Consider the following 144,179-nt stretch of genomic DNA (forward strand, 5'->3'; position numbering starts at 1 on the left):
ACCCAGTTACTCAACTAATACAGAAAAAACATCGAGGAATATTTCACTATTGTCACTGCTCATGACCCACTGGTTATACTGATACATGCGCTGAATGAAGCACAGTCGTGATCAATGGCTCATGTCTCCAGCGAGTAATCAGAGCCATATGGTGCTACTGTATTAAATAGGTGTAAATACACAGCGATCATTTTAAAGTCATTCCGTGAAGAGGCTTTTTGGGGTTTTTTTCCGCTGGCCTAGCAAAAGGCCAGAAACAATAAAAGCAAGGCCACACACAGAATTAGGGGACAAAGAGTTGTTTATTGAATCCAAATCGGCAAATTATTAAACATAAGTACAAGGAGAAACCGGTACTGTTTGCGGTGAATGGGAAAGGGCAGTTATGGTGTGCTTGTGTTTTGTACTTTGCTTCAGATAACACACAGAATCAGGTAGGCTGGGGAGGATGCAGTTAGCTCTGCAAGAAAGGTGCGGATGGCCCAGTAGGGGACCCCTTCACGCTCTACAGGCCCAGCCCAGATGTTGCAGGTTCGAGTAAATGTCAGCCTATTTGTTGAAGCACACTTAAAGGTAGCAAAGAAAGAGTAGCTCAATACTTTTTCATCTGCAAATTGCTTAAAAGGTTGTTTCATAGTGATTTGTCAGTTAAGTAAAAAAAGAGTAACCTCAGTCCATTCTTCTTAAAAGCATCCTGGCATCCTTGTTCCTAGTTTTATTTCTTCCTGTCTAAAATTTTGAAATCAGTGTTCCTGTTTAAACGCTCTGAGAAGGAACCTGGAAATAACTGTGAAATAGCTTTTACACACCACGTCTCAGGATATGTGCAGGGGAGTCTATTCTGCACTAATCCTATTAAAATTCTCTTGTAGTACAGTACGTTCACCCTAAGTCTTCCAGCCATGTCACTTTTCATTTGATTGTCACCGAGCTTCGTGGGGATTTGTACAATCAATACTGGGCTCTAACACAATGCCATGTTCATTAGACAAACTCTGAGCAGATTCTTTTCTCACTTACCCGAAGAACTCTTTCGCCTACATCAGAAACACCATTGATATATTGTACTAAAGCCATCTTCAGCCCCAGAAGAACAATTCTAATCTCAATCTCTCACACACACGCACACACACACACACACGCACACGCACGCACACAAATCCCTTGAAAACTCCAGCTTCATCAGATCACAGAAGATCGTCTTTTTATCAGTGGAATAATGCCCTTCATTTTCGTCATCATGGCTTTTGCCTCTAGATTTGCCGCTTAAGTATTTCCACATCTTGAGATGGTTAGACCAGTGTAGCTGTAGCACTATCTGCACTTACTGTGTTGTATGCAATTAATAATTCATACTGCCTACTTTATAGGAATAGTAAATTTGGCAGTATATCGAATTTTCACAGTTCTATTTGTGCACAATGGTGAAACGTAGGAGCATCATCCTAACACAATGACCACTATCAGTTTTTGTCAGCATCCACATTAAATGAAAAATTTCATTTAACCGATAGCCTGTTTCCCCAAAGCTTATTTTGCTGAGGTTATTCATCAGAAATAGTGCACAGAGCAGCTGTTATCAGGTTGTGCAAACAAATTAAATCTTGTATGTGGTCTTAAAAAAGGGAAAAAAGGTGCTGTTCTGGTGCCTGCTGGGCTTGTTTTTAAGTGTCAGTTCTTTCTTTAGGTACTTTCTTTATGATTTTTGGCCATTTTATTAGGCTGTACCACGTTATCTGCTGACAAATAAGAATGCAAGCTGATTTTTTCATGGATTTTTATCATAATTATGGTATGTCATCCATTCTTGCTTCTCAAAGGATTTTCATTAGGAACGGGGCAGGAGGGTGAGCAGATGTGGTTTTCTCCAATTTTTGCAAATGTATTATAAGTCTTATTCTTTGTAAAACTGCTTAATTTTGTCGATAAACGTCGATAAACACAAATGATCAGGAAGGATTGGGAAAGCGTTTGTCTGGAGACAAAATGTGTCTTGATTTTCTGATTAAACCTGAAGAGGAAGCAGCTGTGAACTTCATTTCACAATACTTTGCCTGATTTTGCAATTATGCCTGAATAAATGCAGTGTTGGACAGAGCAGCATTAGTCCATGTTGGGATTAAGGAATTGTGAGAAGTGCTTGAAGTAATGAAGCGTCAAAGACAAAAATCTCAAGTTTTCATCAGATGAAAATTGCCAATTAAATAATAACAAAAGATAATTTTATGTGAGACTTCACATGATGAAATGATTACTTACTGTAAAAAACGAAGAGTACTGCTTCATAAAGCACCAGGTAGAGAAGAGATAGAAGTCCCTGCCAAATGTTTTTACTTAACAATTCACCTCATGAAATGTAGCTGACATTATTAAGGCTTTTTAACACATCCGATTTACACAGACGAAGAAAGAAAAAAAATCAGCACATCTATAATGAAAAGAGTAGGTACCCATGATTCCATATTAAGGACTTTGATGTCTGATTTGCTTGTTCACAGACTGAACAAAAGGCTTAATGTGCAAGTTTCAGTTAAACATCAGTTGCAAATGAACTTAAATGCCTCTCAGATGTATCCTGGATGGCACACCAAGCCAACATCCCCTTTCATAGTGAACCACTGTTTACTTTGAATTAGAATAGTGGCTTTGCTTTATTTCTAAATCAGCATAATTCAATCAAGAGTTACTAATTCTATATTTCTAGTTCCCGTTTCTCTTACTTACTGCTTTATTTGACGATTCTTTTTCATTGTGCTTCAGTTTCTGTCATTTCTCATGAATTTCATGTGCCACTTGTCTTCTGTCACCTCAGTACTCAGCTGTTGTTCACCTTTCAGCTGCCTGTTTTTGTTTCTTCTTGTGGTCAAGCATTGGAGCTGAATTCAAGTTTGTGTTCCTTATGTTTTGTCTCTAGTTTGATCTTCTCCTTGTGTAACTGTATTTTATTGCGTTTCAATTTGCCTTCCCAATGTAAGATTTTTTCTTTAGTTTTATGGACCTTTCCTATATTGTTTGCTTTACGTTTTGACCTCCTGTGTATGCATTCCAGACTGAACAATTTTATTTTTATTTTTTTCTTTCACTTAGGTCCACTCTTTACATGTCTTAATAATAAGTATGTGTGCTGAATGTGTTGTATTTAGCACGAAGAGCTGCAGAAGAATATCATTCAAGACTAGATTTTGTTGTTGTTAATGATTAGCAGAAAGTGTCACCATTGCTAAATCACAATGAACTATATTGCATGACCACAAAGAATGACTTCTGGAACAGTTGTGTTTGGAAAGGCAAGGACAAAGTGAAGATGTTTGTCCATAATGCACAGCACCATGCAAAAAACACAACAGATCAACATGAATGTTAAGCATGGTGGTGGAGGGGTAATGATTTGGGTTTGTTTTGCAGCCATACCTGGGCACCTTGCAGTCATTGAGTTGACCATAAACTCCTCTGAATACCAAAGAATTCTGGAGTCAAAAGGGAGGCAGTCTATCTGATAGCTGTAGCTTAGATGAAATTGGGTCATGCAACAACACAATCATCCCAAGCACATCAGCAAATCTACATCAGAATGGTTGAAAAAGAAAAGAATCAAGGAGTTGCAATGGTCCAATCAAAGACTGAAGTGGTGTAGTGGGGCCTTCAGACTACTATGCTTAAAGCAATGCCTGCAAGCCAGAACTGAAGCAACACTACAAAGAAGAGAGGGTTAAAATTCCTCAACAATGATGTGAGAGACTGAAGAAGTCATAAAGTGATTATTTCAAGTTATTGCTGATAAAGGTGAGTCTCTAAGGTACTGAATCATGGGGTGTATGTGATTTTTCACAGGACTAGTTAGAGTCTGGTGAAAACTCTTTTTCTCATGGCTGCAGTACTTCAGGAAGTCTACAGCTACTCGGCTGCTAAAACGATACTTTCCTTGTTCTTGACATCTTTTACGCTTATTATTTGACTCCTTCCCATAAACGGGGTGAAAACAGTAGGGGTCTGATGTTAGATGAGTAAGCCACAGAGGGCATGTGAGCGTTTAATGGCGGTCCAAGGGTGCGCTATATCCACTGTATAAGTGCTCTTCATATCAGGACTGAAACCAGTTTAGGACAAAATCAATTAATGCTGACCAGACTGTTTTGCTGTTATGGCTGATTGCAGCAGCCTCCACTGCAAATAATATTGTTCCACAGTTAGTGCTCATTTTATTGTCTTCCATGATGAGCTCAGTCTCTGCGCTATGATGTGGTTCAGCTGAAGAATATAACCTGATCAATTTTATTTATTTATTTATTTATGCATGTGCAGTATTTGTACAGTTGGAATGTCACATGCTTTTTCCAAGGCAATGCACTCTTTCAATATGATTTTTTTTTAAATCATACTGTTATAATACGTGGAGTTTTCATTATGGTGGCTGTTTATGTATAATATTTACATTTGTGTGTGTGTGCGTGTGTATGTAAGTGTGTGTGTGTGTTAAGAAAAAACCCCATATCAAAGTTGGAAATTTCAAAGACTCTAGCGCATCATACATGCACTTTGACCCATGGCTGTATGAGATGAGTTACTTTAGACACACATTTTGCTTCAGTCCACTTTTCCTTGAAAACACGTTTAAACAAGTTATATCAGCTCTATAGTTGGTAGATGACTACTGGGAATTATGTAGCAACATCTACAGTTATTTGAAGAGGCACTGAAGATAAAGGAAAAAGTAGTAGTTTTGTAATTTTGTAGCACTATACTGCTGAATCACAGCATAACTATGCACTTTATTATTATCGCTAATTGTTAGCTTCTTTTTATAGGTTTGGTACTACTATATATATATATATATATATATATATATATATATATATATATATATATATATATATATATATATATTAGGGGTGCAACGATATTCGTATCGATATTGAACCGTTCGATACAGTGCTTTCGGTTCGGTACGCATATGTATCGAACAATACAACATTTGTAATTTATTTTATCAACTTTCCTTCTGACGATGCTGTCTTTGTTGAGCGCTCAGTGAATCTGCGTTCGACTACTCCGCCTAGGCTGCACTGTCGAGCGCAGATCCACTGAGCGCTCAACACAGACAGCATAGTCAGAAGGAAGAGCGCAGGGCACCTCCCCCACCCTCATTCAGATCTGGCGTTTGGAATTATTTTGGTTTTCATGTGACGTATGACCCTGAAGGTAAGCGAGTCATGGACTAAAGTAAAACAGTATGTTGGATGTGCCATGCAATGCTCAATTACATTGGTGGGAACTAGTGTGTTAGCGCAGTTAGCTCGTTAACGTGTTGGCCGTCTAGCCCCATGCACGGGGCGATCGGCGGTAGCTCGTTAACGGAGATTTGCCGTGTTGTGGCGTTAAGGTCATTTCAACGAGATCAACCTGAAAGCACTAGTGGGAACACAACGAATATGACTGCACATTTACGCCGACATCATCCTAGTGCAAAGACAAAAACAACAAGCATGCTACTAACTTTAGCCGAGTCATTTAGACAGCTGTTAGCACATGATTCTCCTTATGCTGCTGAGAATATAGCCCAGAAGAAGCGGATAGTATAGCTTTTATTTTGGAAAGAGCCATTTCTCTGTAATAAACTCTCTTTTCCAAAGATGCATGATTCCTCAATCAGATACAGGGCTTGCAATATCGCTAGCCTGACGTCCTGGGGCTAGCGATTTTTTCAGTCGGGCTACCAAAATCTATCTCTTCCCTGCCCGTCGGGCTATTGTAGGAAGGAAAAATATATGTCAATGCTTTTGCATTCTTTCAGAAATGTAGCTGGGTAATTATGTCATTGGCATCGGTGAGCCACTGTCAATATGTGACATATTGAAATCGCGTTTGAATTTGCGCTTGTTTTTTTGCTTTCACTTTGCAATCGTGCGAACTGTGTATAGAGAGCGACAGCACTGATCTGTGAGTGATGATAATTTGCGCACCAATTCCTCTGACATAGTCTTATTAATCGTTAGCTTACTATGCAAACATGACAAGTGAAATCTCCCGCAGCAAGCTTAAACATGTGAGAGGTTGATCGCGCAGAGAATCGCTGAGCTTATGTGAGTGCGTGTGTAAAAGCAGCAGGATTTATATTTGACTACGATGACCTGGATGACTGAGAACCTTCACAGACAGATATATATTTTAGTTCTGCTGAGCCAAATAAGACAGGTCAGGGTGAAGAAGTGACAGCCAAAGAAAAGCTTACCACAAAACGGAGAAGTTATGACAAATCAGACTATAAGGCAAAAAGAAAGTGCAGCTTTATGGTTTCATGGACAAAATAATTTCTGTGGCTGCAATATGACGAGCTAAATAACCAGGGCTGCACATAAGTGGTCCGCAGGTGCGCATTCGCTGTCAAAATAAAAAACGCGCACAAGGGTTAGGGTTAAATTTAAAAACTGTACTTTTGAGTTAAAATATATATTTATAATTTTAATAAATGACAAATTAAAAAGGCATGAACATTTTTTTGTATCGAAAAAATATCGAACCGTGACACCAAAGTATCGAACCGAACCGAACCGTGAATTTTGTGTATCGTTGCACCCCTAATATATATATATATATATATATATATATATATATATATATATATATATATATATATATATAAATTAATATTAGGGGTGCAACAATACACAAAATTCACGGTTCGGTTCGATACTTTGGTGTCATGGTTCGATATTTTTTCGATACAAAAAAAATGTTCATGCCTTTTTAATTTGTCATTTATTAAATTTTCACGGCACATTCCGCACCACATCTCTGTGCGTTCATCATTTGTTTGAAGCCAGCTCACCTCCTGCAACTACTTTTCCGAGAATACGTGCTTCTTTTGTGGTTCGGACTCCTTCTGACATTTCTTTGGAGGTGGAGGAACATCACAGTAATTGCTTAAAGGAGCTTCTTCGACATCTTTAAGAGTTCTAAACAAATGTCTGTCCTCCTCCTGAAAATCTTACGTATGCAAACACGCGTTGCAACTTCTTATCTTGTGCCCGTTTTTTATTTTGACAGCGAATGGCGAACAGTGTTAATTGTATTTATGCGCCCTGCTACAGACAGATGGAGTAGAGACCATCTGTCCAAATCCTGCCTAACTTCCTCAACAAGTGGGTCGAAATTAAGCTTGAAAAGAGCATGAAATTGACTTGTAATTTTAACCCCTAAATAATAATAATGGATTGGATTTATATAGCGCTTTTCAAGGCACCCAAAGCGCTTTACAATACCACTATTCATTCACTCTCACATTCATACACTGGTGGAGGCAAGCTACAGTTGTAGCCACAGCTGCCCTGGGGCAGACTGACAGAAGCGAGGCTGCCATATCGCGCCATCGGCCCCTCTGGCCAACACCAGTAGGCAAGTAGGGTAAAGTGTCTTGCCCAGGGACACAACGACCAGGACAGAGAGCCCAGGGATCGAACCGGCGACCTTCCGGTTACAGATGCGATTCCCAACCCCCTGAGCCACGGTCAGGGGGTATGTGAAGCTGTCCGATACAACTTGAAAAGGCAGTGCTGTGCACTGATATTTCTGTGCAGCAGCATTCAGGGGGAACAGTTCACTCTTAGCGAGATTCAGCTTATAGCCAGAAACAAGGCTAAACTGTTCAAGTATTGAGAGCACCAAAGGAAATGAGGATGCTGGTTCTGAGATATAAAGAAGCAAATCATCTGCGTATAAGGACCCTTTGTTCTATACCATTTCTAGTAACCCCGGTGATACCTGGGTTTGATCTCAGCGATATGGCCAGGGGCTCAATTGCTATTGCAAAGAGCAACGGTGACATGGGACAGCCCTGCCTAGTCCCCCTAAACAGAGGAAAAAAGTCAGAACATGTGCCATTTGTTTTGACAGCGGCAAGCGGGGAAGTATAAAGAAGTTTCAACCAGAGATGATTATTTTACCAAAGCCGAATTTATCCAAAACATAAAAAAGGTAGTCAGAAGGAAAGTTGATAAAATAAATTAAAAATGTATTTTGTATTGTTCGATACATATGCGTACCGAACCGCAGAGGTGGGACCAAGTCATTGTTTTGCAAGTCTCAAGTAAGTCTCAAGTCTTTATCCTCAAGTCTCAAGTCAAGTCTCAAGTAATGTCAGGCAAGTCAGAGTCGAGTCTCAAGTCACTGGTGTAAAAGTCCGAGTAAAGTCACAAGTCTGAAATTTTGAATTTCAAGTCCTTTCGAGTCTTTAAAAAAAAACGAAAAAAAGCATGTTGCAGTTATATGCTAAATGTAAATATTAGACCATGTAATTTTTAAATCTGTGTTTTTCTCAACACATGACAAAATAGTGAACGTAGAAAATATACACAAATTGTGAAATTGCACCTCTTTAAAATGCAGCTCAATTAAACCTAGCTCCTAGAATAATTTTCACCGACAGTTCTGAGATAAGCTGCATGTTATTCTTGGATGCGGTTGTAGGACCGGCTTTAAAATCGCATGACAAAAATATCATACATATTAAAAAAAACTGCATCACCAACGTAGCCTGGACAACATTTGCTAGTTAGATGAAGTCAACTATCTCATCTTAGCATATTTATATGCATATTTATAATTATACGGTTCTTGGAGTGAGTGCATACACTCATGAAGTTTAGTAACTTCAGGTCACTGCAACAAGCCCAGGTACAGTTTACCGACGGATGGGTACAGGACCTTGAAATGCACCGTGTAGAACGAAAGACCATCGTACATATCATAAGTTTACCAGTCTCACAAATTGTCGTCATAAATACACATTCGTTAACCGTTTATTAATAGGACCTTTGAGCTCAATGGTAATTAATTAGCAGTGGAAATAATTTCTGGTACGCATTACAGAAATGTAGCAGTGACAATAATATTGTATCCTGTAATCGTACTGGACAAACAAAAAACCTGTTTTATCCTGTGAATAAAAGTATATGTTTTTGTCAATGTACCATAATAACAGAAGCGAAACACAATATCATGTCAGGACAATTCACTATTTATGCACAATAAATAAAGGAGCATAGCGCGACAATTTCGGTTCAGCGCCAGACTTGCTTGTAACCTATATCACTAATTATGTTATGAAAATGACGTATTAACTACTAAAAAACACTGACCTTCATGTAAATTCTTGGAGCAGACTAACCTGTGAGCTGGAGTGTTCTGAGACATTATATTTGATCTTTGAATGGCTGCAATCCAGGCCATCCATCGCCTGTTTGTCACTTCGGAAACATGGCTCGAACAATTTCTCTTCAACGACGTAATCCGATAACAACCGATCTCTTTACCCGTCGGCTTCCCGTGGCTGTCATGCGACCGGCTATTGCAGTTAATAATACAACAGCTTCTTGACATTTTTGTGTTTCTTTTTATCGCTGTGTAACTGATTTCAATTGAAAGCCTGCGTGCGCTAGTACCGCTTGCCACGAGTTCCCAGAATCCTTTGCGGTTCTACCCGTGAATGACGTCACATTTTCAATCTCTATATAATATGCATGTTAAATTTTATATTTGGGGTAAAATATCAAGTCTTTTCAAGTAAACCGGTTCAAGTCCAATTCAAGTCCCAGGTCATTGGTGTAAAAGTCCAAGTCAAGTCACAAGTCTTAGAACATTTTTTCAAGTCAAGTCTAAAGTCATAAAATTAATGACTCGAGTCTGACTCGAGTCCAAGTCATGTGACTCGAGTCCACACCTCTGCCGAACCGAAAGCACTGTATCGAACGGTTCAATATCGATACGAGTATCGTTGCGCCCCTAATATATATGTGTATGTATGTATTTAGATTTTAAAATAGTACAGTGTTTTTGCACTGCTATGAGGTTGACACAAAAAATAAATATACAGCGCAACATATAATTAGAAGCATTTATGAAAGCAGTTGACAGGCTTGCATAGACATGATTAAGATCCAAGACACAATTCTGGTACTGGTCCTAAAGTGGAACCAGTTTGTGACTCCTATTGTCACTCTTATTATTGGGATGGGATCAATGTGAGTTTTTTTATTTCGTTTTTTTTTATCTTTATACAGGCAGAAGAATGCTTTGCTCCTCTTTCTTTATAACATATTATCAGAATGCCGTACCACTAGAGAAGCCATCTGTGTATAAATTGATTATTTCAGCCCCAGAGATAATGAGTGTCGATTGAGAACCCAACGGAGAAGCAGTTGCTTTCCAAAAATCAACAATCTGTTTGGCTCTCTGTCTCCCTCTAGCAAAATATTGACTGTAGCAACTGTGTCTGTGCTGTTGGACCCCTCAAAACCCCTGCTACCATTTGTCACCATCCCCCTGGAAAGCTGTGTGTGTTGTGTGTCTTTGTACATGTAGCTGGTCATTTACGCAAAATTACTTTTCCTGAATAAATTACTTTACCCAACCAGGTCCGTGGCGTATTTGCCAGTACAACTCCTCCAAGATTGTGTGTAATAGATTAGCCTCCGCTCACTGCACTGTAGTAAATGCATTTCCACAGGATTCCCCAACAGGGCAAAGCAATAACAAAAATAATTCTGTATCATGAGCTGATTCATAATTGTTGTGATGCAGTATTGATAAAAGAATTCACATTAATATAATCACTTCAAGAGAAATGAGAGAACTACCAAATTTATATTCTCAGTTTTATGAAAAGAAAAAGAAAAAACAGAGAAGAGAAAGATTTGTATGCATTACGCTTTAAAGAGTGAGTTTGGAGGCATACAATGATGCAGCTCGGTGAAAAGATGCCATTTGAAGCACGTTTTTTGTTGTTCGTATTGCTTTAAATTAGCGCTGGTGCCTTTGCTGGGTGGAAGGGAAATGAAAAGGTAGACCTTCTTTGTCTTACAATGAGTTATACTATCTGAAAGTGGTTTACAAGATTAATACTTGGACGGCAGCTTTGAGAAAGATTTTGTGAGCAGGTTTTACACACTGCTGCACCACCCCCCACTCTAATACAAAAAGCTGATGTGTGAGAAAACTAGTCTACATGTCATCCATTTGCTCTCGATTGAACAACATTCCTGACAAAAGAAAGAACCCGGCGGGGAGGAGATATGGCAGGTTGCTGCACTGACCTGACAGCTTTGGCAGAGATGACCTAATGAACTTTCAAGGAGAGAAATGTGAAAGAAACCACGAACAACACAAATACAATTTAAAAATACACTTTTTGTAGGTTATATGGCTTTTACATTACATCGATGTGATTTCTCCCCATCCTTCACACCAGTCACACCAATCACTGAACACAGTTATACGTATGACAGCTTACAGTAGCATTACATTTTGATTCTATTGCCACATCTTCTACAGATATTTCTAATCTGTACCGTGTATGCCATTCAATATTATTCTATTCTTATAACTAGTGCTCTGGTAATTGCTTTAACTTACCAGATTAGACATGGTGCACCTCCTCTCCTCTGCAGTCAGACTGAGCATCTGTTGTTAACACAGATAAGAAGCGTGGCATTGTGAGCGGCTGACAGGATTGGCTGTCATTCCAACTCAAAGCACATGGCATGTACTGTGCGTGTTTGAATTGGCTCAATGGAGGCTTGCTTCCTCACCTGTGACAGTCGCGCCTACTGCATGAGGGAGGGAGACTCAGCGCATACACGCATTCAGAATCATGCCAAACCTGATTGTTGGTGCCCTACCTATGAAAATGAATCTATAAAGCCTTGTATTAGATGATTATGGTGTACTCATTTTTAAAGAAATGCAGTAGTACAATGATGAGCCGCTTTGTCAGTAACAATTTTTATTTCAATAAAGGGTGGGTTTGCATTGTAAAAGAATAATTTATTAGAACTTTGCGAAGTAAATGTGAGTGTTATGTTCTTTAAAAGGTTTATATATTTGGCAAACAATAGCAAAGCATCAGTGATTTCTGGTGTCTTGGATGATAAAATGTCTCCGATTTATACTAAAAAGATTAAGAACCAATAAATGTGAAATACATGACACAATGGAAGGACATTATTGTTGCTTTGCTCATGGTGATATTCTTACATTATGTTCAGCAGTCAGTGCCAGGCTGACAGCTCTTCCAAAAAAATGCCAATACAAAAAGCGAGTGCGTGTGCATGCCGGTGCCAAGACGGCCCGGTCCTCTGTATTTGTTGTTCTATTAACAGAAAATGTGCATGAAATGCAATGTTTGATAAAAGCAGAAACGTGCCAAAAAATGCTTGTGCCTAAAATGTGGAACCTCACCTTGTATTAATCACATATTTCCACGGGCCAGGGCCAAGCCACATTTCACTGAAGTCTCACCTGACGTTTTTGCTATACCCTGTTAACGACTGAAATGACAAACGCGACTGTAAGCATAACCTCAGTGGCAGAAGTAATTACACCCAAGGTATAAGGGAGGGAGGAGAGCTCATAATCAGTTTGTCAGCTCTAATAAGATCTCGCTCCCACTGAGAAGAAGTAATCTACTGGAAGCTGATTTGACTGATGAACCTCCAAAGTAACCACCAAGCCAGAGAATTTATCATATTATACAGTGCATTATTTCAGCGTTATTATGGTGATCACAGGGGTTACAGCCTGTAATAATTCAGGCAGTTCATATGGTAATATTACACTATATTATTTTATGCATGCAACCATTTAGTGCTAAAATTAAGTAGATTACAAAGAGTCCTGTAACAGTAACTTTGTCATCAGGGTTGTTAGGGTTAGGGTCAGTGGGAAAGTGTATAGTTTTATCAGCCACTTTATAGTATACCGTTTCAATTGGTGATGCTACAGTCACACAATAGATGAGACTCAAGCGTGACCAAAATTATCGCAACAAATTAGTTGCCATCTAATTATAAAACCACCAATCTTTGTCTAGTCGCAAAGAGAATGCAATCCTATTTTTACTCTGACTGACTAAGCCATAATGCAAACATTTAATCAGCCAAACACATTGCAAATGCATCAGACTGAACAGTGATTTAAGTGACTCTAAAAATGGCAGGTTTGTTGGTTTCAGACAAGCTGGTCTGAGTGTTTCAGAAACTGCTGATCTACTGGGATTTACCCATCCTAATGTCTTTGGGGTTTACAGAAAATGGTCCAAAAAATGAGCAGCAGTCCTCTGGGTGAAAATGCCTTGTTGATTTCAGAGTTCGGAGGAGAATGGCTGGACTTCTTTGAGCTAACAGGAAGGCAACTCAAATAACTATGCATTACAACAAGTGTGCATAAGAGCTTCTCTGAATGAACCTTGAAGAAGATGGGCTGCAGCAGTGGACCCCAACCCCCCGGGCCGTGAACTGGTATTGGTCTGTGAGGCGTTTGGTACTGGGCCACGAGAGTTGAGGCTCGGGTGTCAAATTTATGGTTTTCAGGGTTTTAATTGGTTTTTAGCGTTATTTTTTTAATTGTTTTTATCATTAACTCGGTTTCCCCAGGTCTTTTCACGTGTGTTATGAATAAATCTTCGGGGTTTTTTTGACCGGTACTGGTTTTCTTTTGTTGTATTTATCCGCGACACCTTAAAGGCTGGTCCGTGAAAATGTTGTAGGACATACACCAGTCGTTCAACCGGGCCTTGTAAGGTTGATGAGGAGAAGGTGCATTAAAGGATAAAGCTGTGGAATTCCCAGTAACAGTATGCTCGTGTATTCTTCCAACTATCCTGCTAAGTGTTTCCTCTCAACCACTGAGTACAACCCAGCGTTACAACAGCTAACCTGAGTATTGTCACTGACCATGCACATCCCTTTATGACCACAGTGTACCTATCTTCTGATGGCTGCTAGCAGCACCATAGGGTACTCAAAGCTCAAATCATCATGATGTGTTTACTGTACTTGAATGGCCTCAATCTAATTGGACACACTTTTGGAGTGTGGTGGAAAAGCAGATCATGCATGTTCAACTCGCAAATCTGCAGCAACTGTGTGATGCTATCGTGTCAGTGAGGACCAGAATCTCTGAGGAATGTTTCCAGCACCTTGTTGAATCTATGCCACAAATGATTAAGGCAGTTCAGAAGGCAACAAGGGTCCAACTCGGTACTGGCAAAGTGTCATCTAATAAAGTCTATAATTAATTCATAAAAAAGGTTAATCTATAGTGTTTTAAGAGTGACCTGCCATGACATTTATGAAGATGTCAAAGACTGACTTTGAGAGTAAGGGCCAGATGATATGATATTTAAAAAAAAAAATCTCCCTGTTTCCTCTTTAATACTCGCAATGTTGGCAAAACACTGTTCTATATTATGGTTATAATGGGGCCCTGTGTATCATAATTCCTTAAATTATAATACAGAGACCACTGCAAGGGCTTGCACAAAATTAAGAGCTAGCTGAATGTGCAGTGTAACATGATAAACATGCAGTAAAGGGACCATCTGTGCATATGGTGGGAAATTACATTATAGCTCCATCTCTAAAATGGTGATTGAATAGAAGAGAGCAATACAAAGACAGACAGTGGCAGGTAAACGTCCCCAGCGGACACTGTGTTTTGTAGGATGATTCTAAAGCTTTACTTTTCTACTCATTTAGAAGCATCTGATTTTTTTCATGTCAGTTGATTCAACTCTTGTGCACCCACAATCCAAGCCTTTCACTGAGACACTGATCCAAGTGAATGGGACTTGTTAGAGTGAGAATGTCATGTGGCAAATTGTGACAATTGTTTTGCACAGGGCACCGTTGCCCCTGTCCTGGCAGTGTTACACAGGACAGCCATCTGCATCCCACATGTCAGAGAGCAGCAGCCAACATGGTGACAGATAATTGGTAAGGGAAGAGGGCTGGAGTGAGAGCCAGGGTCTAAACCTTCTGAAATCAATTTGCACAAACTAAACTAACAAAACAGTCACATTTGTGTGCATGTGCACTCTCCTGCAGATGCAGAGTATGAGCACATTACCATTTACATACCCACCGTGTACTCTATAGTGTAAAGAACCCTTCAGATCGATTCAAAGACTGTGAAGGTCTCTGAGTTATTCATGCCTCGAGGGCGTTATCATTCTAATATATCTCACTGCACCATCTGCTTACATTTAACATTACTCATGTGATGTAATGACAAAAGTCAATATGTAAAAAGAAACAAGCCATGGATGTAACGGTGCTGTTACCTTGCACAGTCTGCAATCACATTTGTACTAAAGTGCAGTGCACAATGCCGTTGCATTTAATTAAGCATTTGCATAGAGTATGTGTTCTGTGCTGGCTCAGAATAACAAACCATAACGATAAATAATAGATTACCCATGTTGTGTTAAAACTGACTCGTGTCTTCTTTCGAGGTACTTTTTAAAGCAAGGAAACGTTCGTTTTAGTTGACATTTTTTGTTGTTGCGTTTGTTGTTGATGGAATATTTTCCACCAGATCCAGACAAACACACAAACACGAGCATGCACTCCAAACTGACACAAACTGAATGACAGACAATCCGTCAAAACTTTCATACGTCTCATTTGTCTGGGAATTAAAGCACGAAGACAGCTGAGGAATCTCAGACAGCAATCTATTCCTTAGACAATATGCTTCCACTACTTGTATGAGCCAAATGATTATTTAGCGCCTGCTGTCAGCACTGAAAGTATGAATAAATTCATGCGAGTGCTTTGGACTGCATGAGGTGCTAGAATTAACTTGCCCACTGTCCATGCATGCATTTGAGATTATTGAATCACAGATGAGAGTCATGTTCTCTATTTCATCTTCCAATTACAAGTGGAAACTCATCTTGTATAATTTTTTATTTGCTGTTATTTTTGATCAATATTTCTTTTCTTTGCCTAGACTACAAATAATTTGTTTTATTTATTCAATTATTTTACGATTTGAACCTGTAATTTCAAGATTCTACTTCCTGCATCTTTTTCCATTTTTTCACCGAGTAGCCATTGGTGTTGTTTTCTTTTTGGCAGCATTGCCAGTCTTATGTTGAAATGACAGTATCTTGGGTCCAGTGGTCCTCTTGAGGGTATGATGTCTTCCAGGTATCAGTGATGACAGGCAGAACAGTGATACATCCCAGACAACAAACTTTCATCATCCAGCAGCTCAGGGCTGCTTTCGCCCTATAAACAATACCTGGAAGTCAATAATTATAACAGTGCAGGCAAGGGTTAAAAGATTCAGAAAAATTAATGTTCACTTTATCCCCTAATCTGCTTTTTAATTTTTTTTTATTCTTTTTTATTTCCTGCATTTCCTCTCTGGCAGGAAATACAGAAAACCACAGTTTAGTAGGAAAGCAAAAGCTGTTAGCAAGTCAGGGGATTATCATTTGTGACGGTGTCACTAAATTTAGAAAGACGCAATCCCGGTTTCAGATGTAATCTTTTGCTCTGCTGAAACCCACAGACCAGATGACACTGAGTGCATAAGGTGATATGTATATAGTGTGTAGGAAAAACAATCAGGATGAATAGATATTTCTCAAAGTGAGAGATAACCTTGAATGCATTTTCTTTTTAAGGTCATTTAGAGGTATTTCACTCTAATAGCTCTATAAATGGAACCCTTCACTGCGCTGGTTGTGATTTTTCTGTTTATGCTGCAGGAACTATGTACTCTTCTGAAAGTCAGCCAAAAATCTTGTTGTGTGACGTTCCCTTTATCACAACTTGCAGCCATTTGATACAACAAATGCAAAGCACAAAGAGAAAGAATCATACTCTTCACATTGTGGATTATAATCAACACTATACAGTGACTTCTGGATGCATAAATCTTATACTGCTGGTGTATATTCAAGGGCAACCGTTAAGACTGCAGTTATCTGTTATGGCATTCCTGATTGTCTGGTAGATACATTTCTTAGGCTGTACATAATAAGTCAGGATTTGTACCCATTCAGCCTTTAAACGAGAAAACACAAGAACTGCATGATTTTTTTTAGCATTTCAAATTTCTGCATTTACAATAGATTTATGATTTTTGATAATTCCCACCATCATGAGCAAGTTTACAAAACAATATGATAAGTATGCTGACAACGTTATACCATCTTTACCACAACAATTGCATTTTAAGGGGCACCTCAGTGCATCCGTGTGAAAAAGTATTGCACTCATAATACTTGGGATAGTGCATATGTTTCCAAGGGGGGGAAAAGACAAGGAATGCTACTGTCATTGTCATGAAGAGAAAAAAAACCTTCCTTATCTACTTAAAATGTGTCATGAGGTGACCAAATACCTGAATGTTTAGGGCACATACCACATGCCAGTCGGCCGAATCATAGCTTGTTTGCTTAAATCCCTGTCACTGTTCCTGTTTTCTCTTTGTTTCTTTTCACTCCAACTACAACAACAGAGCCCCAAAACACAACAAAATGAGCTTTAGGTACTTATTTTCTAACAACCTGACTTTTATATTTTTTGCTTGTAGCGACGGTTAATGTGGGTAATAATTAAAAACTGGACACTGGAAAAAATGGTTTTGCAGACAGGTGACAACTAATCATGGTAAACGGTAAATGTAAATAGTAAATGGACTGGTTCTTACAGAGTGATTTTCTACTCTACTTGAGTGGTTTATTCAACGTGCCTCATTCACCCATTAACACAAGTACTTTTTCTACACCAAAGTACTTTCTATCTAACATTCTCACACATTTATATTCCAATGAACATATCAAAGGGCAACGTGGGATTCTGAACCTTTTGGGATACATAGGCATGCAGACTGGAGAATGGAGCAGCAAGGAATCGAACAACCTTCTGACTTATAGCACCCCCCCCCCCCTCATGTGACATTAAAAGTCTTACATTCTGGACATGTTACAGTCATGTTGACAATGTAGGATCAAATGATAAGACACTAGTCACACAGGCCAAGTTACTGGTCCATGACCAGTGTGGCGGGCGTGGTCTGCGGTGCTGTACGGACGTACCTGCACGGCATCTGCAATCATGCCTGCCTGTTAAAACACGGGGACTTAGGGGTTGGTGAGTTATTGTGGTGTGGTGTATTTGCGGCTGGCAGCTTGAGAGCTGCAGCCGCGTGTAATAAGATGGCTCAAAACACTGATCCCTGGACCCGCCGTGTCTAATTCACACCACACTGGTGCCGAAACCCAGGAGGTGGCACGACAAGTCCAGGGAAGGGAGGAGCTGGCCCAGATAGTGGCCGAAATGGGGGCCACCCAGTGGGAGCAGGCGGCGGAGGTGCGAATGCCACCTAGGGAGGATGGAGGAGCTGCTCCATTCCTGGGTGACCTTGTCGCCGCCACCCCCACCGGGGTATCCTGACGGTGGGAAAGCAGTGGAGGGAAAGCAGTGGAGGCGCAGTGGGGAACCTCGGCAGCCGGAGGTGGTGGATGAGGCGCGTGGGGGTCCGCGCCTACCGGAGGAGGGGGAACAGCTGGGTGAAGGTGACATCCAATATGGTCGCTAACTCTCAAGCAATGTGCACACAATGCCACATACTGTAAGAAACTTCAATACAGCCATTAACCTCTCTGACACCTATCTGAGGCAGATTATTTAGTTACAACTTTCGTAATTATTAATTTAGTGGTAACTTCAAACTCTCAAAATATCTCTAGGTTTTATTTATTTATGTCTTTTGAGTGATCACTTCACACTTCCTTTTTAAAGAAACAGAAGCAGCAGTCCCAACCTTAGTAGCTGCTTCCAGTAGTGCCCTCAGCTTTGAGCTCTTTGACAGCTGTGCTGAAATATGGATGTAGTTCAAGAGAAACATAAAGAGAAGGCATTCATTGTCTATCCCAACATCAGTTCAATACTAATTCAGTCAGAGGCAGAAGGTAATCCTACTATATTGCAGAATAGAAACCACACACACAGTAAACTCATCCTCTAGTCTTCTGCCCTCAGCTGAATGTCTCTATCCAGCTTATGCAGTGAGCTAAACATAAAATGGCTTCAGTAAACACTCAGGAGACCGCGTGCCATTCTTCGGAGCTTTACTGATCCTTATTTTCCTTTTTTGTAAAACTGTAATAACAGAAACAGAATACAGTGTATTCACTCTCCATACAAATACACAAAGATTACATTAAATATTGTTGACTTATGTAAACAGTCACTACACAATCAAGAGATACAGAGATGGTAAGAGATACAGCTAACACCACATGCTGGTATGCTTCATGTTAGCAGGCTAAACAAAGGGCTAACAGCTAGCTTGTGCTAGTAATGTAACAAACTCGCTAAACACACAAGAAGCTCATTACTTTGCTGAACAAGGTACTAATAAGTGGGAACAATAAACCGTTTTGCCACACTTACAGATTATGCCTTTTCAAGGGCGTCAGATGCAGGAATTTACAGAGACACAGCCAAATGGACCTTCCCTGTCGAGTGCTGGGAGAAAACCACTGCTTGCGCTCTAACATGGTGCTACCCTGTCAACCCACTAGATGGCAGGCTTTGCCCAGACAAGATCAGGAATAAACATATTTTCTGACATGTTGCAACAGTTAATTACAGAACGAATGATTATGACCCGCCATATAACAAACTTATAAAAAACAGAATACTCCCCGCCTGACGTCTGCAGGACGTCACACCAACTAAAGCTGAATCCCACTATTACAAAGGATATTAAGAGTCTTTCAGACTTAGCTCTTAGGTACCAACAAGACGACTTCACTGATGGGTCTCAGGTACACTCTACATTCGCCACTGCAGATGATCTTGACTTCAATCTTCCTTACTCTGCCATCTTGACTGGGGAAGGTCTTTGTGACTAGCCCTAGTGGCCAGTCAATCCTGTTTTCTTGTCCCTCTTTGAGCAGGACCACATCTCCAATTTGTAGATTGGGCTTTGATGCCCTCCACTTGCGACGACCCTGTAGTCCGCTGAGGTACTCTCTCCTCCATCGTCCCCAGAAGATGTTGGCTAGGTACTGTACACGTCTCCATTGCGCTCTAAACAGGTCCTGATCGTGGAACTGACCTGGTGGTACTGGGGGCGCACCAACCTTTTGTGTGAGTAGCATGGCAGGAGTGAGAATCTCAGGATGCTCTGAGTCAGCAGAAACTGTGGTAAGTGGCCTTGAGTTGACTATTGCAGTGACCTCCGACATGAATGTCACTAACACCTCATGTGTGAGCTTTGCATTTCCGTGCTGCAGCAGCATTACGTCAAGGATCCGCCGACTGACGCCAATCATGCGCTCCCAAGATCCAGCCATGTGCGATGCATGTGGAGGGTTAAATTGCCACTCACAGCTTCTGTCTCCAAGATACTTGTTGATTTTGTCGTTATGACAACCCTTCTTGTCGATTTGGAGTTCTCTGCAAGCACTCACAAAGTTTGTGCCGCAGTCGGATCTGAGTAGTTTAACAGCACCTCGCATGGCAACAAAACGGCGCAGAGCATTAATGAAAGATGAAGTGTCCATTGCTTCTATCACTTCGATATGTATGGCACGAGTGCTCATACACGTAAAGATCACTGCCCATCTCTTGGCCTCTGCTTGACCTCCTCGTGTCTTTCTGACTGTAACAGGCCACGGACCAAAAACATCTAGGCCCACACACGTGAAAGGAGGGTCTGTACACATTCTGTCTTCTGGTAGATCTGACATGATCTGCTCTTGTTGCTTGCCCCTTAATCTGCGGCATATGACACAGTTGAAGATGACACTACTGACGGCTCTTTTCCCACCCACAATCCAAAAACCTGCAGCTCTGATTGCACCTTCGGTGAAGTGTCTGCCCTGATGACATACTTGTGCGTGAAAGTGTCTGATTATGAGCTGGGTTATGTGGTGTTTACTGGGAATGAGCATGGGGTGTGTCTCATCTGTTGACAGTTGAGCTCTTGCGAGCCGGCCACCGACCCTAAGGACTGCATCAGCGTCTATGTAAGGACTCAGCTTGCTAAGTGGACTTTGTGTGCGAATGGACTCACTCTGCTCCATGCGCTTGATGTCATCCGCATACACCTCTTTTTGAACTGCACGAATGATAGTAACCTTGGCCTGCTGGAGCTGTTCTTCTGTAGCATAGTTGTTGCACTTGTGCCATCCACGACATGTGCTCTCTGTTTCACCTTTAAACGACTCGGCAATGTGCAGCAGTCTGGCAATAGTTTTTAGCAGACGACTCCAATTTGAGAATCTCTCGAACCTTGTGGTCCCGAGCTCTTTTTTTGACAGAAAGGTGGCACAGGATACGATATCTGGGCGCAGCTCAGTGTCGTTTTCAGGGCAAACAAGGTCAAAAGGTTCTTTCTGTATTTGTCGTTGGCCTGAATCTGTAAGGAAGGCAGGTCCGCTAAGCCATGTAGAGTGAGACAGATGCTCAGCGGGCAGTGCTCGTGTGGCATGGTCAGCTGGGTTTAGCTGTGTGGGTACGTAATGCCATTGGTGGGTCTGGGTAGAACGCCTAATGCGCTCCACACGGTTATGCACATACACATAAAAGCGTCTTTTTTCATTGAAAATATATCCAAGGACCACCTTCGAGTCGGTGTAGAAGTTCACCTCATCGATAGTAGTGTGAAGCTCCTGCTGGACCATTTCCGCCACTTCTACAGCCAGCACAGCAGCACAAAGTTCCAGTCTTGGAATTGTGATGTCTGGTTTTGGAGCCAGCCTGGCCTTTCCAAGAAGAAACCCAACTTCACTGAGCCCATTGCCTGCTGTGAGTTTCAGGTAAGCGACGGCTCCAACAGCTTTTGTGGATGCATCACAAAAAACATGCATTTCTTTTCTCTGAGATTCAGATAGTGAGATGGATGTATACATGCGGGAGATCTTGAGCTGTTGTAAGTGCTTTAGGGAATCTTTCCATTGTTGCCACTTGTCCTGTTTCTCCCTCGGCAGCGGTGCATCCCATTCGCTAATGTCCATAGAGATCTCTCTCAGAATGGAGCGGCCTTCGATGCTGACTGGCACAGCGAAGCCGAGTGGGTCATACAAACTGTTGATGACTGACAATACACCACGTTTGGTGAAAGGCCTGTCATTGATTTCAACTTGAAATGACAATTGGTCTGTCGACAGGTCCCAGCCTAACCCAAGGCTGCGTTGCATGAGTGGGGCGTGTTGTCCACGTTGGAGTTCCTGCGGGCCTGTGGCTAGATCTTCACTTGGGAAGGCACTGACGACTACAGGGCTGTTGGATGAGATCTTGTGAAGGCGGATGTTAGACTGAGCCAGCATCCTTTGTGTTCTGTGAAGGACGTCAATCGCCTGGGTCTCAGAGGGAAATGACTTTAGCCCATCATCTACATAAAAATGGCGCTCAATAAATTCCCTTACATCACTGCCATATTCTTTCTCTCCTTCCACAGCAGTCTTCTTGAGTCCATAGATGGCAACTGAGGGGGACGGGCAATTCCCAAAAACATGGACTGTCATGTGAAACTCGTCCACTTCTCCATCGAGGTCGTGATCGCGGAACCACAGGAAACGCAGATAATCACGATGGTCCTCTCTGACCGTGAAGTTGTGAAACATCTGCTCCACGTCAGCCATCACAGCATGTGGGTCACCTCGGAATCTGAGAAGCACGCCCACAAGGCTGTTATTGAGATCTGGGCCTTTACACAGTACTTGATTCAGAGACACATTTTCGAACTGGGCGCTTGAATCGAAGACTATTCTGATTTTTGCTGGCTTTTGGGGGTGGTAAACACCAAAGTGTGGGAGATACCAGCATTCTTGGTGGGGTTTGAGAGGGGGTGCCCTTTCTGCATGACCTTTGTCGAAGATCCTTTTCATAAACTCCACATAATGATCTTTCATCTCCGTCTTTCTCTTTAATGTCTTCCGTAGGGACATGAGGCGGTTGAGAGCCTGCTCTCTGTTGTTGGGTAAGCGACGTCGGGGATGACGAAAGGGCAGGGGGGCGACCCAGTTATTTGCATCATCTTTAGCAAACTCTTTGTGCATAATGTTCAGAAACGTCTTATCTTCTGCAGAGAGTGCCATTTTGTCATCATCAGTAGTTTGTTGAAAGATGTGTTTGCCCAGTTCATCTTTGACCTGTGTGCTCTCAAAAAGGGGGCATTCTTCTGTGATCTTCACTTTTGTGTAGATTCTGTTGCCACAGGGAGAGAGAAAACTGGGGCGGCCATTATCCAGTATGTTAGTCTTGTAGGAGTTCAATGTGGGTCTGTGAGCTCCCGAGAGGCAAACATCCCCAACAATTACCCATCCAAGATCAAGCTTTTGGGCATAAGGTGCTTCATTGGGCCCATTTGCCTGGCGTCGAACCTTGTGAGCCTGAATTACATCACGGCCTAAGAGGAGGAGAATATCTGCCTCTGGATCAAGAGGGGGTATTTGTGCAGCTATGTGAGCTAGGTGATGATGAGCAGCTGCAGCTTCTGGGGTGGGTATCTCACTCCTGTTGTCAGGAATCTGATTACACTCTGTCAGTGTTGGTAGTGGTATGGACACTTTTCCGTCCACACCCTCAATGACAAAGCCGTGAGCTCTACGGCCTGTTTTGTTCGTTGTGCCAGAGCATGTTTTCATTGTGTATGGAAAGGCTTCACCATGTACATTAAACATGTCAAAAAAGGGAGAACGAGCCAGTGACACATTACTTTGGTCGTCTAAAATTGCGTACATTTTCGTTTTCATTTGAGGGGCTGTGCTGTGATATACTTTCACCATGCAAATTTTAGAACAAGACCGTCCTTGTTGTCCCTGTCCACATACCTCAGTGCAGTTAGATGTAGTCACTGTGGAGCTCGGGATGTCTGGCTCCCCGCCGTGTGCCTCTGGTGTAGAATCAAAGCTCCCACTTCTCCAAGGGGGTGGCCCGGCATGCATGGCGGAGATGTGGGTATCGCTTTTGCACTCCAGACAACGAATATCAGCTTTACAGTCTTTGGCCCTGTGTTCTGTTGATGAGAGACACTTGTAACAGATCGAAAGCCCTTTGAGCAGACTTTTCCGCTCATCCAGTGTTTTCATCCTAAACCCTCTACATTTTGCAAGTGAATGGGGCTTCATGTGTACTGGACACCGTTTGTCGGGATCAAGAGAGTGAGTGTTAGATTTGTTGCTGGGTGTGCCAACATGTGTTTTGTTTGCTGTTAGCGGGGCTCTAAAATGTGATTGTCTCACCAGTGGCCTTTCTATCCTCATGTGCCCAGTGCTGTAATTTTGTAGGATAAAGCTGGGGTCAGTTTTCATTTCAGCATTGCTATTTACGAACTGGACAAAGTAGGAGAAAGGCGGATAGTGCACTCTGTGTTCTTTCTTATACTTGGACCCCTGTTTGATCCATGACTCTTGCAGGGTATGTGGGAGTTTTTCCACAATTGGGTTTATGCCTCTTGGAGTGTCAAGAAAGCTGAGGCCTGGCAGATATCCTTCGTTTTTTGCTGCTTCAAGTTCCAGGAGGAGATCTGCAAGTTCCTGTAGAAGGTGATTGTCTCTCGGAGTAACTCTGGGAAAGCTCTCTAGGCGTTTGAACAGAGAAGCTTCAATAACTTCTGATGAGCCATAAATCCTGTCTAGCCTTTGCCATAAACGCTGAAGACCTGTTTCTGGATTGTTAACATGGACAGCCCTGATTCTCAGAGCATGCTGGAGAGACTCCCCACTAAGCCACTTAGTGAGCAGATCGAGTTCTTCACTGCACTTTAGGTTTAAATCTTCAGTGGCATTGTGAAACGTAGATCTCCATGCTAGATAAGTCTCTGGCTTGTTATCAAACACTGTCAGTCCTGCTGTCAGTAGGTCACGACGCGAGAGGAGGGCAGCGAGGTCTGATACATCTGCTTGTCGTTGTGGTTTGGCTGCTCCAACATAGTTGGACCAATGGGGAGGTGGAAGTTTGGGCTGCCAAACAGGTGGAGAACTGGGGGGGTACCCACGCGCAGCTGCTGCTGATATGTCCGGCCCTGTAGTGTGGGTGTTGTCTAAGTCACATTTTTGCTCTCTACTGTGTTTTGACTCACCTTCCATATTAGTGTTATTGTGGAAGTGGGTATCTACATACTCTTGAGTGCGGCTGACAGCCGCAGCTATTGTGGCAGGAATGTCTGGTGGCTTCACAGACTCTGCTTGGTCCAGAACTGCAGCCTCTAGGACCCTTGCAGCTGCAAGTGCTGCTTCTGCTTCTCCCTCCTGCTTCAGAGCATTTAGCGCTGCCTCCATCCGGGCCTTTTCGACCTCCATGTCTATTTGGCGTTTGGCATATTCTGCTCTTGCTCGAGCAGCTTCGGCTTCAGCTCGTGCTCGTGCTGCAGCAAGGCTTGCTGCTGAGCTGTTTGACCGGCGTGAAGCTGCTGAGCTGTTTGACCGGCGTGAAGCTGCTGATCTGCATTCCGACCTGACTTCCAGCTGTGAAAGCTGCGAGGTGTCCCCGTGGTTGGACATGATTGCTGTCGCTGGAGTGTCTCAGGATCCTGGCAGTGCACTTGATGCGTGGACAATCTTTTTACTCTTCTGCCCTCAGCTGAATGTCTCTATCCAGCTTATGCAGTGAGCTAAACATAAAATGGCTTCAGTAAACACTCAGGAGACCGCGTGCCATTCTTCGGAGCTTTACTGATCCTTATTTTCCTTTTTTGTAAAACTGTAATAACAGAAACAGAATACAGTGTATTCACTCTCCATACAAATACACAAAGATTACATTAAATATTGTTGACTTATGTAAACAGTCACTACACAATCAAGAGATACAGAGATGGTAAGAGATACAGCTAACACCACATGCTGGTATGCTTCATGTTAGCAGGCTAAACAAAGGGCTAACAGCTAGCTTGTGCTAGTAATGTAACAAACTCGCTAAACACACAAGAAGCTCATTACTTTGCTGAACAAGGTACTAATAAGTGGGAACAATAAACCGTTTTGCCACACTTACAGATTATGCCTTTTCAAGGGCGTCAGATGCAGGAATTTACAGAGACACAGCCAAATGGACCTTCCCTGTCGAGCGCTGGGAGAAAACCACTGCTTGTGCTCTAACATGGTGCTACCCTGTCAACCCACTAGATGGCAGGCTTTGCCCAGACAAGATCAGGAATAAACATATTTTCTGACATGTTGCAACAGTTAATTACAGAACGAATGATTATGACCCGCCATATAACAAACTTATAAAAAACATGCCTTAGAAATAACAGGAGGGACAGAATATCTAGCTTTGACTAATGACCTACCCTTTCCTGTGGCCATTCAGACGGCTGCAGCATATGGATGAGAAAGGTTCACTGGGGATTGTGTGTGTGTGTATGTGTGCATGCCTGTTTATATGTGTGTCTTGACATTCTTTCACCATATGGTAAGAACTATATCTAGCCATGGCTTTCTGTCTCTTATGTTAGAGGAATGACCAGGAACAGAATGGGTTCTGTTCTTGCCTTATGTGACACTTTCTGGAAATATATTAGAGTGGATTAAGGGGGACACTGAGACTGATATATTGTCTGTCATAATTTGTCATGACTCATTCTTCAACAAAGTTCAGAGTTTTTACAAATTACAAAGATTCTCAATGCATAAAAATACCATTTTAAAGGTCTTATAACAAAATTTTATAAACAATGTTATAATATTTAAAATATTTGATACAACATGACAGGTGTCATGGTCCAGCAGTCCTCACCACTCGACCTGCCTGTTGTGTTCGAGTGCGGTGTTTGTTTCTACTCCCCTCCCGTCTCTCTCTCCCTGTTGTGGGTGTTTTGTGTGGGATGTTCATATCCCCGGACGTTTTGGCGGTGCGTATTGTTTGACCTGGAAGTGTTCACTCGCTGGAGTCAGCCACACCTGCGGCTTGGCTGCCACTCATAGATGGAGCTGATTACAATCATCGGCAGCATCCCTACTTAACCGTGTGGTTAAGCTTCAGTCGATGCTGGATCGCTGAGTTGAATGCGTTGGTACGCCCGTGGATTACGTTGAGAAAACGTTGTTTATTAGAGGATTGCTTAGTCATCACTTGTGTGTTTTTCTTCACTAGGAATCAGGAGCGGAGTTGTTTTCACGGGAGCGGAGCCACTGTTAGGAATTGGAGTTGCTGTTTCACGATTCACACCACGGACATGAGCACTGTGGGATTTGGGAGAAATTGCCACGGCAGCCATAGTGCTGGGACTTGTATTTTACACTGTTTTACACCATAAATAAATTCACTTTCTTTTCTTGGAGGAGTTCTGTGTTTACCTCTGACCTGACAGAAGGATCCACCCAGTGATGGACCCAGAGGACTTGAGCCCCGTTCAGTGTGAGTTATTGCTACTGGCGGATTTGTTAGAACGCCACAAGAAGATGTTGCAGCACATCACTAAGGAACATAGCGCGCAGCTCCAGGTGGTCACTGACCCTAAAGGTATGTTTCAACCTCACTGCGGTGGAGCAGAAAGTGTTTCATCTTCTCTGCCTTCGCTAAGTGTTGCTGCTGCCTGCCCTCTCCCTCCCTCTCCTCCACCTCAACCTCAGGAACACCCACTACCGGTGTCGGAGAAATTCTCAGGGAAATTGCATAAGATTTTCTAGTGCGCTCTGGTCTTCAGGCAGCAGAATTGAGCTTATGCCACAGATTGTGCAAAGATTTCCTTTATGGTTGAGCTGCTGACGGGACAAGCGCTGAAATCATGAATTTCAAGATCCTGTACTTTCCTATCAGGATTTTCTGTCTTAGTTTCACTGTGTTTTCGACAAAGGTTCCTGCCCTGACATGACCGTGCATCGGATGTTCACCCTTAAGCAAGGGAGGAGAACCGTGGCAGATTTCTCGGTGGATTTCTGGATTTTAACCGAGGAGACCGGCTGGGATGAAAAAGCGCTCTGTGGAGAATTGTTGAACAGCCTGAATGAGCAAATAAAATGTGAGTTGGCCACAAAAGAACTGCCAAAGACTTTAGATGCTCTTATTTATATTTGTGTTTGGTTGGGTGACCTTATGCATGAGTATGGGAAACGAACCAGTGACCCTCGGTGGGCTGACAGAGAATCGAGCTCTTGGACGGGGTTTCAGTTTACAGAATGGCATATGGTGGAACACGAGCAACCTGACGATGAGGAACAGCTCGTGCACCTGGGCTATGCCAAGCTCACCCTCTCTGATCAGAGAAGAAGGCATGTGGCAGGTTTTGCCTGTGGGAATAAGGGATATTTTGCAGATACCAGTCCTTCCCAGCTAAAAGATGCTGCCTGTCAGTAGTGGTAGGGATACTGATGGACGCAGCTGACAAAACGGCATTCAACACTCATCTGGGTCAGTTTGAGTATCTTGTAATGCTTTTCGGTCTCACCAATGCTCCCGCTGTTTTTCAGGCCATGGTGAACGAGATTTCATTGACCACTTTGTGTTTGTCTACCTGGACAACATTCTCATTTTCTCCAAGAATCAAGCAGATCATGTGAAACAGGTCCGGCTCGTCCTGCAATGACTGCTTGAGAGTCGTCTATTTGTGAAAGGAGAAAAACAGAAATTCCAAGTGCAGACAGTGTCCTTCCTGGGGTTTATTGTGGAACAGGGGCGGATGCGGGCAGATCCGGCCAAGGTCCGGGCCATGGTGGAGTGGCCCGAGCCCAAGACCCGGAAGGAACTACAGAGGTTCCTGGGATTTGCGAATTTCTACCTGTGATTCATAAGAGACTACTGCAAAGTGGTAATCTCCTCAGTCAGCTTACTTCTCCTAAAGTGTTGTTTCACTGGTCTTCCTCTGCTCAACAGGCCTTCGACCGTCTCAAGCAGCTGTTCTCCTCCTGTTACGACCCGGCTCTGCTAGGCGACAGAGGATGTAACATAAATGAGCCCAGAGGCAGGAGGGTTAGATAAAAAGAAAAACAGAAGGTTTATTACCACAACTGAAAACCGTTAGTGAAACAACTCACAAGGCAATGGGGTGATTTAAACAAACAAAAAAACTCATATATTCAAATAACACTAATAACACTAGTGGAACACTAATCATCTAAACATCTCACAGGCAGCTACTCAAAAAACAAAGGTTCAAAAGGCAGCAATGCAAAGGCAAATGCAAAGGCAAATGCAAAGGCAAATGCAAAGGCAAAGGCAAATGCAAAGGCAGGAGGGACAGCCTGCACAGTCTATTCAAATCAACAAGTCCCCCACGAATGAAGGATCCTCAGCCTTTTATACTCCCAGGTAAACGCAGGCAGCCGCATCATTGGTCCACCGTGTTCAAGGATCCTGCAGCAGCCAATGGTGTGTGTGGACTGCCACACTCCGATCTGAAGTTGGGCGGGCATAGGTCCCTGGCCAGCCAATCACCTGCGAGTCCTGGAACGCTTGGATTTCCATAGACGAAACCTATTCTTGTCCAAGCAGACCTCAACTGACCCTTTGTGGTGGAGGTGGATGCCTCCAACTAAGGCGTGGCAGCCATCCTGTCTCAACAAGTAGGAAGTAAATTACATTCCTTTGGCTTTTTCTCCCATTGTTTCACACAGGCTGAGCAGAATTATGACGTGGGGGATTGCGAGCTATTGGCCATAAAGCTGCCCCTGGAGGAATGGTGGCATTGGTGAAGGGCAGTGAGCACCTGGTCTTGATCTGGACGGATCAGAAGAACCTGGCCGTATCTGAAGGTGGCTAAGTGCCCGGCAAGCCAGGTGGGTGTTGTTTTTCGCCCACATCAGGAGTCATTGGAGAAGGAAAAGCCCATTCTGCTTTTACATCCATTGTGGGTTCCCTGACCTGGGAGATAGAGAGGCTGACCCGGGAGGCACAGCAGCATGAACTTGACCTGGGGTCTAGTCCCACCGACCGGTTGTACGTTCCCACAGCAGTCTGGGGTAAGGTCTTTCACCCAGGTAAGAACAGCACAACCCAATTCTTCCAACGTCTGTTTTGGTGGCTGTCACTGGTTAAAGATGCTCAAGAATATGCAGCGGCCCGCTCGGTTTGTGCTCAGAACAAGGTGCCGAACACCCTGCCGGCGGGCCTGATCTGACCACTGCCTACCCCCAAGAGGCCGTGGTCACACATTGCTCTGGACTTCGTCACAGGCCTGCCACCTTCTTCAGGTAATACCACCATCCTCACCATAACTAATCGGTTTTCCAAGGCGGCTTACTTTGTTGCTTTGCCTACCCGCGGCCTTGGAAATGGCTAAATTACTCATGGCCTGTGGCCTGTATTTATATAGCGCTTTACTAGTCCCTAAGGACCCCAAAGCGCTTTACATATCCAGTCATCCACCCATTCACACACACATTCACACACTGGTGATGGCAAGCTACATTGTAGCCACAGCCACCCTGGGGCGCACTGACAGAGGCGAGGCTGCCGGACACTGGCGCCACCGGGCCCTCTGACCACCACCAGTAGGCAACGGGTGAAGTGTCTTGCCCAAGGACACAACGACCGAGACTGTCCAAGCTCGAACCGGCAACCTTCCGATTACAAGGCGAACTCCCAACTCTTGAGCCACGATCGCCCCAAACTCATCAATCATATGTTCCATTTGCATGGTATCCCATAGGATATTGTTTGGGACCAGGGTTCACTTCTCGGGTGTGCAAGGAGTTTAGTTTGGAACAGGGGGCCCAAGTCAGTTTGTCCTCTGGTTTCCACCCTCAGACCAACAACCAGGTGGGGAGGGCTAATCAGGAGCTGGAAGCCGTCCTCTATTGTGTAGCCTCCTCAAATCAGTCCACATGGAATGCTCAATTGGCGTGGGTGGAGTATGCTCAGAACTCTAATACGTTGGCTGACACTGGAATCTCTCCTTTTGAGGAATCCCTGAGTTACCAACCTCCTCTACTGTCCATCAGGGAGGGAGAACTGGCCATACCCTCCATGCAGCACCATATGCGTTGCTGCCATTGCGTGTGGCAGACCACACGGGCTGCTTACCTCAGGTTAGTGGAACAAAACAAGTGTCTTGCTGACGTCATGTTCTGGCCCCAGCCTACCAAGTCGCCAGAAATTTTGACTTTCCTCCAGGTACATTCCACTGTGGATGGATATTCAAAAAACTATCACCTCGATTCATTGGCCTATTTGAAATACAATCTATAATCAACCCAGTAACTGTTCAACTGAGTCTTTCTCGCAACATGAAGTTTCACAATGAGCTTCATGTTTCTCAGGTGAAGCTGGTACGGACGAGCTTCACCTGAGAAGTTCCGCTCCCGGTTCTTTATTCTACGTTTGGGTCCGCTCATTACCTCTGACCTGACAGAAGGGGACCAACACCTGTGATTCAACAGTTCAACCCCGCAGTAGTTTATCATGTTTCACAGTTCAAAAAAATTCATATTTATGCAACAGTGGGCATTGCTGCAGACTCAAATTCAAATTTCAAATTCAAATTTTATTTGTCACGTACACAGTCATACACAGTACGATATGTAGTGAAATGCTTGGAAATGCATCTGCATTCTAAAATCTTTGAAAGTATAAAAGCTGTAGCTAGCTACCAATACATCACCCATTGGTTTCTGAAACTTTGACATCAACGTTTTTACTGTTGCCATCTTGGCTGGTTGGAGGAATGGCAGGTCTGACTGATTGACAAAGTGTTAGCCAGTACGTTTTTGTTAAAAATTTCAAATTTGCATTTTTAAACATGGTAACATTTAAGATTTACAGAAAAAAAAAAGTCTATTAAACATGACCCAATGAGAAACTGAGCCCATACCTGAGCACAGGAACCTAAAGTGATCAAGACAGAAGGCTGTTTTCCCATTGGACTAGAAAGCTTTTGGCAACAACAGCTATGGCCATCTGGTGGCCTATGGATAAAATACCAGTTTAAAGCACTTCCACAATGGCTGCATTTTTCCAACTCAGAAGCTATGCCAATGTTTTATACCATGCTTGAAATAAGCAATTTTTGTCTCTTCCTTCTTCCTTTTAGATTGTCTTTTGTAGTGGTAATAGTAAACATGAGAGTTTGAATAGTGTGTACCGCAGTAGAAAATATTTAATAGTAACATATAGCAAACAAGGCCAGGACACTTTTAATGTTGGTTTGTTCCACTGGTTATCAGATAGTTAGCATTAGCACCACAAATGCCACTGACGATGCTTCCTGCTCTTAGTGGCTGGAAATCTGATGGTGCTCCCTCCACTTTCGCAAACCAAGAGAATGAACATTTATAATGAGATACAGTGTTTTTTTTTTTTATTTCTATTCCATGGGGACCACACTCTCTGAGTAGTCATTGTGCACTTCATTTAGCCATGCATTTCATATGGCAGTTAGTCTTGTTTGTAATGCACATGTACATAAAAATCAATATGTGAGAATGTGATCATGAAACTAAACTGTGCTCTCTATGATTTTTGTTTTTTTACAGTTGTTCACACAAAATTCTTAAATGCACCTATTTAAAGTGATATAATTACTCAATTATAAATATGCAAAGTCATGAGATTGACTTGGCTAGTTACAGTTATTAAAGTGTCATTTTTTTATGACACTTTAACCACAGAGTTTCATATGAACAATACCCTTATTTGACCTAGTTTAACCCCAATTAAGTGCTTCTCTGCATGCTGAACAGGGTGAGCTGTAAATCTCGGGGTGTAATTGTTCTCATAGGCTTTCCCAGAACACAAAGATGCTGAAAACCTTGCCAATTATTACAGCAGCAGCAAGCTTGTGGAGCTTGATGGGCTACTAGAAAACTTTTGCACATCTGAAAAGCGTCAGCCAGGATTTACTTAATGAGTACAATGCAATAACTATGCTGCTGGACTCACTTAGGCACTAACCACTTTCACCTGTCATGGTAAAAGCCAAGTAAAGTGGTGTGTAGTGATTCGCTGTGAAACTGGCTTTTTATTATTATCATATGGGGTATGGGCAGTAAGCTAAAACGGGAATTGGGTAAACATGTTAAAATGTGCCCCTGAGAATGGGATTGTCAGACTTAAATAGGCTTACTGTATGTTTGACGCTTGGATGGTGCCTTATTTGACACATTTCTAGGTGAATATTTAGACAAGTCCTTAATCGTAGTCTTGTTGCTTAGTTAGCCTGAAGCCAGGGGGAATGTATATGGGGAATTATTTTTGATTGAATTACAAATAAGACAATTTGCAAAACCCTACACATGAGATAACAAAGTGTTTAGCCCATTCCGTTATTCTAAAAAAGGCACACAGGTACATCAATTGCTATAATTCCCAAATGGTTAATGCAATAGTTTTATTTTACCCCATGAAATAAACTGGATGCCTGCACTTCAATCACATCTCGATTCTTTGATTTGAAATCAACTCTGGTTGTGTGCAGAATTACAAAAAGTCACTGTTGTCCGAATACTATCTGCATTTGACAAAGAGCTAGATTAGTATTAATACACTTTCTGTGATTTGTTCTAAAACGATTAACAAGAAATATTTTTCACTACATAGTGTTCTCATTTTTATACACAGTGAAACACAACACTCAAAGGAGCAGATGAAGGAAAGCATTTCTCTGAGCGATTCTCTTCCATCAGTTCATGTGCCAGTTGGATACTGTTCGTTTGCCTCCAGACAATGTGCATGTGGGAGAGAAAAGAAAACGAGTTGGGGAGTCTCAGACGGTGAGCAAGAAATGAGAAGAACTGAGGGGTTTGCGACTGAGAGATTGCACAAATCACAAAAAGATGGGCCTCTCTGCTCTTGAAGCCTCCCTTTTCTCACTTAGAAGTATAATATTCCACAGATGCTGTCTTGATTTCAAGTCCCTTTTACCAATTTATCTACTTCTCCCCTTGCTTGAGTAAATTTACTGCCCCTTTGTGCCCCCTGTGTCTGATGACTTGGTAAGTGGTCTTGAAATTAATTTGAGCTCCACAGCTTTCATCCCTCCAGCTTCTCGCTCCTTCCTGCTGGTTTCTCCTGCCGTTTTGGAGGGTTAATAGTTTGAGAGATTTCTGGCAGTAGCAGAGAAGTATGCTGACAATGGGAGGCAGAAACCAAGGGCTGGTATGATAGGTGGGGTGGGGGGGTTCTTTGCTCTGTAAATACTACAGTGATGCAATCATCTGATAAAGCTGCTTACATATGGTTCTAAACAGGAGCCATGAACAAAAAGCTTGAGAAATTACCCAGGATCTCCTGCTGACAGAGGGCAAAGAAACTTCTGGTAAGCAGTCACATGTATGAGACTAGCGTATATTCCAGTATTATTTCATGTTGATGAATAAAAATTGTTCCAGCTCATGCATAATTTCAAACTGCTTATCTTAACATTAAGTACGTCCTTACATATGGTCAGATGCACACAATGATAAGCACAGCTGAGAATCCAGCTTTGCATTTTTATAAGAATTACACATAATAAATTAAAATAAATTGATCATGCCTTTTGGAAATTTAAGTTCACACTAATACATCAAAACATTCTCAAAGGCTCACATTTGGTACACAGGCTTGGTCAACATTACAAGTTTAATCCCACTGGGTCTTCACATTAGAGACACCGCAGATGTGTTTGTCCATTTATTATAGGCATTTCAAATGTAGAAAACACAATATATCGACCGATGCAAACATCAACCATAACTCAGTAGCTAAAATAGAACTAAAATGAAAACCCTGACATGGACATGAATACATGAAACCTGGAAACATGGCGTGAAACAACAGACTACCTGACCATGAATGCATGATAGCAGATCACATAACTACACACAAAGGTGATGAGGGAAAAGGAAACGCACGGGGAACACAGCTGACTGGGATGAACATAATGATACCACAGGGGAAGTGAAACTAAACACAATGACCATTGGACACCAGACCTCTTCAAAAACAAAAGACGAAACATAATGGGACGCAGACATGGCAACGTGGGCCTCATGACATAGAACACGCGGACATGAAATACATGACAGACTAAGATGCGGACTTAACAGAGGGAAAAGGGGACTGGAGATGAGACATGGACATAACTAAGCAAAAACAGAACATGATGGCTGGGGTGGGACACATGACAGAAGAAATGGGTCACAAGGGGTAAACAAGAGGAGGAGACGGGAGACAAAAACATTACAGAAACACATGAATCTAATAAACAATGGACTGTAACAGGGCAACCTAGGGAAAACAGAATGAGCTTAAGATAACTAAATGAACTTAAACATAAATCATAAACCATCAAAATATTTTCAAACTCAAAGTGCTTGGTCAAATGATCCAGGACCATGAAAACAGGACTGTTTCACAGGGAAAGTCGACCCTTGCTGGTTCATTAGGAATTAGGAGGATAAATGGCAGTCAGGTGCTGCTAATCAAATACACTTAATTAAATGACCATCAGCAAGTTTGAGCACCTCTATAAAAGCAGACATTTCAGCAGTTTGCTGTTTAGGACGTTCAGGTGTGTGTTAACACAGTGCCGCAATCTTACCAGGAGTGGACGGCCCAGCAAATGTAACTCATGGTCAGACCATGCAGTGCTTGGAGAAAATGAAATAAAGAGCTTCAGACTCAGGCCTCAGTTAGCTGTTTAGGTTTATGAAGGTATAATTATAAAATGAACAAACAACCGTGGCTTGTTTGGAAGTGTTCCAAGGAGAAAGCCCCTTCTCTCTCTAAAAAAAGAAGAAGAACAAGAACATGGCTGCACAACTTGCAAGTTGCATCTGAACAAACCACAAGACCTCTGGACCAATGTCCTTGTTTAGCATGTTAGAAATGAAAGCGTTAATGCTGGAGAGGGGAACTCCAGCCTTGTCCAGTTTAACGAAACAACTCCACCGTGACTTTCAGATTAGCATCTGTGAGAAAAATGTGGTTAACTAAATGTGGAAAGTGAAACCAGCTATTTTAATAAGACACCAGCTTCACTTTTCATTCATTTTTAATCTCCCTGTAGATGTATACAGATAACCATGTTGCACAGTACTCAAGTCTGTTAATTTAATTGTAATTTTTTTTATTCATAAATATATTTAAAACACAGTGTGTCTCTGATTAAAAGCTGCCATAGTCGTCACAGGACAGCTATTATAAACATATGATTTTATAGAATATGATTAATTACTGCAGATTAAACTAAAAGTAATATAAAATGAGCACAGTCTCAATCATCTGGAGCAGTAATAATGATCCAGCACAGATGAGAAACACGTTTCTTTAAATACTTTATTTTTATACTTTATGTCAAATTTGCCCATAATATAGTTTTATGTGTAGTGAGGTGATATGTTACTGATTCTTTTGCTAAAGCAATAGTTCTATAAAATTCATCTACCACTCGTCATTGTCACCTGTTAGTAAATAGTTAGATGACTAAGAAATTTATAGTTCTTCAGCCAGGATGGAGTGGCAAGAGGTGAAGACTTCCAGAAAGTGTAGAAAGAGGCTGTTAAAAACTTTCCTTTTCACATTACTTTATGTAATAAATGGTAACGTTATTTCTTTCTGAAGCATCTTCAGATGCTACATGATGTCACAGGAATCTGCAGTAGTGTGAAGCAGAAGTCACTGTTTGGTCTCTGCTCACAGCGCACATTTAAAGGGGACAAATAAGCAGTGAAGTAAAAATAGCAGCTGTGCTGAGATCTGTCTGATCTCAGCACAGCTGATTATCAAAATCATCTTATTATGTGGAAAACCAACCGGTTTAACTGTTCAACTTTAATTGTTGAGACGTTCTATTTGCATTATTTATTTTCTTTCTTTATTGCAGTTTAGGAGACCTGTGAGACAGCTTTTTAAAGCTCTTTAAAGATTGTCTGTCATGTCAGCTGTTAATTGTTATAGAAACACTCAGTAAAACAACTGTATGAATTGACATTGATTTTACGATACTCTTTATCCTCAGTCAATGAGCTGGAAGAATGGTTTTGACTTTTCTGAGGTATTTGAGTTAGGTGGACAAAATTTAGTTGTCATGAATCGCTGTGCGGCAGGCGGGAGTTGGACCCAAAATACAGGACTCACAGACTCGAGGGAATGAACTCAAAACACAGCTTTATTTGCCGGAAGAACAAACATACAAACTAAACTAAACTGGGAAACCACAAACTAAGAACTCACAGGGAGATCCACACACAGCATGAGGGACGACGCGACACTGATTCAGAGAAACACAGGGTTTAAATACACTGGGGAGTAACGAGGGGAATGAGACACAGAAGGAGGGCACAGCTGGGAGAAATCAGGACTGACGAGACAAGCAAAGCAGGACACATTCACATAAGAAACGGACCTTCAAAGTAAAACAGGAAGGATCACACAGAGACGCGAACTTGACAGTGGAGACAGCAACTAAGAAACACAGAGACATAACCTATAAGGCAGAGGACTCTAAGAACCGAGAGACACAGAGGGGAACTCAAATATGCAGACACAGACTTACACAGAACAGAGGGGACACAGAGCAACATGAAGGGCAAGGGATCTAAACTAGAAACCATAGAATAACTCACACAAGTACAATAATACAAACATCACACAAAGAACTAAAAACGCTGGGTCAGGAGACCCAGGACCGTGACATTAGTGTCATTCTGGTCCTTCAACTGGCTCTCATTCTCTGTAATTGTGAATGTATATGAATTAAATTTGTGTGTATCTCGTATTTTTACTTTTTACATTATAAATGCTATTACCTAGTCATAGAAGAATGATGGCGTGAAAGTAAACATTTTTCCACCAAAATTTTATTTCAATTCAGATGATCAAACATCTGATCTGTGCTGCATCTTCTAGGGGTTTCAGCAGCAGCAGCCACAATCACTAAAAGCATCATTTTTTGTTGCAGTGCTACAGGTGGGCAGTATGCAGGTATTTAAAGCCTTAAAGGGAGAGGTATTCACTATGCACTTTTTACATTTATGACCTAGCATATTTCCTTTTGCATAGCCTACCATGCAGCACCATTTGTTATCCTTATCACATGAAAGATGACTGCTATATGCTGGTCTAAAAATGAAATGATACCAGTATGCACTCTTCACACCAGTGATTTCAAAATCCACATCACACTGTGAAAAATGAATTTCGAAGCCACAGATCAATCATCGCACCCATCTTTATTTGAATTTTTGCAGTCAGAATTTGTCTTCCTGGTTAGTAGAGTTGGATGTCTCCGGTCTCGAGACCACTTTTACGTGGTCTTGGTCTTATCTTGGTCTCGACGGACTTTGGTCTTGGTCTTGTCTTGGTTTCGCTGTCTCGGTCTTGCTGTCTCCGATCGACATAGTGGTTGGGAGATTTGAAGTCAACAGTATCCATGTCACACAACGTAACGTTCGATAATGTGTCATGAGCAAAAGCAAAAGCTCTAAGAGCCGTGCTTAGAGAGTGCTTTGTAGTGAATCAGCTGCTGCTCAGCTCTCACATAGTGGCTCAGCTATGCTCCAATTCCTCCATATTGTGGCCAATCACATGCAAGGATATAGGATAATATCATTATGTGAAAAACAGAGAGGGTGAGAGATGCGACAGTTAAGTGGAGCATGCGTCTGTCCTCTCAGTAAGTGAGTGAGACAGTACACAGCGATGAGGAGGGCTGTGTGAGTGCATCGCAAAAACATATAAATATGCCTGACTAGGGATGGGTATTGATAAGATTCTCACGATTCCGATTCCATTTTCGATTCTGTTTAACGATTCGATTCTTTATCGATTCTCTTATCGATTCTTATTTTTAAAAAAGGAGAACACTAAGGTTGATTAGCTTAGAACTTTGTTTGATATCTTCTCTTTGAACAAGACAGACATTTAGGAGTAACATGGCCTTACAAACCCAACAGTGAGATCTTAAGAGATCCACAGCCTACGGCTCTTCGATGGGGTGTCACAGGGTCCCCAGGAAACAAAAGTTGTAAATGTAAAATAATAAAATAAATATTCTTCTGTAGCAATAACAAAGTATAACATAAATTATTCTGTAGCAATTAACACAAGAATATCCAGTAATGTCCCTGCCTACAATTAAACACATTCACTTACTGAAAATCGGGGGCATCTGCTCTGGCAAATGGGTGCAAGCCTTTTACCACAAACTTAGTCACTGCTCGGTGACATTCGTCTATCTTGGCCTGAAAGGAAATGCTACCGGTAGACTGCAGCGAGAACTGCCAGCATCTGAGCCAGCCAGACTCTGTCTCTCTCACCATGGTCACCTAAATGCACAGTAATGGCAGGTTTTGTAATAAGGCAGATCGCGCTAACATAATATGCACTGTTAGTTGATTATTTACCTGCCGCATTAACGGCAGAGGACATGCAGACGTTACCGCTGCTGCTGGGTTGAGATTCACGAGTCCGGAGCGGAATTAAAAACATGACATTCATTTAAGGTTATCGCGTGTTTTGTGAGCAAATGCTTTTGCATACTCGTAGTGTTTCCTCCCTTAAATGAAATATCTACTTTTCAAGTATTGCAAGTTGCCCTGTTGTCATCCGTTCTCGTAAAGTATAACCAAACTTTTGAGCGTTTGAGCCGCTTAGGCGCCGTGTTTCCTGCCAGGTAAATGACGCTCCGCAACGTGGTGACGTCATTCGGGGCGACTGGAATCAATAAGGGAATCGTTTGCAAAAATGCCAAACAATTCCAAGGAATTGAAACAGTGGGAACCGGTTCTCAACAAGAACCGGGTTTCGATACCCATCCCTATGCCTGACACCCATAAACGAAGCAGCATCTGGCTGCAGTTGAAAGACTTTTTTGTCTCGGTCTCGTCTTGACTTTATCTTGTTCTGTCTTGGTCTTGGTTTAGGTGGTCTTGACTACAAGTGTACTTTTTGAAAATGAGTTTAGAAAAAGACATCCCATTTGAATTTGTTTGAAAATGAAAAGCACATTTGTCCTCCCTGAACGCTCTACAAACCCATTAGACAACCTGCACATTCAACCTATCTCTGTACTAACCCTACTTGTGTGTTCTAGAAAGTTCTGAATCAATGCCCATTGTTACACAGGTAAGTTGCGGTCTGTTGCAACTGTTCTGTGACCAATTTTTGTGACTGGACTTACCCTTCTCTCCTCGGTGCTGATGCCAGCAGCCTCAGGAAATCCTGTGAAGAAAGATTAATGGAATCAAGAAATTTCTGTGTGGAAGAGAAATCAGTTTGGAGGAAAACCTCTTCTTGGAATTGTGGCGAATTTAGTTTTGACATATTGCAATATGTGTCTGCAATAAACTGACTTAACTTTGAATTTATATGTCCTATGCTTGTGTCCATGCTTGGTTTAAGACAAGAATGATTTGCTGTAAGGCATCAGCTCTTACCACAGCACAACTGCATTGCCCTGCATTGCAAACAGGAACACATGTTGGTTTGTCCAGACTCACTGTCCAGAGGGGAAAACTAAATAAAGCCATAAAAATTTTGCCCATGCCATTAAGCTCCTGGTGCACAGATTTTATACTAATGATAATGCCAGAAGACATTTCGAGTGTTGGTACAGCAGAGCTCCCCACTTTTTGATGTTCACGTGCTCCGCCACTTTGTGATTGAGCTGCTGTGGTTCATAATGCTTAACTCTATAATAACACCACTTGCAGTAAATTGTGGGGGAAGAAATTTACAGAAACTGTTTATGTATATGCATACACATGCACACTGCCTTTGCAGGCATTCTGAAAACCTGGCATGGCGCTATAACAGGATGCAACAAGTCAGTTCTTGAAGTTTTTGTGGGTTAAGGTGACTGTTGGGTCTGTGTTTCCACAAACCCCGCTAATTCTAGAGACTTATTCATCATGAAGAAAACAAGACAGTCGATCGATCGATTATTTGCGCAAGGGAGGCCTCGTCTGTGTCCACCACGAAAAATGACCCCCAGATCTGACCTCCTCCTGCTACCTTTTATTGAGAGACAGTTCACACAAAACACGTCAGAACAAAGCCACGCCCCCTTGGTTCTAAGACAAAGCATTTTATGTATATGTGTTGGTCCTGCTGACCAAAGGGTCGTAAACCCAGGAAGCTTACATCAAAAGAAACAGATCTTTCAGATAGGATGTATCTACAATAAAACCTCCCCCAGCACAGAGTGGTTGGGGAGGTGGTCAGGATCAAAGGAATGGCTTTGATCCTACTGCTTGAACTAAGACTGTACAAATTTAAGAAACACAATGGCAACATTCAACAATTAGACTTAACAGTGACCTTGACATTTTGTGGCTGAATTGCTATCGTTGCCAATCACTTGGGAACACTGTGTCCACCACATTAATTTAACTGAACTAGAAATCATATAAATAAATATGACAATAAAAACTGACAAGATACCAACCTGCAGAAGTCTATTACACAGAGCACCAGGAACAGGGCCAGATATAGAATTACCCCTATTTATTAGCGTTGTTTCTGGGGTATACCAGAAAACCAGGATTCATACCTAGAAACTTTACCAAATAATCAACAATGTGGTTTGTTTTTATTGTTTATATCTCATATTTCCTCTAAGGCAAAAATACAAATGTCAGTGTCACCATGTTTAAAGCCAGTTTTATCAGTAGAAGAGATGTGCCATTCTTTGTATAAAAACTGTAAAAAGTACCTACATGTAGGCCGAAAAGTCAGGCAGTAAAAACCCCCACAAACCTTTAATGACTGTTAACAAAATCCAGAATCATACAAATTAAAATAGAAAATCTAAGCAGAGCAAAAAGAACACAAGTAACTAAGTGTATACTAACCGAGCTACATATCACAGAATGATTAGTGAAGGCAAAGACAGGAAGTTGAGGCACAGGTGAGACATAATCAAGAGCAGATACCAAAGTAAAATAAGAAGTTAAAACAAAAAGACAAGCAAAATACAGACAAACCATGTGTTGACTTTACACATGGCGTATGCGTGTTAAAAACATTTTGGTGTGTGTTCAAGAACATTCTAAACAGTTTCTGTTATTTGGCAGTTGTGTTGTTTTCAATTTTTTAAATTAACTGACCAAAAGAGGAAGATTAGCCGATTAACTGTTCAGTCTGTCAGCTCTTGACATAAAGGACAGGGAAATGTGATTGGCTATTTGCTCTTCAGTGCAATAAAAAGGGAAGTGACAAAGGGAGTGAAAAAAGGCTCAGTGCAAGTTTTAACAGCTGATGTCTCTCAGCCTACTGTAGTGCTACACAGGCCAGCAGACATGGAGACTAATAGCAAAGAAACACTACAAGCAGACTTTGATGTATTTGATATTTCTGAAGAGTTTGGATTTCTACTTGAAGAGCCACTGGTAGGTTTCACCCTTATCTTTTCTCTTCTAATGATGCAATGTTCTCATCTGAGACACATTTTGTTTTGCCATATACTGGATAAATCAAGGAGGTTTGAAACTGAAGGATAATATAACATTGACTATGCTGTATATGTTGTTTATCCTCACACACATACCTTAGCAGCAGCCTTAATTTAAACGTTTGTCCAGCTAGATAACAGTCTCTCTGGCCTAATTATGCTTGTTTTCTAGAAATATAACGAAGGACTACTTATCTGTTGTGAGCCTGTCTCTTTAAGTCTTTAAGTCTGCTACAGCATTTAATAGAATTAATTGAATCTAAGTTGTATAAGTCAACTGATAGAAACTATTGATACATATTTCTCAAATTGGATAGTTGTAGTTCTTTGGGTTTGAGTTCTAAATGTAGCAAAATGTAACAGCATTAATCTCTGACGCTCATAAAAAAAATATTAGTCTAATATTGTTTCTGTTTATGGTATAGCCTATAGTTTCCATCTCCCCGCCCTTTTGGACCCTGTTTTCTGCTTGGCAGGGCGTTGCCTTGTTTATTATGGCCTCTTTTAAATTGCTTGCTGTTGCTGATTGATGACTCCAGTCATTTGTTGACATGCAGGTCAGGCACCATGGAAAACATGAGCTGATGATGTTACTGATTACACTCTACATGAAAATCCACCACGCAAAAAACAATCAAAACCCAATGAGCAAGTCATTTTATTCCTATTATTTTCTAGACTCACCTCCCAGACCATTATCAGGTGTGGCTGGACCTCGCAAATAATCTCATACATCTGATAGAATCACGTAAACTACGGGATCTGGTTGATAAGGTCAGAATGAGCAAAGCCTTCCAAGTACAAAAATACTGACAGGCCATACATGTAAATGTGTACAGGTGTATTTTTGAGAGACCTGATGATGATCACCATTCCCAATAAAAATAAATAGATTTAAACAGAAAATCTAATCACAATTCAGATGCCGGTCTTGAGTCCAGATCTTTTGAGTGACCATCGGGAGCTTAGGCTCGCTCACCTAGCACTAGGATTCATCAGCATGGGATATGTATGGCAGGAAGGACAACATGCACCTGCTGAGGTAAGACACACAAATGACAGACAGTAAAATGTTTACATTTCAATCAATAGTGCTCTAGCTGTTTGACCTACAAGTATAGTGCCCCATGCACACACAGAAGTATTTTTACTTTTTGTCCACTTGTCAACTGCATTTTTAGGTCACAGAAAATGGAGATTTTTTTAAAAAGTCCTTTAAGAGTGAACTTTCAGAAATTCAGCTTATGCATTTATATACGGACAAGGAAAAAGAAGACTTTGTAACACTTTATAACCAAACACTATTAAGCATCAGTAAGGTATTAGTTGATGCATAATTCATTCTTTATGAAACATTCAAAGGTGGATTTAGAGGAATTTTCTTAGCGTGGCATGAGGGTGTCATGGAAACCAAATGGAGTGGGACAATCAAAGCCATTTTTTTTTACACATATGCAGATGTTACATTCTGTAATATGAATGATATATGGTTAAAATATATCAAATGCAGTAAGTATACACATGTTTCACATTTCCTTTAGCCCACACAATTAAACATTTCAATTACATAAAAAATGTGAGTTTTGATTTTATGTACTATACAGCCTATACTAAATAAGTATGTAACGAAACAAGTATAAAATCCAGAAAGCTACACAAAATGGGGTGGTTCATTTACAAACACGTCTAACTTATGTTTCATAAACACTCCTTTACTCATTGGAAATAAGAAAATAGTTCCATGCTTAAATTTACACAAAATGCCAGAAATCTGCATGGTCATGGACACATTTTTCATGATAAACCTATATATGTATTTTTTTTTTTGCAATGACTCAGTGTGGGTGCAGCTTTTTGCTATGTCAGATTTATTTTATTTTATTTTGTTACATGCAAAACTAGGGTGACACTTGGAGTGGGACATACCACCCCATGCCACTGCTGAAAACATCCAACTCCTTTTAATTTTTTTTAATGCTTATTTTTTTTAGCTTATCTGGCTAAAGCTAGCTAGCTGACTACAGCTGACTACAAACTAAAGCGAAGATAAACTCGAGGAACAAACTAAAAATAAAGTAAAATATATATATAAAATAAAAAATGTTTTATTTTATATGCAGAAGTTTCAATATAAGTTAAAGTACTCTGTTGCTGTCTTAAACCCTCCTACAAACTCTGGTGCTGCTCACATTTCAGTTTTCTGCAAATATTTAGTGAGCAATATTTGCAGCTTCCATTAAATATTAGCATGTTGTATCATTTTGCTCTTTGTTTGTATCCTTTTCTGTTGTGAAGACAGATGAGATGTGTTTGATTCTTAAGGTCCTGGTGACCATGAGATTATTTTATAAATGCTTTGCAAGGTAGAGAGTGTCCTCATTTTAGATGAAATAACACACAATACTTAATTAACAACTATTAACTGCTTGAATTAACCATGAATTACTAAAGATTTAACGTTTATATCTATGTTTATAAATGGCATACGCAGGTGGATTAATGGTTCATAAATGACGAATAAACTATTAATGAATCCATTACTTGTGCTTAATAGTGTGTCGTTATTAGAAATTGACACAGTTTTATCTTGCTATTTCATAACACAAAAAATAAGCATTTGTTAACAAAACATAAACTAAAACTGATGGGAATGTCATCAATGTGGTAGATAGAGGCACATTTACATTTTGACTAATGGTGCTGCAGGGCTTAATTTGACCATGACTAAACCAAATTTATATTAAGCAGGAGGTGACATATTTCACAGCAAAAGTGAAACTTTTCACTAGCTAATGTTAAATAGAAAGTAGAAAGGGAAATCATCAGACAAATCAGCCTGGTCAAAACTGCTGGCGCGGCCAAAAGATAGTCACTACAATCCCTGAAATCTTAGTGAGCCTGCTGGATTGAAACTTCACTGTTATGGTTGTTTGATAGATACTCCCAAAGGCTCTGGCCCTGCCTTTTTGGCTGGTATCACGCAGACTTGGCCTTCCACCGATCCTGACATATGCAGATTCAGTTTTAGCCAACTGGAAGTTAAAGGATCCCACAGGGTAATCCTTTTTCTTATTTAATGCCAAAATATTAGGCAGTCTCGTTAAATGCAATAATAACCTCACAGTGAAATTCTAATAATTGCTACTTCTTTCTTTTACTTTCATTTCAGGGATATGAGAATTGGGTAAGTATCACTCTGGACTGTTATGTAATCTCATGTGTCATGTGGTTTTTACTCATTTGTTTGCTAAATATTATTTTTAAAAATAGGAACATGGACCTGATATTTTCCTTCCCTGGTGGTGACACTTGCAGGGGATTTTTTATTGTGTCACTGCTGGTTGAGATGGCGGCTTCACCCGGCATAATGGTTAGTATTACTTCTTTTGAAGTCTTTCTGAACATTAGCTTGGTGTTTTCAATTTCTCTATTCCCTGGTCCACAAACTGTGTGTGCTTTTGCCACTTGTAACTTGGTAATGCTGTTTAAACCTTTGACTTTAACCAGGGGGCGCTGGAGGTGATGCGCGCCATTAAAGTCTCTGACCTCACTGGGATAAAAAATGGCCTCATCAAAGTAACTCAGTCTTTAAAGAAGATGAAGGAAAAATTCAAATTTATGCACAGTAAGTTTGAATTAAGGCTTGCTCACATGAATTTAATCACTTTACATGCTGTGCTCTTTTATGAAGACAGAGAAATTCAAGGTAATTAGACAACTGAATCTGTGCTATTTCCAGATCACGTGGAGCCAGCTGCATTTCATGGAAAATTGAGAATTTTTGTCTCAGGGTGAGTTTAGCACTGCTACAGTGTTCTCCAAACTAAGGTTTTCAAGGTTTCAGTATTTCTCTCATGCAGATTTATCTCAGTAAAAGTTATCTTTTTATCTGTTTCTATTGGTGCACTTTATATTTTGTAGGATAACATCTGAAATCGTATCATACATATTTAAATTCATGTACATCTATTAAAAGGAGGTTTGCAGTATAGGTTTTTTGTTTGAATTGTTTTAGATGGAGAGACAACCCAATGCTTCCAAGGGGGGTGATGTATGAAGGTGTGAGCGATGAGCCTATTTTGTTATCAGGTGGGAGTGCTGCCCAGAGTTCAGCTATTCAATGCTTTGATGCTTTGCTGTGCATCCAGCATGAGGAAGAGACAGGTAAGCATGCATTGCCTTCAACCTTTGACCCCTTCAGATGGCTCTCGTGAATAAATCACATTTGTGCAGCCAGCTGATTGCTTTGAATGAGAATGTTTCCAGGATAGACAATTATTTTCATTCTTTCAAGGTCTCTTTTCTGTCCCTTTCACTGATTCTCTCAATCTAGGAGCGTTCCTGACACGCATGAGAGACTACATGCCTCCTGCCCACCGTCAGCTGATAGAAACGCTCTCCGTCTGTCCACCGCTGCGAGACTTCATCTTGTCCTGCTCCAACTCTGACCTCTGTCAGGCCTACAACTCTTGTGTCTCCGCACTGGTGGATTTACGAAACTATCACCTCAATACTGTGACCAAGTACGTCATTATTCCTGGTAACCACGCGCAATCTGTGGGCTGTCCATTCAGAGGTGTGGGTACTGCACTCAACACCACTGGGACTGGTGGATCCAACCTCATGGTCTTCCTTAAGAGTGTTCGTAACACCACTCAAAAGGCACTGATTTTAGAGAGACTATCATAGTCTAGAAACCTCAGTGTATTTCCTGGCACATATATACTGCTCCAAAAAAATTTAAGAAACATTTTTAACTCAGAGTATAGCATCAGGTGAATTAAATTTCTGGGATATTGATCTGGTCAGTTAAGTACCAGAGGGGGTTGTTAATGAGTTTCAGCTGCTTTTGTGTTAATGAAATTAACAGGTGCTTTAGAGGGGCAACAATTTGACAACCCCCAAAACAGTAATGGTTTTACAGGTGCAGGACACTAACATTTTCCCCTCCTCATCTTCTCTGAATGTTTTTTTCTGTAGTTTTGCATTTGGCTAGGGTAAGAGCCACCACGTTACTGTTAGTACAAAACTTCCAGGACAGCACATCAATGCGAGCCATTGCCAGACGATTTGCTGTCTCTCCCAGCACAGTCTCAATTGCATGGAGGAGATTCCAGGAGACATACAGTTACTCTAGGAGACTTGGACAGAGTTGTAGAAGGTGATATATATATGCCTGATATATGTCCTTTGTGCAAGGAACAGGATGAGCACTCCCATATCAAAATGACCTGCAGTAGGCCACTGGTGGGAATGGTGCTGCCCTGTGCTTTTCAGTAGGTTAGCCCTAAGATCATGTGACAGAGGTGAAAGGGCCTAGAGATGCAATACTGCCTGTAACATTGTTCAGCATGACCAGTTTAGTGGTGGATCATTTATGGTCTGGTGAGTCACATCCTTGCACACACAGACCTCCACAGGCTAGGCAACAGCATCATGACTGCCATTAGGTATTGGGATAAAATCCTTTACCCACTGGCAGACCCTCCACTGTGGGTTATGGCTTTCTCCTGGTGCATGGCGATGCCTGGCCTCAGGGCGTGAAAGTATGCAGGTAGTAGCCAAAAACACAAAGCAAAAATGAAAATCAGCACAAAGACACTTCAAAACGATCGCCATAGTGATTCTACTGTAGAAACCTGAACAGGTAGAAACGGAGGCTGCTGCCTGACTTCTTATCAGTTTGTTAACTGTTGAAATTCAGGGTCACTGCTGGCCTGGGGTTGGCATTCGCTCAGCTTTCACTCTGGGTTCTTGGCTAGCTTAGTGTTAGCATTCTGTCTGGCTAGCCTAATGTTAGCTTACTATCTGTGCACGTGCTTGCAAACAGCCGATGTTGCAGCATAAAGTATCTGTCTCTGGGAATTGGTTCTTGTCGTGATTCCCATCCCTATTACCCAGTCCATATTAGTTTTCTCTGTATTATTGCCTTTACCGTACAAAAGAGGTAAAGATACTACAATAATACAGCGCCTTGAGGCAACTGTTGTTGTGATTTGGCACTATATAAATAAAACTGATTTGAAGATCGGTTTAAATATCCAGGATTTTTGAACAGTGTAAAAATATGTATTATAACTAAAACTTTTTCATACGCAACACTCTAAATGTAGTTCTAAATCACAAAAAATATCACCATCATTCAAATCAGCCAGATCTTTTCATCCGTATTGAATTTTCCAAGCACTTACCCTGACATTAGTAAATCTTCGAGTAAACTTTTATTTTTTTAGATAAATGATTATTGGGTTTTCACTCTTTGATGGTGTCATGGATGATTTCTAGCACGAATACGTCACTACATTAACAAAGTATTCTGTTTGAAAACTGTACCTCTTTACTTTAATACTACTATCAACAATTTTTTTAATACATTTTCTCGTGGAGAATTGCATGACAAACTTGAGCTATGTTTACACCTATCACATACACACAAAAAGCTCCCTGAGTATTAACACACAGTTTTGGAAGTAAACCTGTTTCTAAGAAATGGGTTTCTCCATAGGTCACAGGACAAAAACAAACTAATGACATATAGTTAGGGAATCCAGCAGCACACATTTTCAACTTTTCCTCCAATGACCTTCCGTGTCTGCCTGAAGACCTAGCTTGTTTTGGCTTCACAGGTGTCACAGTGTGGAGTGGTGAAAGTAAAAAAAATATGAACTTTTACCACAATGCTCTTGTAAGCTTACAGAGTAGTGCAAACTAGTGGAAATAATTATTTCCAATGACTGGTACCATTGTTACATCATGTTTGTGGCAACTAAAAGCTTTTAAACCTACTAATCAAAGCACACTTTATGTTTATATAATCCTTTACATAATCAAGTAAAACAGACTATGAAACAGAGAGGCACTAAGTGTGGTGATTGTTTTATTTTCAAGTGTAATTGTGCTTGTATGCATTTGAACCCTAATATTGTTTTGTTTGTTTCTTGTTGTTTTAGCTCAACTGAATAGTTGCTGAGGCCTTATGATGGTCAAACTCTCTTATACAGAATTGCAAGGTGGAGGGGGTAGTTGTTGAATAAGTGTGTTTCCTCCATTCTCTACTCCCTTTTTCATTAATGAAACCCTCAGTGTTGCTTTATATGGTCACTCTATCAAATTATATGGTCAAAAAGTTAGGTCTATAGAGTATAGAGACTGGTTGATGACTTCTCCCACCAGGGGCGATTTTAGCCCATTTTTTGAATCAAAGCACCCCCAAAGATTTCTTACTTTTTTGACAATATTTACTGTTTGTGTGACACACTACTAAAAATATAAAAAGCATTCAGTACTTGTTTGAGACATAACATTTTAACAACAAAAGTATAGATAAAGTAAACAGTAGCTTACTGTTGTTGCCACTGTCCTGTTTGAAATGGAATGAGAGAAGTTGGTTATTTTGTCATATGTGCATGTGCCAAGATTAAACCCAGGAACAACATTCAGGTAAAAGTGTAAGATCAAATGATCCGTCAATCAAGAATAATGTTGAATCAGTGTTTCAATATTTATATCTTTTATTAGATGTTCATGTGGTTTGGTTATTTGCCTTTTGGTTGAAAGTAAACTGAGAGAGGACTTTTTTTTTATTAGTGATCTTAATAGTATTTGTTTTTTCATATTAATGTAATTTTTTTCATCTAATTGAATACAATCTATTTGTGTATGATTGTCAGTCCAAAGAGGGAGAGAGGAAAGAGGGGAAAGTGAGGAGAAAGTACAAGGTCAGGAAGAACCAGGTAAAAAAACAGACAGGGAATATTGACAGGCAAAACAGAAACAGTTAAATTGCTTGATAGAGTTGATCACCAAAAAAGTGATAGACAGATTTGCCAACCTCAAGGTGAGGCGACATAGGTTAAAATAAAATAAAAAATCTGCAGAGCCATAGTAGTATCTGCAGTAAAGATCTTTTCATAGATTGTACCACAGGCAAAGTTGCCTCCATTTTTATAATTTTATTTATCAATATTTTGTACATTCGTACATTTCAAGGACTCTATTTTTGGAGTGTATTTTTATATATCTGTATTGTATTATACACACACATTAAAAGTGAGTCTCTGTCCAAAAAATGCACTCGGTTTACTTCTTACTCACTATGATCATCATTCATCCTTTTCCCCCAGTAATTAAGGTTAGGATATGTATATATTTTTTTTATTTCAATCCATTCTTCGTTTGCAGCATTTAAATAACCTTTATCTGATTTGATGGTTTTGTTACTGACTTTTAAAATAGTGTTTTGCTTTTCTTTCCCAAATATGGGGATTAAATTGTGTTAAAATGTACAAAACAGTGATGTCATGTTTTGTGACGAGGACCCAGGCACAGAAAGACTTGGTGAATTTAAGAATCTTATGATTTAATAAATAAATTTGCAGACTTACTCAGAGATGGTAAAATTATGACTGATAACGGAGACGAAGACAACAGACGATGAGGACAGGGAGGAACAGGGGTTTAAATGCACCAAGGAGACAGTCAGAGGGAACTCGGGACAACTGGAGACATTTAAGGATGCAGGGACTGACAGACACAGGGAAGATGTCTCATCGTGACGAGTAAAGTTTATCTTGCCTGGCTGGGCAGCTCTTTGGGTGTTCAGCACCCCCAAAGCTCTGATCCTAGAATCGCCCCTGTCTCCCACTTCAACCACTGGTCAGCTGGTTTGTTTGTAGTTGCGGGAGGGTCCTGGCAGTGGCTTGGTAAAATTGTTTGCAATGAGATATTCCATGCAGCACTGAAAATGATTGAAAACCTGCAATTCCTTGGGTTACTAAAAATTACTGTGTTTGCCTGTTATTTGCATGGAAGACATTGACCTTTCAGCAAAGACTTGATTGATTGATTGATTGATTGGTAATTTATTTCAACATGTGAACAATATACAAGTACATTTAGAAAAGAAATGAGAGAAAAAAAAATATACTATACAAATTACATACAAAAAAACATTCTGATTAATTTACATGTTGAAAGGGAGTGGGAAGAAGTATACACTTATTTAATCCCACCCCTGTCCCATAAATTATCAGTGAATATTTAGTCAGCTTCCTTACTGATATAATTTGTAATAAAAATAGTGAACAGATTTCTGATATACTATATACTATAATATCACATCATGAATTTTTTGTTTGTTTGTTTTTAAATAGAGACATTCACTTAATTTAAATATTTTCCTTTTCTTTATAGATCGAGAAGATCATATTTTTATAACTCTTTTTGAACAGTTTTATGTTTGGACATGGACATATGCTTTAATTCCATATTCAGTTTGTTCCATAGTTTCACTCCTTGAACAGAAACACAAAAGCCTTTTCTTGTAGTACGTATCTTCATTGTTTTGAAGTTACAAAAACCCCTTAAATTATAACTTCCTTCTTTCAAAAAAAACATACTCTGAATATTACCTGGCAGTTCTTTATTTTTTGCTTTGAATAGAATTTGTGCTGTTTGGAATTTCACTATATCGTCAATTTTCAATATTTCAGACTGCAAAAATAGTGAGTTTGTATGTTCCCTATAACCTGCATTGTGGATGATTCGAATTGCTTTCTTTTGAAGAGTAAAAAGTGAATGTAATGTGGTTTTATAGTTATTGCCCCAGACCTCTGCACAATAGCTTAAGTATGGTGAAACCAGTGAACAGTAGAGAATATGAAGTGATGTTCTGTCGAATACCTGTTTTGCCTTGTTTAGTACTGCAATGCTTCGTGATACTTTGGAATTAATATATCTTACGTGAGCTCTCCAGTTAAGTTTTTTATCTATTATTACCCCCAGAAATTTATTTTCACTGACTCTTTCAATATCAACACCATTTATTTGAATCTTTGCATTTGTATTTAAACTACTATTTCCAAATAACATAAGTTTAGATTTATTCAAATTTAATGATAATTTGTTTTTATCAAGCCAGAACTTCACTTTACTTCACTGCAGATCATCACCAGAGCAAAAAATGTTTGTATCGTCAGCAAAGAGAACCATTTTTAATACTTTGGACACTTTACAGATGTCGTTAATGTACAAGTTGAAGAATTTTGGACCCAAAACTGACCCTTGGGGTACACCACAAGCAATGTCCATATATAAGGAGCAACCACCATTTATTTTCACAAACTGCTTTCTGTCACTTAAATAACTCCGGACCCAATCTAAAACTACCCCTCTGACACCATAACGTTCCAGTTTTCTTATTAATATATCATGATCTATAGTGTCAAATGCCTTTGTCAAGTCTATGAATAACCCAGCCACATATTGCTTTTTGTCTATGGAATTTGTGATGTATTCTATTGAATCTAATAGTGCCGATGATGTTGATCTGCTTGATCTGAATCCGTACTGACTCTCAGTGAGTAGTTTATGTTTATCTATAAATTTTTCCAGTCTGTTTTTAAACAGTTTTTCAAGAACTTTTGAGAATTGAGGTAGTAAAGAGACAGGCCTGTAGTTTGTGAAATGGTGTTTGTTTCCAGATTTGTATAGAGGTATAACTTTTGCTATTTTCATTCTGTCTGGAAATCGACCAGTTTGAAATGATAAATTACAGATGTATGTAAATGGTTTTATAATAGCCTCAATGACTCTTTTAACCACTATCATATCAATATCATTACAATCCAAAGATTTGTGATTTTTACATTTTTTGACAATTTCAAGAACTTCATTTTCATCAACGGCTGTGAGAAACATAGAATATGGATTTCTGTCAATCAGTGTATCGGGTTTTTCCTGTGCTTTCCCAGGATGAGTGATTGTTCTTGCTAAATTTGGTCCAGCAGTTACAAAGAATTCATTGAGACTATTTGCCACAACATCCATATTGTATTCTTCATGGTCATTACAAATGAAATACTTGGGATAGTTCTTTTGTCCAGTCCCACATTTTATAACACTGTTCAGGATTTCCCATAATCTTTTATTATTATTTCTATTTATATCTAATTGCTTCTTATAGTATTCCTTTTTACTAAATCTAAGTATATTAGTTAACCTATTTTTATATCTTTTGTATCTGATTTCAGCATCTTTAGTTCTCGTTCTTAAGAACTCTCTGTATAGAGCATTTTTCTTTATACATGCATTTTGCAGACCTTTTGTTATCCATGGACAGTCCATATATTTCTGTTTCCTACTATATTGCTTTATTGGACAGTTGGTATTGTACAGTAATGTAAATATTCTAAGGAATTTATTATAAGCACTATTAACGTCCTGTTCCTGATATACTTCACCCCAGTTTTCCTTCAATAAATCTTTTTTAAATGCATTCATTCTTTCTTCTGTTCTTACTCGTCTGTACTCTTTTTTACTGTCCATTTTATTGATCTTGTAATTCCTATCATAGATTGTAAAAATTGGAAGATGGTCACTTATGTGGTTAACCAGGAGTCCACTTACAGTCTTATTTTCAATGTCATTTGCAAAAATGTTGTCTATGAGAGTTGCACAATGTGATGTAATCCTGGTAGGTCTAGTAATTTTAGGGAATAGATTCATACAGTGCATTGTGTTTATAAATTCCTCAGTGGTTTTATGTTTATTTGGGTTTAGCAAATCAATATTGAAGTCTCCACAAATGAAAACTTTTTTGCGAGCTATTTCAATAAATGTTTCTTCTATCCAGTCTTTAAATGTCTCAATACTACTACCTGGAGCTCTGTATATACAGCTAATGATTACATTTTTACTTTTTTCTTTACAAATTTCAACTGTAATACATTCTAGTACATTATCAATCACCATCGTCATCTTTTCCACCACATTAAATTTCAAGGATTTGTCCACATACAAGGCCACTCCTCCTCCTCCTCCTTTGTTTCGCCTAGTTATAAATGTGAATTCATAACCCTCCAGTTCAAAGTCTGTTCCTTTTTCCATATTGATCCAAGTTTCTGATAAGGCAATGACACTAAATGGATGTGAAAACTGGTTAAGATATTCTTTGATATGACTAAAATTAGCATAGAGACTTCTACAGTTAAAGTGGATAATTGATAATTTATTCTCAGTTTTAATCCTCTGATTGTAGTCTTTATTTGTATAGTAGCAGCAATTGTTATTGTTAGATGAGAAAAAGTTGTTGTCTGGATCTATTTCATATTCCAAGTCGTGTGTATTGTGATCCATATAGTTAAATGTTTTCAGTTCCAATTGATCATATTCTGCAACTGTCTGACTGATGCAGCTGATTCTTCCAGATGTATCTGAGTTCTTCCTTCCAGTGTGTGTCATAAGTGAGTGTGTGGTTGTCTGTTACCTTGTTTGCCGTCCAGATCGTGTTGCTCACTGATATTTTTCGAGATCCGCCATATTTTTAATGGTCAGAACTTTGGCTTCCTCTGGTGATCTGTTTAGTTTAATGAATATTTTGCAGTTCGTCGTCCAAGTGCCTTGGATTTTTCCCAGCTTCTTAAGGTGTCGCGCTTTTTTGGCTATTTCAGCGTTGTGTTTGGTTAGATGTTCATTGATAAAGACATTAGATCCTTTTAATTTTCTTCCTTGTTTCAGCAGCGTAATCTTGTGCTTTCGATTTACAAACCTTAATATAATAGCCGGTATGTTGCCGTTCCTCCTGGGAAGAGGGTGGCATGCTTCGACAGAGTTACAGTCCAGGGCAATCCCTTTGGACCGCAGGAAAGCAGCCACCTGTTGTTCCGTGGAGCTAATGTCAAGCTCTCCAGGTTCCTCGTTGCTGTCAGCGGTCACCGCCTGAGCGTATGACCGGGGTTTAATATGGAGCCCAGTGATGATGACGTCGTTTATCCTGGAGTATTGTTCCAGGTCAGCGACCTTACTTTCCAGGTATGCAATCTTTTTATCTTTTTCGGCATTTTGGATGCGGAGGAGCTTTACCTCCTCCACAATTTCAATGATATTTTTCTGCTGCAACCTGATAGTAGAAATTTCCTCCATTATGAAGTCAAGGGACTTTTTAATGTCCTCGACTTCCTCAGCTGTCGGTGTCCTCTTCGGCCCCATTTTATCTGGTTACCCTGGTAGCAGGTTCGGTCAGCTGATTCCTCAGTCAGCTGTTAGCCTGGTAACGCGTTGGCTAGCCTGCAATTACCTCGTTAACTCCGTTAGTCCAGTCCAATATCCTGTATCAAAGTCGTAATCCAGACAGGGTTGTACCAAAAGTTCCAACAATGTGAGTAGTCTTTGCCCAGACTTGGAAGCTACTTGCTAAACAGTAGTGAAACAGTGAACCCAAACCAGAAGAGACCTTTACCTTCAAAGTGAAGTTTGAGTCTTTTGAAACATGTTGGTTTTAGCAGAAAATCGCAACTTGTACTTAGAGGGTGAAAATCCTCTGTATCTGGTTTGCATCACAGTTTTTCAGGTTTCACTGCCATTTGGTGGGTAGTCAGCAAGTGTTTACAGACAAGTCGACCTCTTGGAGCAAACTGTGGGCAACCATGGCTAAGAACCAAAGCAATGGCGATGAGGGTTTTAACTCAGAAACCTCTGGCAGCCTCTTGCCAACTGGTTAGGGGAATGCACATTTTTCCTAGCGACCGGAGGTTGCCAGGGGGTTGCCAACTGGTCTCTAGGCCTGTGTGAGTGAAGCCACAGAACGGTTAGGGCTAGGGTAACCATCTAACATTTAAAAGACATACAGTAAGAGAACACTGAATCACCTTCATTTGAAAATGTTTTAATTATGATGTAGAAACAGTAGAAAAATGCATAATATTGCACATAATCACTAAATTGCACTTTTCCAAGGTACAGATCTTTGCATGGAGATTGTTGACCTGAATAATGTAATCTACAGTGTAATCTAACAATGGGAGGCCAGTGTGAGTCTTCCTGACAATTCTTGTACAATTCCATTCAATTATTTACATGACAGCTGCTGTTATGAAGTGACTAGAGAAATTTAATAAATGCCTGCTTTATAAAAGCGTGCAAGTTTAGTGTCATTGCTACATCATCGGTGTTTTAGTTCTGTTTTTTTCCCCTAGTTGACCAAAGCTGGTGGACACAAGTCTTTTCTGCTGTAAGATTGCTACCATTACTTCTTTAGCACTGTATATAGCCCTTCTGCTCTTGCTGCAAGTTCAGTGCACAGTTGTTTGTGTGGGTTGGCGGACATGTGTTTGGCGTTCAAAAGTTTTTTTTTTCCCATTTTACTAAATTGATGAGGATAAATAAATGTTACAAAACAACAGTTGGATTGTTAAAGTAGCTAACTGGACATGAGACAAGTGGCTTAAAATGTATTTGTTTCAAGATTTCACATCTTTGCTGTGACTGAGAGCCAAGACAAACTCTTGGACTCAAGAGAAATGTCAAAATAGCTTTTACTTTCTGTCTGAACTGTTAAACAAAACAAGCCAATAAAGAAATACTCAAAATAAAAAGCAAACAGTGTTATCATAGAAAATACTCTGCCATACAAGTAGTCAAAACATTATATATGCTGTTTAAAAAAGTCTAACCCAGAATACTGTATTTTTTATCTATTGTACCTGCTTCAAGAGGAGCGGCCCAAACATACATATTTTTAAAAATTCATTTCACAGTACTTTGCTATAAAGATGAAGATATTCCAAAGTATACACTCTGAATATTTCGTGTCACTCCAAGAACAGAAAATGACAGAATGACTAAAGCAAAGATGGTCAGTTGCACCATAAGCTTAATAAAAAGCTACAAAAGAGAGAAAGAGATAAAGGTGTTACAATAAGAGGAAGGACAAGGAGGAGTTATTAGCAAAGGCAAGGAGATGTTCTGTCAGACAAACAAATTACACAGTATGCTAACAGATAAGGAGGAACAGGAGGGGATAGTAGGGGTTATAAGAACAGCGCTGACATAAAGTCATATAGCGTTTCAGTCTTTTACACATGCTTCTCTCAAAAGTCAAATGTTTGTGCTTTCAGGAAGTGGGGGATGGGGGGCTGATGTCCGTTTAAAGATTAGAGCTTCACCCATTAAAAGACCCTCCACATGGCTCCTCCTCTTGTTGCCAAGCAATATACTCTAAGGGGAAAAGACCAAAGTGCATTGCATTCATTGGAAGGTGAAACAAAGAGATTTCAATATAAAGTGAGAGGTGCATTGAGCCAGTACGTGAATAACGGCCATTTTTACACAGATTTTAAAAATATATGCGCAAAAATGTATGTCAAAGCTCACCTAGTTTTTGCAGATGTGTGTCGATCCTGTCCAGCAAACATGCCAGAAAAGGTAAGACTGAATCTAAAATGTTTTTATTTTTTATTTTTTTGGTCTTAAGTCCCCAGGTGACATGGTGTGGAATCTCAACACAGAACCTTAAATCACGTGGTTTCCATTCCCATGTGTTGATTACCCCATCTGAATATTCCTTCAGCAATTTTGAGAATAACAGGGGTATTAACGTGCCCAAGAAAATGGTCGTTTCCAAAGGCTTCAGGTTTTATTTAGAGGAACCATAGTTTCCATCGAGCATGCTTTTTGGATTCTGTCTTCGACTTGCGTTTCGGAGTAGATGTGAAAACTTCATTGGAGTAAGGCAGAGCAGGGCACTGTTGGCTGTCCAGGGGACAAAGTCTCTTCATCAGAGGCTGTAGCTTGTCCTCCTGCAGCTTAAAGTCCAGCTCGACACTGTAACACAAGCATATCAGGTAGAATTACGAAATATTTCAGTTTATTTATTGTAATTCTTCACTTAAAGTAATGCTGGAAAAAATCATCTGTTCCATTTAAAAAGTTAGTGGTCTGTAAGTTGTGTGGCTATAATATTTATGACTCAGGTTTTGACTTATTTTTTTATGTTAGTAATCCATAAAAATCCACGGCCAGATGGAGGCAGGGAGGGAGGCCGAGGTTCAAATGCACTGACAGACACCCTGGCAGCACATATTAGTTGCGGCACATATCCATATTTCTGAGACGACTCTGAGTAATAGAGTTCCTCTACTTCATCTTTGCATTTTTTAATGCATACAGTCAAAGGGCTTTTAGATTATATTGGAATGAATAGATTATATTGGAATAATAAAAAAAAAGAGACGGAATGTGGGTTGCTCCTGACATCAGACTTTCACATCCACAAGTGTAATCCCAGGCCGGTCATCGTCTGATTTCGTTCCGACACCATAGTTCAACCCTCTCTCTGATTAAATCTCTCAGGCCTGAGAGGAATGTGGGGATTAATCCCATCCAAATGAAACCACTGAGAGGCCAAGCAGACCCTGATTAACTGCATGTATTCAAGCAGGAGATAAATGCACCATTATACGCCATCTCCTTTCACTTCATTGCTATTGATTTGTAGAGGGCATGTATTTATTCTTAGGGCATGCGATAAATTCTGAAGGCATCATAGTTAAAATCAAAGATAATTAATCTCTGTACCTGCGACAGTGATACTCTGCAGCAACCCTTACCTGGTAATCGAATGTTAAATTGCTTTTTGGTTTGGAGTTTCTTTTTTTTATTCATCCTCATTTTCTTTTATCGCTAAAATTGCTCAACACGCTGCTTTTAAAAGACTCAGGGAATACTACGACTTACAAAGCTCATTCATGTCAAAGTAAAGAGGATTATTGGGTGAGAGAACTAGAGCTGCCAAAGGAGATGACATCCGACAAGTCAAGGTCAAACATGAGGTCCATTCCTTGTCTGCATGCAGAGAAACTGACGGTAAGGTGCAAAGCCTGGCCCAATTTGGTAAGCGCTTTGATGGGCAGTGTAATTAGTTGCCTAAAGGATATGCTCTGCTCATATTGACATAATGAATCCTGGGAACTGTCCTTACCCTTAAGATAAGTGTCAGTTATGAACAGTGCTCTATTAAAGCCTTCAGGGGGAGAAACTGGATGGATGTCTGGATAGTAGTTTGGCAGGTCTGAACTTCCAATGAATCAATATGTTAAATTTAATGAAAAGCAAGCAATAAGGAGTTTCTAAAATCTAACATCATTATTAATACCAAAAATATATTTTTAAGCATGTGCTCTCTTAGTTGCACTTTTTCTTATTTCCACTGGAAACGAAAGCTAGCAATTGCAGGTCTCCAAAATACTGAGTCCCTCACAAAGGGAAGACTATCCTCTATCTTTCTAAAACTGCTGCTTCTAGCAGTATGCGATGAGCATCTCTTATTTATATCATCCATTGCTTCGTTTCCTCTCTGTTATCTCTATTTGTATCTTTTGTTTTATGTTAAAAACTTTTACAAGTGCTGTTTAAATAATGTTGACTTGACAGAAAGCAGAGCAGAACAGCGAAACACAGAATCGCCTCAGAAATTATTAAACAATTAATCACTTGGCAGATCACTACAATTACTGCACGCTGTGGACAAATGCCTCTATGGGAAGCCAGAGGCAGCGCCGTACGATGCGGATGGCACTGGGGAGCAGGTGCTTCAGCAAACAAAAAGCCCTATATCTAAGATCATCTCTGTACACAACAGATTGAAGCGGCTGGAGACAGGGAAACTTTTCTAGGGCATTCACCAAAGCAGATTAATCATCTCTTTAGCTATGCAGTGTGAGTAGCTGTTGCTCTGATCAGTGGCGAGCAGTTTGTTTGTCTGCGGTCGTGGTGTGCTGAGCACCATTCAATGATTGTTGCTCCTGGGAGGGATACTGCAGCCGTGAGATGTCTTTTTAGCATAGCACAGTCTATTCATTCAGCAGTGTACACCTGCTTGCTTCTATTCTCTGTTCTTTCTGCTGCTGGCACCTTTCAATGTAAAGTCATTTCCCCTCCTATGATTTCCCCTTCAGCCATTCACAGTTCAAACTCTCCACTTGACAAAATGAGCGGTTCAGGCCCAGCAGTGTAACATCCTCAGAACTGCATGATGGGGCATCATAGATAAATCACCAGAGAATGACAGTCGTTTCCTCTGCTGACAGGCAACAGTTGAAGCAGAAACTAACTTCCCACAGGTTTACTACAGTAAATGACATGTAGAAAGTCTCTCCCTGTCATGTATATCGGAAATAAAAGCCTCTGCTGTTGTGCTACACTGTTTTCTGCTTCAAAGATGCATGGAAAAATAAAAATAAAAACAATCTAATTAATGAGCATAGAACAGGCAATCTTGACAATTGTTCAACAAAACAACCACAGCTCCGCTATCTCAGCATGGGACACAAGTGCTAATTAGCTCCTTGCGTCTCATCATATTGAACTGCAGTTGCTTTTTCCTGAACTTAACTGTTCTTCAAAGTCATTGTTAGTTCCAAATTGGAAACACTACATTATATACTTTTGTTTCAAATGCTGGGTCTTAGTCAACACAGCGGTGGCAGGAATAGAAGCTGTTAATGCTTTGATCTGAGCATGTTTTTTCTGATATGGGCTTCCTGCTGTAGTCTAGGTTGACTCAGTGGTAGGCCTCATATAATTTGCAACTGATGCTCTTGTAAATCCTCTTTGAACACACGCAGGTAAGTATAGCAAGAAAATATAAAGCGTTGAAGCTGTCTGCATCTCTGAGTTGAGTTATTTTTGTTGTGTAAAGGCTTCATGTTTTTGATTCTCTGTGGTATTTCCTTGAATGAAGAGTTAATAAAGAGGACAACAAAAGGCTATCTGAGCTAGCAAACCTGCTAACTGCTAGTAGCTAGGTATCCATTCATCTTCTTCCCTCTATCCAATTCAAGGTCACAGGAATGCTGGAACCTATCCCAGTGAAAGGCGGGGTACACCCTAAACAGGTCGCTACTGTAGTGCAGAGCTAACAGCCATTCACACTCACGTTCACAGGCTGCTAAAGTTGTGGGAGGAAGCCGGAATACCCAAAGAGAACAGAGACACATGGAAGTCCACAGGCCCCAGCTGATTGGTGGATTCAAACTGAAGCCCTTCTTGCTATAAGGGAACATGCTAACCACTGCAACACTGTACTGCCCAAGCTACGATACCACACAGCTAATAAGCTATCATAGTGTCCTCCATTTTGGACCTGTTCAAAACATGCTGCTTTCCAAATTTCCAACGGTGCGATTGCTATAAAACAGACAAACACACACGTATAGATATACACACACAGAAAGAAATAATTAGTTGATATCCTGCCCTAATTTGTAAGTTTGCTCACTTACAAAGAAATGTACTACATTATGGTAGTTTGATTTTAATAAAGAGACAACCCTGTAATTGTTTTGTCTATAGACATAGCCTCTCTAGCGTTTCTTTACTTGCCTTTACTTGCCATATATATATATATATATATATATATATATATATATATACGTACATACATACATACATACATAAATACATATGCCATCTTTGTTGCAGTGATAAGTAAGATGCGGCATTATACAAAGAGTGGGAGAGCGAGAGCTGAAGCCTAGATAAGATGCACAGATTGACTACCTCATCTCAGCATCCACTAGAGTGGTTGAATTTATTGGATGCGTTGGATATGCTGGAGCACTCTGAGCTCAAGCATTTCAGCGGCTGATAATCCAGGTTTCACTTCCAGCACACAGTTACTAGTTGTCTAAATTTGAGGGGTAATTGGTCCCAACTTGCTGTTCTTGCCTGGTTCTAATTTTCCTCACTGTACCCAAGCCTTTCTTATCAAAGTGTCACATAGAGTAGTTTGTCCGGCATCGTGATTGCAGTTGTTTTAGCAGCAGATTAACTCAGCAGATTAAAAAACAGGGATGCTGTGATGGGATCATTCAGCCGTTTGAATAATGAGGTAGTTTGAGGAGACAAGGCAAAATACACTTGAAGGTAAAGAATAAAGGGATAAAGAAAACAATACTGTCTTTGAAAATTTGAGCTTTCCTGGTTAACAATAAATACTATTGCAGAATGACATAGTTCCCCAATACCTGCCTTCAAACTATAGTTCTGCACCAGAACTAACCAAGTTAGATTAACCAAAAAACAACAACAAACAAACTAAATGTAATGATATAGTGCACAGATGAAATGATAATCTTCCGTTTTACCGTCACTCTGCAGAGTGCATCATCATTGCAGCTTTATTACCATATACTGCTTGCTTTGGTTTACTGACAATAGGCTGAAGACAATGTTTTTGCCATTTAATTTTTCTTAGAGTTTGTTAATTAAGCCAAGTTGCTTCGCTGACATATAGAAATGCCACAACTTTGTCTTATCGAGATACCATCAGTGAACTAAAAAAGAGAAATTATGCTCTACAGTTCAAATTGCTCTTCTATGCAGAGGCCTTCCTGCTTCACACTTAGATACTTGGGCTGCATAATGGACCAAATTTTAATCTTGATCACGATTTTAGCTTCCCACAATTAAATGAGCATGATCAAGCGATATTTAAAATGCTGCTGCTCTGCCAATTAAAATGCAATGCAAAAGCAAATCAAGTTCTTCCTAAATCACTGCCTGACCATGTGTCTTTATGTGTCAGTCACAGGAGATCCCTCCACTGCGCAGCTTGAAGATTCCTGGACTAGCCTGGGAGACTAGTCTGTAGTTAAAATGAATGAAAAGGCCTGTCTAGTCGATAAAGAAACAAATCGACATACAAACTGCAGTATAAAGGCTTTACCGCAAGAGATCACCTGTAATACCATACATACACTCACATCTGTTCAGCTGGGTGCTAATGATAAAAAGTGAAGCCAGAATAATAATCATAATAACAAGCCCTCACTTGGCAGCAACTCAATGCAATTAGGCAAGTAGACACGATCAAGACAGCCTGCTTAAATTCAAACCGAGCATCAGAATCAGGAAGAAAGGTGATTTACGTGACTTTGAACATGCCACAGTTCTTGGTACCTGAATGGCTGGTCTGAGTATTTGAGAAACTGCTAATCTACTGGGACATTTCATCTTCGATGTTTACAGAGAATGGTCTAAAAAAGAAAAACTAGTTTGTCTAGTGAGAAACCCAAATAATTTAAGCTGATAGGAAGGCAACAGTAACAGCTTGTTCCAAGTTTTCAGCAAAACACCTCTGAATGCATCACTGAATTTGTCACATTGAACTTTGATAGGGTACAATAGCAGCAGACCATAGTGGTGCCATTTCGGTCAGTGTAAAAGAAGAAACTGAGGCTACAATTTCACAAGATCACCTAAACTTGGTAAGAGGGATAAAAAAACATTTCCTAGTCTGATGAGTCTTGATTTCTGCTCTGACATTTGGATGATGTGATCAGAGTCTTGCATAAACAACATGAAAACAGGGATCAACCCTGCCTAATATCTATTTTTTTAGACTTGCGCTTTTGGTGTAATCGTTTTTTTTTTATATTTTCTTGGCACACTTTGGGCCACTTATTACCTGCAAGCATCGTTTAAATGCCACTGCCTGCCTCGCTGACCATGTCCATCCCTTTATGACAACAGTATATCATCTTCTGATGGCTGCTTCCAGGAGGATAACTCATCCTATCAAAAAGCTCATATCATCTGAAACTGATTTCTTGAACATGACGATGAGTTCACTGTGATGGCCTCCACAGACATCACATCTTTGTCCAAAAGAACACATTTGGGATGCGGTTGAACAGGAGATTCACTTCATGCATGTGCAGCTGACATATCTGCAGCATCTGTGTGATGCTTTCATGTCAACATGGGCCAAAATCTCTGACTGTGTTTTTAGCAAATTGTTGAATCTATCCCAAAAGAATAAAGGGAGCTCTGAAAGCAAAAGCAGGTCAAACCTGTTACTAGAAGTGTAACTAATAAAGTGTCTGGTTAGTGTATGTACCTAGAAGGATGAACAAAAGATGATATATGTTTACAAATCTGTCTTTGTCTCAGTTCACATCTTGAATGAGTCCATGATGCGTTCTTCATCATAATATTGCAAAATTCATATACATCTTTACATTTATAGACTTGTAGTAATGATCTATTAATAGAATAATAGAAATGACAGATCTATACTACTCTCTGTAAACCTCTTAAAACCAGAGGATGTTCAATTATTTAGCATTTATTGTTTTTCCCGTACGTTCCATGTAGGATTTATGGGGTGAAGTCTATGGACTAGCTTAGACAACTTCAGCTTCATTTCTCTTCGCACAGACTTATATGCCTCAACCTATCCCACCATCTGCTATTTCAACCCCTCCACCACCCGAATATCTATCTGTAGGCTCCAGGGGATGTTTGCTTATAACTCCCTAGTCTGAATGTGTCTGAATAGAGGGAGAGATAGAGATGAGCTTAGATGCCAAACTCTGTTTTCGCTACTTAATTTTAAATATAAGTTGTCTCACTAAAATTTAAAGATTATGGAACTGTAACTGGAGGGTGAAGGTATATATTACTTATATTATTTGATTATATGTTACTTTGTCAGCAATGTTAGTATTGCTAGTATTGTGAATATGCCAGTATTGCAAAGTGCTAAAACACAAAGAACAAATACAAACATCGTTTGAGGGAAATAGTGACTTTGGCATTCATTTAGTGATAAAAGGAGATATAAACTTCAGAAATTTAAATTGTTATTAAAGATCACCAATAACTAACTAATTTAATCTGACAGTAAACTGGTTTTTCATTTTACTTGAACTAAATAATGACTGCATAGTGTAGTGGCTATAGAGTAATACAAGCCTTATTCATTCAATGTAATCCTGTCAGCCGCAGCACACAAAATTCAAGCTTAATTTAAAAACCGAAACAATAGGAGGATAGCACTTGTGTTTTCCTTGGCACCTAGATTTTCTGCAGATTTCCAGAAAGTATTTCCTAGAATAACTAAGAAGAGCCTTCCCAAAGAAGGAGAATCATAGAAAGAAAACATGAAGCAAGAGAGAGCTCCAGGGCTTGGCGGGGTTTACAAGACAATCAGCTGCCTGTATTTCTACTAGATCAGTATGAGACAAAATCTTCCTACTTATTAGCCTAATAAAACTGTTTTTAAATTACAAAATGATCCACACTTTCCAGGGTTTCTCATATTTACTGATTTTTTTTCTGAGGTTGTTTACTCCTCTCTTTGAAGAAAGATGACTCAGTTCTTTTTTCCTCTTCCATTTTCTAGCTCAGTGAATTTGAGTGGAAAGAGGAAGAGGGCAGTGAAGTGTTTGGGGGAAGACAACAGTTCTTCTCTTACCAGCCAGTTGGGTCTTGTTTAATTTGATTTCTTTAGGTGCTATACAAATGCATGGATGAGTAGTGTGTGTCCTTCCCTGAAGACCATCTGTTTAAAAACTGCAAAAACTTAGCCTGGCATGCACAATCCCTTCCAGGATCAATAAATGAGACTGAAGGCTCCCTTCAGGTCAGATGTAATAAAGATAGCCTTAAAATTCTAACTGCTGACACCTATCAATTTACCATACGTGTGAATGAAATTAAAGTCTAATAATCTGCTGAGAAATGGGGTTGAACTCAATTTTCTTCTTGAAGTTCTTTTGGATTTGAATGACATTTTATTCTGTTCTCTATCAAGATACTCTTACTGCTTCAATAAAGTTGAAGCCAGTCCATGACTGATACTGTACCAGTATGTGTTTTTCTACCCAGGTATGCTTTAATTGTATTGGCAGGGTGTTTAGGATCCTTGTCTTGGTGAAAACTGAAATCGATGCCAATCAGGTGTTTTCCAGATGCTGTTGCGTGGGGGGTGAAATTTCTGACAGAACTTTTTTGTGTTCATAATTTTTATACTTCTGTAAGACCTGTCGTAAGACCTTGTGTAATTTGGCGCTCCCCAGCCTTTTATCGCTGTTTCCCTTTTATGCCTGTCAAACTGTGTCTTTTGACATTTTTTATACATTAAACTTAAGATATGGGAGCAAGCTGTGCGTTTTTGTGACAGGCTGCTACCAATAAAGTGCCTAAAGATAAAAATGTAAAATAGGGTTGTCTGTTATGTGTAGACACAACCCTGGCATGTCCCTAGAGTTAGGTGCCTTTTTTATGTTTGAATGATTCACAGGTCAGGCAAAAATATATTCTTAAGTACAAGAAATAGACTGAAAATGAACGAAAAAGCAAAGAAAAACTTCAAAACCTCTTTAGAAAGGCTGGAGAAGTGTTGTTCAAGACCACTGTATAGATATGAGGGGTGACTCTGGACTTTTGCAAAATGTTAGATGTGATAATTTGAATGAAATATAAATCTGCAATTGCACAAGCAATATCTTGTGTTTTTATCAAATGTTAAGCATATGCAAACTGGTGATGTGAATGTGACACTGTTGAATGCCAGTCCAGAACTAATGTGTTTTTTTTAAAGGGCCTTTTTGTTGTTGTTTGTTATTTTTCTTCCTCTAGTAGCCTACATGTAACTAAGTTCCTGTTTTTAGGTCCTGTCACCACAGTCCGGGCCAACTTGACACAATGCACTCTTCAAATAAGCAGAGTTGGTATGATTTTGCAGGAAATGTTACACAAAGAGAAAATCCGGTCCAAGGCAGTGTTAATTCTTTGTCCAAATCACTTTCAAATATTCCTGGTGTTGTAAATATTAGGAACATATTCAAAATAATTCAGAAGATCAGTGGAGTATAAATGGGCTACCAACATTATCTTATGTATAGAGTCTATTGTCCAAAAGGGGAAGTATGAAGCAGAAGTGGGAAGGAACATTTCCATATGGCAACAAACTTTTATATATATATATATTTTTAAAAAAAGGTAAAGTTGAAATCTGCAAAAAATGTGATGGTGTTTTTTTCGTTTGTTTGTTTTTTAAGCTTCTTTGACTCATGCCTATATGAAAAAAACTGGGAGGTCTCAGAGGTCAGTGTGTTTTCTGGGGATAAGAGCATTTTCCAAACACTTTCATGTTTCACAATTTTGGAGAACAAGGTAACAGCGAGTTGTAGCAGTAGACACTTTTAGATAGAAGTGACAAATGACACGAGTGGATTTTCCTCATGCTTCTGAGACATTTTTTTTACACTTAGAACGTATGAGAATACATACACTTTGGACTCGGAAGAAAGCATTCGGAGTTTCCAAGTATGTTTTATTTGAGCTCCTCACATACTCTGTGATGGGATCACAGTATTTCCTACTTTATATACAACTCATTTCCCACTGTTGTGTATTGTTACTCATTCTGTCATACCAACTCGTATATTTCCCAGAAATCTCTGCAAATAATATTGGAGCCATCATCCACTGTATTGTAAAACAAAGCAACACCCAATACACAGCACTGTCAGCGGTATTACATCTGTACTTCTTCCGTGACCTTGATGTGTATTTTATGATTCCTCTCTTCTGAATTCCATTTAATGTCACACCTAAAAGATTTGACTTTAACATTTTCAGTACTCTTCAGATTTTCTGCCTCAGTCAAACCACTCTAGATGCAATGTTGTGCATACAGTATATTTGATTTTGCATTTTCTGGACACTAATGCATGACTGCGCCAGATGAGTCTCGTAAGGACCCCTTTCAAATTGATTCAATGCGTTGTACAGACAGTGCAAGAAGCCCACCTGTAAATGATGCAGGCGCTGTTTCGACAAGTGTCACAATTTGCTGTGTCTTGTCCTGTTCGGTAGGAGAGCCTGTGAAGGGAGAGATGGAAAGATATACGTGAGCTCCAGTGACAGGCTTCGCCTTCATATTTCAACACCTGTGGGCATCGGCTATCACACAGATTTGCTCAGGTTTGTTTTCACTCAGGGTTGCTCTTTGCTAACAGTTGAAAATGCAGCGGGGATTTTGATCCTGCAGTTCTCTCAGATTTGGCTACGTAATCAAGCGTGTAGACTTGCTGATTTAACATAATAGGATTACCTTGCTTTGCCATGACATACTTTGAATTGTCTATAGGCAATAGGAGGAAACAACTAAATGCAGCTCTTGTGTAATAAAAAAAATCGATATCTTTACATTATGTGCTACAGCACACAGTACATCTTTCCCATAAAGGTCAACTTGTTACAGACACACTTTTTCAAAATGCAATAAACAGCACTGTATCTGCTCCGTTTGTGGCTGAGGTGTATTGCCCCCAGGCTGTGTTGTCTGTTGTTTTTATGTTGGAAGCCCTCTGCAAACACCAGCTGCAAGCCAGGTGGCACATAAGGCTCATACAAAATGTGCACATGCTAAAGAGGACACACTAAATATCCAATGACTTTTGTTAGTGTGGCGTTCTCTGACTTTCATTAGTTTCTGTTTCATCATTTGAGTTTAGATGAGCATGCAGGTGGGCTTTTTGTTATTGGCAATATGTCGCTGAATAGACTGTTGGACCGCGTGGGATGGGAATGATAGGATATTTTGTTTTCGAGCCACACATGTAATTGCTTGCTGTCACGCTAGCCCTTTGTACCTGATGGATGACACGGGGAAGAGCTGCACCTCAAATGTTCACCGTGACATGAAAGGTGACCTCATCGGAGGAGACAGAAGGGCTTCTTCATGGATCGAAAATGCTGATGGAAGCTCAAGGTCACTGAGTTCATCCATCCTGCCCTGTTCTCAAGTAAAGTCTCTTTGAACAGCTGTGAGCAAGGGCAGTAACTGACTACACAGAAAAAAGATCTACTCTAGTGCTACACTGCTGCCTAGGTTTTCATGTACTCCCATATCATTAAAAAGAGTTGCTTTAATAATAAAAGTGTATTAACCTAAATTTACAATCAGTGCATGTGCTCAGCACAACACCCCTTTTTGTATTCAGTGTCTAATGTTCACGCTTCACTGTTGTGATTCTGTATTAAACCACAGTGACACAGAAAAGATCTTCATAGATTTTTCATGGAAAAAACAAAAACAACCAAAAAAACCAAAAAAAAAACGGCACCTTTGAAAGTCTTTCTTTAAGCCGACTGCTTGTTGGCACAGATTCACTGCTGTGTTGTTTGCCCACGTCAGCTGTCCTGGGATATGTCCTGGCCTCATCATTCTAGTTTCACTACACCCCCCTGCCTACGTGCCTGCTGCTCTGCCTGCCTGAGAAATGCATAACATGCGAACAGAAGCTTCACTAGGTCAAGCCACCATGTTTCAAATGCCACTTTTTATATACAGTGTTATTCTGTGTTCTACACACATCTTTGTGTGGAGAAATGAAAGTGTTTCCTGAACAAGGCTGGGGAAGTGACTTTCGGAACTGTATGAAGCCAGCAGACAAATATTATAACAGTTAGATTAATATAAGAGAAAAATACTGAGCTATATATTCTGACTGTTAATATGGGGTTTTTTTGTGTTTTTTTTTTTAGCACATTCATAAGTGTTTAACAATAAGCATGACATGTCACTGAGGTTAAGGTCTGGAAAACCATAAGAGAAGTGAAACATGTGGCATTGATGGGACTTCCTCTTCATAGGCTGTCATTGAAAAGTATCCAGAATAAACTGTGATATCATGAAAATTAAGAAGATGTGAAACAGATCACGGGGAAATGCATCAATCAAAGCTCCTACTGTACTTTTGCATATTTTTGGTTTATGTTTGGGATTGTCTCATGGAACAGATGACCCAGAGAAAGTAAAATCCCCTCCAAAAAAAAAAATAATAATTTTTTTTTTGCCATAATGTTATTTCCAGAGTAAACCGTGAAGTCGCTTCTCAAAAACACTTTACTTTTGCTGAAAAGTAAATAAAAAGTGAGTAGATTATTCTAACACCTTGCTAAAACCACAAATGACATACAGTACAGGTTTAATAAAGAGCAGACATTGTGTTGGACATTATATATGCTGGTTAAAAAAGGGGGAAACTTTAAGTTGCTTTTTGGTTCAAGGAAGCATAACTGACACAAACAACACAAAATAAGGATAATAGTTTTGTGTCCCGTAACTGCACTTCTCTAATAACACTCGAGCACAATGCTGGAGCACAGCACAGTGAAATCACTACAGCAGGCACAGTTTTGTGAAGATGAAAGGCAACGTGTTATGAGGCTGTACTAATTGGGCCTTTAAAACCAAGCTCCTCAGAGTCACACCAGGGTGCCTTGTTCACCACTGGATGTGGATGAAACTTAAATACAATTTGCTTTGTGTTGTGATAGAGCACAGGTTTTTACAACTGTGCTGCTGTGAAAGTGACTGAAGGACTAATGGCATTCCCATCAACTACAGTTGAACTTTCTGTTTAATGCCAAAAGTCAAGTGTTACCACACCTAAGAGTAGTGCAAGTTCATGCTTCCCAATAACACCGTTCACATTTCTTAAAAACACACCAGATATTGTTTTCCTCTCGTTTTTTACTTTTAAAATATTCAGAGATATATTGTTCTAGAAACCTCTTAGTCACATCCATATTTTTGAAGAAAATGTGCATTCACACTGATAGCTATTGCAAAATGTGATTCACCAAGATCTTGGGTGGCATAGTGTTGATAGTCAAAAAATTATGTGTGGAACACTGTAACCTCAATGGCTGTGCACTTGGCTACACATCAGATAGTGACTGACATCCAAACAGAAGGCAGTATAAGGATGATATACTTGATGATATACTATATAGGTTTCATGTGGAGCTTTCACAAACATTTCACAAACATTTTCACTGTAAACATTACTCTACTCACCCCTCTCTCTGAGCTTCACCTTTCTCCAGCTCCTGAATAACTCCAAGAAGGACCTTGATGGTCTCCTGGCTTGAACTGATGAGACTCTCCATGGCCTGCAGCTGTGCTTTGATATCCTTGTCTCCAGATAAGGTTATTATCTGCTGGCTGCTCCCGATGCCCGTGGCTCCTAGAGGAAAGCCCTCGTCACCCCCATGTGTTCGCTGGAGTTTAGAGGAGGCTGACACATGCCTTGTCCGACACTGCCCTTGCGACTTTAAAGAACATTTGGCACTATGGGGAAGTGTCTGAGACTGCTGCTCATTTAGCTGTGTATCCTTTTTCCGTTTACAGCTCACAGAGGGGCTTCCTAAAGACTCCACCTGTGTCAAAGAGTTCCATGCAACAGGGCCTGTGCCCTTTGGCTTGTCCTGCGAAAACTCTGAGTCAGCTAGCTGGCGCTTTGAGGAAGTGCCGGCATCCATGTCTTCTTTGGGTAATCCTTTGTGTTTGGTCCTTGTCCCACAAACCTTGTATTCTGGTTCACTTTTGGAAGGAGAGCTGGTAGGATGACCCTCTTCTGAGAAATGTGAGGGTCCATCCACACAGTTGGCACTGGAAAGCAAATCCTCTGTATCACTGCTGTCATCAGTGTGGTGAAGCAGTGCTTTTGTCTGCCCCACAATCTTACCCTTGTACTTAGATGACTCCCCAGTAGGTTGTCCATCATCTCCTACTGCTTTTATGTCACTCAAAAATCCATTGTTTTGTCCTCTGTACTCTTCCACCAAAGCAGCATGTTTAAAGGTGTGTCCTTTTTTCCTTTCAAATGGGAAAGTCTTGTACCGTTTTGTAAGATCTGGTGAAGTCTGGACACCAGTACTCTTGGTCACGTTAGGAATAGATCGCCGGGCAGGCATTGTCATGTACTTTCTGTGGGTAACTTTACAGGAAATGGACCTGGAGCGTCTGGCACGATGCTCTTTCTGAGCTTCGCAGATATCCTTAAAACGCACTTGTAAAGCCTTGTTTCTTTTTTTCACCTGCTGTTTGCCAGATTCGGAGCCGGACTGTGCGTCAATGCTGTGTGAGGGAACTGTTTCTGAATCCGATTCATCTGAATTTGAGAGAACAACGCATTTGGTGTCCTCTTTGCTCACCATATTTCCTGAAACAGCCAAAACAGAAAAAGAGAGAGTGTGTGTTAATCTAGAGGAGACAATTTTTCACATGCGATGACTTTGATAAGATACTGTGGCAGATGGCCTAATGCCTTTCTCCTTTTTTGGAATATAACTTGTAAACCTCCATTAAAGTAACCCAAAACTGAGATTAAAATATTTATTTCTGCTATTTATTTTTTTAATAATAGAAAAAATTAGATAAGCGTATTTTAACTGTAACTAATAAGGACAACTTGAAAAAGACTCCAGTGATTCATGCATGATTCAATACATGTACAAACGGCTTGATATCTTTAAATAAATACAATGAGAACCAGCCAAATATATAGAGAAGAACTATAATACAGTGTTAAAAAGTACATATTTCCTGACAATTTTTCTGTAAAGTTTGCACTTGTAGTGTCTGTATTTCTCAGCATAATAAATAACAATCAAAGTGCTTAATTCATAAGATGCAGCTCATCTACCCGCTGCCATGCTGTACAGGTGATGCACCAATCTGCAACATAAATGTGTTAAACATGGAGGAAATCTGTAAAAATAAGATCAAAGATGATCATATTTCATCTGTATCTGATGACTCAAAAATGGTACTTTTTGTTCTTTTAATAACATTTTTAATATTATGTTTCCAAACACAACAGTGCTGTTGAAAAATCGAACAGGCCAGCGGTGCTCATCCAAAACTGATCCAGAATCTAAAATCAAACTCATTTAGGATACAAAATAACATTTACTTTGCACGTGCCATTTAGTTTTGCACCATCACGACTGAAGCTCGATTAAACTCTCGTTCCGTTGTGTTAATGTTTCTTAATCACACCTCATGCTAACACTTGCAGCCATGACAGTAGCATTTCATAAGCACGGTCCCCTGCCAACTGTTTGATAATTTGCTTCAAGAGACCTTTTTAGAATAATAATTGTGTTCACACTGCTCTCCTTGTTGCTGCTGCCATCATTCAATACTCTGTTTATTGCCTCTTCATTATATCAGTTGTCAGCCTAAATATACACCTCAAGCTAAAAGCACAGTTTTTCTGTTAACTTGATGTCTTACCGCAGTTTAGATGCCAGATCACTGACTTAGATCAGTAACCAAAATATCTGGTAGTTAGGCTAATGTGAAGGCTATGAAATACATTTTAAGTAAGCATCATTAATGTGTTTAGGTTTTGTTTGCTTCATATCAGCGTCAGCCTATAGGATTGCCGAGGCTGCTGTCTGCTACTGCTGCGCCATAGATTCACTTGGGAATGATAACTTTGAATTGCTGCTCTTATTTTTTTATCTTTTGCCTTTTGCTTTACAAATGCATGACACCCCTTTTATATGTCACTGATTTATGTAGCAGTGAAATGGAAATACTTTTATATGGGGTGTTTCAAGTGAAATCTGCTGCTAGTTCCTTGAAAAAGTATTTGAAATAAATATAAACATGAGACTCACATTGAGATGCTCATCTTTTTATTTTTTTTGTTTGCAAATACAATTATCATATTTTTATTCCTATTGGGAAGGCATTCCAATACAAACAAATGGGTTTGCATGACAGCTTGTTTTACTGTTCTTCATATCATAATTACATCTAAACGGCTGTTCTCTGCTTTGCACCGATGCACTCAGCCGCACTCGTTGCCAGCCTTATGCTTACCGTACATCCATGCACACACTCCTCCCGCTATCCACGCTATATAACATTTCATACAACATGTCATTGTGAGCTGCTGCTTTTATGTTGCTTGATAACATTCTCCCCACAACAGTTGGGGGTGTTTTGTTAAGGAATGGTCACAGAGTGGTTGGTGCTTAGCCCAGGGCTTATATATATTCCTCTTGTGGTCTGAGGTTGATACCAGAAGCAATGGTGACACAGCAGCTGTGGCCCACACATATTAAACTCTGCATTAATAGCTAGCGTTAGGCTCCTCCACCTGTATCCACCTGCAGGTCTGAGTCTAAACTCTGTAGGGAGAAATTTATTATCGTCACTCCCTGGTTGCTGCTGTGCCAAGCGGAGTGACGAGGTCAGAGCCTAGAGATGCTCTGCGATCGTATCGGAAATCTCTTTCATGTGAGTCGTCCGTGTGAACTGACCTTCAGATTTTAATGTTTACAGATTGCTGTTTATCACAAATTTAGATTCAATTATATTACTTGAGCATATTTCTGAATGAAAATCACCTATATTAAGTGTGATCCTATAGCACACTATAGAGTGCTATAAAGTGCATATTTCCTAACTGGCTGTGTTAGCATATTGGTAATATTACATAGGTTTATGCAACAGTTTAATAACCTGAACTGAAATGATTGGTTTCCAGCTTTCGATCTGCATTTTTATGTGGTTTCAGGGTTTTTTTTGTTTTTTGTTTTTGCAGTTCCTCAAAATAAATATTTACATCTCGTATCTGTAAAGTGACACTGAAAGAGTGTAATTAATCATTAATTCATAAGATGCATCTCATCTACCTGCTACCACACAAATGATGCACCGGCACTGTAGGCAGATCGATATTTAACTTTCAATTGCGTAACCTCATGCTGCGATACATCGTAAACTGTCTTGATCACACAGAGGAGCTCAAACTGAATTAAAAAACAAACAAACAACCAAATAAATACTACTCTTAATGCCAATCTCTGTGCAAATAAGACCAAATAAGACCAATATGATCAAGTAAAAATGATACATTTTCTGACTCATCTGTGATGAAACACATTTCACATCTAGAACATGAAATATATCAAGCAGCACAAGGAAATGAAATGATGTCTGATATGGCTGAAAGGAAACATCAGAATGAGCTGGTTAATCATTTTTATATGACAAGACAGCACGCGATAAATAAACTCCAATGAATCATTTATTACCACACAAAAGCCAGCTATTCATGGTGTTGCAGCTTCTCGGAAAGTAATCATGTTTTATCATTTAGCGACATTGTAAATCTATCAATGTGATTGTTGTGGTGGGGAAATTTATACTGAAGAGACATTTCCTTACTGTCAGTTTCACTACTCCCAAGAAATTTGTAAAACAAAAAGCATGGGTAGATTGGATTATTGTTCATTTCCCATTCGCAGCTGATCTACAACTACAGTTCATGTGGAGTTACAGTGACATAATGACCAAAAAAGTAATTACAAAAGATTGAATAACTCAGTGTAATATGACTAGCACACATACTTTCTAACGATGGAAAGAGTTTTCCATGTAAGTCGCTCCTGTATTTTATTTGTATATAGAATATAGATCTACTTAAACATCTATATGTGTGTGCTTGACTTTCATTCACTTGTCTGTGAGTGAAAGAACGAGAGACAGAGTGTGTGTGTGAGTGTTAGTGTATTTTGGCCTTGTTGTCACCTTTCAAAGAGAGGCCTTTGCCAGAATCCTAAGAGGCGCATACACACAGATGAACACCAAAGCAGAGAGAGACTGATAACACAAAGCACGAGGGCTTATTTCTTGGGACTTGTGCCATGTGCTTCACCTTGCTGAGTGTCCACTTTAACCTAACCCTCAGCTCTAACTGTTGGTGAAATGGAATATATTTAGAGGACACTATGTTTCATCTTGCTTCCTGTCAATGCTAGAAAACAATACATGCCAACAGCTCTTAGCGTCACTTTAGTCAGTGCGACGCTTTCGGTGCCAAACGAGGAAAAAGAAAGGCAAAAATAAATAAATAAAAGCAGGCAACGAGCTCAGTCTCATTGCACAAAAACAATATGGTCTGCTGTGTCATGAATTTACGCACAGTTGTTTTGGAGTATGGAGCAGATGAATTTTATTGGACGCTGGTATTTGTTCTGAAACATAGCTTAGTATGCACTTTGATTCGAGCGCGAGATGTTTGTCAGAGGCATTTCTACGGGAAAAAAAAAAGCATTTGTTCACAGCTGTTTCACATGGGCTCATGCTATTTCACACTCAGAAATACCAATCTCACACAGCTGAAAAGCTAATCACATCTGCAGGAAGTCTCTTATAAGTGCATACAATTTCTTATGCAGTCATGTAAGGCATGCTAAGGAGTTAAATGGTAATTCACATAAAGGGACTCTAGAAAAGCTCTTCAGTGACTTATTATTGTTGGAAGTCAGATACGCAGAGTGAGAGCGAGACGAAAGCCCTGCTGAGAGAGAGACTGTTGTCACACATGGATATATTCAAACAGCTGAAAGAGAATCTCCTTTTCCTCGTCATCTTCTTTCTCGTCCTCCTCGAAGCAAGCTATCTCTGCTAATGACCTGAGGTCCTTCCCTGATTTGGCCTCAGCTATCCAAAGGATTATGAATAATGCATTGACTCTAAAATTGCAAAAGTAATCCTCTGAAATCTCCTTATGTACCCTGGCAGACCATGTTGTCTGTTCCAATTGCCCTTCAGTTCTTCAACCTAAAATACTGCATGTATGAGAAAAAAAAACTCAAAACAAAACTCACCTTTAGCTACACTAACATGATTGATTATCGTGATCACAATGCGGTAGAAACGTGACTGTTTTTTTTTTTTTTGTTTTTTTTTTTTTTTTTCTCTCTTCCCCCCCTTCTCACCGTCTCTTCTCCCCTTTGGTTTTCTTTCTTCCTCTCCCCCTCTTTCTTTCATTCTTTCCCCCTGTCCTATTAAAAAAAAAAAAAAAAAAAAAGGATGACAAAGGATGAACTGAAGCTCCGCCATCACGTGATGTCACATGCTGCTGTTTCTGATGTCACTTCCAAAAAAAAAAAAAAAAAAAAAAGAAAAAAAAAAAAAAGAAACGTGACTGTTAATGAAGAATGTTGATAGGTGTTTGGATCCATTTTTCAGTGCAATAGTAGGCCTGCAACACTGCTGACTCATGATTTATGCCCCAACGCAAAGCAGAGAGAAAGAGACGGCTTTGCTCGGATCGCCTTACATCCTTGTCAGCCTGCATCAACACAATAATTACTGAAGTGCATCTGTGGGATATTTACATATGAGAACACTGTCTGGCCACTCTCATTAATGGTTGAGTAACTATCGTAGCCTCCTACTCTTCAAACATGAATTTACTGAACGCAACATAAACAGTGAATGCTCTTTGATGCTATGGCTCGTGATTTTACTAATGACTTCTAAAACACTGGAGTACTGCAAAGTAAATCCCCTGTTTTTGTTATAAGATGGGATTTTGCTGTGCTCATCATTCACTGTGTATTATACTGTGTGCGTCGTTACTGTGCAATGCATCCACTTTAAATGAGGAATTTTTACTCACTATTAGCATAAATTAAAGAGAATGACATTGCACCAGCTTTGCCTTAATAAGCACAATGTAAAGGGCGAGATGTCACCTCGCAGTCTTTCCCTTTGATAGTCCTTGAGGCTGTGTACAGGTTTTGCCTTTAGTTGGTCCACGCTCGAGTAATGCTTTCTCAATAGTCCTCTTCTTCCAGCAACATTGTAGGCCGCTTTGGTGGAATATATAGTCTCGTCCTCAGTTTTTGAAAGACATCCCAGCCCGTTTTGAGAGCATCACACACGCACACCATCTCATTCCTGCTGTCGTCCAGCTATCTGTATCTATACTGGCTGCAGGCTACACCTGTAAAAGTTTGCTTTATGACTTTATTGGCTTCAAAAATTTATCACTGTGAAGCACTTTCTGTTATAGACGAATAGCGTTTTTTAAAAAAAGCTCCCATCCCTTTATCTCTGAGAGCACGGGCTGTGAAATGGATCCTTGGGAAGAGGAAGTTTGAAGAGGGTGACATGAAGAAGGTGTTTTTTTTTGGCAATCACATGCTCTACTGCCAGGGTGGGCTTCTTCTTGTATGAAGGAATGGCAAAGTCCATCTTTCCCTTTGACAGTTAAATCTATAGTACATCTCCCTAATGAGTTCACTGATTAATAACTGGCTGGGATTTGGGCATACGTGTTTACTCAGGTAAACCTGATGATTAACTCAGGTGTCATGTACAAGACAACAAGTGAAAACGATGGTTAAATAGACAAGCTGCTTCTGTGCGGGGCGCCTTAAAGCCGTGCCATATCTACGTTTCCTGTGAATTCTGGTAGTCAAGGACTGACGTGTAGAAAATGGAGGGATAGAGAGAGAGGGGGGGCGGCTACGGCTGACACCAAATACAAGTGCAGCTCTGGATGTGATGCAGTACCCCAAGAGACTCCGAGATCACACATGTCCTTAGTCATGATAAGGCTGAATCCACCTTTCATCAAATTCAGCCTTGAGGAGGACATCAGTCGCCGCATATGAATTTCTTACATAGTTCGCATTACTTACAATAGGTGCTTTCTCGTAAATGATCATCAGGACAATATGCAATAGTCTTTACACTAGTCTATTAGTGAGCGCTCATCAATATTCCTCACTATCAAGCCCAGACAATTCCCAAGTAGAGCAATCTCGATAATCAGCCTATGCCTCACTGGATAAATACTGCATGTCTGTCAGAGGCTGCAAAGATATGCATAATGATAAGTACATTAATCAAAGTCGAATTACATCACTATTCATCTTCATTTTCAGATGTGGAGAAAAACCTTTGACGTGTTCTCCTGATTAGTCATAAAACCTTGAAATGCTTGGATGCAGAAATGCCCCCTCCCTAATTTATCCATATCTAATGCATGCAGGGATATACACATGCATGCAACACAAGGACTTTAACCAATTTCTATCAGAATACGTGCATGCCTTTGACATTTTGATTTAGTAACATTTTTAAAAGGCAGACTAAATGAATCACCCACTTTTATCACAATACCTGTGAATGTGTGTGCAACTCAAAAAAAAAGAAAGAAAAAAAGAAGTAACTCTTACCTTGAGAAACAGATCAAAGGTGCAAAGGACAAGATAGCACAGATCCCCTGTAGATCCACTGCTCATCCATGTACTCAGTGGGTGCCAGGGTACCGTCCAGCCACTGGAGCAGCTCTCACAGGCTGCGGGAGTGCTGAGAGAGAGGCAGCCGGTGCAGTGACAGCTGGAGTAGTTGTGGCACATCCGGCAAAGATTCAGGTTATAGGGATAGAAGAGGGAAAGAAGCAGACAGACATTGCCTCAAAACCTGATCGGGTCCTCACTGACACCCCCCTCCTGGCTTTTACACCGATCTCTCCCCCTCTTCTCCCTCATACACCTCATTCAAGCATCACTGACACTCGTTTGCTCTTGTCCCTGCACTCACCGGGAACAGGCACTCACACACGCAGCGGAGATCTCCATCTCGCAGTGCTGCTGCTGCTGCTGCTGCTGCTGCTGCTGCTGCAATCCCTGTGCATTCGTGATTGAGTGTATGTGTGTATGTGTGCGTAAGAAAGGCAGGGAGAGGGTGGGCTGGTGGGTGGATGGGTGGGTGGATATGGCAAAGGGAAGAAGGGGGAGGAGTGAGGGGTAGTACGCAAGCTGCTGAGGAAAGTCCAGAGTTGGCGAGCTGCATCATCGGTGAAGACCCCCTCAACTTGTCCTCCACAGGCTGGCTCTCTTGACACGGAGCTGTTATATAATATGAAGGGCTTTTGCAGATGGCAGAGACGGGGAGCTGTGAAATAATAATGCATTGTGCTTTTAATTGGATGTCTCCTACCCCCCCATTACTTTCATACATCTGACACATTGTTTATGAAAGGTGGTGAGATGGGCTGAATCAAGCAAAGAAGTGGCTATGTAGCTTCACAAAGGGGCGATCGGGGAGGCGAAGAGCCAACAGGGCAGCGGTGTTAATGAGAATCCGAGACAACACAGAAAATGAAATGACGGGAGGGAGTAATAGAGAGGCACCGATAGAAAAATACCACACTGGAGAAAGAGAAATATTGATTTTCCAGACTTCTTAAGTTTCTCACATTATTCTACTTTTTTTTTAAGTTAAGAGGATTAATAATATATTGTATCCTGTTTTCTAACAGAGAAAACACATAAATATGAAAAAAGATTAAATGTTGTTTCTGGAGAAAAAGGGTTTCTGCTTTAAAGGGGGAGGAAGTTACATCAAAGCTGTCCAAACTGATCAAAGCCAAAACACAAAAAATACTCTTCATGTATATATGATCCTATTATTATCATCTTGTTATGATTTATATACATGTTTTAGTTTTGTTTTTACCTCTTCCTGCTTCTTGCTTCATGCTTAAGTAAAGTCTCTTTTAACAGTCGCTGAAACCTGCAGACACTGTACCAGTCTTCTTCTTCTTCTTCTTCTTCTTCTTCTTCTTCTTCTTCTTCTTCTTCTTCTTCTTCTTCTTCTTCTATTTAGTTGTTGACTGGTATTCCAAAAAATGTTGTAAATAGAAGTTTTGCCAAAGTTAAGTGGTGAAATGCTGCAGGATACAGATAAAATTGTAAAAGATCTATAACGCTTTTGCTGGTAAAGAATATCAAACATTTAAAAAGCAATGAAACGAAAATTCCATTGAGAGAAAACCTGAAGTGGCCTCTATTAGCCAAGCTTGTGCCAGGACAGTTATTTCTATGTCTACGTTTACTGGATGCCAACAGTACTGTGCAAAAACTTTTAGGCTTATTTTCTGCATAATCAATTCTTATCTGTCAACAACAGATTCACAGAGGTGCTGGGTTGTCCCAGTTTCATTCTGCAGTCCACGACAAAACACAAAGCATAGACTAGACTTCAGTGACCAGAAGCATAAGGGCAACAAAGGCAATGTCCATGATCAAAAGCACCCACCCGCTGGCTCCAAAGCATCAAAAGTTGGCCTCAGAGAAACGACAACAGTCTATTCTCATTCCCAACAGGGCACAGACAGATACTTGAATCCAGTGGTGTCACAACTGCATGCTGTTACATATAACGGCTGGAACAACGTAACAAAGACTTTAAGATGTCGCGTTCACCTCAAATTTCCCCATATTTCAATATGATTGGGCAACTTTGGGCTGTGAAAAAGAAGCTGAATCTCGAGGGGCTCCACAGCTTCTAATACTGCTGGTTAACATAAAATGATAAAACCCCAACTGAGAGTCAGTTTTGTCATAGACTAAATTTTTGTCAGTGTACACTCCACTTTAACTGCAAATTTTAGAGTAAGTTCTATGATTTTTATTTAGTGATGAAGGAGGAGTTTTCAAACTATGATGTGTCTTAAAGTGAATTTCGTCCTTTAAAGCACAGCTTGTTACATATGCTTTGATTATTTCAGAGTTAAAGGTTGAAGTTGGGAAACAGATGTCATAGGAGGTTCCTGACACAGGACAAAGGTTTCATCATTCTTAGCTTATATAAGCAACTTGAATATGAAGAGAAGAAAGTCTTCTTCATATTACTTTTTCTTCGTAAAGGCTGACAGGGAGCAGCAGCCAGTGCAGTGATCTCCTGACTGCCGAATTATTGATTTAATTGTCTGTTTTCCTCCCAGCCCTGCCTGTTCATAGACCTATGATGAGCTTCTGACTGAGCCCACTGCATGCATGCCAATTCAACCTGCCATGAACCACAGCTCCCCCTCAGTCTCAACACCAGCTTAATCTCACTGTACTTAATGAGTGGAACAAGACAGAGTTGACAAGTACAAAAAAATCCCCCCCTCCACCGCTTGCCACAATCCTTCCTCCTCTACTACTCCGTTTATTGACATGCCAAAGGCTGTGAGGGGAGTGCCCAGATTTATGCAAAAAAGTGCTCGCTACTTGCTGATGACTGTCAGCTTAACCATTCATTAGGTTTGGATCCCAGAGGACAGCTTGAGCCTCTGGGCCACTGTACAGTAAATGCAAAGATTTTAAAGTGGCCATGCCCAATTTAAATCAAGGCTTGGAAAGGGAAAGCGTATGAAATGGAAAACAGCAGATTTTACATAAAAGATTGAGGTGTAATGTTGAGGCTGAGACACAAACATTGCTCTGTTTCTTCCATTCGATTTCCTGGTCTCTGTCGAGCTCTCCAACATCTCAAAGGTGAGGGGAGTATGCACTGTCAAACGCTTCTCTCAGATCCACAGAAGATCCCTAGGTGAAATAGAAATGTTTGGATTAGCATATGAAGCAGCCAAAGCAGTAAACATACATTTTTATCTTTTATCTAAATTATTCATAAGGATTTTCCTACTGTATGCAGAAAACTCATGGGGATCCGAACAAGTAAGATCACTAGAGATAGCTGGAAACATGAATAAACAAGGACTTTCTCACATCTTCTCAGCACCTGAGGAAAACAGTTTTTGGCACTGTTGGGAAGCTGAAGAGAACAGCATTTTTGCTTCAGATATAAAAATATTGAGCATGGTGATTATACCGATCATCTACAACATTAAAAAACACTGACAGGTGAGGTGAACAACATTTATTACATTCATGAAACTGCATTGGATGAGCACTAGAACTTAATGTTGGAAGCACTGGAAATGGACAAGTGTCAAACACCTATACAGTTAAACAAGAGTGTAATTGCTAGACTACTGTGTCAGAGCATCTCCCAAACAGCATGTCAGCTGGGGCTCATCAGGACTTATAGGACATGCTGATAGAGTTGTGCTTCCTGATATCGCAAGCCACCTTTTTGGTCTTCTGGAGTCCATTTTAATTTTTTAATTTACCATGAAAGTTTATGCAGACTCCCCTAATTAATGCATAGCAGCTTATCTACACCTGAGAGGAAGCAGATGGATAAGCTCATCAGGAAGCCCAGCTCTGTGCTAGGATTCCCCCTCAACCCAGTGCAGGTTATAGGAGGTGGTAGAGGAACTTTGGCAAAAATCACATCACTCTTGAACAATGTCCCCAACCCATGCATAAAGCTGTTGCAGAAGTGGAGTGCATCTTCCGTGACAGACTGCTGTATTCTAGGTGTACAAAGGAGTGTTATCGCAGGTCTTTCCTCCCAGCAGCTGTTAGACTTTATAACCATCACTGCTCCCAACAAACACAAAAAGTTGTTTGCATCCCTGCTGTCATTTGCACAGTTTTTCCATTTTCTGTAAATAGTCTGTCATTGTTTATAAAGCACAAATATACACCACTTTTTGCACATTTAAAAAAGATTCTTACTCAGTTACACATTTCTTTGGATCCGAGTATGCTATTTTTAATAACTGTACATTTTTTTCCTTTTTATTTTTATTTTTGTGTGAATCTGCATGCTCCACGCACCTGAATTTCCCTAATGAGGGACATCAAAGGATATTTCTATTCTATTTCTGTTCATTTTCTATTCTACTCATCCAGCTGCTGGTCAGTCTCCTTCTATAGTTCTTGTTAAACAAATAGCATGTCTTTGTGTTGACTCTGGCTCTTTTTTAGGAATCTTCCCACCAAACTGCCTCTCCACTTGTGTCCGATCAAACAGCGTTGACAACACAGCACTATTAATCACTATTAATGTCACTGGAAAATTGGCTTTACTATCTGTAAAAAACTCCCACAGAGAAGCCAACGCTAATTCTGCTTAACTCATTTCCATTATCCAACACAGGCATGTAAACACACAACTAATCAATGTAATATAGAAATGTTACATAACCCATCATTTTTCCATTGGATAGATGATTACTGGGTACCTATTTTATATTATTTATCATTGTGTTTTAAAGTGTTGCCATTATAATCTAGTGTTGAATGTAAACTCATACATTGTCAAAATATCTTCATACTGTGACTCTCACTCTCTCACTTCTTACTCTCTTTGTGTTTTTCAAGTTGCAACATGTCTCTTCCTTGTGGTTTGAAGAGTTGTTTGAAAAGTTTTCAGCGTAATTGGTTGTCTGTAGATTTATTTGCATATTCACTGTGTGCCCAGGTCTCCTGAGACCGTATTCAAACACACATAATCTGTCACTGGAGACTTAGACCAGCATGCTTTTGTTGGATCAACAATTGGAAGACACAGACAGCTCTCTTCAGCATCTTTTTTTTGGTGTTTTACAATGTCCCTTTTAGTTTTAGGACAATTAGCAATTTGCAACTGATATCCTCAATGATGCAGTCAGCGCTGGAATAAGTGACTTTTATGTATACAGTAATAGCCATTACTTTCAAGCCTTTGCAAAACAAATTTACCCAATGCTGAATAATGCTACAATTGCTGGGAAAATGTTTCTATTGCTCTGCATTTTACATTACTGCTGGCAGATTGGTAGAAATGTATCAACCAGAAAAGACTGTTTTGCCAGAGTTGACAAAAGGAGCAAGATTAGCAACATAGCAGTGATGTGTGGTGACTTTCACAGACCCCCCACCACCACTACTACCACCACCATCAACAAGACAACAGTAAGTATTCAGTTGTCATCTAAATGTTTTCCCATTAGTTGTCAATAACGAGTGTTTTTATAACCATTCATTTAAAGTAGAAGTAGAAGTAAAACACTTTGAAAATACCTAGAAAAATAGCTATTTAAGATGTACTGTTAGACAGGTTGTTTGTTAGAGATAACTCTTTGTTAGAGAGAGTTAGAGAGAGATTTAGTAATTTTTATCCTGTCCATGAAGTCAAGACTGCAGATTTCAGTGAATTCGGAGGCAGAGTTAATCCTGCTTCCAGAGTCAATAGCCAACTGCAGCCATGAGATGGCAGTAATTTACAGGCTGGATGCGATCGACGGTAAGGACAAACAGTGTGGCTTCTCCTTACTGGATGCATGCATCCTAACCACAGTGCTTTTGTAATTACTCCCATTGTCAGAAGCAAAGAAGTTTGCACAGCTTTATAAGTTGGTTTCAGTATTGTATGGTACATTGTACATTTTTATTCTATGATGTTTTGGGGGAGTTTTTACAAGAAATATTTACAGGGATGTATAGTCGGGTTTTGATTCGCTGTTGGCGCCCTACATCAAAAACAAAAAAGTTTGCTGTGATAGCATTTCTCACTAAAGTCATTATGTTTCCTTTGGGACACCTTAATACGTGCATCAAATTTTGCAAGACCTTTTATTTAAGCATTTGACCTACTGGTAATGAGGAAAAGTTAGAGAATTGCAATTCATGATTAATGATCCCCAACACGGTCCTTGATTTCCTGTTACAAATAAGTGATCTTGATTGACTGACTAACTGCCTAGAGTCATACTTCTACTATCTGATCCATCTGCCCTACAATACATAAATGTATATTCCTTCTTAGATTTACTACTAAGAATAAACTTCTTAGTCTTTACATTTCCTGTAAAGAAAATTTCTGTAAAGAAAATTCATCAGAATTTTGTGTGAAAAAAATCTAGAGCGCTGCAGCTTAATCACGCTCATTTCTAGGTACACTTTTATTTATATCAGCCACTTCAGTATCTGCACGTCAAGATCTTAAAATTGTCAAATTATTATTTTTTGTCTGTGCAGTAGTTCTAACAGCCTGCTGTCCACAGAGCCTAGAGAGTAACAGTTGTGGTCTCTTGGGTATGTCCTCTTCCATCATTAAATACATAATGGCCCAGATTTTGTTTGCTTCCAGTCTGTGTCAACAGCAACTGCAGGCACTGGTCGACAGCGCACTTCAAAGTGAGAAATGATCTCTGAGCTCCAGTGATGCTGGATGTGCTTGGGTTCATGTCTTTCCACTCTGCGCTACTTTAGACTGGAAGATTTTTTTGTTTCCATGGTAGCCCATATTGTTGCGACTAATCAGATATTTTCAGATATGCATTAGTTTTGCAGTGGTTTTATCTCATCAAAAAAAAAAAAGCTTCTCAGAATAGCACAGATGAACAGAACATATTATGTGGAATTAGTCTAAAAAGATATGCTCTGTGTGGTGCTTCGAACAATATTTAATAGGGTAGATGAAAAAAATATTAATCACACATGAAGCTACAGCTTTGATTTATCTTGCTAATATAAGATCTCCAGGAAACCACACTTCATCATTCCTGCCATCATTTGTGACTCACCAAATATGGCTTTGAAGTTCCCTCATGCATGAAGATGTCATCTCTGCCCATTCAAATTAAATCACTGTTACTCATCAGTTTTTCCATTTGAGCTCATATCCTATCTCAGTGGTAACTAACACTACTGGTCATTTAGTGCACCAAGCATAAAGACTATGTTGATGGAATATTGGTCAGACTTCAGTGGCAAAGTATTCAAATTAGAAATACCGTTCTGGCTTTTGGGCATTTTACATTAACAAAATACATATCACATATATACTGGTGACACGGTGGTTAGCACTGTTGCCTCACAGCATAAAGGTCCTGAGTTCAATTCCACCATCTTTCTGAGTGTTTGCATGTTCTCCCTGTGTTTGCGTGGGCTCTCGCTGTGGACTCCAGCTTCCTCCCCAATCCAAAGACATGCAGTTAGGGGGGATAGGTTAATTGGAAACACTAAATTGCTCATAGGTGTGAGTGCGAATTGTTGTCTGTCTATGTGTTAGCCCTGTGACAGACTGGTGACTTGTCCAGGGTGGACACTGCCTCTCACCCCAAGACAGACTCCATTCTGTAATCTTTTCCACATATTTCACTCCATTGGCAACATGTTTGGGGTCATTGTCATGCTTAAAAATGATAGCCAAGCAAATAGTTTCACAATGGTATTGTGTGATGGGTCAAAATCAGACTGTACTTGTCTGCGTTCATTATTCCATCAGTTTTAATTAGACCTCCAATACCACTGACTGAAATGCAGCCCCGAACCATGACAATGTTTTACAAATGTCCCAACACTCCTGACCTCTTCAGTACATCCTGACCATGATTTCAACCTAAGCTTTTAAATTTGGATTCATCACTCCATGACACCTATTGCCAGTGAGTTTCTGCCAGCCTTACTTGACAGCCAGCCTTCCACTGCAACCATATCTAACATTTCTAATGAGACTTCAGCAAACAGTAGATGGATCAGCTGAAGGGACCTCATGCAGCTTTGAGGTCCTGTGTCGTGTCTTGCTGGATGTTGTTGTTATTGTTGTTATTTTGCTACTTAATGACTTTCAGATATTGTTCATCTGTTGTAAATATGCACTTTTTTGTTTTTACGCCTGGCACTTTTGTCCTCCACGTCTTTATTTTCTTCACAGACACTGAGATAGGCCAAGAAAAAAAAACAACAACAACAAAAAATGGTCAGATACTGAAAATGAGTGAAAAGCCATCAATGTCCAGGGAAAATCTTTGAAAGATGCTCAGAAATCCCAGAGAACTACAGTTCACTCAAGATCCTTTAAAAGTTACATGAAAGTCTGGATCCTTGAAAACTTGCTCAGGACTTTATTAAATGGAAGCAGGTAGCTTTGCATTTTGCAGCTCTGTTTCCTGCTTATTACACAGAAACTACCACAAGTGTTTCCAGGTAATAATCACACACTTTTTAAGTTTGCTTTAATAGGTTATGTTATTAAATAGAAACAGGCAGTTTTGCAATTTCCAGCTCTGTTTCTGCTTATTACACAGAAACTGCAGAAATAGATCCTATATTAAATTAAAATGTGGCAGAAGTTCTGCTAAGTATTACACGCATCTATGAGAACTTGCTAAGAATGTACTGTTTCTTCTCTTCTTACTATTTCTCCTGTCACAGTTGCTTCTGTATCTTAATGTAATCCCAGACTGATGCAATGATGTAAGATCAAGGGAACAATACCATCTGTTCCTTTTCTTCTTGTAGCCGAGGACAGTTCTTTACGACTTAATATTGTATGTATATTTCGGCTTGTTGTCATGCTGCAGAAGGAATCTGGCACCAATCAGACTGAAGGTAGTGTAATGGATAATAAGCTAAACATCTGTGTTGCTTGAAGCAGTTTTTTCTCTAATTTTGTGTATAAAATGAAAAAAAACCTCTTCTGATACATCCACAGTAACACAACGATAATAATATTCAGATCACCGCGTGGCCATCTGTTTCTACTAGAAATCTGATATGCTGTGTGATTACTTATAGTCAGCTAATGAGCATCGAGCACAGCACACTGCAGTGATGTTCCCATCACTTCCGAGGACTTTACAATGGTTTATTTATTAATTTTGCTCACCTCTAACAATATACACTACTTGGCTAACCCTAACCCTAATCAAACACATAACACACAAACTGTGTATATATTATTATATGCAATAAGATATTAAATACCAGTAACTGCTAATAATATTATTTGCAGTCACTGAATACACATTAGGATTTTGGCTGCTGTCCTATTTCCAAGATGCAGAAGATGCAGATTTGGTGCAGATTTTATGCTGATGCATTTATCCTTTTTTGAGACTGGCAAAAGGAATATGCTAGCCAGTCCAGGCTGGGTTTGTGTCTCCTTCCGGTTCAAACCAGGTGGCTTTTGTAATGTGAAGTGTAGAGTCCATGGAGCCACGATGAATACAAATATCTACAAACACAAATTATGTGGAAAAGAGAAATTGCTGTAATGGCTGCAGTAGCAGAATAGAAATTCTAATCACAGTGATTCATGAATATATCAGCTCTTCCTGGGTTGAAACTACTTTCCCTATCATTTTTCTAACTCTCTTGCAATTTCATCATTTTTTTCAAACCTTATCTTTCTGCATTCTTTGGTTTCTGTGGTCATGGTCTTTACATCCCTTCTGGAAATGCCGCTTGGACGAAAGGCATTAGAATGAGTGGTTTGTCTTGTTCAAAGCGGCCCCATAGAATCGCACCATATTGCATTGAGGACTTAATAATGACAGTTCTGAATCACTCCCCAAATAATCTGTCTCAATTCATACACCCTTGAGATGAAGCTGCAGCTCGGTATTAGTGGAGAGAAGCTGTCAGATGTGTCAGGAGCAATAGTGGAAGTGCTTACTCATCACTGGGTTTACACACTGTGCTCTTCAACACCCACTTCTGATCTCTCTGCAGACTGGACATATATTGAATGTTTCGATGTTGTATCGAAATGCCCATTGACTGGTGGCTCAATAGCCTTCGCTTTAAACAATATTACACATTGAGAAATTCTGCTGCACTATCTGGCAATTACAAAGCAAAAAAAAGAAAAAAAAGAAAAAAGAAGAAGCAATAAAAAAAAAAACAGATCAAAAAAAAAAAGAACAAATCAGGGAAAAAATATCATTCATTGTCAGTCATTTCCAGACAGTCAGTACACACACACACACACACACACACACACACACACACACACACACACACACACACACACACACACACACACACACATTTTCCTTCCTGCTGCTGTGACACAGCAAAATCCTCAACAATTTAATTTTTAGGGGCAGGAACCATGATTTTTATGGAAGGCACAATCCTTATGAAAAGAGATCTGAAAACAAAATGTAGTATTCCTGGCAAAGAAAATTGAAAGTACTTGCTGTAGGCTGAGCTAAAGATCTGTCTCTAATTGGATGGAGGTAATTGTGGCTGTGTGACACGGGTCACAAGTAAATTGGCTTTTTTGCACAAGCAGCAGGAGGTTTCCAATTATATAACCATAACAGCAACGTATTCCCCAGCCTTTACGTCTTTCCTCTGCCCCCACATGTATACAATGCTGTATTTGCAATTATGAGTTACATATAAAACATTAGACACTGGCTGCACATCAAACAGGAGAACAGTAAACACTTTTCAGGTGTTGAGGATTTTTGTGAATGCTGAGAAATCAATTTGAAAAAGCACTAAAGTGCTGCTAAAAGGTATTTCAGCTAAGCTTCACAATGTAACATAACAGACAACATGGGTGACACAAGTTTCAAACTTCATGAAAGTCAGCTGTAAAGAGTTCTATTTCAGCAATGAAAGGATTTTATCACAAAGTTCTATAATCGGAGAGCAGGAAGATTGTGGGTTGTACCTGGTAACACATCAAAATGTCACTTTGGAGTCAAACAGGTGAGCTTGTGCAACATGTGGACTTAGGAAACATGTATTTACACAAAGCATATGATGAAAAAAAACTTTGTCAATGTTCACTGCAGTGATGATAGCAGTACTTTAAGCTGATGTGTACTAATGAGAAACCCTTATTTTTTTTATAAATTGGAGGAACTACTGTTTTTATTTTATTTTAATATGTGGCTTTTTAAAAACTTGTTGGTTGATTGCTAGTTTGATTATTGAATGGTGTTTTGTATTGCTTTTAATCTGTCGATTAGAACTTGGTTACTTAGAATTAATCCATTAAAAAAAAAAACACAGGAGCGGGCACCAGTTTGTGGAACCCATCCATCTTAAATACCCTGCCCGCGGTAACCATTGTCATTAAGCCTAATCATGTTTTATGTATATGGTTAGAGACCAGCTGCATTGTCACAAAACTGGCTCAGACAAGGTGATAAGAAAGGTGTTCACAAAACATGTTTACTCAAATATAAAGTAATTTAAACGTAACCTAACCAAGACACAGAGTTTACCAATAGGTTGATTTCAGATGGAGTGGAAGAGAGACTGAGCAGATCACCTGGGCCAGCTTTGATAGCCTGCAAGACATTAGCTGACGATCCTCCCAGGCCAACCAAAAAGCAGGCCATGGCTTTCATGAGTGTGAGAGGGTCGTAACAACATACATAGTATGCCTTATAAGTAGTTACTTTTCATTTAAATATGACAAATAATTCTGTCAAACTATATATGCGTTTTTACCATTAATACAGGCAGCTGCAAAAACAGCTGCACTTACCAACAGAAAAGTTCATGATATTGTCAATAATGCACCTCAGTATCGTTTTTATCAAACAGATGATTTTCTATTCTGTATTTAGGCTCTGTGAGTCATTTTGAACCACATGCATATTGGCTAACATGTTGTCAATCACAAGTCATTAGCCAAAAAGCATGTGGTTTCACAGTCATACCCGTTCCTCCTTGTGACAGTGGGGATTTTTTAGCAATCAAGATTGCAATGGAGGAAACACTCATCTCAAAGTTTCAAAACAAGACTTCAGAAAACAATGTATGATGTCACAGTAGCTACACTCATCTTTTACACTGTTTATGTTCAAAACATCTTTACCTGATGATCACTGAGCACTGATGATTGAGAACTACATTCTTTTTGTCTCACTTTTAGTCAGTGACAGTGAGGCCACACAGATATTTAAGTATAAAGGCTTTTTAGTCTTTGATACTGCACTACGTATGTATAAACACTATGAGTATGTAGCTTGTTCCATAAAAGCAGCATGACATCCCAAACTGTTCTTGCAGAAAATTCCTCAAAAAACGCACTGCGAAAAAAATGAAGTCAAAATCAGGCATCATGCAATGATGTGTCATAATCTACAAGGTGTGCAGACTCAGTGAAGCTGGGAGGTGGAAAGTGAGCCATTTAATAAGGCTGATTTTTAATTTTTCAATTATTTGACAAAGAAAACATAACAGAGAACATAAACTGAGAAAAGCTAGTAACAGAGCCCATGAAACCCGAAGAAAACACAAGCATAGATAAACAAACATTTTGGCAAAGGGCAGAGGAAAACAGAGACAGTATATACACTGAGGGGAGATTAGAGAAGTGGAACCACATGGGAACACAACAGGAACAAATTAGACATAACAAGTCAGGGGAAGCAAAACTGAACAAAATGCACATGTGACAAGGACTACCAAAATAAAACAGGAAGTAGCACAAACACTGAGAATCAAACAAAGACACGCCAGCTTGATTCTAAGACTATATTCAGTACTGATGCACATTTTGAACTATGAGCACACTTGTTGCCAAATGTAGTGGTCTGATTGATCAAATCTGTTTATTTAGATGGGAAAATCTTGCTTTGAGAAAATAAATGCTGGACATTCAAATCAAAATAAGTGATTATTAATATGCCCCAGTGAAAAAAACTGGGCAGCATGGAGATAATTTGATTGCATACTGTTAAAATGTAAGAGTATGTGAAAGGCCTCTGAGGAGAGAAAGCTACCAAACAGATAATGGCTAGGCTCAGCTTGTGGCAGGTACAGCACAGCAAATGCCAGTGATTCCTACTAACTGCTCCCGTTAACAATGCTTGCATCGATTTGGAAATAATGCAGATAATGGCAGAACTCAAAGGCAATGTAAAAAGCTGGTCATTAGAGGTAGGGAGAGATATAATTTAAATCCAGGGATAATGGTGCACACATTCAGGGAGTCTGTTTTCCCCAGCACAAGGAACAGAAATAGCTGTGTAACAAATAATAAAAGACAGACAAAGAGAGAGGGGTTCAAACTGTGTCTCCTGACAACTGAAGACCCATCACTGCATGATGGAGGTATAAATGTCAGATTCCTGGTTAAAGAAAATGTTGCAGAAATGGTTGGAAACAGTCCAGCATTGGAAAGCTCAACTGATCTCAAAGAAATACATGAAATGACACTTTTAACAAACCATCACAATATAATGCTGTGTGAAGAGGTGAAAAGTGGAAAGTAATGTGTTAAAATTAGATGTTCGCACCAGGTAAATAATGCCAATAAAAAGTGAATTTTTCATTGACATTGTCATGGAACTTTGTTGTGATGGGTACGCAAATTCCCTGCTTAATGTGCAGCAACAACAGAAGAGGATGTAGCGACAAAGTGGATCAAACTCTAGGACTCTAGGACATGCACTGTGTTGGATCATAGTTTTTAATATGGCTGACTTCAGTATTCAGCTCATTTTAATACTTTCGTTCTCAGTTGTTGTTTGGCGCTTCAGGCACTGAAAATAAAATTGGTTAGATTTGGGAAAAGGTCAGGGTTTGGGCAGTGAGGCACCTCTTGTGGTTGTAAAATTAAGTGGATGCAGAAACTCTGACCTTTTCAGGTGGTTACATGACCTCAGCTACTGCCGTGTAATGGGGTGTTTGGAGGTTGTACACGTTTCACTTATTTCTGAGGAAATAAGGCTGGGGAAGGAATCAAGCTTCAAATCTATTTAAAGATCAACAAGAGTGTGTTGGTCCAATCAGACGCAGGGGTAGAGGAAAAGCTTTCAAGTGCTGTAAAGTAAGAGAGTCTATCACAGGCTGTGTGATCCTGTATTTCTTAGGTTTGCTGGTCATGTCAGGTCACAGTAGCATGGATGTTCAGAGCTGTTAAACATCTTTAGGGGGTGACCACAGAGGATTATCCACTTCTATTTCTAGCTTGTCCTCTGCATCTTCTGTGAATCAAAAAATTTAAATGTCTTCCCTCCTCTTTGACATTCCCATTCTTCGATTTACTGGTAGCCTGGCCTTCAACATCCTTTTAAAAGTATGCCCAGAACCCAAATCAAGCTCACCTCTCTTACTTCTTCCCTTAGCAGTCCAAGGTGTGCAATACTGATTCCTGTTTCTGTCCATCTTTGTCATTCCCAACACAAATCTGAGCATCTTTCACTGCCCTGCCTGTAGCTGTGGCTCATGCCTTTTCATTAGCAGTACTTGTATACATAGCTGATCTCACTATTGTCTTATAAACCTCCCTTTTCACTCTTGCTGGAGCCCTTCTGTTTTAATTCATCAGTTAGTCTCCATCCGTGCCACCATGTCTTTTCTCTCTTTCTCACACCCCCATTTGCTGTAGATGGCTTCGCCTGTTGGCAAAATTCAGTTGTCCTGTATTTTCCGGCACATATATTCTCTACCTACTTTCATCCCTGTTCGCTCCAAGCATAATTCCACCTCTCTAGGTGCTTTTCATCCTTCTATAGTACAGTGTACATGCAACTCAATTAACCCCAATCCCAGCCCACAAACCAAAAGTGCTATTCATAAAAGAAGGCGTTAGCATGGCTGACTGTACAAAAATGTGAAAATAACATATTATTGATTTTCTAAGTATTACATGGGAAACAATTTGTTACTTGAGCAGAATGATAACAACACACATGCACGGCAACAAGACTACACAGAATGTTTCATGACCCGCTACCACGTTCACATGAACCTGAAAGCAATAACACAAAATAAATAAATAAATGTTTATTTATTTACTTTTAGGCCACTTTTTGGGGGCAATTCTGTCTTACTTCTTTTGATTTGTTTTTTTATCTTATTAGATAACGTATATATGTGCATATATGTATATGTATGTGTATGATCTCATTTATTAAAATTCTTTCTTTTATTGTGTCTACATTGGCCTTCTGTTTAGCACTTTGGCCGGCACTTGATGTCTAAACAAACAAAGCTGACTTGACTTAAAAGAAATAAATATAAATAAGTAGGCCACGTATCAGAAAATCCCACCAATAAATTGACTGAGTGAGGGTTAACTTTTCTTGAATATCATCAATACTTTTCCATTATTCTGCCACAATACCTAGGAAAAGAAAAGGGGAAATGGTAAATGCACTTCACATGACTGTGTCATTAATCTTTGATGCCCACCTATTAAATCCCTGCAGGGTCTTCACTATATGAGTCTGGACAGACATGCATTTAAATGCAACTTGCCTGGTTGTCAAAGCAATACATCCATTTTCCTTATATATTATAAAACTGGCTTGCTAAACATTTGAGTAACTGAACCATGATTGTCTCAGATTAAAGAAATTCATAAAGGCTACATATAAACGGTATTTCTTGTTGGATTGCTTTTATACAAAACTATCAAAAATAGCAGTGGTGAAAATCTAGACAGGATCAAGGGGAACGGATGGTGTTTTTGCAAGAGCGGGTGGTAATAGCCCCAAATCCTGCAGGGGCTGTGGGAGTGGGATTAAAGAAAAACAGTATGGGTGAGACATCCATTTTCTCCAGATAGTGTATAAAAATTTTAATTTTGCTCTGATCACCCTAATGTTTATGCCTCAGTCTGTGTGCATACTGTTAACACAGCCTGTCATAGTGAGCTGCACGCTACCCACCTTTCTATCTATTCCACGAGCAAAGACATATATATGCATGCCTCTCCACCACCCTGATCAGTTGTCAACGAATATTGTGCTTTTTGGAGAGATCTCTTCATTTATTCAGCAAGGCAAGGCAAGGCAAGGCAAGTTTATTTGTATAGCACAATTCAACAGCAAGGTGATTCAAAGTGCTTTACAGAGACATTAGAAACAAAAACAAATAAAAAGCATGATTTAAAATTGATTAAAACAAGCAAATAAACTAACTAACTAACTAACTAATTAACAAACAAACAAACAAACAAAACAGTATATAAAATCAAAACAGATAAAATCAGAACAGTAGATAAAATCAGTAGTTAATGTAAGTTTTGAAATTTAAGCTTAAAAGTGTGGATTTGATGCTTTATTCAAATGCAGCTGAGAACAGGTGAGTCTTCAACCTGGATTTAAATAAACTGAGTGTTTCAGCTGATCTGAGGCTTTCTGGGAGTTTGTTCCAGATATAAGGAGCAGAAAAGCTGAATGCAGCTTCTCCGTGTCTGGTTCTGACTCTGGGAACTGATAAAAGACCGGATCCAGATGACCTAAGGGATCTGGAAGGTTCATACTGGGTCAGGAGGTCATTGATGTATTTTGGTCCTAAACCATTCAGAGCTTTATAGGCCAGCATCAGAACTTTAAAGTCTGTCCTCTGACGGACAGGCAGCCAGTGTAAAGACCTCAGAGCTGGACTGATGTGGTCCACTTTTTTGGTCTTAGTGAGGACTCGAGCAGCAGAGTTCTGAATGAGCTGTAGTTGTCTGACTGATTTTTTAGGTAGACCTGTAAAGATGCTGTTACAGTAATCAAGCCTACTAAAGATGAATGCATGGACTAGTTTTTCCAGGTCCTGTTGAGACATCAGATCTTTTATCCTTGAAATATTCTTGAGGTGATAGTAAGCTGACTTTGTTATTGTCTTAATGTGTTTTTCTAAGTTTAGGTCTGCATCCATCACTACACCCAAATTTCTCGCCTGGTTTGTGGTTTTTAGATGTATAGATTGAAGTTCTCTGGTGACCTGTAATCATTTTTCTTTGGCGCCAAAGACTATTACCTCAGTTTTGTTTTTGTTTAGCTGGAGTTTAGCAGATGTGGGGATGGGAGATTCTTGAAGTCCCTCGTTGCTGCACTCACACGTGACCCATCAGGCCATCCTAGAGATGCTGCAGCTGCTCTAATTGCCTCTTGCTGTGCTGTCCTGTTTGTATACTTTTATCTACCTGCAATTTCTTACATGGAAGTGCCAGGATAGGTTATATAGGAAGGATGATAATGGATGTGGATACAGGCTCCTCTTAAACAAATCGGTGTGGATACTGATCACCTCGTGTTATTTTCGTCTGTTGCTGTAAAACTGACATTATCATTCTCTTTATTTTGTATTGACATTGAAAGCCTTTACCCATGCCCAATCTCAGGATCTGTGCTGTGTAAAGACAACAATACAATCCTGTATTTTGTCATGTTAAGTATCATTCTATCACTTGTAGTCCACTCTACCACATGACAGTTACACACATTCAGATAATAAAGAGCAACAGAAATGCAGCCATCTATACTTGTAGCATGTTGCAGCATTCAATCTGTGTCAAGAGACAATTATTAGGATACTACACAAGGGAAAAGTGCTATGTCTGTGACAAAAATGCTTGAATTTATCATTCAAAACATAAATGGAGAGGCTCGCTTGCTTTTAATGGGCTCCCTAGTTTGAAACAAAGAGTATTTCTTTCCAGCTACACTTCCACTTGCTCTCCTCATGGCTTCATTGATGTAAATGAAAGGCAGTGTTTTCATTTTGTGCATGTTGAGTAATAGCCCAGTGAGCGTGCCCTCTTAATTGTCCCTGTCAGGCTTATAAATCGTGGAAGTCTCCCCACCTTTCCATCACATGCAGCCTCTTCTTGCATAATCCTATTAGCTGCAAAACTATCAAACAGAGGGGAGCAATATTGCTTACTGTGGATGGGTGTTATGTTTTTCTTCAACAGTGGTAGCGTGCAAAAACATTTCCAGCAATTTCCAGAGTCAGATTGCAAATGCTCACTTGGTTTGCAGATGTATTTGCTTTTATTTCTTTTTGACTGTCCTTGCGAATTCATTGGGGGAAAAAAGTTAAATACTGCGGTGCAGTGTCATACCTTTAAGGCACGCAGGCTCACAGTCTGGTATTAGATATATGCAGTGAACTATTCAGCAATCAAAGGTTTTATATCTTTCAGTAAATTAGAAATGTCATCATGTCCTCAGTTGTGACAGAATTTGTCAAGAAAGATAAAATATCATTAAAAACTGCAGACAATGGGGGACTCCAATAATCATTAAGAACAAAATATCTCTTCTACAGTGTGCTGCAATATATATGTGCTAATTCTAAAGAGGGCTAATGTCTAGCAGGACATTAGCCCCTTATCATTTCTCTTCTTAATCACCACACTCTCTCACTGTATGAAGAGTCATTCTGACCACTAAAGGCCTTCTTTTTATTGGACGCTTTCTGCAGACTCACTCATGGTGAACAAAGAGCTGGAATATCAGGGATCAGTAATTTTGATTCAAAACAGTAATTGCATTTCAAAAGAAGACCCAAACAATTCTGGTTTGCCATATAGGCTGGCTCTAATGTCATGACCCACCTCTGCTTCCAGATGCTGGCTCTTCTCTTGACCTGCATCAGGTTAACTTGATCCAATCCTATTCTGATCACCTGCAAGGAAATTGAGTTAGGCTGTGGGCTGCCCCAGACAGTCTGTGGCAGGTCAGTTTTTCTCCCCTTAAGAGCTTCAAACACTTAAGCTATTAACCTTTTTTGTTAGGACAACCGGCCTGGATTACACTATCCGTCAGTCTTCTCATTACAGTTCCGTTTTCCTAGCGTTTTTTTTTTTTTTTTTGTACAGTTGCAGCAAGATTGAAGGTACTTGTTATCATTATATGCCAAATGGGAGGCGGACTTAAAAACCCCTTCAAATCATCTCCTGCAGACAGGTGTGTGTTTGAAAGGCTAGGGATCCAAATGACTTCATTTCAAGCCCATTTGAGCCAATTGTGAAGAAAGTATTGGATGTTGCACTAATGTTTTGCTGTGTTTTGGTGCTGTAGTTTGTGGGGCTCACCATGAACTAAAACTAAATACTGCATTTTGTAATCTTAGAAATATTAATTTATATAGTCCACAGGTGTCGAACTCCAGGCCTCAAAGGCCAGTGTCCTGCAGGTTTTAGATGTGTCCTTGATCCAACACAGCTTATTTAAATAGTTAAATTACCTCCTCAACATGTCTTGAAGTTCTCCACAAGCCTGGTAATGAACTAATCATTTGATTCAGATGTGTTGACCCAGGGTGATATCTCAAACCTGCAGGACACCGGCCCTTGAGGCCTGGAGTTGGACACCCTGCAATAGAGCATGCTTTTCAGTTACTGAAGACAAACCTGAACAAAGACAGACTTACAAACAAATAACAACTGAAGATGGTAGCATTAAAGGCCTGGAAGAACATCTAAAGAAAGTACTGATTACTTATTTTCAAAAGTAATTAATTACTTAGTTACTTTTTAAAAACACGATTTACAACCTGAATAGGTAATAAAGCAATAGATCTTTCAGCCCAATTCTACTTTTTCTGCATAATCCATCATACAAAATGTAATCAAATGGAAAAGTCTCTTTTTAAAACTTGTTTTATTAGTTTTAATCTTTTAACTTTATGCATCAAGCAAAAATTTAATTATATGCAACATTCTCTGACTGGAAGAAATTTGTTTAACATTTAAACCTATTTTCTGCACATTCCAGCACATAAAATTAAATATTTTTTTGTGTTTACACTCACTCTTTCAAATAGATGCAAGTAAAACACAGCAGAAAATATCAAAGACTCAGAGGTCCTGTTGCTCTATATTCACCTGTATAGCAGGCGGATGTTTGCCCTGGTGCTGGTGTGCCGCAGCGGTCAGTGGAAGAATCCGCGAGTTTGTTTGTGAATTTCCCATTACGTGGTAGCGTTCTGTTGGGTTTTTTTCGCTGTAAAAATAAGTTTTCTTCCCAAGCAGTGAACAACGGACGCTAATGTTTTTGTCACTTTTTACAGAATCAAAGTAAGGTCAGTACTTCCACGCTTTAAATGCTGCAAGCTCATACTCTGTCCCGCACTGATATATTATCCATTGTTGATCTGCACACAGCTGTTGCCAAGAACGTCGCACTCGCTTACGTCATTATCATGAGACACTCTCGCAAAAAATCACGGTTTTAGTAACGCAGTAACGCCGCGTGCTTACGGGAAAGTAACAGTAATCTAATTACCCTTTTTGCAATAGTAATCCCTTACATTACTCGTTACTTGAAAAAAGTAATCAGATAACAGTAACACGTTACTGCCCATCTCTGGAGGCAAACTTACAAAAAATGATAATTGCCCAAAAGCTTGATATTTTTAGGTCCATAAGCTTTTGTGTGTGCAAAAAGATAGTAGGGGAAAGACTAAGAGGTCCATTTTAAGGAGCTATGAATGAAGTGACATTAATAGTGAAGCTTGAGTCACTTAGAAGCAAATAAGGAAATATCACAGTCCTTTTGTAACACACCCTGAGGTATTTATAGTATTTTTGACGTGGATTAACACTAATAGCATTTACCGCAGTCACACAGGCCCTGAGTAGCAAGACCAAATAAAGACATATTTCTTTGAAATAAAAATCAAAACAGTATAAGAGCTGCTTCACTGTTAAATGTATTACTTTATACCAAATTCAGCCAGGCCATCCAGTCTGCACATAGTGGACATGGTTACACTGTGCATAATGGTAGTAATGAAATGTAAGTAAGATTTGACAGTTACTGCAAATTGTAAGAATCAGATTTAATAATATTTTAACGGTTATGACCTTTCAAACAAAAACAACTTTTTTTTAAAATTGTCTAAAGTTTGTAATCCAGTTCATGACAAAACTTCGTAAAATGCCTTCCACACAACCATTGGGAAAGTTTTACGCCTAAGCACACTGTATTAACAGTCCATTGCACCTTTCTGTGAGCACTTTGTTCTGACAGGCATTAATCATGCATTTTAGTCTTTGATACTCCAGAATGGTACAACTGTGTCTTTTAGGACATCCCATTTGCTTCTACCTTGTCAGATACACTAAGACAGGTCTATGTTAATATTTTATACATGGTGAATTACAATACAATTCCCTGTAAGCATGTCTTTAAAGTTTATTTCAGATGAGGAAAGCGCTAAGATGGATTTAGTAAGTTTTAGATGTGTGAAAAAAAATCACGTTTTCTAACAGCAGCACTATTCACTTTGGTTTTGGTGGGCTTATTTGCCTATGTTGTGCCATTATATGGGTATATGAGTTTGTTGATTGACTGATTTCTTGTATATTAGCATGATGCTTCTTCTGTGTGAGGCACCAGATGGCCTATACTGCGATGAATACAGCCACTGATATGTTTCTCAGCATCAGAATGCTAATGCAGAAATGATGATTGCCATATTGTTTTTGACTGCACCCAAGGGTACTTAGAAGGACAATGAATCCATAGGGACTTCAGCAAAATGCCTGCATGTGGACCATGATGGATGTGTACTCCGAACAGGATGCCTTGAATATTAATTGATATCCACTGCAATGCAAAAACAACATCTGAAACCATTGATATATTTAAAAAGCACAATAGACACTATAAGCAACTTGACACAGTGAAAAGACCCATTATTCTCCAATGCAAAAGTGTTTATCAGTACTGAATGACATCTCATTGTTTTGTGAGAGTGCACTCATACACTAGGCACATCATGATATACTCATGCAACAATAAAACTCTAATAAATCTCTCAAAGAGGTTTTTGTCCAGCTTAACTGGCCTTTCCCTGATGACTTTTGTTTCTAGCTTACAACTATAAAAATTAATGAAAGTGAGTGCAAAAAGCTTTCTTGGACTGGTTCTCAATTACTTTGTAATGAAGTGACTTGTGTGGATAGCACAGGGTTAATTGTATTTGTGCTAGTGCATTGTTGAAGCCACTAATGAAATTCAACTCTGTTATTATTCACTACTTTGACTTTTTTCTGCCTTTACTGGGTAAAATATGCACTGAATTAGTTAGAAGCTGACATTTTCATGAACGTATATTTGTACATACACAAACACAAGTTGACTTGTGCTCCCACTAGTAACCTTGACTTAATTTATGCAAGTACGTTGTTTTTCTTCGGTGCATTCTTCTTCCTTTTGGAACCTGTCACCCCACAATAATTTGGTTGAAAGTTTGCATGTTATGGAATGAGCTAATGAAACCTCAAGCAACAGTCCTCAAGCTGAGATATGGGGATTACAGCTACAAAGGTCTGGTGAGCTCACCACTTTCTAACACTTTTTGTATTGTAAATATTAAATCAATGGTGGCAGATTTACAGTGAGCTCTCTCTGTTCCCAGGTCTTGGTATTGTTCATGTTTGCTTACTGCCACGCTGATGTGACTTACTGGGAGGCTTGAATACAACAGAGGCATTGTTAATCTTATTAGCAACACCTGTGCTTGCCCTGCTGTGGTGATTCAAATAGTCTCCTGTGAATAAGACTCTGTAATAAACCAGAAAATCGGGAAACACCTTTGTGGCTCTGCAGGCACTGCTGAGCTTGACAGTAGCCACTAGAGCACAGTACATATTTTAAAACAGTTATCTTTAAAATTTCACACATTCACAATGCACACATATACCTAGCTTAGCCCTTTTCCTTTAATAAAGTTAATATGGGCCAAATATATAACATAAATTATAATTTTTTGCCTTCAGAATTGCTGTAATTCTTCATGACATAGAAACAACGAGGTGCGGGAAACATTCATCAGAGATTCTGGACCATATTGACTAGAGATTGACCGATCCGATATTACGTATCGGTATCGGTCCGATACTGACCTAAATTACTGGATCGGATATTGGAGAGAAATAAAAAATGTAATCCGATCCATTAAATATCACAAAAGCAGCTCACAAAACTTGCGACATGGCATAACTCGGCTCATAACCGTAGCACGTCGGAGCAGTATGCGTCACGTGATTGAGCGGCTGTGGCGTGCAAGACCTGTCAGCGGTCTGGTTGAGCATCTGGAGCCTCACTACCAAACCAGCATTTTATCTCCGAGAAAGTTATCCCAGAGAGAAGTAAAGCAAGTGTGTAAGTTCATCTCTGAATGTTTGTAAAGCATTCCAGCATTAAGCTTAACAACCGATATATGGAGCGACTGCCTCTCTCTCCTTCCCTCTCCTGTTGCTACTTCAATCATGAAACTGATTAATGATCGGCTTTTCTGTCGCGAGTCCGTCTCTCTTGTTTATCGCCCACTTCGCGCCAGAAAGAGGAAACCAGCGGCTGAACAGCAGCTTGATAATCTGTTGTTAGAATTTATTTAATATTACTTTCTACACTAGGATCCTTTTCTATGAAGCTGACAACTGGTAACTGTGCAGGGGCGGATCTAGCAAAGTTTAGCCAGGGGGGCCGATAGGGCATGAACAGGGAAAAGGGGGGCACAAAGACATACTTTTCTTTCTTATTCTCATTTAGAATATCTAGCTTTTAATAAATAATTATCTGAATGTCACGGTTCTGGGTCCGTTGGACCCAGTATTTTGAGTTCATTATGTTTTGGTACTTTTGCATCATGGATTTTCCTTTATGTTTCTCTGGTACTTGGTGTTTCAGTTATCTTGCTGTTTTTCTATATTATGATTTATGATCTGATACTGTTGTGATTACGATTATCATTTAGTAGCCTTTGGTCAGTGTCAAGTCTGTCTGTGTCTTAGTAAAGTGTGTTTTGTTTCCTGTTTTACTTTGAAGGTTCTTGTTCCTGTCTGATGTTAGTATGTGCAGCTTTGTTCCCCCTGTCTCGTTAGCCCTGATCTCTCCCAGCTGTGTCTCCCTCCTGTTGCCGATTTCCCCGTTACTACCCTGTGTAGATAAGCCCTGTGTTTTCCCATGCTCAGTGTCGCGTCGTACCATCAGTTTATGCCTGTGTGTTCTTGGTCTCAGTGTTCCGTCCTCACTTCATGTTTGTTTTCCTGCCAGCAATAAAGCTGAGGTTTTTTGAGTTACATTCCATTTTCCGAGTCCTGCATTTGGATCCTCATCTCTGCCTGCCCGCACACAGAGCCCTGACACTGAATCTTACACCCAAAGTTTTAATCTGATGTAAAATGTATAGTAGTCCATTACTGTATATAGTAACTATTAAGTCTAATATACCCTAGTAAGCTATAGTACTTTTTCCTTTGGGAAGGTACCATCTGTGCAGTCTGCAGTTCTGTTGAAGAAAGATGTTGAATCTATTTAATTATTCTTGAAAAATAATTGAGTTCTGTGCATTTTTTTTCACCTTGCATCAAATTAAAGTTGATTACGTCGATTAAGCATCATGAGGTGGGGGGTGGTTCCCTATTTTTTTTTTTTTGCTGGGAGTTTGCAACCCTATTAGTTAGGTTGCTTACTCTTTAAAATATCAGAATAGGGAGGATGGAGTAGGTTTAAGTTTATTAGATTGATCAGTATTGCTGAACTATGAAATATTTTGGGTGCAGTGTATTTTTTGCATACAGGTATAACAGAATAGCTTTAGTGTTTTTTTGTTTTTAAACTTGAGTATGAACTTATACAAAATGCAGCAAGATATTAAAAAAACAGTTTTATTGATTAAAAAACACACTATATCGGATTCATATTGGTATTGGCCGATATCCAAATTTATGATATCGGTATCGGACATAAAAAAGTGGTATCGTGCCATCTCTAATATTGACATGGCAGCATTACAGAGTTGCAGTAGATTTGTCAGCTGTATGTCCATGATGTCCTTTGATGATTTCACTACCATCCAAAAGCTTTAGTGGAATTTCAGACTCATCTGACCAGGCAATGTTTTTCTAAGTCTGTGCAAATTATTGCTGACAGCACTGACACACGCTGTGGTCTTCTGCTGCTGTTGTCCATCTCCTACAAAGTTTGACATGTTGTGCATACAGAGATCCTCTTCTGCATACCTCTGTAAATTGTGGTTATTTGAAATGCTGTTGATCTCACTAAGATGGATCAATTACAGAACTCGTATTCATAATTCATGCAAAAGTATATTTTCCCAACATGGCTGAAAATACTATTTAATGTGCAGCCTCAGATGACAAACTCATTATACACAAAATCTATACCTGACTCCAACATTTACACATACCTAAAAGGCAAATTGCAGCAGCAAAATCGGTGGATACACACAGCAGAAGCCCTCTCTTCTCAAGCTTCTTGCGTTCCTTCTTCCTTATGTTGCTGTCATTCGGTATCGCTACATCGATCACTACCGCCATCTTCTTCTGCTTGTCTACCACCACCTTGTCCGGTTGGTTAGCCACCACCATTTAGTCCGTCTGTATCTGGATCTTAGCGCCGTCATTCTCGACCATCCCACGTTTACCCTTTTGACCTTGGGACTTCCAGGCCATACTCGGTACAGATGTTTCTGTATACTATCCTGGCCACTTGGTGATGGTGTTTCATGTATGCCCTGCCTGCTAGCATCTTGCACCCTTCTGTTATGTGCTGGATTGGTTCAGGGTCATCTTTACACAGCCTGCCTGGGGTCTTGCCTGGTGTGATAGACCCCAAGGCTCAAGCTCAGAGCTTGTTCCCGTGCTGCCATGATTAGTGCCTCTGTGCTGTCTTTCAGTCCAGCTTTGTCCAGCCACTGGTAGGACTTCTGGATGTCAGCCACTTCCTTTATCTGCCGGTGGTACAGGGGCCTATCCTTCCATGAAGGTTCCTCCTCTTTCTTGGGTTTCTGCTGCCTGTGATTGGTTGGGGCCATCTCCCTGATGTATTTTGTGGATGTTTGTTGTTTCATCCTGGACTGTGGTGCTGACACTCACCAGTCCTTGGCGTCCTTCTTTCCGCTTAGCATACACCTCAGGGTGCTGGACATGGCGTGAAACCCTTCAAGCATGGTCAGAAGCTTCCTGGTCTTGATGTCATTATTCCAGCAGGGTACCTGATCACGAGCAGGGCGTAGGTGTTGATAGCCCAGATCTTGTTATTACCAGCTGACTCCTCAAGACTTGCCTGACCCTCAGCAGGCACTGTGTGGTTGCAGCTTTCCTAGCGGCCTCTTCATGGTTCCCATTTGCCTGTGGGATCCCCAGGTACTTGTAAATGTCAATATTGCCTTCTGGTAGTTCTATGATTAAGTAGTCAGGTAGTTCTGACTACCTTCCCTCTCTTCGTTGTCATCCAACTACACTTCTCCAGTCCGTACGACATTCCAACATACAGGCTACGGAGACCTGACGCAGATCTTGTTAAACTGGGCTACATCCAAGCTGGTGTTGCTTCATATTTATCTGTCGCACTCATGTCTGTCAGGTACCACCGTAAGTCAGTGGTACCTGACTTGATTTATCCTGTAGCAATGATCTGAAAACTGCTCTTTTCTTTATCTCCATCTATCTCTCTATCATTCACACTTTGTTTGCTTTGGTGAAATAACAAAAGTCTTTGGGGTTGTCTAAAGATTCACTTTGTAATCTCGAGAGTGAGAATTATGACAGTGTAGCAGAGGGCTCTGGTATAACACTGGCTGGGGGTAAAGAGTGAAGGTTGGCTCAGGCAGGCAGCAGGCACAGCTGCAGGTTATCAGGTTGATTAGCAGCCTGATAAATAGCAGCCTGATAAATAGGCTTTCTCTTGGCTGAGGCTGCAGGGATATGCACACAACCACTGGCAAGTGTTTCACAATGAAGCTGAGTGTTGCATTTTGAATTGTTTAGTTTGTGCTTAAATGAAGAAGGTGCGCATGTCTATGCCCTGGTGTATGTCAAAGTAACTATGCAAAGCTAGTGCATTTCTTTTTTGTTGTTGTTAAGCTGTATTTTTTATACAGATGTAAAATGTTTACTTTCCTCCACTGAATTATCTTCCTGCTGCAACATCACACATTTGGGACAGAAATTTAAAAAGATCACAACTTGTCTAAACAAATGACTCCTAACCCCATGATGGAAGGGTAAATTTTTACGCTTCACCAAGGTGGAAATGCTGGCGTATTAATAAAATCAGACAGGCAAATACATCATGAGCTATATGAGGCATGTGACCTAAAAATTCTCTCAAGCTTTTTCATCATGGAAGGCAAACACCACCCTGGCAGGTGAAACCATCACATATGCAGTACCGTTTATGCCTCGGAGAGTTTCCTCCAGGTGCTATGATGATTCTAAACCGGTCATGGATGTGGTACATAAAGTCTTTCAAGTAAATAGAATAAAGTAATCTGTGAATGAATGGTTATGGTTGCATTTGGCTTGTAGTCTAAAGCACTTTGCGTGGTCAGTAAGGACACAATATGTCAGATAGCCAGATTTTAATAATAACTAATGATTAAATGCAAAGCGGTGTATTAACACAGTGAAAACAGGTGAGCAAAGACGAAACAATCTTCTTGTGCAATACGGGAAGCCCCCAGCAGATAACGCCTATTGCAGCATTACTAAGAAAGGATCCACCGTCACCTGATCCAGGCCTAACTATAAGCTTTTTCAAAAAGGAAAGTTTTAAACCTAATCTTAAAAGTAGAGAGGCTGCATGTTCCCCGAATCGACACTGGGAGCTAACATCATTTTTTCTTTATTGTTTCTCTTGATATCTTAAATGTCGTTCAAACTGCGACGCCACTACAGAAAACACACATTTTCTACTGCGATACTGAATAGTGACATTAGGCAAGTGAGTGCTTACAAACAAGAGAACAGTAGATGATAGCAATGTGAATTCATTTAACCATTTGACCTTTTGTCTTTTGGGGTTCTGTTGTTGACTGTGATAGCCCCTTATGGGATGTACTAAATGTCACGGTAGAGTAATGTGGCCAGAACTTTGATTCTAACAGTTAACACAGAGAACTGCATCTACTGGTGTATTTCCTGGTGACATAGAGACCTTAGAAAAATTGAGTTACATGTGTGATATCACGAAAAATCAAGATACGTAAATAAAGTGGCATTTGTGTGTCTTTTACTTCAAAAGTATCAATGTTTTACACACTGGCTCAACAAGATATGACCTGCTGTCCCTGTTTTCTTTTGCAGTTCAAGGCTGCCGTTTGTGTCAAATGCAGACAGCCAGCAAATTGAACATTGGAAGTAGTGTACTGAGGGATGAAAAGGAGAAAGACAGCTGGAAGTGCAAGTAAAGAAGTTTTATTTTGTTGAGCTTTTTGTAAGGTGGGTTTATCACTGTCAGTGATGCAGGTGTTGATTTCCAAACACAAGCCAAAAATGAAGCTTCTGTGTTTTTGATCTATTGTTGGATAGGTGCCAGCTGAATGTTTTAATTTGAAAGTTGGCCTCGGTGAAACATTTGTGATTTGTTTGGTTGTTTTTTCATTAAGCCCATCTGATATTCTGGATAAATAGACAAGAAAATAAGCTAGCTGAAAACTCTCATTTGTGATGAGATGAAGAACGAAGACAAGTGTAGCGTGTTTGAGTTTTTGCCTATTACATTGTTTTGGTTTTATATAGCTGCGTAGCATTAACATTCTTGCTTGTGACACCCTAAAATATGTTACAGAATATAGACATATTTTTATAGACATATTTTTAGTTCAGTTGATGACTTTTCAAGTGGAAAAGCCAGCAAATATAGACCAACACTACATTATGCTGAGTTTTAAAAGCTTGCACTTCAGTGTTGTTTGATATGTCTCAAAACACGAGAGCACTTTTATCAAAGCAACTAACGCTTTATTGTCATAGACTTTATAAGAGTAGAAGGCATATGTCTCATGATTTTACAGTAACACTTTTGAGGGTTTTTTTGTGTTGTTGTTGTTTTTTATTCAGGTGCTGAATCCTTCCCACTACACCACTCAGCAATTTCACACTATACAACTCTGTGGTTGTGATAATCTGTGTTTTGAAATGTCCAAAGAATAGTTATTCCCCCTGCACCAGCTTTTCTATAAATCCCAGCTGGTAGCTTCTTCAAAGATGACTTCTCAACATGCATTCCAAGACGAATGTGCATTGCTCTTATTTGCTGTCATAGTTTATGCTACACAAACTAGGTTACTAGTTCATTTTGAGGTCATCCTGGTTAATGGCCTTCCTTTTGTGAGAAGGTGCAGGACACCCGCTTTCCTAGAAAACAACCCTATCCTTTATGATAAATACAGTAGCTGTCTTTGTGTGTGAGATAAAATAGCAGTTACAGCAAATTGTGAAAAATGTGGAAAAATATTGACGTGCAAAAATCTTGTGCATGATTTCTTCAGAATATAAATGCAGGCATATGCATTTGTTTATACTCTGTCATTACCTGGCGATTACATGATGCAGAGTAATGCAATATAAATGTAATTAGTAGTGAAAGAAATAGATTTTTGCTGCGAGCAAATAAGTAATGCCTTACTTTCTCTGCTTTTTTGTTAAATAAAGACCCCAACATTGTCCAAGAGTGCACTGCTCCGGTGTACTGTGACTATGTTTTACTGCTGAGGTTTTGGATTTCCAGTCAAACAGATCAATTGTACAACAGTCTGATCCTGCGTCTAAGCCAGGGACACTCTTTCCAAGTCCAACAAACCACAGCTTACCAGAAAGTATCACTGCAGCTCCTTTTTTTGGCTGCAAATCACCTCACTGTTCAGTCAGTCATATGCCATACATGTGTGTGCACACATAAACCCACACACAGACACTAAATACTATATCCAGAATGGAGTTAATGGCTAAAAGAGACTGCCTTCACAATGATAATGCGATGCAGGCCAAGCTTCTTGGATCCAGTTCAGCAGATAGACACTAAAAACAAAAAAAGAAAAAGAAAGCACACAGTGTCCCCAAATTTCCCCCTCAGACTCATTCCTCAAAGCAGGGATTGAATATCTTCTTGACATATTTGGTTTCACCGTTTCACTGATGTTGCTTTAAAGCTTCATGGCAAAAACGGTTCAAGGTACCTGCCAATGAAAATGACAAAATTCCAAGTAGGAAGCAGTTTTAAGGATAGTATGTTGGAACCATGGATTTAAATGTTGCCTGGTGCAAAGTAAAATATCTCAGCAGTTGGACAAATTGGTGTACTTGTAAATCTCCTAACTCATATAACTCAAAGTGCCCCGATGTTCTCCTTGCACCACCATTTGTGGTTTTGAGCCGTTCCTGATAGATTCCCATGATACGCAGTGTGGTGCACATATGCAGCCCTTATACAGTGCAATCATTTGATGCTCCCTTATCTGAAACAGTCATCAAGTAAGACTTTTAACTTGTGTATGAATTTGGTTTATGACATTATATGAGCTCAGCTGACAACCCAATCAGCTGAGCTGGAGCTTATGTAAAGTGGTAATTAGCAAATGTTGGCACGCGTCTTGCATCCTAAATGAAGACTGTGGCAGTGTTAAACATTTTACCTCTTTCACATCATCACAGAGCTGATGTGAAGATGTAGGCTAATGGGCTTGTTTACAGTGCGCATGTATGAGTATGTTTACTTTTTGATGCATGATACAATGTGTTGCATAAACAGAGAGATGTCAGCACCAGTAATCGTTCATTTGAAGTCACAATATCTGAAGAAGAAGTGTTACATTTGCTTCACACATCTGGTGGCTAGCATTGCCTTTTCAATTTTCCTTAAACATTGTAGTAATTAATTCTGCATATGTTTCAGGGGACATAGTGTTCCTTCATAATTTATAGGACCTGACAACACAACACTTCAGACCCTAAGATGAAAGCATGCCCTTTCCCAGAACACTCAAATTAGTTCGTCAAACTTAATGATTTTTTTGTATAGATCAATTCTTCCTCTGGCACACCAAAGGAAAGATAGGAAGAGCTCTTAGAGAATCAAGAACCTAATAATACTTTAAAGCATCTGACAAGACCCAAAGACTGTATTTTGGCTCATAAATCACTCATTTTAACTTCAAGGACTTTCCCTTCAAGAAAACATCTGAATTATACAACGTGTTCCTGTGTAATGCATGAGGGGTTTTAAAAAAGGCAGACAGGCAAAGCTATAGGCACTGTAGAAGTGTGTTACTATGTGTACACATATCTGCTGACATGTGTAGGCATCAGATTAAGTTTATTTTTATATAATTATTTAACATCTGATTTAGGAGAAGAGAAAAATGTTGCGTGTTCTGTTGACTCTCTCAGTTTCTGCTGTGACATGTGGATCGTGGGGTAAGAGTATGGTGTAAGGATCCATCCTGCCTTGCATCAACGGTTCAGAGTACTGATGATTGTGTAATAGTGCGGAGGATATTTTCTTAGCGTGTTTTGGGCGGCTTAGGACCAGCCGAGTATTTTCCATGACCATAGTTTATCCGAATGTTATTGCTGACCATTTCCATCCCTTTATAACCAAAATATATGAGTCTTCTGATGGCAGCTTCAAGCAGGATCATTAATGTGGAGCACCTTTGGATTGTGGTGGAATTAGAGATTTGCATCATGGATGTGTGCAGCTATCATGTCAGCATGGCCCACCCTAAATTAGATTTATATTTATAATATATATTTGGGCTCTCATCTCATTTGCACATGATTTAATGAGAATTTCCAGTAATTTAATACAGTGTAATTTCAAATGTATTATTTCAGTAATAATAAATTAAAAAGGTCAGACCCTGAAAGAAAAATATTTGGCTATAAAGCACCAGTAGCTTTAGGCGCAGTGTTTGCCATGGCTAAATAGAACCCACTTAATCAGCTGACAAAGGATACAACAAATATAGTTCCTCTATTTTTTTGTTACTTTATTAATGAATCTGTATCAACAAAGCCAGTGTTTAACCATAATTGTCAGGCTCAGGAGAGACTCGGAGGCAGACCGTCACTAAGGTTCACAATTTTATTTACACGTAGACACCAGGTGCGGGTATATACAAGTGAGGGGGCACAGGAAGAGGGTCTCCGGGGAACACAGGCACGGGAAGGGAACGGCTATATACACAATCCACTGAAGCTCAGGTAGCTCGGGCTCCGGTCTTTAGGTCACCGAACGGCGGTCCTCAGGCTGGCGAGAAATCTGGCACAGAGAGGAAAGGCAGGTAAGTAGTAGCACGACAGAAACTCGGAAAAAGGCTCAGATAGGTGATGACACTGATGAGTGTTACACAATAATCCAGCGAGGAAGCACTCTCAGCAGCCGCCTTAAGAAGTGCGTGAGATGATTGTCTGCAGGTGTCCGAGCCAGGGGCTGGAGCCGTCATGACTCTGCCCCGGTAGAGCGCAGTGCGCGGAAGGGGAGAGAGGGAGATGCAGCACAACAAAAACACTTGTAGCCATACAGAGTCAGCCGAGAAGGCACAGGGTCATGACAATAATTGTACCATATTAATACATTTTCAGATATTTTATGTAATTTTGTATATTTTTTTTAGTTTTGCTTTAAGCTTATGGCAAGAAACTTAAAGCACAAATAAGCTGATATCAGGTATATTCAGAAACATTCCTGAATAATAAATTGATTCTAGTTCTGCTGTGTTTGAATGTAATGTCATCTTTTAAATATGCTTTTTATTCATGTCAAACCCTTAGGTCTTGCTGGGGCTGCAAGATTGTTAGATCAGCTCACCACATGTTGGACTCTTTTACTCTCTGGCAAAGTGGGAGATTTATATTCAAAGAAAACAGGAGAAGTCATGAGTAATTTAAAAAAAAAAAAAGCTCAGTGGAAAAAAACAATATTGATTGGGCTGCGTCTTGACATTGCATAAATTGTAAGCATACTCAAAATCTTATTCTCATCAGTGTGCTTATATTGAAATAACAAGAATTTGATACACGTAAGCAAACACAGCAGTTTTATTGCAACAATTATTGTGAATTATGAATGTGATCACTCATAAAATTGTTTAAAAATGTTCAAGATGAATTTGAAGTTTCTTCATTCATCTGTCAATCTTTTCTTTTTTCATCCTGTACGCCAAAGATGTTCCAGGTGAGACAGAACGGAGGCTGATGAAGTCGGTGTCTGGAGTTTTGAAAAAGCGTCTCTGTTTTCTCTCTCATCCTACATCTGCTATTTTCAATTTCGACAGACACTTCTGCCTTCCACTCTCCTAGCTGCTAAAGTGCAGCTTTCACTGCACCTTTTATTGATCCTGCAGAGACACAAACTTTCAGATGTGCGAGCGGGATCAAAGGGCCAGAGCTTGAGCAGCAGTCATAAAGAAATAATAAACCCTGTAGGTGAAAGCTGCTGGTAAGTTTCTTTAAAACAGACCCTGAAGTGGAGCAGAACAGAACATAAATGACATCAGTATCACACTGACAAGTGCAGACGATAATGATGCATGAAAAGGCACTACACACTCGACAACAATGTCTTTAAGATAGAAACACTACCACATGTTTTATTCATATGATTGAAAGCATATGTTTTTCCCTTTAGCCTGTCATTTTTAGATGAACACGGTGCTTTTCAAATTTATTAGAACACCTGCCATAAAATCAAGAAAAAGCAAATTTTTTGGAAATCTTTCAAACTAATTTAAAGCAAAAAGAAATATTATATCATAATCATATTATATTGTTGGTTGTTGATTGATTTGTCAGACAAATAACAAACTGAATTCACATTTTTATTATCTGAGAAGTAAGAAATAAGAAGTTAATCAAGCATGACAATCAACCACTAAAACAATTTTTTTCTATTTTCTAAAAAATAATAAAACTGTTGGATCAAACATTATGGAAACATGGAAAGGATGTCGGGAAGTACCAGTTTTACTACTAATTTATGGCCGCTGTGGCATGAACCAAATTTTTTTCACCATTGTACCTCCTACCTCTAAAGGTCACATCCCTCATATACTTCATAGAGAATGAAAAAAGTATTTCAGATCGAACCTTTTAATATTTTTTAAATTAATTTTAAAAATATCTTAATGACCAACACTGATCTTTACTCGAATTTAACAGCACAATGGATCCTATGAATGTAAAGATGACATGTACATTATTACAGAGCCCTGCCAGAGACATTCAAGGTGGAAAGAAAAGATGAACTAAATGAGATCCTGAGTTACTTTTGTGAGATCCTGCAAAGGTTTTGCAAGATCCTGGAAATCGTACTTCTAGCTGTCCAGAGTCTGCAGCTGGTTGCTAATCAAGTCAACAAAGAGGTCAGAGTACGCCTCATGATGATGGTGTCCCCTTAAACTAAGAACTTTCTTCAGATATCTCTCACTTATATAAAAAACGTGTCTCCTGCTAAGAACTGATTTAATGTCTTTATAGTGTAGGCCAAGCTCCAAATAAAAATTGCATGGTTGTGTGTCTTCCATCACTATAGTTGTTTCCAAGGTCTCAGTACTGACCTGGAAGTGCATGCATGGACTTTTGCGCAAAAGTAACTCAGGATCTCGCAAAAGTACATTTTCGATCTTTTTTTACTCCGATGTCCCTTACAGGGCTCCTTACTTTCTATACTTCTTGTATTTCCTGAAAAAAAAAACCATGTATGTCATATGAAAGGAAAGTAAGTTTTAAAATGCTTGCTAATTAATACAAACAGCCAAACCTGAAATGTTTTGAAATGCAAAGCTCCTTTGATTTATTTGGAAAAGCAGTGGAGCAAGGCTGCTGTCCATTAGAGACAAAGTGAGGCTGCTTTTCTCTAAAATCCTCTTGCAATTTGACCACTATTTATTGCAGGTGCAATAAATGCAAACACAACACATCCAAATACACAGACTAATACAGAATTGGGTTAATGATGGTCAGCATCACGGTTTTGCAAACAAGTGTTATCATTAAAAAGACATGATGTACCTGACATTATGCAGCACAGGGAGCAGTCCCCCCTTCAGGCAAGCTAAGCCTCTCTTATTTATCAAGTGATGAAGTAAATTCTAGAATGTCCAAACAGGTTTAAATGGGCTGACAAGCCAAGCCTTCAATGAGATTTCAGTGGAGACTGCACAACAGAATCACTTTAAGCTCTTCATAGTCACTGAAATCTTGATTTGCCATCAGTTAAAAAACATGTATGAACAAATCTGGGGAATAGTAAAAAACAAAGAAAGAAAGAAAGAAAGAAAGACAAAAATGGTATTAGTAAAAAAAAATATTAATCAGTTATTTTGAAAAATACATGGCCTAGTTCTGAATAGCAAAACAGAAGCATAACATGTAGCATATATTGAGCAAGTTGAGTATATCCGGCTGCAATAAGCTGCAGTCAAAAATAATGGCTAATATAGCACAATAATGTTAAAAAAAAAAAGCTAACAATGTGTGGCTCATTTGATGCTTTTCAAAAATGATAAAGAGAAATGCTTTCATTTTCTAATTTCAGTAATTATTGTGCTCCATCCCATAAACTGTAATGCAACCAAGCGCTGAACATTTAATGCTTGGCGAGGAGGAAAAAGGAAGCAGGACTCAGTCACTGGTGTATGCAGAGGCAGCGCATAGGGTCGATGCACAACACAGTCCCAGAGGAAATGCACAGCCACAGATCTTAGCAGCTCATAGTCAGCCCTTATTAAAAACCAGGGCCAGGCAAGCCTCGGCTGTATATCATAAGCCTTTATCTTTTAATGTGCTGGCAGAGCATTATACCACATTTAACCAGTCCAGCCAAAATGCAGTCACTTGGTGTCTAATTTTAACAAGTTATTTTATTTTTCGAGGAAAACCTTATCGCTCTAAACGCAGGACTGCTGAATTCTCACATTAAAAGGCCGCTTCATTCATTTCAGAAACGAAGCTCATGATGAGAATTGTATGAGGCTGAATTAAACTAAACATTCATATTCCAAACGCCACCTGTGTTTTGAAATGATCTTCTTTTCAGTTTTGAAGGGGAGTCGGTTGCCTTTTCTAAGCAGCTGGCTGTAATAAACAATGACACATCCAATTAAAAATGCACAACAATAAACGGTTTAAAATTAAGAACATTTCACACTTTACAACTAAGATGCTGTGAATTGCAGGTATGTTAATGCTCGCTATGCACACTTTTAACTCATCAGCATTTGAGCTGAAATAAGGTACATCATCAGTTCAAGGACCTAATGTCTTTTTGCTGATGAGGGAAATGAACATCACTTGCAAATGCAACCTGTGGCTGTATATTCTTCACTCTTTTTCTCTAACTAAATGCTTGCTGCCAAAAACTCTTTATGCTCCGGTTTAAACGTTATCCTTGAAATATGAGTGCGCTCTGTGTTATTTTTATTCTAGATTCAGCTCTTTTTTTCTTATTAACCCATCAGGCGTGACAGAGTAGAACTAACTGGCACTAACTTTAGGTGATTAACATGTGAGTTGTGTTAAGTGTCTGTGCTTTCAACTGACTATACTACTCAGAAACCACTGCCTCGCCTGCATCATTGACATCTTTAAACTGCCATCAAAGTGCTTGCTTCATTATAACCACCAGCCTCTCCCTGTGGCTAATATTACAAAGAGACTATTTGGAGAGCTGCCACATATGACAAACGTCCCACAAGCCTTTAGTGATTGCAATGAATCCAGCATGAAAGTTATTTGAATGTCATTGATATGGAGATTATGTTTATACACAGCAATTATGAATTGGGGATATTTGGGCTGAACTTCCCCCAAAGTCCAAACTTCCAATTTTTAAGCTGATATTTGAAGTGGATCTTGAAAAAAAGAAATTCCATTAGTGTATTATGTGGAAAAGCCTCCAGGAATGTATACTCTGTATGCGGCTGTGTAGGGCAGCGTACTGTGTATAATATGCATATTTTAAACCTTGACGTTGAGAAGCCAAATGTGAGCTACCTGCTAGCCAAGTTTATGGGGCATAAACAGTAAATAATGCTGCTGTGTCACATTTTCCTAGAAACTTTATTTAGATGCACTCACACTTTATTAAGTACCCCTTGCTTGTACCCACCTTTAACTACAGAACTGCAGCAAAAATCTCAAGCCACCCCTCATTTCTTTATATTTGTTTGGGAAATGGGAAACAGGTGCAGGCATTTATTGAAACATATGCAAAAACAGAATTCATACAGTTCTGATGAATTTACTGTAAAGTCCATATTTGGGTAAATCCCTTTTCAACAAAGTCTGAACTCTTTTAGGCAAGATTTTCTGTAATTTCTTTAAGTACTCTTCAGAAAGCATTCCAGGCTTCTTGAAGGACATTCAAGGCTCTTCTTATGATGTTGGCTGTCTTTAGTTTCTTTCTCAGTCAAGATGGTGCTACACTACTTCAATAATATTGAGGTCTGGGAGGAGGCCAGGATTTTGGTCCACATTAACATGACATGTATGCAGTGGCTGCAGATTTGTCGGCTGCACATCTGTGATGCAAATATCCATCACATGCCATAGGTGCTCTATTGGATTGAGATCTGGAACTAAATTAATTTATTATGTTCAACAAACTCATTTTTCGCTGATAAAATCCACTCAAAGTATCCAGTGTGAGTTAATATCTTTTGGCACTCAGCACTTCAGGGAATACATGTGGACTTAGTATTCAGTCTTCTTCCATAATCTTTTCTTTTTTGACGAAATCAAAACTCTAGGAAACTGTGACTTCTGATCTCCAGTATTAAAGCCCTGTGCTCTGTACATTTGCTACCCCCCCACCTCACTTGAAAATTATTTTAATGAAAAACACAATCCAGGCAACTGTGCTTCCCCAAATATGCAGTTAGCAGTAGAATACAAATGTAGCAAGATGCTCTCAGATATCACAAATCTCTGCCTAGGCAGAACTGTATTGGATTTTCTATATGTTGCTTTTTTCCCTTTATTTTCTTTAAATATAATTTAAGTCTTTTGTACAGCAGTAAATATCAAATGAGGGTAGCATGACAAATATTTACTTTAATTACACAAAAATTATGTAGGAGTAATGGATAATATTGATAATATTGATTTATGAATAACTGGACTTGAATAACTTGAGCTTATTATATATTATACTGCAGTGTATTGCTGACTGAACAGCTCGTTCTCTTTCTCCCGACAATACTTTCCTTTAGGGTTATAACGCATTTTTGAAAGAACTTGACAGAAAAGATTTGAAATATAAAAGTGAGCTCAGAGGTCAAATATGACAAACTATAATTCTAGGCAGTTAAATTTAATGCGTTGTTTTAAAGATGAAAGAAATTTTAAGAAATTTTGACCCTGAAAAAGAGGTCAAACTAACATGAAAGTGAGAATTACCATACATCCCATTCCCTTTATGCCTACATGTTGTTAATACAAACAACAGCAGTAAGAATCATAGTTTTAAATAGCTCCTTTTAGCTATCATCGCTTCGGACTTCAGATCAAGCAATTAACCTTGAAGGAGAGGTCAGAGGTCAAATGTGACATTTTTCTGTTGACAGAATACCCATACTTCTAAAAATCCTACTCTCTAAGTTATAAGGCTTTCTGTCATTTTTCGACCAATAAATCATTACGTTGAAGACCTTGGTGGACATGAGCCAAATTTTTATGGACCTTTAATACAACCCTTCTCCATACCACTAAAATGTTTTTAAGAATGCATTCAAAACATTTTGGGCTATTGTCTTCACAGACAGAACAGCACACGGGCATGCACACACGCAAACACTACCAAACATGTAATCTTTCTGATAACAATTAGTAAGACACAGTAGTAAGAGGGTGTCCTTGTAGTGCAGTTTTAGTACTGCACAATTTCAGCATTAATGAACATATATCATGATTTAACCTATCAACATTTATCAACAAGATGCTTGCTTAAGGTCATCTTAATATTTTAGGTGTTTTTACACAAGTTTCTGTTAAGTATATTTTAAGGTATAATAGCTAGTATACGATTAGCATCAGGCACATTTTATAAACATTTTGTCATGTATGAAGATAAAATGATTTAAGCAGAAACTTAATCTGAGCATTAGCTGCATATTATGAATAAGACCTTAAAAGTGAATTCATAACACTTAAACACTTAAGCCCTGTCAAATGTAGATCTCTCTCTCTCTCTCTCTCTCTCTCTCGCTCTCTCTCTCCCTCTCTTTAAGTCTCTTTACCTGGGAGGACTTGCTAATGGAGAATAATCCCTTTAGAACTCCCCAAATCCTCTGTAAATCAAAATACAGGGGGATTTTGTGGGACATGTATTTACTTCAATGAAAAATGTCTTCAGAGCACACTAGTAAGATGATAGGCATCATAATCTGCTCCAGTTTGGGCTTTTTAGACCTAAATTCCATCTCTGAGTGCACTTTGTATTTTTGTATACCCATTCTTTCCCCTAGTTCTCTAAAAAAAACAAAAAAAAAAAAAAAAAACATTAATAGAGAATCCAGATTTAATGCAATTCCACATGACTGATGCTTTTAGCATCTTCCCAAACAACCAGAGAACCTAAAGACATCTTGCAATCTCTCCACTCCACTCCATAGGCAGAGGTGCGTGACAGGGGCATTATAGGTGCATTACTCTCCACTGATTCAAGATAGTCCATGCTAGTCCATGCACTGGGTCTGAGCATAGACTGAAGAAAACTGGGGCCATGTGTGTGTATTTTTTAACAGTATTTTGTGTTTCTTTTTTTCTGCTGAGATGCAAAAAATCCATCACAGAGAGTCTGAGTTGAATCATTAAATGTATTACTTTATGTGGCTTAGTGAAAAAAAAATGTACACAGCAGCAGCCATTAAAAAAAAACATACCTAGGAAAATACTTGATGTATTATAAAGAAGCAAAGTGGAAAATGAACAACGCACTGTAAAATGCATGCCATTACATTTAATTTTAAAATGCACTGGAACAAAGAGCATTAAAGCAAGAACCAATGACTTTTCTTCTTTCTCATTCTCACACTGCTCAACCTTTCCCCTGCTCTTTGTGTTGAAGAATGGAAACAGAGAGTGTGTAATAGTGTTCTCCACTATCAAAGACAATCATTCATGGAGCATGAGGGTCCATTAACCAGAGGTTTGCAGTGCATTTCAGGCCCTCATTTTGTTTTATTGTTTTGCTACCCATGTTTGCTGAAGTCACACTAATAATAACAATGCAAGTTTTCAACTTACTTCCAGTTTTCTTTTTTTTACTTAGATATAACAATGTTTTTGAAAAACTTCAGTCTGGATCAGGCATTTTGGTGTCTTATGAAAAAAACATTACACTGATTAATGACCGCTATTACCAGGTTTTCCCCTCTTGTAGAATCTTAATCTACAAATCTTCTCTTTTAGTGGTATCAGTGAAAAGATTTTGACTTTACAATGTATGTTTAGCTTTATTAGGGTAGATTGTGAGTAGATATCTGTAATCTGGGCTGTCTTTGGTGTGAATATGTTGGTGATTTAAATCTGAAATCGGTCTTTTTATCATGTGACTTGAAGGAATGACCTAACATGTATTCTGTCATTTCTCTAATTTACACTGAAAGGTGTTTGACATCAATTGCTGCAAGAGCTTTTAGTCAAAGTAGATATGTCTCCTTAACATGTCTTAAAATAATCATATACTATGTCAGTGTAAGTGAAATAATATACAAATAGAAGAGAAAGATGACTCTACTATGAACAAATGCCAAAATAATGTATTTTTTAAATAACCATACAGCCCATGGGAGTTTTTAAAGTGAACTGTCCTTTTAAGGGTCTAAGAAATATTGAAGTTAAAGTTATAAAATTAAATATTAAATTCAGGTGTGTGGTATGTGTGCTCTCACTGCATGAAAGTCAGGCGCCCTTTCCCTGCACTGGCGCTGCATATTGGCAGTAAGTAATGAAATGTAGATTCATCTAATATGAATATAATTCCAATTTCCATTATCCTCAGTGCACCTCTTTTCCAGTCCAATTTCTCTTGGTTCTTTTGTAAATAAGTTTATTAGTAAGCCTTTGAAGATATTGCAATTACGGCCCAGAAAATATCCATCCATTTATCCATGTTCATCCATCCGTCCATCCATCCTGCTTATCCAATTTAAGGCCCTGCTGGGCTAGACCCACACCCTGCACAGGTGGCTAGTCTAATATAGGGAGACAGACAACCATTCACCTATGGCCAATTTTAGAATCACTGTTTAATATAACTAGCTCTGCTTAGGACTGTGCTTGAAGGTTGGAGTGCCTGAAGAAAAGACACACACACACACACACACACACACACACACACACACACACACACACACACACACACACACACACACACACACACACACACACACACACAGAGAACATGGAAACCCTTCGTGCTGCGAGGCAACAGTGCTAACCACAGTCCCACTGTGCCCATACCTAAAAAAAACAAAACCCCTCACAAAATATAAATCCTTCCATCAGTGGAGTACAACAATACTATAATAATGTCATGAATAGCTTGAGTGCGCAAGAGGAACATGCTTTGTTTTTCATGTCTACACTACAAAGGTTTGCAGGAAAATGGTTATTGTAAAATATAACTAGATTATTTGAGCACTATAAAAAAGCAATTATCTTTTACCATGCAATCTGGATAATTATCTCTATTATCCCGCTTTCATTATTTGCCTTTGCTTACATTGTTTCTTTCTTTAGAATGGCAGAGTTGATAGAAGTGCTAATGTAACATTTAGGGATTCTACAGGCACGAGTCTGGCAGGCGTCCTACTTTAATTTGTATGGAAGCCGTGATGCATGTGCAATGCCACTGGCTGAGTTAAAAAGAAGTGGTTCTAGTTGATGAGACTGAGGAATTGATAGGACTTAGCCCACTTAGATGGTGTGTCCAGAAAGCATAAGGAACACATATAGCACTTGGAAAATCACAATTTGGGGAAAGAACTCTGATTGCCTCAGTAAGTTGTAATTTCAGAAGTGACCCATGTTTAAGTGTGAGGTCTCTGCTTTGCTAGTGTGTGGCTGTTGTGTGGTTTCTCAGGTAACATTTGACTGAACTTTTTCTATATAATTGATGTATCTGGTAGAACGGCTCAACTTGTACTCTGCAAGTTGATAAGTAAAACTTCACAATTACATAGTTTGTGTAACAGTTTGAAATGTTTTTTCGTGGATGTGGATGTGTGTGTGTGTGTGTGTGTGTGTGTGTGTGTGTGTGTGTGTGTGTGTGTGTGTGTGTGTGTGTGTGTGTGTGTGCGCCACCCATGTTTGAGAGGTTGAAAGAGAGGAGCGGGGTTGGTATTTGCAAACTGAGCCGCACACATCGTGATGTCCCACTGTGCAGGTAAGAGGGCCAGTTGTATTCAGAGGCGAAAATGTTACGCATAATGTGATTATGGTCTCAGTAGAGACAGAATTGGAAACACATTTCAAGCCATTATTAGGAGCGCTACTCAAATGCTAAGCCAGAATTGTTTGTTCACAGCATAACAAGTTTATTGTTTTGTTTTTTTTTCCTTCTCAATATTTCCGTGCTGCTGAAGAGCTCTTCTGAGAGCAGCAGGTGCTTCTTGATCCCAGCAGTGCTGCTCTGTTCCTCCCTGTGCTGCTTGTCAGAATGACATCTACCTCTGCACCCAGGTCTCGCCGCTGCGGCCTGTTTACCTGACAGAGAATTAATAAAGGTTCTCCACTGTACCTTACTCCTGCTCTGAAAGTCTGTGGTTTAGCCCACTGTGCTTCAATTACCCCTCGTGCTTTTCCCTCAATATACATACTGTAGAGTTGAGCAACTAAAATGGCTCAGAGAGTCTAATTTGTACACTTACAATTCAGACAAATGAATTAGTAATATAAAGTGTACTGTGGAACACTGATTGAAACTTGTAGTTGCCAGAGGGGGAAAAAGAGATTATTCTAGTAAGCAACTGAATGTTCAGTAAATCGGTGCCCTGAGGAGGAATTGTCCAATCATAGCTTAACCAATGTAAGCTGAGCCGACTTGTCAAGCTTTGTAATTCTGCTCATGCAAGAGTGACGTAAGAGTGATACTTCAAGCATAGTGTCTGTTTTTAGCAAACAAAATCAGAAACACAACAGCAAAAGTGTGAGGAATGGATTAAACTGTGCTCTAATCTGACATATTTTGCTTGTCCAACAAAGTGAACATTTAACATTTAACTTGCAATTTGTTGCCTTAGAAATGGTTGCTTTGAAGACAGAGACCAGGCCTGTGACCACCTGAAGTCGGTTGACTGAGCCATTATTCCGTACAGTATAGCTGCTATTAATCCAGGAAAGACAAAACAAACTAATTACATTAGTTTGTAGAATTAGAATGTGTAATGAAATGGCCCATTCATGACTACCACATCCACACTTTACCATTACCAGCTGGACATTCAGCTTTTTCAGCTAGGAACTTAATTGGTAAGTCAGCTGATAAAGTCTGCCAACTCCTGTTGTGATTTTCAGCTGGTAATTGCTGGCTAGAAAAGCAGAAAAGAAAAGCATTCTTTTGTGTACTTCTGTTTGAATCCAACCCCATTGTTCCAAATAAAGGTCGTTCCAAATAAAGCAGTAAGTCTCCCATCGTATTCCAACATTTCAATTTGAAAGCTTTAGCCAGGTGGCATGCTTAAACAGATGGTCAGTTGTTATAGGAGGAAAAAAAGTTTTTTGGCATCCCTGTCAAGTTTCCATCTGAGGACATCAAACCTTCATCCATGCTGACAGTGGCTGCTCTGGAAAACAAATGAAACATAACAGCACAAATTCCTTATGCTTAGATGCATCAATGGCCAGTTGCCAGAACATGTACTGATCAACATCTGGACTTCTCATGAACTTATAAGTGCAACTAAAGACAGCAGAGCAGTACTTCTCCTTCAGAGACTTGGGAATAGACCAGTTCTTAAGTTACTTAACTGCAGTGACGTCCCTCCACTGATGGCTAGCATTATTTCATTATTTTTGACGTGATTAAAGGAAGCATGCAACATTTATCTGTGGGTTTTGTTCTGCTGACTGCTGTCAACCACATCCTTTTCCTCTCAAGAAGGCCGATCAATATTTAAGTGCCTCTTTTCTTTTGTGTTAGATGTCTAAAGTTCATCTCACCTCAAGCATGTGGCAAGGACTTTTGTCTGGTCATCAGCTCCTCTCTCTTCAAAGTGAACACCTAAAATATTTAGCAAGAACAGTCAGGTATTCAGATGCAAACCCTGCTCGGCCAGAAATCCTGGATGCTGGATGAACTTACCAAGCAAAACTTTTTCTAAGACCTGAAGTAAACAAGTTGCAATGCTCCTTATAGCTTTCAATTCTCCATGAGTGCTGCATTTTGCACAGCTAGGTGCTTTTTTTTTAAGGGGTGTGTGTGTCTTGTTTACACCAGTTGACCGAAGGAATGACATCTAACTAGAACAAGCAATCCATGCTACAGCCTTGTGATTAATAAAGCACATATTGTAGTTGAAGGGAATTGGGAGGATAAGTTGAGGCTGGGAGGAGACAGCTTTCACTTAAGTGTTCACGCATTTTGGAAAATGGCTTACAATCCGAACAGAGGAAGGAAAGTATGGTCAAATCTCTGCAGATTTTAGTGAGTCTGAGACAGAATCGTTTTCTCCCTCAACAGACAGCTTTATACTGTTATCCACTGTACACTCGGCCTCTCCTCTGTACACACCAACACCGTTTCAGGATTTGCAGATAAACAGTTGCCTGCAAATTACATTAAAGATCACTTGCTGTACATAAAAGGAATCAAGTGTAGATATGACCTAAATGTTAGGTGTTGCCTCTGGTATTTCTTAAATCTTATAAACGAAAAAGCCTCTTTTTTCATGAGCTGATAAGTGGCAGCTGCATCATGTGGCAGTGAAAAAAAAATCACTTTTTTCTCCTGGGAGATTGTCGTCTTGTCTGAGCTGTGGTAAAGCTCCACTGGAAATCCCTGGTATGCTGATGAGGGTTTAAAAAGGAATAGCTCATATAATGGGGTGATCCTGGGTGACTTATCCAGATCCCTCACTCATCTTCTTTTATTGCTGTTCACTTTGTCCCCTGTGGCTGATCCACACATGGTGGGTGAGCAATGCTGGAGAAATCCTCAGTGTATTGCCTGTTAATTTTCATCTGCTCTGGTTTTGTCTCATCGGAACAGACAGAGTGATCAAGAATGCATTTTAAATGATTTTGAGTACAACTTTTGCAACAGCCAAAGCAGTGATGAATCAAGGGTTTTGCCAGTGGAGATTTTAAAACCAATGAAAGGGGCTATTATTTAATTTCCATTCATGGCTCAGATATTAAACTTGTAGACACAATGTGAAGGCATACAGAAAATCACAATATAATACAGTGCTGCAAAGTCTTTTGAGAATACAAACCGTAAGATATCTACTGGCTCCTGCTTGTCATTTCAGCATTTAGCAAAATGTTCTCAGACTATTGTATCTTATCAGTTACTGCACTACACAGTTATTTTTCAATGCTAAACTGTGGAAGATGAGTTCAGTAATCTCACAGCCTGAGGAAAGAAACCACTCCACAGTCTCCTGGTATGGCAGCAGATACTCTTGTTTTCCAGATGGTAGATGGTGGTTCTGGATACTTTTCATCACCTGTTACACTCCAGCAGTTATGATGCTTTCTATCTAATACAAATCTGGTCTTCTATAATTTTATTAAACAGTTATTTGTAAGCTTTCTGTACTGGGTGGGCCATGACATCATCTGTGTGATATTGATATAAATTGGTCAACCTAATATTGATGTAAACAGGAGTGTCTTAGACTCCTTTTTTTTCCATTTTCCTTAGGTTTGTTGATACTGAGCAGCAGGTTGTTCTCTGTGCACCACAGTGCAAGATGACTCATCATTGTTTGTAAAATTCCAATTTCAGTACACAAAATAAAGTGGAAGCCACGTCATTAAAATCCAATTTCTATGAACAACTTTTCTATTGTACAGGTAACACGCTGAGACATTGTTTCCATTTCTGCTGCCAAACTGCGCCGAGGCTTTGCAGATTACAGTTTGTGTCCTCTGACTTATTTCTGGGATCAGTATAATATTTCACAAGTCAGATCACCAAAGATAAAATATTAATTTAACCGATTGCAAAGAATTCTAGATGGCAGACACAAAGATCCAGTTAATGTTCTGAGCCTCGTTGTTGTGTTTGTGTAATTAGACTTTTGCAGGCCTTTATCGGCATAAGATGGTGTTTCTTTGCATCTCATTATAAGCCGCAGTTTCATGAATTAATCATTTTTTGCAAAATATCTGCCGGATCCAATTACATTGTTCCTTGCATGACCAATATTCAATTTGTCATCATGGCATGGCTCTTACTAAACTTTTAAATTAGGCACACGCTCTTTAATGACGATTCAGCAGCTAAATACAGGATAATTGCAATACGTACATGATATTAATCAGAAGTGTCAGGTCATGTTTTACACCGAACCTTTTAAAACTTCAAATCAAAGACAGAGAGGACATGATGAGGGACGCTAGACGTTACACAGAAGAATGCTTCACTAACAGTTTTCTGACTCTTAAAAGGATCTAGTCAACTCTTGACAACGCTAATGTGGCTATTAGCTATGTTTGAGTTGTATTTTCCATTTCTGGGAATATTGTTTTGCGTTACAATACAAAACTGAATTTTATATAATAGCTAAATTTACAAGTTGCACTATTTTGCAATGTTATGTTCCAGTAAGTTTCAATCACCATGTCACAGTTCGGCTGTGTGGCAGGCAGGAGAAGGACCCAAACGCAAACTCACAGAGTCAAAAGTTAAACTCAAAAAACACAGCTTTATTGCTGGCGTGGAGTGGGACATGAAAAACAATACAAAATAACCTAAACTGGGAAAAACTAAAGCACAAGGAGCCACAGGGAAAAATCACACAGCTATGATGGAGGACGCAACACTGACAAAGAGAAACATGGGGCATAAAATACACTGAGGGATAAAGAGGGGGAATGAGCCACAGGAGGAGAGCACAGCTGAGAGTAATTAAGCAGGACGAGGCAAGGGAAGCAAAACTAGAAACATTAACATAGAACAGACTGTGAAAGTAAAACAGGAAACACACTGACGGAACTCAAGACATGTGGACTTAACAGACTGGGGGAGACAGAACATAGGGATCTGAAACATGGAACAGAAAGGCACAGTAGATCAACATGAACATAACAACGCCACAGGGGAAGAGTAAAACTGAACACGATGAACACAGAAACACCAGACCTCTTCACAATAAAACAGGAAACATAATGAGACGTAGACATGACAACCCAAACTTCACAATGTAAGACACAGACATGAAACACATGAAAAGCAGGGGAGATTTACCATAGTTGGAAACACGAGGGGGAAATAATAAGAACTAGAAACACTTAAGCATGATAACAAATGAACTTAGGAACCTGAAGGGCTTACATAAACTAAAACATCAAAATGAACTAAAACTCAAAACACTGGGTCATAAGACCCAGGATCGTGACACACCAATACATTACTGAATTTTGGTTTAGGCTGAAAAAGTTGACCTCGGCAAGGATGTCAAAGGAGAATGAATTTTCCACTGCATTTCAACAGGAGCAGAGTAAATAGCAATGTTTGACTTGTATTGACTATTTAAAGTAAGCTGCAGCCATTTGCTTTTGTAATGTTTCTAATACACACAGCATAAAATGTTGTTGTTCTTTTTCTTTATGTTTAGTCCTGCTTCAGTGAGCTCCATGCAGGCCTACTCCTCTCAATAAAGGTTATCTAATATTTGTTTTGGTAATGAGCAGGTATATAGGACTGACATAAACTTGTCTGTGTTGCTTACATCTACTTTTTTATAGTTAAACTAAATTTTAAACTAAATTTAAATATAGATAAAGATAAAGTGAGCACTGTATTCTTAATAATAGATATTATCAGTTAAGGTTTTATCCATGGGTACGGATGAGATAACATAATGGATGCCTCTAATTAAAATTCTGTGGAGAGGACAGTTAGGCCTCATCCTCATCCTGAAGTCAACTTGAACAATAAACAAAATGACTTAAAGTAAAAAAAAAGTTGAAATTCCTGTTTGAGGGGATTGCATCAGACCAATAGACAGCGTTACTTAACGACCTCCCTGCAACCTTGAATATATTCACTGGGGTTTGTGCAAGAAGTGATGTTATCGTTATCCCTGAATAAAATGCAAAGATTATGTCCTGAGGAAGATGTTCCTTTGAGAAAAAATGTAAATGTAACCCCAAACTAGTCCATTTAATTAATTCATCTTAACTATGGCCTGTAAAAAATATATATATACATCAAATGACTTTGCTCAGAATCTGCTCCAGTGTGTGCGCATTTGTAAGCCTGAGTTTCTGTGTGTATGCTAGAGCATGCAAATGCTGGCATGCGTGTCTCAGTGCTTGTTATATTAGCTCGTAAAAAAAAAAAAGAAAGAAAGGAAAAAAAGGCCTTTAGTTATGAGAGGATCTTTTCTCACCGGGAAGATGACCATCCACATCTCGATGAGAGATGTTTGTGTGTAAATAAATCAGTAAAGGTCAAAACCTCCACCAGTCTGCAACCACAATTAGAGCCAGTCCTGAACTCATGGGTCTCTTGAGTGCGGGGGCACAGTGTCTCTAACCCCCACCCCCCTGTTTCCCACCAGTGTAATGTCAGAAACCCAAGCAGAGAGAATCTGAGTGGGAGGTAGATTCAATGGGAAGCTCTCACGCTGTTTACCACTTCTAATGCTGCACTGGGTGTGACTGGGTGTGATGCTGACATATGCAGCGGGATCCTCTTCTGTTGTTAGAGCTTTGCTGACAAAACCTGTGTATAAGTCACGGATTGCCTAATAGTTACTTTTTGGAGTTGAGCTCGTGCACCGCTGTTATTAGATGTGAAATCTTTTCAATATTTAAAAGCCTCTACAGCAGACCAGGATCTGGCTGACAAATATGTTGATGGTGAATAATTTAAAGGGAACAATTTACAAAGACTAGCCACAGCAGAGGTTATGAGTCTCTCTTTTTCTTTTCCTCTGCGGCATCCTGTTGAAATGAGAACAGGAATGAGACAGAGAGTTTTTGCATGGACGGTCTGTGTGCACATGCTTTAAAATCTATGCTTACATATGCATGTGTGCCAGATGAATGTCCTGCATCGCACTGTGTGGCATAAAGGGCCTGAAGCCATTTGTTAGTTTGCTGTGAAGGCAATTTCATAATGTCCTTGTATTACACAACAGTTTTTGTCTTTTTTTCCCTCAATACATATATTCATGAAAGCTGAAAGCAGGATGGGGCTTTGTTATCAAGATACCCAATGTTTTATTTTCAGTTTTTGTATTTTTTATGAAGTGGAATGATAAGGCTGCTTCAAATTGTTGTTTATGGTACAGTGATGATGCAGCAAAACATTTTCAAGGTGAAATGCATATTACAAAATGGTGTTTATCACAGCAGGGAGGATGCTTCCACCCATATACACTGCAAACTTATAAAATCTATATTTGTCCTATTACAAGCCAAGATATCTTTCTTGTAAAAGTATACTATAAAATGAATCTCAGTGATGGAAGGAGTCATAGGCCAGTCAATTTATAAGGAAGAGACGGAGACGAGTGAGAGAAAGAGGGAGACAGGGTGAGAAAAGAGACTGATTGCCTTCTCTCTTTTTATATCATTGATTTATTCACACATGGAAATGGGGGCAAAACAGTATTTTGTCACAGTGATTAAAACTCAATAGAAAGATTGAGCCTCTTCTTCTTTGTCTTTGCACATTCATTTTGCTTCACATTTAAAGGGTAATTGATCATTGATGATCAATATTCAGCACCAAAGACACCAAAGACCAATCAACCAATTGGAGACGGAGAGTCTCCCAGAGCCCACTAGACTGCAGACCCCAATTATGGGCTCACGAGAAGGGATAGCTTGTGATGTATTGGATGTTGAAGATGGTAATAATGATTACATAATGAATATTTAGTGATGCTTGTGCTCACATTCATAAAAGACTATGTTGAATGCAGCCCATGTAGCAAAGAAAGCTACTGTTCAAACAAATCCATGAGAAAGAAAGAGAAAAAACATGGAAAAAGTAAACCAAACAGCCTATTATTAAATTAATTAAGCAGCATTTCATGTCTTGAATAGCCCAGGCATACATTTCGCCATCTGTTAGGTGAGGCGAGCAATGCTGCAGTGGAAATGCATGCTAATACAAAATGCAAACTTCTGACACTGGTCACACTCCAGGCATTTGCAATTAAAAAAGTTGTTTATCACAGCTCCCAGTTATTGTATTGAAAAGCATAGCAATGAACTGCAGTGCTTTAATCAGACTTAGACAGTGCTAAGAATTAAACCGTGTGGGTGAAAGATGATGGCCACTGCTGGTTTTTATTATTAGCTTTATGACACCCGCCGAGCTTCGCTGAATAATTATAAGGTTTATTAATTATTATGAAATACCTCATTCCAACTTAGCTATATGAGAAAGATTTTGCCGAAGATGTTGTTCTCTTGCTTAGTGAAACATTTAAATTGTGTGCTGGTAATCTGGTGATAAATATGAATTGAAGATAGTCACTGTTAAGATATTAGGGTTGGCTTGAATCTGCAAACAAACATTAGGGTTCTGTGGTTTTACCAGAAGGTTCAGCAGTGTAAACTTTATCAGAAGGCGAGTGGTCACAGAGGTCAGAATCAATGCTTAGACATTATGTGGCAATCTAAACGATGCTCAGCTGGTACTCAGTGGCCCAAAGCATGCCAGGAAAATATTCTGCACACCACACCACCACCACAAGCCTGAACTGTTACAAGGCAGGATGGCTCCAAGCTTTCAATGTAATGCAAAAGTGTGACCCTATTTCTGCTGTGACAGGTCACAGCAGAAATCAAGACTTATCAGACCAGGAAACATTTTCAAATCTTCTGCTGTACAGTTTTGGTAAGCCTGCGTGAACTTATTTCCTTTTTTTAGTTGAAAGGAGTGGCAGTTGGCATGGCCTTCTGCTGCTGTAGCCCATCTGCATCAAGTTATGCCTGTTGTGCATGCAGATATGCCCGGAGATGGTTATGCAGAAAAATCCCAGTAGATCAATATATTCTGAAATACTAAGTCCAGCCTGCCTGATTTCAACAAGTCACATTCACAGTCACTTAAACCATGAACTGAGATGGTCTATATCTATCTATCTATCTATCTATCTATCTATCTATCTATCTATCTATCTATCTATCTATCTGTCTGTCTGTCTGTCTTTTCATTTTGTTGATGTTCCTTGATTTGAAGGCGTCTCCTCACAGCTAAAAAAAGCACAGTTTTACATGCAGTTGTTTGCAGCATTTGCTGTCGCTGAGTTTTAATTTCAAATAGCACTGTAGTTTTATACTTTATTATGTTGCACTCTAGTTTCCCCTTGTCAATATTCCCGTTGCTGTTTCACATGACAAAAAACAAACAAACAAACAAAAACAAAAAAAAACAGCATTGTTCTGTCCAATTTCTTAACTGCTGATTAAATTGAGAGCTGTGGGGGGGAAAGGAAATCTTCCACCAAAAAGTATACCACTGTCTGTGTCATGTAGTGATATTTCTTGTTATTAAACAACGAACAGTAATCTTTTATGACAGCAGAAATATTTAGTTCAGGTTTCAAGCAGGTTTATTACATTAGTAGCTGACAGCAGCCTTTAATTTGGCTCACATCTGTGTTTGTTGACTACCCGGTGTGTGTGTGAAGACACAGGATATAGATTTACATAACAACAAAAGCATATCCAAAAAATATTCTGCTTCGCTTCACATCAAGCAGAATATGTTACAGATGCATAAACATCAGGACAGTTCTGCCTTTTTTAAAACTGTCAGATGAAAATGTCAAAACTACAATGAAATGCGATACAAAGGTTAGTCACTGAGAGCACACACACACACACACACACACACACACACACACACACACACACACACACACACACAAACCTCTCCTTGCTATATTTAATTCATGCTGAGTGAACAAACTGTCCAAATATTCTCCTCTGTTTATGTATGTGTCCTTTTAAACAAAATAAAAAACTGGATGTGCCACAGCTTTAGAGAGGTAATATTGCCTGTTATGGTTATCTGCCACATACTTAGGTGCAAGTTCTCACGAGTGACTGACTCATTTTCCATCAGTCGTACAGTACTAAAACACGGCAGCAGGAACAGCAGCAGCCTCATCGCTACTACAACAGATTTAAAAGCAAAAACACAAAGCTGTGAAACTGAGCAGCAGTGCAGCGTTTGCAAATGTCTGAACATCTATATGTGTGTAAAACATCAAAGCTGAGAGAGCTTCAGTATGGACAAGCTTCTTCTCAGAGGCCACTCGCTGTGTTACTCCTTTAATGAGTTTAGGCCATGTGGTAACAAGTTAGCTGATAGATGAGGCGATTATATCCCTCCTTCACTTCACTCGAGGACAGTCCCCAGTTTCTAATTGGTAAGAGAGCTTATGACAAGGGAAGAGACATCTCCCGTGTTTTCTCTCCTTTCCCCCCTCTGTCCCTTACTACTTCCCCAGTTCCCAGTCATTTAACTAATCTTGTTTTATCCCCTTGTCGACAGGCGCAGGACTCAGGCAGTAAAATGGAGTGCAGTAGAGATAACTTGCATGGCAGGGCCACAGTAATTTAATGGGAACAGATGTTTTCCCTGCCAGACTGACAGCAGATCCTTCTCCGGCTCCCTAAAGGGAGGAGAGGACACATTACAGATGGTTGGTGTGCCGCTGGTCATCATTACTAAGGCCCGGTTTTAGACTGGGCTTCAGTTTGGTTGAAGACATGAAAGCAGTGATGGACAGAAGAGCCCTAGGATAAAATGACTAAAGAAGTCTTGGGATTAAATCTTGAAGCAGAATCCATCGTGCAAAAGCATGGCAACTAGAAGAAGAAGAAAAAGGAGTTTAAATACTGAAATACAGCATGTGAGATTTTTGTGTGTCCGCGCGTGTGTGTCCTTGTTTCCATGAAGTCATTTTCCGTGTTTGTACTCAATGTGTGGGCTTTCCTTTATTTGTGTATGAGAGTACACGTGGGCATCTGAGACACAGTCTTCACAACGCTGTCACCAGAGATATCTGTGAGGCAGCAGACCCTGATCAGCTCAGGCACCGTACAACAAACAGTGGCAACAACACACAGCATTAACACTCCCAGAGAGACAAAAATGTGCCTGAAATGTATTCCTCTGCATTTTCTCTCTCTGTTCACATTCGGAAAGATGAATCCCTCGCTCTAACCTGCTCAAATTGAATTCTTTTCTTTTGTGCTGTGGGGAAAAAAAAGAAAGCATTTCATCAAGCCATAGTTTTTCGTATCATGCTTGTAATTTGACTTGTCAGCTGTGCTCTGTAGGTCAGCCTCACACCACATTTTCTTGGCTGTGATGCCATTCACTTCTTCTATTTTAAGGTCAAATATGAAGATCTGATGAATTTTAATGTTTTACTTTTTTAATCAAAGTTTCTAATAATATTTAAAGCCTATTTTTTCATGACCGAAAAATCCTGAGTGTGTGCACTTCAAGAACAAGCTTAATAGGAGATGAAAAAATTGTAATCTATGATTCTGAGTCAAAATGAACTAAATGCATTTGAGAATAAAAGCAGTAATACCTAATGCTATTTAGTTGATAAACACAACACAAGTGGAATGACACTGTAAAGCTTATGATCATTAAAAAATGGCAACATTTACTGTAAATCCCATGGCCCCTGCGGAGGATGATAACACTTCCAAATCACACATCCACTCAATATTGGAGCTTTTCATTTTGATCATCCTGTCAGCTCGTTCTGCACCGATATTTTTCAGTGATTGCACATCCTAACAGTTTCTCTGAAAGGTGATCCATTCAGGTAAACAAGGATTTTGGTAATCACTCCCTTTGCTTCTGTCCAAAACTCTTCAGCAAAAATGTATTTTATGATACAATCTAGCCACACTGCACAAACGCTGCCATTTTTCTTTCTTTTGTATGGACTGTAAAAGCTGTATTTTCTTTGTATCTCACATGTGTGTATTTTTCTTCGTTACTTGTATTTCTGCAGCTTCCTGTTTAGCAGTTTTCAGTGGATTTTAAAGTGCAAAGAAAGCTCTAAAAGTGCATTTCTGTCTCTGCTCATATGACTCTCAGTCAGTCTTTTCTTCAAATCTGTATTCAAACTGCTTGCTAGTACTTATTCTTATATATTCATCACACTGAACATTAACTTTTGCAGTTATTTATATGTATGGACCGTAAATTATGTATATAAGCATGTGCATGTACAACTAGAAATCTTTTGATTGGATAACAATAGCATCAGAGCTGAAAGGAGTGCACCATGGGACTCCCAGAAACTTTCATCGTTAACTGACACATCCAGTGTCAAAAAGCCCCACCATACTGACTTTACAGTATATGTAAGCTCCCCAATAGGCAAAAATGCAATTTATGTGCATATTAAATGCAAGATCACTCCTGGTTTTGGGAAAGAAAAGCTGTCATATTCGTAAGAGGATGTACCAATTGGAAAGGTCACAAATGTCTATAGAGAACAAATGAGGCCGGTAATCGTTTTTCCTGCCAGCCTTCTACAGGCACATAAAAGACCAGGTGCTTGTCTGAATCTTGATGATCCCCTCTAAGTGAAATCATTGACGCACATCCAGCTCAATTAAGCAGCTACTATGGTGAGCAAGAAATGATCACATTCTGTAGTAGAAAAATTCACACTGTGCGACGAGCATCATGAGGATACGTTAAATTACTGGTTATGATTGGCTGTAATGTAACAAATGACTCTGTGAGGAACTGTTCTTAAATCCTGTTTCGAAACAACTTATTCTCCCATGAAGTCCAGCAGCAGCAGCAGTACATCTGAGTAAGTATACCTCGGTGAGAACTCAGGAGCTATTAAAACAGCGTGTAGTGTTACACCTCAAGGTCGTGTGTAGCAGTGGGTGAGGAGGATTACAGGCCTAATGGACACTGCTCAAGTTTAATGAAGAGTCCTGATGAGGAAACAGATTGGTCTCTATCAACTGTTCAGGCGCTGCCATTTCCATTTTCATGGGTGCCCAGATGCTTCACGTGGGCGAGGGATGTTACAGCTGACTGCTGATCCCTGTGGACTAAATCTGTTGTTCAAACACATACACAGCGTGTGCATTTATGTGTTTGATTTTTACAGTAGTCGAGGCCAAAACTAATCCATTTCAGATACGTTGGCGAGTTTATCCTGAATTGTCTCGCTGACTTCTTTGATCCTGATCTGGGTTTCACAGCTCTATCATGTCTGGAAGTTGTGGATCATTCAGAAACACGATGTACTGAAAATAGGTTACAGACTTTACTGTATGTCAGGCAGCCATACACACATATGAAGCTTATATGAAGACTAATTAAAAAAAAAAGAAAAAGAAACGGTTAGAACTTCTAGCCTGTGAAGAAGAAAAAAAATATCTGATGCAGCTTTTTTGCAGTCTGCAGAGCAGCTGGGAATGTGAATTGGATTGTGGTTGAGTCCATGATACTTAATCATTTTCTTATCAGTGGTTGCTGTCAGCGCCCAGCTAAGGAATGACCCCAAAAGAAAAAGGAGAAATGAAGGACGGAGGGCGCCTTATGTTAGCCTGTCTTCTTCCTTGAGCTCAGCAACACACCTGCCTGTTGACACTGGTGCTTTATTCCACCTGAAATCCCCTCCTGATATTCACTCTGTGAAGGTTAATGGGGGATAAAGCATTTTGTCATAAAGCTCACAGCAGCACCTTTTCTCTTGCTCTGGCATTAGACCCAACAGGCAGGACAGAAAGAAAAATTTATATCACTGCCAGCAGTCACTAGTGAACAACTTGTCACGATGGCCTATTTCAGAAAAATATGCCCGCTAGTGCCAAGCTGCAGATGTTTCAAGTACAAGGACACCGCTTAAGATGTGCAGCTTGGATTTGCCACGGACTGCAAGCAGCATTCCTGTGTTAGGCATGAATGAACGAAATCAACACTGTAACTGAACAATCTAAAGAAATAAAAAGAAACCGTGATGTTAAAGGCTTAAAGTCATGATGTGAAGAAATCGGTTCTTCCCATGGGATGAAAAGAAGTGATGAAGGTCAGGCTGAGGTGTTTTTCGGGACAGAAGTCTATTTGACATGCAGGTGGAAAACATTTTCCTCCCTAAAGGTCTCTTGAGCCTTGAGGAAGTAAATGTACATACAGCATAGTGTCTCATTGTCCACTGGCAAAATGACCTTCGCTAAAAGCCTCGGTCCTGTTCACTGTGAAGGTGCAAACTTTTAGTGATACACCAAACATTTGTCATTGGTTAAAACTTAATGAGAATGAGACAAATAAATTATTTTAAAGTAGCTATATTTAAAGGATCAGTCTTCCTTTTTTTACAAAAAGAAGTGGTTTAAGTGTTTCTTCTGTGGCAACTAACATCTGGGCGCACAATCCTCATATTTCACACACAGTTCAGCTTGGTTATTGAGCACAGAGCATGACAGCTGGTTCGCTTTCTTTTACTTTCTGTGGAGCGAACCAAAAATATATTATTGTGTGATTAAGTAAATCTGAGTGAATGGGTCATTGTTGCATACACACACAAGCCTTAATGACTCACTAAGCACGGCTCAGCATTAGCAGTGCTCGATGCAGAATTTATAGAGCAACACTGCCCCCAGCTGAATGTGTCATGTGCAACTGGTGTTCAACACATTTCAAAAGGATGGCTGTTGTTTAAATGACACACATATATTAAAAATGACTTTAAGATGATAATGCATAAAGAACATGAAAGGAGAGCTTCTTCAATTCTTTGCAACTTTTGAACTGTCATGATTATTTCAAAAACAGAGTTGCTACTTATTCTCAGTTCAGAAGCTACATTATGTTTGCAAATCCTTCAGAAGTAAATGAGTCAGAATTACACAGCAGTTGAATCTTTTTCATTATATGTAATATGTATGTATGAAGTGCATTATTATTAATTATAGATTTTGCCATCTGTGTTGCAAAATGCTTAGTTATAGATTTTTATGTAAACACTAAAGGGTCTTTTTTTATACTGTGCCCACTTTTATAAAGAGAAGTTGTATATTATATTACATATTTTTCTGCAGGCATCCACCCAGAACACTGTTAATTGTCTCAATACAAGTGAACGTGTCTGTGGCCATTTCCACTTTGGAGGTATGAAGTATGACTGAGTCTAAATGCAGCGAGTGGAATCGTTTTCAGTGAAATGAACAAAACTAAAATTACGTTTATATAAAACTGGAAAGCACGAGCTAATTTTCTGGAGACACAGATTTTATAACAGGTCTGCAACATAGCTTTCATGTTTGTGAGCCAGTCTAAAGTGTTATTGTCAGCCCTCAGTTGACTGTCTACAAGTCTTATTAACACATCAAATGCAGCTTTAAAACCGACAGACAAAGCTCAAAACAAAGATACTCCATAATCATTTATTATTTATCCCACAGCATTAACACATTTATTGACAAAATTAATTTTCCATAGCTTAAGACTTATTATTGTATTAACTGATATACCTTCCACAAGAGGTCAGCAAAGCTGCCCATTTATATTAAATGTTTTCACGTTATGATGCCACGGAGGATTATTCCATTAGAATATCTTTAAGAGGCACATTTTTGTCACAACTAATTCTTATAATGTAGATTTTGTTGATCTTGTTTACACATGCGTATGTATGCGTATACATATTTATGTATACATGTATATGCACGTATGTGTGTATATATGTATGTCTACATATTGGTTTGTTTGTTTTATATGTACAAAAGGTCATTATCATCACCATAATATTCAACAGCCTCTGCATACTTAAAATTTACCTTCAAATCTACGGGTATGAAAGACACTTTACCCAGACGCCCTTCAAATTTTTACCTTGGAGCTCATGAGTCATAATGACTCCCATGCAAATGCCACTTGCTGTGCAGGACTTAATGTTAACGCAATGTGACTGCAAACATTTTCTGAGCAACAGTGGGCTGAAGACAAAGACATATACATTAGGGATGATTCATGCAATATTAATTTGTACACTAACATCTACTTGTAAATACCATGCCCAGTGTACACATAAACCCAATATGATGCATTATTCATGAGTGTTCCATTACTTTATACACAAAACTGAAATAAAGTGTTGGATGACTTGCTAATATGAGAGAAAAACTAAGATGTATAAACTTTTTGTCAGAAATTCGTCGTATCTATAGCATCATATAGCCGAGGTTAATATGTGAAAACATTATAAAGTTAAATAAGGTCACTTCTGAACTCCTAATGTAAAACCCTCAGAAGAATACTAAAGGAAGGCTTTTTCAGCATTCTTTTGAGCAAACATCAACCTAAGATGCCAGCCGTAAAACGTACCATAAGGAAGGAGACAAACTAAGGCCGGCTGAGCATTTATATGCAAAGGCCTGCCCTTTATCCCTCAGTGATGCAGGAATGTGAAGGATGCTGAGCGTCCACCTGATACTGCTCTGCGCCCGGGGGAGGGTCTCCAGTCTCCACTCTGGCTGCCATAATACGGCTCAGCGCATGTAGACAGGCAGGAGGGGGAAGCACATCCTCAGAGAGGTCTGCTGGAAACATGATCATCAGGGGAACCTAAACGCATTCTTCGGATCCTGTCAGATGATTCCACAACTGAGTGCGTTTTGTGCTTTTCTCCAAACGACATAAGCAGAGACCGGCGTCCGGACGAACCGTGCAGAACGACACAAGCCGATATCAGCCGCCGCTACGTGTGAGGCGAGGTCACCGCAGTACCGCGGTAAGATACGCTAAAAAACACAGCGAAACCAGACAGGCTTATTATTATTATTATTTTTAATTCCGTTTGCGTATTTATGCGTAAACACCGACTGTTTACCCTCGGTTATTAAGCAAAGCTTTCCAGCTGCTCCCGGTTGTCAGCGTAGCTTGCGTGCATCCCACTGCCCGTGTGTATCACACTGTCCATCAAGCAAAAATCATAAAAAGCATCTGCAAGAGCAGCAATCCAGAGAGTGGATTGCAGGTCACGGAGACTGGACATTATATTTCTTCGTCATTCCTGGACATTGGCAACATGGACTACAGTAAATGTGGGTTAGTGGAGCAATGCCATGCACCCTGCTACCACCAGGATGCCCCATGTGATTTATATATATTTATAAAATAATTGCTTTTATATTCATTATACGGCGATCTGCATTTTTTTAATCATTTATTTAGATATTTTACGTATAGGTAATTCTTCAGTCACAGTTTTTGTACTTGCAGCAGCTCCCTGCTCTAGACAGAAAATATATATATATAAAGGGATGAGTACACATGCAGTAGTAGGCAGGCCTCTAAGCTCCTTTGCAGTTGCACATCATGCTGTAGCTTGATCTGTTTTTGCTATATCGTGTGAGAAGAGAGTAATGTGTCAATTAATTTGTATGTGGCTGTTTTGATGAAAGGACATGCTGTGCTCTGATTTTGAGTTTAAAAAATAACAGTTTAGAAATTAAATAGCTGGTTTTGCTAATTGTGAGCTAATATGAAAATGCTGCAGTAGGAATCAAGAACAAGTGAGCACAGTACGGGCAGGGAGCTTCTATGTAGCTGGTGAAGATGTTTGGATGGTACTATTTAAATGGGTGAATGAGAGAATGGGGTCTCTATAATTGCATTAAGGAACTCTGATTCAAACGCCTTGTGTTCAAACATGAATTATAAATGCCCCTCATTCACCATAACCTCATTCACAATAACCTAACCTCCTGTTCCATCCCTGATTAAATGGGCCAGTAAAAGCTAATGGGAATTTTGGTATTACCTCACATTCCCCATCTGTTGGGTGAGTATCAAGCTACTTAGCCCACATCTTTTTCACCTTGGGAATACACGAGCTATAGTTAGACACATGTTAATAAAAAAAAAGTTAATTTGCAGATGATGACTTTTCAGTATCCTAAGGTAAGAATGGTAGATTCTGGCCTTTTTAAAACAGGTTTGCATAGCTGAAAGTAATGGCCAATGTTAAGTGTTTTGCATGGATGGATGAAACGGATGCCTGGTTATAAAGCTGAACATTAACTGAAGTGGTGAACACTGATATGGCAACTGTATGTGTAGAAAACATGTTATTGTTGAGTGAATATTACAACATCATCCACTTTTCTGTTATTGTTTGCCCAAAGTGACATCCTTGAGGACCAATTCAGTGGTTGCCATATGCTCTCTCAGATGGAATTTGTAAAACCTAATTTGGGGTTTCGCTGGTGTCATGTGATGTGAGACAAGTGCTGAACACCATTGGTGAAGAAAAATAGAGAAAAAGTCTGGAGGGACATAAGGCTAATACATAACAATATATGCACTTTGTTTATTTTAAAATCCTACATACATATGCTATTTAAAGGTGGGCACATATGTCCTCTAAAGTTGATTGTACTTGGTTTGTATCCATAGTTTACAGACTGTCCCATTGTTACACCTTGAGCAGAACATTTTCACCATCTTGGTCATCAAGGGGTAGTCCTGACGACTAAGAAACTGAACAACACTACATGCTTGTATGTTAATGAGTTGGTTATCATACTGAAGAATGCCTTTCTTTAGTCACTTTTTTGGACTTTAGCAATTATAATTTACAAAAACAAACAAACAAAAAAACCCATCATGTTGGATACATTAAGACTTGAAACTAACAGCCAGTTCAAAAGTTCTCCCAGGAAAGCTTTAGCTGAGGTCATAGATTAAAGAAGCTGAGGTTGCTAACCATTGGAAATGATATCATATTTAAGGTACTGTATCAATCTATTATATATTAATGTAGAGAAAACCTGTGATTCATGCAGATATATATATCTATAGTGAAACCAGTGAGGATTTGTGCAAAGCAACCCTTCTATGTTGCCTTACTTAAGTCCAACTTCGTTTTATCTGGCGCTTGTGCAGCTGCTTTATTGTTCTCTTATCGAAATGGGCTAACCTTGCTGTTGACATTATATTTTATACTGATAAAAGAAGCTTATATTTCATTCTATGGATTGCATGTGTGCACTTAGCACTATGAGATGCTTTTTGGACCAATTGGTTGCAAGAGACCTCATAACCTCATAAACCATTACAGTTGTGTGTAGATGACCGCACCTTCTTCAGTCATGATTATGATGAAGTGTGTCGAATGACAGTGACTGTCATTCTTACATATGCACTTAAGGCACACCTATACACGTTTATTTATTAAGAAGTCTACATCTTGACAGACCATTTTTAAAACAAAGAAGCCTGCTCAAATTTATCTCATCACTCAAGTCTGTTTTTTGTTTATAGAATTGATATAATCACAGAGTCTGTTTCAAGCTCGGCTACTTGCCATGCTCACTCAGGGTTTCTTAAGTAAACCATGATTTGAGGTGCAGCTTGCTGTGAGAAGAGGAAGTGCTAGCCTTGTCAGTCTGTCTGTTAGTGGGGGAAGAAAGCCATTTTTCACTTTAATGAGACACTGCACTTAAACACAAAGATTCTTTCAGGCAACTCTCATGGTGACGGAGTCAGAGAATACACCTGCATCAAGCAAATCTAAAGAGAGCCATATTAATTAGATGAGCAGTTTGGTGGGTCAAAATGAAGCTGAAAACGAAATAAAACAATGTGTCTAGCAATATGTACCGCACGCTCTAAGTTGAGCTTTAAGTATATGATAGCCTAAAGCAGTTTTGCTCTGTTTGCTCACACTTTATGCCACTTGTAGTGGACTCCAGTAAAATAAGCTAACTCGTTATCCTTGGCTGAGCAGCAGAAGAACGAGTGGCGATGCTGTAATTGCAGTGATTATCATCGCTTGTCCCTGGTTTTACCTATAGTGTGCCCTAGAAGTGTCACTTTCAGTGTCCTCAAACTGCAGGCTGGAGATTACTCTGCTCATTCTCTCATATGGGTGTATAAAAATAACATTTAAAATAATATTAATTGCTAATTTCAAAGCACTGGTGTTTGAGGCTCAGGTAGAGCTGGGCGATAGAACGATAACGATATGTATCGCGATATAACTTTTACTCGATAGAGAAATTAAGCTATCGCGATAGACCTCGCTGCTCTTGTCCTCTTAAAAAAAAAAAAAAAAAAAAAAGGTCAGCCAATCCAAATTAAGTAGCGCAGAGCCGAACCAATCACAGCCGCAGCGTCACGTCACGTGACTTGTTACATACAGCACAAGTGCCAAGCCGCACGTGTGTTTGTTTGGGAAGCAGCCAGCGGGTAATAGAGCCAGCACGTAATGGAGGAAATGAGTGTGCCGACTAGAAAAATCAACCGAGCGTGACCGAAGAGAAAACAGATGATGGTTCCAATGCCGGAGAGATTGTCGAACGGAAGAGCCAAAGAAGTTCCGTAGTGTGAAGGTATTTCGGCTATTTCAAGTCTGACAAAAAACAGAGTAGCATGCACTGTAAATTGTGCCGAAAGCAAGTCTGGAAATACAATAAACTGGTGCATGCGTCACACTGTGCGCCACGTTATTGTTTCGGTGAAATGGATTTCTACAATACTGTTACTGTTGATTCTACTCTCTGCAGTGTTTAAATGCTTACATACACACACAGTTACTGTCCCTCCACACATACGACTCGGTTCTGCTTCTATTAGTGATGGGTCGTTCGCGAACGAAATGGCTCTTAGAGCCGGCTCTTTGACGTGAACGACGCGAGCCGGCTCCTTATCGCGAGCCGTCACGTGTGTTTTGTTTTGTTTTTTTTCTCTCACCCTCTCTCGCACTTTTTTTCTGCTTCACTCAGCATGCGAGCCTTGTGCTTTACGCTGGGCAGAGGGGGGAGGGGCAGTAGTTACACTCAGTAGCACAGGAACAGATCCAGAGGGGGAGAGAGAGAAAGAGAGCCAGGGACAACAACGTCACATTAGAAAGGTATAGTAATCATCCACAACTATTTTCAGTTGCAGATGATAAAGGATTCAGAAAGTTTATTCATGCAGGTCCATTTGACAGAGAATGTGCATGTTTCTTTTTGTTTTCATATTTTAATTTATATTTAATTGTGTTGTGGTTTGCAGTGTTTTGTGTTGTTTCACTTTAAATTTGTAAAAGGAAAAAGCTGAAAATTTAAATAGTTAAAAGTTGAAATGTGAATAGTTGATTTTTGTATTATATGATTTATTTATTACATTTTATGTGGAGTGAATAAATGAAAGTATATTTACGGTGGCCCCTAGAGATAAAGCACATACAAACTTCAAATCACGTACGAACTCGGAAGCATGTACAAACTCCAAAACACGTAAAAACTCTAAAACACGTAAAAACACGTACAAACTCCAAAACACGTAAAAACTCCAAAACACGTAAAAACACATACAAACTCCAAAACACGTAAAAACTCAGAAGCACATAAAAACTCAAAACACGTACAAAAGACAACAGAAGTGCTCCAGGATGCTGGGGGCAGTGTTGAACTTTTGTTACCGAGTGGCTACACAAGCCAGCAAGTACCAATGACTGGATTTGTTGTGTGGTAGTAACAGGTAAATGAACATTTTTTTTTTAATTATTTGAATATATATGAGTGCCTGTGTATAAATACACAAACAATACACACATGCTTTCAATTGTGTAATTTAAGTGATCTAGTAGCTCTGCTTTGGAAGTTCAGTTCATGCTAGAAATGTGTCTTGGAGTTTGTACGTGTTTTGTCTCTAGGGACCACCGCATATATTTATATATAAACATATATAAATAAAACCACTTTTTTTACGTTAGTAATTCCTTTTGTGCATAATTTTATAATACTGTTAATAATAAATTAATTAAAGCAACAAAACAACCTGAAGAGCTGGTTCGGAGCCGAAAGAGCCGGCTCTTTTTAGTGAGCCGAACCGAAAGAGCCGGTTCTCTAAAAAGAGCCGGAAATCCCATCACTAGCTTCTATGCCCCAGCTTTGTTTACTTTTTCCCACCGAGGCTTCTAGACTTCTGATTGGCCAACATTTCTGCACGGTTAGGAATCTAGCGCCACCTGCTGCTTTGGCATGTTCATAGCAGCGTTTTCCTTCATTTCTGCCTTTACGTGTGGACAGGATTATTTTTTAAAACGAAAACGGAAAATCTCCGTTTTCAAAAATACCCGTGTACGTGTGGACGTAGCCTCAGTCTCTGACTGGAAGCGCTAATTCGTCATTCGGCTTTTGTCAGACTAAAGTAACTGTTAAAACTGTTTGAAAAGCTCAGCTATACAACAAGGAGAGATTGAGAATTTCCTTTTAGTTCTCAGTTTATTTGATATTGACAAAAGTTAGTCAGTTTTGTCTGATCTTCTGTAAAACAAACTAAGATTTATTTTTAGAATTAATATTTTGTTTCTAAGTGGAATTGACAATTTAGTCTGTTTCGTTTGTTCTATTTTGAAACTTAAACGCTTTAGCGGCTGCCTTTTGTGTAGTTTGCAATATTTGCCTTTTATTTATCTGAAAAAGTCTCATGTTCCTTAAGTACATCTACCCTGTTGAACTTATTATGGGAAATAAATATTTAAATAAAAACCAGCTGCTGATTATTTCACATTTTACTTGTGAGCAACGGCACATTTAAATCTTACAAATATAGTTATTTGGCTTATATCGTGATAGATATCGTTATCGCCTGAAATGAAAAAAACATATCGTGATATGAAAAAATCTCATATCGCCCAGCTCTAGGCTCAGGCCATACTGACATGCTCAATGAGCAAGTCGTTAAAGGTTTATGGTTAGTGTGAGCAGAGAGGTTATGAAAAGCCTCAAACTCGCTATGCTTTAAATAAACACATAGGAGGCATTCTAACATCCTTTTTCTCTTGCTGCAAAATCAGCATTTTGTCTTGTCGTCCTGGCAGTTTTTCAGTGGGCAGCCCCACACACAAATGAAATCAAATTTGCAAACAGACAGGCCGTGTGATCTGCGTGAAATCAAATTTTCCAACCGACAACTAGCAAAATACAACCTCAGCTGGCTCTCCACACTAAGCATTATGAATGAAGGTGCCTGCAGACATTATATGCTCTCCGAAGACCTACTTTAAACATGAAATCAAGGAGTCATCATAACAGGGAACCGCATGAGCCTCAGATATCAAAGCCATCAATTTTGTATTAATGGCTTAGGAAAGCAGGATTTGAATAGCATGATCATTTAAAATCGAGAGCATGTGAAAAGCACCCATCATTTTTGAATGGGGATTATAAATATTTTCATCACAGTATAATACTACTACTACTACTACTACTACTACTACTACTACTACTACTACTACTACTAATAATAATGATGATAATGATAATAATGAACAGATTATTTACTTCAAAACTGCTTAGCTACGGTTCCCAGGGTTGCCTGTTGTGGTATGAATTAATGATTGAATCACACAGTGCTGGGTGATGATGCACTCACATCAAATTTTAATGACGTGCATGTTTCCTCTGTTAGTCAATGGACAGGGCGGCACAGAAAGTGCTTTTGCCTGGAATAAACTGCATGCTCTGAGCATGTCTCGCTTTTCTTTGGACTGAATGTTCAGGGCTGAAAGGACCAAAATACTAAGGCTGAAAAGTTGAAAATGATTGTCTAACTATCTCCGAAGAGACCTTTAAACACATGAAATACAGTATGAATAACTTAGCACATTTCATACATTTTTTATACCTATTATAATTTAACTCAGCCTTTTTAACATTCATAATAATATATTACATTGTGAAAAACCCAACATAATTCTTTAGCGTGTATAACTTCAGTATA

The 144,179-nt window shown here is 39.5% G+C and overlaps 4 protein-coding genes across 9 annotated transcripts in view; 2 read left to right on the forward strand and 2 right to left on the reverse strand.

Annotated features, from left to right (window-relative positions):
• The first annotated feature begins 41,779 nt into the window (after window positions 1–41,779).
• On the forward strand, window positions 41,780–106,666 carry LOC147316077 (indoleamine 2,3-dioxygenase 2-like). 4 transcript variants are annotated; one of them, XM_086259262.1, is made up of 12 exons: window positions 41,780–42,052; window positions 42,793–42,888; window positions 43,037–43,156; window positions 45,052–45,170; window positions 45,284–45,298; window positions 45,385–45,484; window positions 45,622–45,739; window positions 45,854–45,905; window positions 46,130–46,278; window positions 46,448–46,637; window positions 67,558–67,665; window positions 106,565–106,666. In XM_086259262.1, the coding sequence occupies exons 1-12, from the start codon at window positions 41,963–41,965 to the stop codon at window positions 106,620–106,622; spliced, it is 1,215 nt and encodes a 404-aa protein (XP_086115388.1). In that variant the 5' UTR covers window positions 41,780–41,962; the 3' UTR covers window positions 106,623–106,666. The 4 variants fall into 4 exon arrangements, with proteins under 4 accessions (XP_086115388.1, XP_086115386.1, XP_086115387.1 ...); XM_086259260.1 differs by lacking the exon at window positions 106,565–106,666 and adding an exon at window positions 68,327–68,605; XM_086259261.1 differs by lacking the exons at window positions 42,793–42,888; window positions 106,565–106,666 and adding an exon at window positions 68,327–68,605.
• On the reverse strand, window positions 53,517–55,223 carry LOC147316078 (uncharacterized). Its single transcript, XM_086259258.1, has one exon. The coding sequence runs from the start codon at window positions 55,099–55,101 to the stop codon at window positions 54,406–54,408; it is 696 nt and encodes a 231-aa protein (XP_086115384.1). The 5' UTR covers window positions 55,102–55,223; the 3' UTR covers window positions 53,517–54,405.
• insyn2ab (inhibitory synaptic factor 2Ab) lies at window positions 55,794–79,013 on the reverse strand. 3 transcript variants are annotated; one of them, XR_015124443.1, is made up of 6 exons: window positions 78,896–79,013; window positions 78,529–78,691; window positions 70,550–71,696; window positions 67,492–67,563; window positions 57,265–57,714; window positions 55,794–57,108 (listed from the first exon to the last, which is right to left on the reverse strand). XR_015124443.1 is itself a non-coding variant. In XM_086259259.1 (5 exons), exons 3-5 carry the CDS (start codon window positions 71,689–71,691, stop codon window positions 57,531–57,533), a joined length of 1,398 nt encoding a protein of 465 aa, XP_086115385.1. In that variant the 5' UTR covers window positions 71,692–71,696; window positions 78,529–78,691; window positions 78,896–79,013; the 3' UTR covers window positions 55,794–57,530. The 3 variants fall into 3 exon arrangements, 1 of the variants encoding a protein (XP_086115385.1); XR_015124444.1 differs by lacking the exon at window positions 78,896–79,013 and having other exon boundaries at window positions 78,529–78,848; XM_086259259.1 differs by having other exon boundaries at window positions 55,794–57,714.
• Window positions 106,667–136,923: 30,257 nt separating the features above from the next.
• LOC147316080 (receptor-type tyrosine-protein phosphatase epsilon-like) overlaps window positions 136,924–144,179 on the forward strand; it is a 27,023-nt gene continuing 19,767 nt past the window's right edge. The window contains exon 1 of the mRNA XM_086259265.1: window positions 136,924–137,193. The gene's annotated coding sequence lies outside the window, so the exon portion shown is untranslated. The remainder of the gene's footprint in view (window positions 137,194–144,179) is intronic.

The sequence above is a fragment of the Aulonocara sp. 'chitande type north' Nkhata Bay genome, linkage group LG13, assembly GCF_057382095.1.
Source record: "Aulonocara sp. 'chitande type north' Nkhata Bay isolate Kocher_YH1m ecotype deep benthic linkage group LG13, A_spYH_male_GT1.1, whole genome shotgun sequence".
Taxonomy (NCBI): domain Eukaryota; kingdom Metazoa; phylum Chordata; class Actinopteri; order Cichliformes; family Cichlidae; genus Aulonocara; species Aulonocara sp. 'chitande type north' Nkhata Bay.

Bases quoted from the DNA above. Each gene is read 5' to 3' on its own strand.
- LOC147316077 (XM_086259260.1), top strand. From the start codon at position 41,963: ATGGAGACTAATAGCAAAGAAACACTACAAGCAGACTTTGATGTATTT. The intron at 45,740-45,853 runs GTAAGTTTGAAT...TGCTATTTCCAG, and splicing joins AAAATTCAAATTTATGCACA to ATCACGTGGAGCCAGCTGCA. The intron at 45,906-46,129 runs GTGAGTTTAGCA...GAATTGTTTTAG, and splicing joins TTGAGAATTTTTGTCTCAGG to ATGGAGAGACAACCCAATGC.
- LOC147316078 (XM_086259258.1), bottom strand. From the start codon at position 55,101: ATGGGGCCGAAGAGGACACCGACAGCTGAGGAAGTCGAGGACATTAAA.
- insyn2ab (XM_086259259.1), bottom strand. From the start codon at position 71,691: ATGGTGAGCAAAGAGGACACCAAATGCGTTGTTCTCTCAAATTCAGAT. The intron at 67,564-70,549 runs GTGAGTAGAGTA...CTCCCTTCACAG, and splicing joins GGTGAAGCTCAGAGAGAGGG to GCTCTCCTACCGAACAGGAC. The intron at 57,715-67,491 runs GTGGGCTTCTTG...CTTGTGTTACAG, and splicing joins AGCGCCTGCATCATTTACAG to TGTCGAGCTGGACTTTAAGC.